The 102,896-nt window shown below is 41.6% G+C and overlaps 4 protein-coding genes and 2 long non-coding RNA genes across 14 annotated transcripts; 3 read left to right on the top strand and 3 right to left on the bottom strand.

Annotated features, from left to right (window-relative positions):
• Nucleotides 1-13,828: 13,828 nt before the first annotated feature.
• LOC135278449 (uncharacterized) lies at nt 13,829-16,076 on the bottom strand. Its single transcript, XR_010345974.1, has 2 exons — nt 15,978-16,076; nt 13,829-15,143 (listed from the first exon to the last, which is right to left on the bottom strand). It is a non-coding gene; the product is annotated as an uncharacterized LOC135278449 (long non-coding RNA).
• A 15,194-nt stretch (nt 16,077-31,270) lies between these two features.
• On the top strand, nt 31,271-46,442 carry GYG1 (glycogenin 1). 6 transcript variants are annotated; one of them, XM_064384959.1, is made up of 9 exons: nt 31,271-31,467; nt 32,132-32,259; nt 34,801-34,936; nt 36,783-36,957; nt 37,288-37,450; nt 41,282-41,408; nt 44,538-44,757; nt 45,381-45,431; nt 45,653-46,442. In XM_064384959.1, the coding sequence occupies exons 2-9, from the start codon at nt 32,163-32,165 to the stop codon at nt 45,812-45,814; spliced, it is 1,131 nt and encodes a 376-aa protein (XP_064241029.1). In that variant the 5' UTR covers nt 31,271-31,467; nt 32,132-32,162; the 3' UTR covers nt 45,815-46,442. The 6 variants fall into 6 exon arrangements, with proteins under 6 accessions (XP_064241029.1, XP_064241026.1, XP_064241027.1 ...); XM_064384953.1 differs by lacking the exon at nt 31,271-31,467 and adding an exon at nt 31,490-31,872; XM_064384956.1 differs by lacking the exon at nt 32,132-32,259 and having other exon boundaries at nt 31,310-31,467.
• Nucleotides 31,884-57,542, bottom strand: LOC135278454 (uncharacterized). The gene is made up of 3 exons (XR_010345975.1): nt 57,397-57,542; nt 54,009-54,131; nt 31,884-32,202 (listed from the first exon to the last, which is right to left on the bottom strand). It is a non-coding gene; the product is annotated as an uncharacterized LOC135278454 (long non-coding RNA).
• A 77-nt stretch (nt 57,543-57,619) lies between these two features.
• LOC135278452 (tubulin alpha-3 chain-like) lies at nt 57,620-61,745 on the top strand. Its single transcript, XM_064384952.1, has 5 exons — nt 57,620-57,775; nt 59,202-59,424; nt 59,957-60,105; nt 60,436-61,116; nt 61,342-61,745. Exons 1-5 carry the CDS (start codon nt 57,773-57,775, stop codon nt 61,636-61,638), a joined length of 1,353 nt encoding a protein of 450 aa, XP_064241022.1. The 5' UTR covers nt 57,620-57,772; the 3' UTR covers nt 61,639-61,745.
• Nucleotides 61,746-62,423: 678 nt separating this feature from the next.
• On the top strand, nt 62,424-83,673 carry HPS3 (HPS3 biogenesis of lysosomal organelles complex 2 subunit 1). Of its 2 annotated transcripts, XM_064384950.1 has the most exons (17): nt 62,424-62,858; nt 63,725-64,219; nt 65,451-65,637; nt 66,600-66,685; nt 68,379-68,571; nt 68,818-68,899; nt 70,666-70,820; nt 72,250-72,358; nt 72,565-72,746; nt 73,108-73,285; nt 73,953-74,183; nt 75,818-76,003; nt 77,173-77,361; nt 77,901-78,008; nt 78,361-78,567; nt 79,872-79,962; nt 81,090-83,673. In XM_064384950.1, the coding sequence occupies exons 1-17, from the start codon at nt 62,636-62,638 to the stop codon at nt 81,215-81,217; spliced, it is 3,030 nt and encodes a 1,009-aa protein (XP_064241020.1). In that variant the 5' UTR covers nt 62,424-62,635; the 3' UTR covers nt 81,218-83,673. The 2 variants fall into 2 exon arrangements, with proteins under 2 accessions (XP_064241020.1, XP_064241021.1); XM_064384951.1 differs by lacking the exons at nt 70,666-70,820; nt 72,250-72,358.
• CP (ceruloplasmin) lies at nt 73,368-100,170 on the bottom strand. 3 transcript variants are annotated; one of them, XM_064384945.1, is made up of 19 exons: nt 99,912-100,170; nt 98,058-98,302; nt 96,934-97,146; nt 96,237-96,410; nt 95,407-95,661; nt 94,040-94,205; nt 92,951-93,090; nt 92,257-92,397; nt 91,925-92,136; nt 91,269-91,419; nt 89,444-89,656; nt 88,929-89,136; nt 87,652-87,791; nt 87,087-87,215; nt 86,414-86,520; nt 85,515-85,731; nt 84,732-84,871; nt 84,158-84,320; nt 73,368-76,179 (listed from the first exon to the last, which is right to left on the bottom strand). In XM_064384945.1, exons 1-19 carry the CDS (start codon nt 100,064-100,066, stop codon nt 76,109-76,111), a joined length of 3,240 nt encoding a protein of 1,079 aa, XP_064241015.1. In that variant the 5' UTR covers nt 100,067-100,170; the 3' UTR covers nt 73,368-76,108. The 3 variants fall into 3 exon arrangements, with proteins under 3 accessions (XP_064241015.1, XP_064241016.1, XP_064241019.1); XM_064384946.1 differs by having other exon boundaries at nt 99,890-100,019; XM_064384949.1 differs by lacking the exon at nt 73,368-76,179 and adding an exon at nt 81,641-83,092.
• Nucleotides 100,171-102,896: the final 2,726 nt, after the last annotated feature.

Consider the following 102,896-nt stretch of genomic DNA (forward strand, 5'->3'; position numbering starts at 1 on the left):
TTTTTAACCCCCAAAAGTTGAATACATACCACAAGCAATGTACAGGACCCTTTCCAAGCCCAAATGATTTTAGCTCTTGACCCGCAAGCTAGACTTCACTTCCTTATCTGTTCTTCCACCTCCAGCAGCGTATTTCTCCAGCTCTGCCAGCGAAAACTACTCCAGATTTAAAGGGCAGGATCTTAGGCATAACTCCTGCTCTGCAACACTTCAGCTCCTGCCCGAGGCGCTGTAAACCCACCCCACCATCAATATCCCAGCCCCACAGTGATTTCAGCGGCAACCCAGCAATCCCTAGCCACTACGCCAGCCCCTGCCCCATTTCACCTGGATGACCACAGCCTTGTTCTCAGCTCTGCATTTCTATTTCCTTTTTCATGCACAATCCTAGGCTTGCCATCCACCTGCCAAACCCTCAGTGGTTTTGTCTCCATCCCTGGAAGAGCCACTAGAGAACCAGGTAAGATCCCAACATCGGCGGGGGTTTTAGGCATATTGCTGCAGCGCACTTTTCCCCTCCCCACATCCTGTTCTACTAACAGTCCCAATACCCTGCGCCTGCATCCATGTCACAGGCCTAGAGTCATTTTGGCGCAAGAATGCTAGAGTCTGTGTGCCAGGCCTACTGTTCATGGCCCTGTGCTGTCCCGCTCCCAGCCGTGCAATAAGTACAGCGTGATGCCCAGTGATTTCAGCTCTTTCAGCTCCTGACCCACAAGCTTTATTTGACAGGCAGCTCTGTTCTTGCAGCTCCAGTTCTGCTCTTCTGCGGCTTCTATGGGCTGCATCTTGGTCTGGGCCCCAGCTGTGCAACACTTCAGCTCCTGCCCGTGGGGCAGTAAGCCCACCGCACCATCAATATCCCAGCCCCAGTGTGATTTCAGCTGCCACCCAGCAATGCCCAGTCACTGTGCCAGCCCCTGCCTCATTTCAACCGGATGCCCAGAGCCTTGTTCTCAGCGCTACATTTCTTTTTCCCTTTTTATTCAGAATCCCAGCCTTGCCATGCACTTGCCAGCCCCAGAGTGACTTTGTCTCCATCCCTGGAAGTGCCAACCCAGACCCAGGTAACATCCCAATATCGGCAGGGGTTTTAGGCCTATTGCTGCAGCGCACTTTTCCCCTCCACACATCCTGTTCTACTAACAGTCCCAATACCCTGCGCCTGCATCCATGTCACAGGCCTAGAGTCATTTTGGCGCAAGAATGCTAGAGTCTGTGTGCCAGGCCTACTGTTCATGGCCCTGTACAATCCCGGTCCCAGCCTTGCAGTAATGACAGGTCCAGGCCCAGCGATTTCAGCTCTTGACCCACAAGCTTTATTTGACTGCCAGCTCTGTTCTTGCAGCTCCAGATCTGCGCTCCTCCCTCTTCAAAGGGCAGCATCTTGGTCTTTTCCCTTTCCACCCACAATCCCAGCCCCACCGTTTTTACGGCTCCATCTCTAGTAGTGCCATCACAGACCCAGGCACTATCCCAGCATTGACGGCTTTTTAAGGCACCTTGCTGCAGCCCACTTTTCTACTCCACACATCCTGGTCTACTTACAGTCCCAATACCCTGCCCCTATATCACAGGCCTAGAGTCATTTTGGCGCAAAAATGCTAGAGTCTGTGTGCCAGGCCTACTGTTCATGGCCCTGTGCTGTCCCGCTCCCAGCCGTGCAATAAGTACAGCGTGATGCCCAGTGATTTCAGCTCTTTCAGCTCCTGACCCACAAGCTTTATTTGACTGCCAGCTCTGTTCTTGCAGCTCCAGCTCTGCTCTTCTGCGGCTTCTAAGGGCAGCATCTTGGCCTGGGCCCCAGCTGTGCAACACTTCAGCTCTTGTCCGTGGGGCTGTAAGCCCGCCCAACCATCAATATCCCGGCCCCACAGTGATTTCAGCTGCCACCTAGCAATGCCCAGTCATTATGCCAGCCCCTGCCTCATTTCAACGAGATGCCCAGAGCCTTGTTCTGAGCTCTGCATTTGTTTCCTTTTTCATGCACAATCCTAGGCTTGCCATCCACTTGCCAACCCCTCAGTGATTTTGTCTCCATCCCTGGAAGTGCCATCACAGACCCAGGTAACATCCCAATACCGGCGGGGGTTTTCGGCATATTGCTGCAGCCCCCTTTTCCTCTCCACACATCCTGTTCTACTAACAGTCCCAATACCCAGCCCCTGCATCCATGTCACAGGCCTAGAGTTATTTTGGCACAAGAATCCTAGAGTCTGTGTACTGATCCTACTGTTCATTCCCCTGTACAATCCCGGTCCCAGCCGTGCAATAATGACAGGTCCAGGCCCAGCGATTTCAGCTCTTTCAGCTCTTGACCCACAAGCTTTATTTGACTGCCAGCTCTGTTCCTGCAGCTCCAGATCTGCGCTCCTCCCTCTTCAAAGGGCAGCATCTTGGTCTTTTCCCTTTCCACCCACAATCCCAGCCCCACCGTTTTTACGGCTCCATCTCTAGAAGTGCCATCACAGACCCAGGCACTATCCCAGCATTGACGGCTTTTTAAGGCACCTTCCTGCAGCCCACTTTTCTACTCCACACATCCTGGTCTACTTACAGTCCCAATAACCTGCCCCTATGTCACAGGCCTAGAGTCATTTTGGCGCAAGAATGCTAGAGTCTGTGTGCCAGGCCTACTGTTCATGGCCCTGTGCTGTCCCGCTCCCAGCCGTGCAATAAGTACAGCGTGATGCCCAGTGATTTCAGCTCTTTCAGCTCTTGACCCACAAGCTTTATTTGACAGGCCGCTCTGTTCTTGCAGCTCCAGCTCTGCTCTTCTGTGGCTTCTAAGGGCTGCATCCTGGTCTGGGCCCCAGCTGTGCAACACTTCAGCTCCTGCCCGTGAGGCAGTAAGCCCACCGCACCATCAATATCCCAGCCCCAGTGTGATTTCAGCTGCCACCCAGCAATGCCCAGTCACTGTGCCAGCCCCTGCCTCATTTCAACCGGATGCCCAGAGCCTTGTTCTCAGCGCTACATTTCTTTTTCCCTTTTTATTCAGAATCCCAGCCTTGCCATGCACTTGCCAGCCCCAGAGTGACTTTGTCTCCATCCCTGGAAGTGCCATCACAGACCCAGGTAACATCCCAATATTGGCGGGGGTTTTAGGCCTATTGCTGCAGCGCACTTTTCCCCTCCACACATCCTGTTCTACTAACAGTCCCAATACCCTGCGCCTGCATCCATGTCACAGGCCTAGAGTCATTTTGGCGCAAAAATGCTAGAGTCTGTGTGCCAGGCCTACTGTTCATGGCCCTGTGCTGTCCCGCTCCCAGCCGTGCAATAAGTACAGCGTGATGCCCAGTGATTTCAGCTCTTTCAGCTCCTGACCCACAAGCTTTATTTGACAGGCAGCTCTGTTCTTGCAGCTCCAGTTCTGCTCTTCTGCGGCTTCTATGGGCTGCATCTTGGTCTGGGCCCCAGCTGTGCAACACTTCAGCTCCTGCCCGTGGGGCAGTAAGCCCACCGCACCATCAATATCCCAGCCCCAGTGTGATTTCAGCTGCCACCCAGCAATGCCCAGTCACTGTGCCAGCCCCTGCCTCATTTCAACCGGATGCCCAGAGCCTTGTTCTCAGCGCTACATTTCTTTTTCCCTTTTTATTCAGAATCCCAGCCTTGCCATGCACTTGCCAGCCCCAGAGTGACTTTGTCTCCATCCCTGGAAGTGCCAACCCAGACCCAGGTAACATCCCAATATCGGCAGGGGTTTTAGGCCTATTGCTGCAGCGCACTTTTCCCCTCCACACATCCTGTTCTACTAACAGTCCCAATACCCTGCGCCTGCATCCATGTCACAGGCCTAGAGTCATTTTGGCGCAAGAATGCTAGAGTCTGTGTGCCAGGCCTACTGTTCATGGCCCTGTACAATCCCGGTCCCAGCCTTGCAGTAATGACAGGTCCAGGCCCAGCGATTTCAGCTCTTGACCCACAAGCTTTATTTGACTGCCAGCTCTGTTCTTGCAGCTCCAGATCTGCGCTCCTCCCTCTTCAAAGGGCAGCATCTTGGTCTTTTCCCTTTCCACCCACAATCCCAGCCCCACCGTTTTTACGGCTCCATCTCTAGTAGTGCCATCACAGACCCAGGCACTATCCCAGCATTGACGGCTTTTTAAGGCACCTTGCTGCAGCCCACTTTTCTACTCCACACATCCTGGTCTACTTACAGTCCCAATACCCTGCCCCTATATCACAGGCCTAGAGTCATTTTGGCGCAAAAATGCTAGAGTCTGTGTGCCAGGCCTACTGTTCATGGCCCTGTGCTGTCCCGCTCCCAGCCGTGCAATAAGTACAGCGTGATGCCCAGTGATTTCAGCTCTTTCAGCTCCTGACCCACAAGCTTTATTTGACTGCCAGCTCTGTTCTTGCAGCTCCAGCTCTGCTCTTCTGCGGCTTCTAAGGGCAGCATCTTGGCCTGGGCCCCAGCTGTGCAACACTTCAGCTCTTGTCCGTGGGGCTGTAAGCCCGCCCAACCATCAATATCCCGGCCCCACAGTGATTTCAGCTGCCACCTAGCAATGCCCAGTCATTATGCCAGCCCCTGCCTCATTTCAACGAGATGCCCAGAGCCTTGTTCTGAGCTCTGCATTTGTTTCCTTTTTCATGCACAATCCTAGGCTTGCCATCCACTTGCCAACCCCTCAGTGATTTTGTCTCCATCCCTGGAAGTGCCATCACAGACCCAGGTAACATCCCAATACCGGCGGGGGTTTTCGGCATATTGCTGCAGCCCCCTTTTCCTCTCCACACATCCTGTTCTACTAACAGTCCCAATACCCAGCCCCTGCATCCATGTCACAGGCCTAGAGTTATTTTGGCACAAGAATCCTAGAGTCTGTGTACTGATCCTACTGTTCATTCCCCTGTACAATCCCGGTCCCAGCCGTGCAATAATGACAGGTCCAGGCCCAGCGATTTCAGCTCTTTCAGCTCTTGACCCACAAGCTTTATTTGACTGCCAGCTCTGTTCCTGCAGCTCCAGATCTGCGCTCCTCCCTCTTCAAAGGGCAGCATCTTGGTCTTTTCCCTTTCCACCCACAATCCCAGCCCCACCGTTTTTACGGCTCCATCTCTAGAAGTGCCATCACAGACCCAGGCACTATCCCAGCATTGACGGCTTTTTAAGGCACCTTCCTGCAGCCCACTTTTCTACTCCACACATCCTGGTCTACTTACAGTCCCAATAACCTGCCCCTATGTCACAGGCCTAGAGTCATTTTGGCGCAAGAATGCTAGAGTCTGTGTGCCAGGCCTACTGTTCATGGCCCTGTGCTGTCCCGCTCCCAGCCGTGCAATAAGTACAGCGTGATGCCCAGTGATTTCAGCTCTTTCAGCTCTTGACCCACAAGCTTTATTTGACAGGCCGCTCTGTTCTTGCAGCTCCAGCTCTGCTCTTCTGTGGCTTCTAAGGGCTGCATCCTGGTCTGGGCCCCAGCTGTGCAACACTTCAGCTCCTGCCCGTGAGGCAGTAAGCCCACCGCACCATCAATATCCCAGCCCCAGTGTGATTTCAGCTGCCACCCAGCAATGCCCAGTCACTGTGCCAGCCCCTGCCTCATTTCAACCGGATGCCCAGAGCCTTGTTCTCAGCGCTACATTTCTTTTTCCCTTTTTATTCAGAATCCCAGCCTTGCCATGCACTTGCCAGCCCCAGAGTGACTTTGTCTCCATCCCTGGAAGTGCCATCACAGACCCAGGTAACATCCCAATATTGGCGGGGGTTTTAGGCCTATTGCTGCAGCGCACTTTTCCCCTCCACACATCCTGTTCTACTAACAGTCCCAATACCCTGCGCCTGCATCCATGTCACAGGCCTAGAGTCATTTTGGCGCAAAAATGCTAGAGTCTGTGTGCCAGGCCTACTGTTCATGGCCCTGTGCTGTCCCGCTCCCAGCCGTGCAATAAGTACAGCGTGATGCCCAGTGATTTCAGCTCTTTCAGCTCCTGACCCACAAGCTTTATTTGACAGGCAGCTCTGTTCTTGCAGCTCCAGCTCTGCTCTTCTGCGGCTTCTATGGGCTGCATCTTGGTCTGGGCCCCAGCTGTGCAACACTTCAGCTCCTGCCCGTGAGGCAGTAAGCCCACCGCACCATCAATATCCCAGCCCCAGTGTGATTTCAGCTGCCACCCAGCAATGCCCAGTCACTGTGCCAGCCCCTGCCTCATTTCAACCGGATGCCCAGAGCCTTGTTCTCAGCGCTACATTTCTTTTTCCCTTTTTATTCAGAATCCCAGCCTTGCCATGCACTTGCCAGCCCCAGAGTGACTTTGTCTCCATCCCTGGAAGTGCCATCGCAGACCCAGGTAACATCCCAATATCGGCAGGGGTTTTAGGCCTATTGCTGCAGCGCACTTTTCCCCTCCACACATCCTGTTCTACTAACAGTCCCAATACCCTGCGCCTGCATCCATGTCACAGGCCTAGAGTCATTTTGGCGCAAAAATGCTAGAGTCTGTGTGCCAGGCCTACTGTTCATGGCCCTGTGCTGTCCCGCTCCCAGCCGTGCAATAAGTACAGCGTGATGCCCAGTGATTTCAGCTCTTTCAGCTCCTGACCCACAAGCTTTATTTGACAGGCAGCTCTGTTCTTGCAGCTCCAGCTCTGCTTTTCTGCGGCTTCTATGGGCTGCATCTTGGTCTGGGCCCCAGCTGTGCAACACTTCAGCTCCTGCCCGTGAGGCAGTAAGCCCACCGCACCATCAATATCCCAGCCCCAGTGTGATTTCAGCTGCCACCCAGCAATGCCCAGTCAATATGCCAGCCCCTGCCTCATTTCAACCGGATGCCCAGAGCCTTGTTCTCAGCGCTGCATTTCTTTTTCCCTTTTTATTCAGAATCCCAGCCTTGCCATGCACTTGCCAGCCCCAGAGTGACTTTGTCTCCATCCCTGGAAGTGCCATTGCAGACCCAGGTAACATCCCAATATCGGCGGGGGTTTTAGGCCTATTGCTGCAGTCCCCTTTTCCCCTCCACACATCCTGTTCTACTAACAGTCCCAATACCCTGCGCCTGCATCCATGTCACAGGCCTAGAGTCATTTTGGCGCAAAAATGCTAGAGTCTGTGTGCCAGGCCTACTGTTCATGGCCCTGTGCTGTCCCGCTCCCAGCCGTGCAATAAGTACAGCATGATGTCCAGTGATTTCAGCTCTTTCAGCTCCTGACCCACAAGCTTTATTTGACAGGCAGCTCTGTTCTTGCAGCTCCAGCTCCGCTCTTCTGCGGCTTCTATGGGCTGCATCTTGGTCTGGGCCCCAGCTGTGCAACACTTCAGCTCCTGCCCGTGAGGCAGTAAGCCCACCGCACCATCAATATCCCAGCCCCAGTGTGATTTCAGCTGCCACCCAGCAATGCCCAGTCACTGTGCCAGCCCCTGCCTCATTTCAACCGGATGCCCAGAGCCTTGTTCTCAGCGCTACATTTCTTTTTCCCTTTTTATTCAGAATCCCAGCCTTGCCATGCACTTGCCAGCCCCAGAGTGACTTTGTCTCCATCCCTGGAAGTGCCATCGCAGACCCAGGTAACATCCCAATATCGGCAGGGGTTTTAGGCCTATTGCTGCAGCGCACTTTTCCCCTCCACACATCCTGTTCTACTAACAGTCCCAATACCCTGCGCCTGCATCCATGTCACAGGCCTAGAGTCATTTTGGCGCAAGAATGCTAGAGTCTGTGTGCCAGGCCTACTGTTCATGGCCCTGTGCTGTCCCGCTCCCAGCCGTGCAATAAGTACAGCATGATGTCCAGTGATTTCAGCTCTTTCAGCTCCTGACCCACAAGCTTTATTTGACAGGCAGCTCTGTTCTTGCAGCTCCAGCTCTGCTCTTCTGCGGCTTCTATGGGCTGCATCTTGGTCTGGGCCCCAGCTGTGCAACACTTCAGCTCTTGTCCGTGGGACTGTAAGCCCGCCCAACCATCAATATCCCGGCCCCACAGTGATTTCAGCTGCCACCTAGCAATGCCCATTCATTATGCCAGCCCCTGCCTCATTTCAACGAGATGCCCAGAGCCTTGTTCTGAGCTCTGCATTTGTTTCCTTTTTCATGCACAATCCTAGGCTTGCCATCCACTTGCCAACCCCTCAGTGATTTTGTCTCCATCCCTGGAAGTGCCATCACAGACCCAGGTAACATCCCAATATCGGCGGGGGTTTTCGGCATATTGCTGCAGCCCCCTTTTCCTCTCCACACATCCTGTTCTACTTACAGTCCCAATACCCTGCGCCTGCATCCATGTCACAGGCCTAGAGTTATTTTGGCGCAAGAATCCTAGAGTCTGTGTACTGATCCTACTGTTCATTCCCCTGTACAATCCCGGTCCCAGCCGTGCAGTAATGACAGGTCCAGGCCCAGTGATTTCAGCTCTTTCAGCTCTTGACCCACAAGCTTTATTTGACTGCCAGCTCTGTTCTTCCAGCTCCAGATCTGCGATTCTCCCTTTTCAAAGTGCAGCATCTTGCTCTTTTCCCTTTCCACCCACAATCCCAGCCCCACAGATTTATGGCTCCATCTCTAGTAGTGCCATCACAGACCCAGGCGCTATCCCAGCATTGACGTCTTTGTAAGGCACCTTGCTGCAGCCCCCTTTTCTACTCCACACATCCTGGTCTTGTTTCTTTTCCAATTCCCAGCCCCTGCATCCATGTCACAGGCCTAGAGTCATTTTGGCGCAAGAATGCTAGAGTCTGTGTACTGATCCTATGGTTCATGGCCCTGTGCTGTCCCGCTCCCAGCCGTGCAATAAGTACAGCGTGATGCCCAGTGATTTCAGCTCTTTCAGCTCTTGACCCACAAGCTTTATTTGACAGGCAGCTCTGTTCTTGCAGCTCCAGCTCTGCTCTTCTGCGGCTTCTAAGGGCAGCATCTTGGTCTGGACCCCAGCTGTGCAACACTTCAGCTCCTGCCCGTGAGGCAGTAAGCCCACCGCACCATCAATATCCCAGCCCCAGTGTGATTTCAGCTGCCACCCAGCAATCCCTTCCCACTATGCCAGCCCCTGCCTCATTTCAACCGGATGCCCACCACCTTGTTCTCAGCTCTGAATTTCTGTTTCCCTTTTTCATGCACAATCCTAGCCTTGCCATGCACTTGCCCGCCCCACATGGATTTTGTCTCCATCCCTGGAAGTGCCATCACAGACCCAGGTAACATCCCAATATCGGCGGGGGATTTAGACATATTGCTGCAGCCCCATTTTGCCCTCCGCACATCCTGTTCTACTTACAGTCCCAATACCAAACCCCTGCATCCATGTCACAGGCCTAGAGTCATTTTGGCGCAAGAATGCTAGAGTCTGTGTACTGATCCTATGGTTCATTCCCCTGTGCTGTCCCGGTCCCAGCCGTGCAATAAGTAGAGCCTGATGCCCAGTGATTTCAGCCCTTTCAGCTCTTGACCCACAAGCTTTATTTGACTGCCAGCTCTGTTCTTCCAGCTCCAGATCTGCGCTCCTTCCTCTTCAAAGGGCAGCATCTTGGTCCTTTAGGTTTCCACCTACAATCCCAGTCCCACAGTTTTTACGGCTCCATCTCTAGAAGTGCCATCACAGACCCAGGCACTATCCCAGCATTGACGGTTTTTTAAGGCACCTTCCTGCAGCCCCCTTTTCTACTCCACACATCCTGTTCTACTTCCAGTCCCAATACCCAGCCCCTGCATCCATGTCACAGGCCTAGAGTCATTTTGGCGCAAGAATGCTAGAGTCTGTGTGCCAGGCCTACTGTTCATGGCCCCGTGCTGTCCCAGTCCCAGCCGTGCAATAAGTAGAGCCTGATGCCCAGTGATGTCAGCCCTTTCAGCTCTTGACCCACAAGCTTTATTTGACAGGCAGCTCTGTTCTTGCAGCTCCAGCTCCGCTCTTCTGCGGCTTCTAAGGGCAGCATCTTGGTCTGGGCCCCAGCTCTGGAACACTTCAGCTCCTGCCCATGGGGCTGTAAGCCCACCGCACCATCAATATCCCAGCCCCAGTGTGATTTCAGCGGCCACCCAGCAATGCCCAGTCACTATGCCAGCCCCTGCCTCATTTCAATCAGATGCCCACAGCCTTGTTCTCAGCTCTGCATTTCTGTTTCCCTTTTTCATGTACAATCCCAGCCTTGCCATGCACTTGCCCGCCCCACATGGATTTTGTCTCCATCCCTGGAAGTGCCATCACAGACCCAGGCACTATCCCAGCATCGGCGGGGGATTTAGGCATATTGCTGCAGCCCCATTTTGCCCTCCGCTCATCCTGTTCTACTAACAGTCCCAATACCCTGCGCCTGCATCCATGTCACAGGCCTAGAGTCATTTTGGCGCAAGAATCCTAGACTCTGTGTACTGATCCTACTGTTCATTCCCCTGTACAATCCCGGTCCCAGCCGTGCAGCAATGACAGGTCCCAGCGATTTCAGCTCTTTCAGCTCTTGACCCACAAGCTTTATTTGACTGCCAGCTCTGTTCTTCCATCTCCAGATCTGCGCTTCTCCGTGTTCAAAGTGCAGCATCTTGCTCTTTTCCCTTTCCACCCACAATCCCAACCCCACAGTTTTTACAGCTCCATCTCCAGAAGTGCCATCACAGACCCAGGCACTATCCCAGCATTGACAGCTTTTTAAGGCACCTTCCTGCAGCCCACTTTTCTACTCCACACATCCTGGTCTACTTACAGTCCCAATACCCTGCCCCTATGTCACAGGCCTAGAGTCATTTTGGCGCAAGAATGCTAGAGTCTGTGTGCCAGGCCTACTGTTCATGGCCCTGTGCTGTCCCGCTCCCAGCCGTGCAATAAGTACAGCGTGATGCCCAGTGATTTCAGGTCTTTCAGCTCTTGACCCACAAGCTTTATTTGACAGGCAGCTCTGTTCTTGCAGCTCCAGCTCCGCTCTTCTGCGGCTTCTAAGGGCAGCATCTTGGTCTGGACCCCAGCTGTGCAACACTTCAGCTCCTGCCCGTGAGGCAGTAAGCCCACCGCACCATCAATATCCCAGCCCCAGTGTGATTTCAGCTGCCACCCAGCAATCCCTAGCCACTGTGCCAGCCCCTGCCTCATTTCAACCGGATGCCCAGAGCCTTGTTCTCAGCGCTACATTTCTTTTTCCCTTTTTATTCAGAATCCCAGCCTTGCCATGCACTTGCCAGCCCCAGAGTGACTTTGTCTCCATCCCTGGAAGTGCCATCGCAGACCCAGGTAACATCCCAATATCGGCGGGGGTTTTAGGCCTATTGCTGCAGCGCACTTTTCCCCTCCACACATCCTGTTCTACTAACAGTCCCAATACCCTGTGCCTGCATCCATGTCACAGGCCTAGAGTCATTTTGGCGCAAGAATCCTAGAGTCTGTGTACTGATCCTACTGTTCATTCCCCTGTACAATCCCGGTCCCAGCCGTGCAGTAATGACAGGTCCAGGCCCAGTGATTTCAGCTCTTTCAGCTCTTGACCCACAAGCTTTATTTGACTGCCAGCTCTGTTCTTCCAGCTCCAGATCTGCGATTCTCCCTTTTCAAAGTGCAGCATCTTGCTCTTTTCCCTTTCCACCCACAATCCCAGCCCCACAGTTTTTATGGCTCCATCTCTAGTAGTGCCATCACAGACCCAGGCGCTATCCCAGCATTGACGGCTTTGTAAGGCACCTTGCTGCAGCCCCCTTTTCTACTCCACACATCCTGGTCTTGTTTCTTTTCCAATTCCCAGCCCCTGCATCCATGTCACAGGCCTAGAGTCATTTTGGCGCAAGAATGCTAGAGTCTGTGTACTGATCCTATGGTTCATGGCCCTGTGCTGTCCCGCTCCCAGCCGTGCAATAAGTACAGCGTGATGCCCAGTGATTTCAGCTCTTTCAGCTCTTGACCCACAAGCTTTATTTGACAGGCAGCTCTGTTCTTGCAGCTCCAGCTCTGCTCTTCTGCGGCTTCTAAGGGCAGCATCTTGGTCTGGACCCCAGCTGTGCAACACTTCAGCTCCTGCCCGTGAGGCAGTAAGCCCACCGCACCATCAATATCCCAGCCCCAGTGTGATTTCAGCTGCCACCCAGCAATCCCTTCCCACTATGCCAGCCCCTGCCTCATTTCAATCAGATGCCCACAGCCTTGTTCTCAGCTCTGCATTTCTGTTTCCCTTTTTCATGCACAATCCTAGCCTTGCCATGCACTTGCCCGCCCCACATGGATTTTGTCTCCATCCCTGGAAGTGCCATCACAGACCCAGGTAACATCCCAATATCGGCGGGGGATTTAGGCATATTGCTGCAGCCCCATTTTGCCCTCCGCACATCCTGTTCTACTTACAGTCCCAATACCAAACCCCTGCATCCATGTCACAGGCCTAGAGTCATTTTGGCGCAAGAATGCTAGAGTCTGTGTACTGATCCTATGGTTCATTCCCCTGTGCTGTCCCGGTCCCAGCCGTGCAATAAGTAGAGCCTGATGCCCAGTGATTTCAGCCCTTTCAGCTCTTGACCCACAAGCTTTATTTGACTGCCAGCTCTGTTCTTCCAGCTCCAGATCTGCGCTCCTTCCTCTTCAAAGGGCAGCATCTTGGTCCTTTAGGTTTCCACCTACAATCCCAGTCCCACAGTTTTTACGGCTCCATCTCTAGAAGTGCCATCACAGACCCAGGCACTATCCCAGCATTGACGGTTTTTTAAGGCACCTTCCTGCAGCCCCCTTTTCTACTCCACACATCCTGTTCTACTTCCAGTCCCAATACCCAGCCCCTGCATCCATGTCACAGGCCTAGAGTCATTTTGGCGCAAGAATGCTAGAGTCTGTGTGCCAGGCCTACTGTTCATGGCCCCGTGCTGTCCCAGTCCCAGCCGTGCAATAAGTAGAGCCTGATGCCCAGTGATGTCAGCCCTTTCAGCTCTTGACCCACAAGCTTTATTTGACAAGCAGCTCTGTTCTTGCAGCTCCAGCTCCGCTCTTCTGCGGCTTCTAAGGGCAGCATCTTGGTCTGGGCCCCAGCTCTGGAACACTTCAGCTCCTGCCCATGGGGCTGTAAGCCCACCGCACCATCAATATCCCAGCCCCAGTGTGATTTCAGCGGCCACCCAGCAATGCCCAGTCACTATGCCAGCCCCTGCCTCATTTCAATCAGATGCCCACAGCCTTGTTCTCAGCTCTGCATTTCTGTTTCCCTTTTTCATGTACAATCCCAGCCTTGCCATGCACTTGCCCGCCCCACATGGATTTTGTCTCCATCCCTGGAAGTGCCATCACAGACCCAGGCACTATCCCAGCATCGGCGGGGGATTTAGGCATATTGCTGCAGCCCCATTTTGCCCTCCGCACATCCTGTTCTACTAACAGTCCCAATACCCTGCGCCTGCATCCATGTCACAGGCCTAGAGTCATTTTGGCGCAAGAATCCTAGAGTCTGTGTACTGATCCTACTGTTCATTCCCCTGTACAATCCCGGTCCCAGCCGTGCAGCAATGACAGGTCCCAGCGATTTCAGCTCTTTCAGCTCTTGACCCACAAGCTTTATTTGACTGCCAGCTCTGTTCTTCCATCTCCAGATCTGCGCTTCTCCGTGTTCAAAGTGCAGCATCTTGCTCTTTTCCCTTTCCACCCACAATCCCAACCCCACAGTTTTTACAGCTCCATCTCCAGAAGTGCCATCACAGACCCAGGCACTATCCCAGCATTGACAGCTTTTTAAGGCACCTTCCTGCAGCCCACTTTTCTACTCCACACATCCTGGTCTACTTACAGTCCGAATACCCTGCCCCTATGTCACAGGCCTAGAGTCATTTTGGCGCAAGAATGCTAGAGTCTGTGTGCCAGGCCTACTGTTCATGGCCCCGTGCTGTCCCGCTCCCAGCCGTGCAATAAGTACAACCTGATGCCCAGTGACTTCAGCTCTTTCAGCTCTTGACCCACAAGCTTTATTTGACAGGCAGCTCTGTTCTTGCAGCTCCAGCTCCGCTCTTCTGCGGCTTCTAAGGGCAGCATCTTGGTCTGGGCCCCAGCTGTGCAACACTTCAGCTCCTGCCCGTGAGGCAGTAAGCCCCACCGCACCATCAATATCCCAGCCCCAGTGTGATTTCAGCTGCCACCCAGCAATGCCCAGTCACTGTGCCAGCCCCTGCCTCATTTCAACCGGATGCCCAGAGCCTTGTTCTCAGCGCTACATTTCTTTTTCCCTTTTTATTCAGAATCCCAGCCTTGCCATGCACTTGCCCGCCCCACAGGGATTTTGTCTCCATCGCTGGAAGTGCCATCACAGACTCGGGGAATATCCCAGCATTGCCATCATTTCCTGGTGCAATAGTTCCGCCCCGTTTTCCACTGCACACATTGTGTTCTAGTTGCAGTCACAATACTCAGCCGCAGCAGTTATCACAGGCCTACAGTGAGTTCAGGGCGCAAATCCTGGAGTCCCCATGTCAACCGTACAGTTCTCATACGTGCCGCCCCACAGGACCCCTTTCCCATCCCTGGTGATTTCAGCTCTTGACCCACAAGCTTTATTTCTCCGTTCTTGGAGCTCCCGCTGTTCAATTCTCCAGCTGTGTCAGGCGAAACTGCTCCCGGCCTAAACATGAGGGCCTTGGCTTTGGCTCCAATTTTGAGGCTGCACCTCCAAGTCTAGAAACACCATCCTCACCCCCGTTCCAGCAGTCACTATTCTGTCTCCAGCTCGTCATTTTGTGTCCCATTTTATGGTTACTCTCTAGATCTACCATAAGTATCCCTTTGAGCAGTGATTGATGCTGCAGCACTGCAAGTCCCTACCGCGGCCCCAGTGATTTCAGCTCCAGTCCCACAAGCTTTATTTCACTGCCAGCTCTCATTTCACTTTCTGTTCAACATCTTCGCAGCAGTGCCACACAATGCTACTTTTGCTTCTCAGGGCAGGCTCTTTGTTTTAACGCTAGCTCTCTATGTGGTTTCAGCTCAGCTCTTGAGCCTATGTTGTTGAGCCCCAACACGACAACCCCTCCTGCAGCAATAACTCTGTAGTCCCTATGGTAGCCCTTACAGCAATTTCAGCTGTGATCATTCAGTTCACACCCCAGCACCACATTCCCTATCCCAGCCCCACAGGGGTTGTACCCCAAACCCTACCATATTTCTGTCTCCTCCAGCTCTTCTGCCTCAGCTCCAGCTCCTCAGCTTCCTACTGCCTGCTGCTAAAAGCTGCTTCTGCTTGTCACTGCAGTTTGGGGCTGTTGATAAGGCCACAAATCAGTTACTGTCGTCATTTCAATGTCTCCAGTAGCTGTCCCACCCACCCTCCCTCATGGGATCCCGACTTTGGGGACACTTGAGGCCTGAAGGCCAACATCTACCTTCCCCCTCCCACTGTGTCTCAGCCCAGCACCTGCCCAGAGACGCCCCTCACCTCCCTCAGGCAGCCCCAGGGGCTAGGAATAGCCACCAGGCCCCTGGTCCCCCATCCCAAAAGGTGCCCTTGGGCTGGTTCTTGGGCCCTGGAACCCTCTGAGCCCTCACACCCCCAGCCTCTGCTTGGTACCACAGGGCAGGGGCTGGGATACTCTGGGCATGTCCTGCAGGCCCTGCGCTGCAGCTCTGTGCCCTTCTCCCACGGCATTTATCCAGCCCCAGGCTTTCCACCACTCCCTATTGTTTTGGGCCTGGCTCCTTGTTCCGCACCCTGGGGCTTGATTTCTCCACTGGTCTCACAACTGGTGTTTTAGCCCCAATACCCACAAACCCTTACTGAATTAACATCAGATATCCAGTAAAGAAAAAGCCAAACCAAAAAAATATAAAATACAATTAAATAAGCAAAGTAATGAAATAATACAACAAAGGCAGAAACCATTCTTACTACAAATAAAAGAATAAAGAAAAAAGAAAAAAACCAGCTTTATTCCCGGTATTCTGAACGTTACATTAAATACAGACACCGCAAACAGCTCCTTCCCGGATCCCGGTAACAGCAGCCAGTCCCCCCGGCACAACTCCAGCCCCCGCACCAGCCGCCGGCTCCCCCAGTAGCGGCGCAAGGCAGACGCGGGAGTCGCGTCCGTGCTCACCGGCGCTCCCCGGATCAGCAGCCGCGGGGTTCCCATCCCGGCGCAGCAGCGCTCCTCGGATCGCGCACCCGCACATTCCACACCTCCCGACTCCGCCGCCGAACTGACGCCAGGAGCGCCTCAACCCACGCTATTTATGCCCCACGGCCGGACCACCCAGCCAATCACAACCCGAGGCAGCGCCGGCCCCACCAATCCCAGCCCGCCCGTTCCCGCCGCGCTCGGCTCCGCGCGCCCCCCCCCCCCCCCCCCCCCCCTTCCCATCCCGGTCCCCTCAAGCCCTGCTCCCGCCGCCGCCATTGCAGGGGCCGAGTCCGCCCGCTCCCCGCCGTCTGCCCGTTTCCCTGGGAGAAATCCCGGCCAGGACCTGAACGGGAAGCTCCCGCCCGCCCTTTCCGGCCCCAACAGCGCCTGCCGAGGCTGCGGCAGCGGGGACGCAGCACCGCCGGCTCCCAAAGCGGCAAGTGGCGGCAGGGGCGGAGTGCGGCCGGTGCCGGCGGAGCGGCGCCGGGCTGAGGGGCCGAGCCGCGACTGAGCGGGCTGAGATTGGCGGGACCGCCCCCGGATTGAAAGGGCGGCTGTGATTGGACGGGGCGGAGAAAGGCGGGCTGGGATTGGCAGGCTTGGGAGCCGTGAGGCTGCGGCCCGTGGGAGCGTGGGGCGGAGCCCGGGCTGCTCGAAGGGCCCGCGGGCGCCCTGGGTCCCGCTCGCGAGACCCGCCCCCCGTCCCCTTCTCCGGCCCTCTCTCGTGTCCAGGTCCCGGCGAAAAGACCCCCGCAGAGCCCCGACCGGAGCGCCCCATCGGCACTCGGGGCGGGGAGGGGCGTAGGTCGGGAGTGCTTGCGGCTCGCAGAGGCGGACTCTGCGGCAGCAGAGCGGACCGGGGAGCGGCGGCGACATGGTAAGGGGGGGGGGGGGCCGGGGGTGCGTGCAGTGCCCGCTGCGGGCTCTGGACGCCTCTTCCCCCGCAGTGCTTCCGCTTCTGCGGGACTTGGCCTGCCCCGACTGGCCGAGATCAGCACGCTGGCCAAAATAGTTAAGTGCCCGCGTTCCCCTGCCCGCCCTCCGCCTACTGCGGGCCCGCTGCTCACCCTCCTTCTCCCCCACAGTCGTTGGTCGTTATAGGTAATAAAACAATATTGGTTTTCACGTTCATAGATTCGCGTTTTGCATCACAAGTATTTCGATATGGTACAACTTATACATACTTTTAACTGCTTTGTATAGTATAATATGCCAGTTTATGTATGCACTGTATATTTCATATGGATAGTAGTGTGATAAATATATCGTAGGCTTTAGCAAGATGTTAAAATAAAAACTAAAGTACTTCTATGTAACTAACTCAGAAAATGATATGAAGCAATTATTCTGTTTCTTGTATCTACAGACTGGATTTTCCAAGTGATAAGGTAACAGTGACAAAAACAGATCTTAAGCATCCAGGAAGGATTTATTGACTGTATCGGCATTATCAGGGAATGTGAAGCACCAGGATAAAAAAACAGGAAGAAATAAAATATGTAGACCTAATTTACAGAATGTTCTGCAGACAAGTCAGAGGTTGAAATTAAACAAGAGAGTTCCTGGAACATCAAAAACTCAAATGAATGTTTGAATATTGTATAAACTGATGAATATGCATGTAACCGTATATAGGGAACATGTTTGTAAGCTACCTCTGTGCTCTTTGGCCATGCACCAAAAGCACCCCAGTGCTGGATTATTTTGTGCTTTTATCCTTTATTAAACTTTTTAAAATTTTAAAGAGTGAACTCTTTATCACATCAGTGAAGCTTAAGCTGATCTGCATCCAGGTGCTGTGGGACCTGCTGGGGGAGGCCATTGAGCTAAGTGTGGAGCTACCACAGTGGAGGCCAAGTATTTCAACACTACAATAGCATAGTCAGCAGCATTAATTAATTTTGTGTTCTTCATGTAAGCCTCAGCGTTAAGAACACTACTCGCCTCTACTAGTATTAATATGCACAGTAAGCGTTATTAGTATTAATATTTAGGTAATAATTGTTACTGTTAACACTGCTAGTGAGTGTGTTAGCTGGTGTTTACTGTGAAGCTCTGCTCTCCCACAGTATGACAAGATCCTGAAGCTGACCTCAGGTGCAAAGTTAGGTGAGCACTGCTGTCCTTACCACGATCCCCTGATGGAGCCATGCTCCAGAGATGGGCAGCAATGAGTTTGCACATGCCTTCCCAAGGTGACAGAGCTCGCCCTCCCTCCCATCTGCAGTCAGGGGATGTGAAGGTAACCATTGCTGTCCTCGGCTTCATCTCCAGTGCAGCCAAGCACAGCATAGACAGTGAGTCTCTGTCAAGTGAGCTGCAGCAGCTGGGACTGCCCAAAGGCAGGGGAAACCCTCAGGGTGGCACCATGAGCCAGACCTGGTGGGATGTTGCTGACAGTTCCCAGCTCTGCCTTCTTCACACCTAGATGGAGGGCAGGGTGCCTGCTGTGCTGTCCTCCATCACCTCCCTTCTGTGCCATCAGTCCCGGCTGCGGTACGGCACGTTTGTTACAACGCCCAGGGAAGGCGTGAGGTCCCGGCTGCGGTACGGCACGTTTGTTACAGCGCGAGGCGGCGGCGCTCCCGCTCCGCGCGTGCGCAGTGCGGCCGCTCCCCGCGCGGGCGGCTCTCTGCAGTCAGCGCCATCCGGCGCCGCGCGCGCTGCAGCCTGTCCCCGGGGCTGCAGCACCTCCTATCAGCCAGCAGGCGGAGGCAGCGAGCAGCCCCATACGCAGCCTCCGCGCCACACGACACCGCTCCTGCTGCGCACGCGCAGTAACTCACTGTCTTGCGCGTGCGCCGCTCTCCGAGTCGTCGCTCGTCCCTTTGCTTTTTTGAGTCCTGCCGCTTATGTGCACGCTTTTTTTTGCTGGGTGTTTTTATGTTTAAGGAGTTTTATTAGTCCTTTTTAATTGCGCTTTCACGGCGCTGCTGAGTTCGTGTGCACGGGTGGGATGCTCTGTGCTGCACATGTGCAGCCTTATTTGCAGTGCTAAGAAGCAGAGGAGCCCAGCCCGTGCTCGGGTTTGGGGGGAGCGCAGCAATGCACAAGATGGACGTGTCAAACAAGGCAGGTCAGTGCAGTGCAAACAGCCTGGAAGGTGAGGGTGGCACAGAACAAAAGGCTACTGCACACACAGTAGCACAAGTCAGAACTGTAACATGGAAAAATGTGCTCTCCCTTCTCACCCCCAACACAGGAACCCAGGGTGGACGTCCTGGGGCGCATCCAGCAGAGCACCAAGGAGCTCTGCAGGAGCCACAGCCCTAAATACTCACGGTGGCACGGAAAACACCTTTGTATCCTGTCAACCTCACAGCTCTTAACTGGCCCCAGGATGGGATGAGGAACTCTTAGGCAAACTAGATTTTTCATGCAATTCTCACATGCACAGCCAGCCCTTAGAGCCCTCGAGGGAGTGAGTCGGGGGCGGGGAGATGGCACTGACCACGCGTCTCAGGGTGAAGCAAGAAATTGGCTCAGAACACGCTGCCTCACCTCTGCAGGACCCTCTCCTCTGATCACCTTTCCTGTAGCAATACTCAATGTTTGAGATCTGGGCCCACCACTGAGGATCAGGTATGCCTATGAATTGCTAAAACAAGCAACAAGCCACAGATATTCCTTATGTCTTGAAACCCTGGGAACAAACCGGGCACGTGTAGGTGCGGACAAGACAAAATTCATGTTTGCACAGACACCTGCATGGACGCGCATGTAGTGTGGTAACAAAAATCCACCTGCATGGACTCACAAGATGTTGCACAGACAGGTGTGCCCAGAGAGAGCTCTCACAGCACAGCTACACAGATGACAACTAACCTGGCTGCTCCCAGGCTCTGCCCATCTAAAGCTGTGGGGCATCAGGGCTGCAAGGCAGCTCTCTGAGAAGGCAGCTGGGTCTTAAACGTAGTTGCACTTGAATCTTTGGTCACTGAAATGAGATTTATGAGGATAGATTCTGATAGCAGCTTGTGACATCATCTTCATGTTCTACAGTCTGCTTTTAGTCCAGCATCAAAATCTTGCATGGGCTTCAACACAAATAAAGCTTTGACAACTGATGTCATCTGAAACCAGCCAATGGAATCTGTCAACGTTGTACACCAAATCCAATACACAAGGAATAAAGTTGAAGAAAAGAGTCAAATTCTAAATTTCTCAAAGTACATATTTCAATTCTTACAAGGAGCAATGGCTGGGGAAGTTCTGGAGTGGTCAAATGTGTTGTCCAGAACTGGATTGCCTCCTTTGCCTCCACACGGATGGACAGAAGTTACCCCTCCGCATGGGATACATTTTATACTGTGTGTGTAACTACAGGGTGGCTTGAAAGCACTTTTTTCCCTGAATTCTTACAGTTCTAGAGGCAGCACTGTTATTGACACAGGAGAGCCTCTTCACCAAAATGAAAAAAGAAATATTCAGTCCTCAGTAAAAGTACAATTTTAAAACTGACTATGTCTCTGCATGTCAGTTTTCAGACCCATAGCTTGGCTGAGCAAATGAACACTTAGGAAAATCTAAGAAGAATTTTCAGATGTTTAAAAATTTATTTAGAGACAGATAAGAGGCATACTTGTTTATTGTTATTTCAGCCATTAGCACAAGAAAGGTAATGTTATCTAAGTACTGAGGGTTTTTAAGCATCATGCTAAAAGCAAGTGCAATGTAAGATGTGCTGTATATAGACCCACCAAGAATTGTTTCAGCTAATTCCATTCCTTTATTGGAAAATGAGAAGTAACACCGTTAAGGAAAGATGGAGCAGAAAAATCTAATTGAAGCAAAGTGGGATGTAAAGTATCATGCAACCTTAGTGGCCGTACGCCAGTCCAAGCAAAACTGCTGACTGTAACTCTCTTACATACTGCAGTCCAATGGGTTCCTAGCAAGGTCTTGCTATAAGGAGGCTCAGCTAATGCTCTTCTTATTTTCCACAAGTCTTCAGGGCAGATTTTAAGAAATACTGCCAAATATCCACACTTAAGAAAGCACTCTAACATGTCTTCAGACTTCTGCCCCAAATAATTTGTAGCCTTCTTATTCTCTCAGCATTGAAGCCTTTTAAAAATTCATCTCACTTACTGTCCCTGATTTTCTCTCCCCGCTTCACTAGATCATTGTAATCTCCTTGCCAAGAACCCAGAAGAAACATTGTTTTTATTTTTGCAGGCTTCTTCCAATTCTAAAAACTCTTCAGAGCTGAAATTCTTTTCAGCCTTTTGTGCCTTTCAATTTCACTTATTTATGCTATGCCCTTTTCCTTTTTTCTTTCAAGCTTTCCTGTCCTTTACAATCCTTTCCTTTACAGCTTTTCCTGCATTCTCTCTCACTATATAGATGCAGAGAGAATGGTTTTTGCCCCACCGCAAACCCAGCAACCAAGTCTCTGCCCATGTAGTTCAGCTGAGCGCCATCATTATTTGATCTGGCTACTCTCTTCCATTCCATAATAAAATAACTCAGGGAACTAGATGACAGCCTACAGCAACTATTATCTGCTGGTTTTGTTCTCTGTCTTTTCTGAAAAGGAACATTGAGAAATCTAAATAGAGAGTTTCAGCTGCAACTGTAAAGGCTAAAGGTACAGCAAGATGTATATCTCCCTGTGATTAAAACTGGGGTCACTTTTAAACCAATAATAAAAACTTTCCTGGTGCAATGTCCTAACATCCTGAGTAATTCAAAAACTGCAACACAGCAATATAACAGATTCTGAGAGGCCTCAAAATAAGGAAACACTCCTGGTTTGATAATGTAAAGGACACATTTATCATAAGTGTTTGTCACTGAATGTATTCTTAGCAGACTCAGTTGAGTGGAACAAATTTTCAAAGAACTACAAGTCCTGCAGTGGAGTCCCAACAGGAAGTTGAGAAAAGCAGATAGAAGAAAAACAACATTGGAAATCTATATGACTTATGCCTTATGCCCACTTTACTGGTTTGGTCTGATACAAAAGGTCTGGCAACAAAGAAGGGCTGGAAACAATCTCAGTGGGGGCCCTCACATGAGCACATATGTTTAGTTGTCCAGGTTTATTCATAATGTACTTGAGAACCGAACTAGGGTCACCTAGCTGCTGCCAGGAGTTTGTGACAAATGATCTGTACAAATACTGAGAGCCTGCCTGGTCAAATGTTAATAAAGGTTTGTTGTTTTACAGGAGGTTTACTCTTATAAATAGTGTGACTGCTTTAGAAAACCTGGGATGGTCAATAACCTTGTTGCTGCAAAGGAGAGAACCAAAGCTGTAGAAATTGCACTAATTGCTCCTCTTATATCCCAGAACACTTCAGAAGACTGCATGACAGAAGGCAAAAAATACAAGTTTCAGTCCCACTAAGCTCACCAGCATGCAGCCAAAGGTCTAAGTGTCAATGAATATGCATAAGGAGACAAAAGGTGAGAAATGCACTTAGACCAGAAAGCGGATACCAAGATCTGTCACAAAAGCTACATGGCCCTGGAAATGTTTCTGCCTTCACAATCTGCAGAGTAAGACATTCCTATATTAGGGGCTATGAAGATCAGCATTTCTGGCCTGCTTCCTTATATGGTAAGGAATGGTAAGGCTGAAGAGAAACAACAATATAATAGCTCTTAAATCAGTAAAACTTATGTCATTGCTCTTTTCAGTACAGTGGATCCAGTATGCATTCAAGTTTTTCTTCATTCATGTTCTTATCCCTCAAAAATTAATTGTTAGATTTGCATATTATCATAGAATGGCTTGGGTAGAAGAGATCTGAACGATCATCTGGTTCCAACCCCTGCCTCGCATCTGCCATGGGCAGGGATGTCAACCGCTAGAACAGCTTGCTTAGGGCCCCATCCAACCTGACCCGGAACACTTACAGGACTGGGACAAGAGGTATTATGCTGCATCAAACCAGCAGCTAAAAAAAAGAAAAAAACCAAAACAAAACAAAAAACAAAACAAAACAAAACAAAAAAAAACAAACTCCAAAACAAACAACAACAACAAAAAAAAAAAAACAAGCTTTTTAAACCATTCAGAGGTCTAGAGGTCTTCATTGGGTTCAAAAATTATGTGGCAGACCTAAATAAAATTTGCTGACCTATATACAACTTGAAGGCAATTAGGTATATATCAGCTAAATCATCTGAAAGAAAACAGAGCGGACAGCTTTGAAGTAAAGGAGGAGTTAGTAAGGGGATGACACTAGAGACAGTGTTAGGGAACAGAAAGAGGTAGTTTGCCTTATTAACAGAGAAGTTAAAGAGGAGGTTTATTGTGATATGCCATAAAATGAGTAAGGCTACTACTGAGTCCATGGTTTTATTTGAGACTAAAGAATGTCTTGTGTCCAAAAGCTTGTCTACTTTCTTCTACTAAATCAGCTGATCTAGTAAAGACCTCTGCGTGTGATTTCTGTTTCTTGTGTCCTGCTGTATTGTCCATGGTCATGTTTCAATGTCACAGAGATCATATTGAAGTAAGGCGAATTCCACAGCTCGCTCCCCCGTACACTGCAACTGGCACTAAAACTCTATTTGTACCAGCCATGACTAGCTGTGAAGACACATTCGGACACAGGTCTTTGAAGGATATGATGAGCAACAAAAAAAGAATTATAGAGATTTCCCTATGAGAGTTGTTTAATATGAGCAGCTCATAAAAAGCTAGATTAAAAATTGGAAGACCCCTACTTCAATAAACAGTTTATGGTCCTGTCCATCTCCATTTATCATCTTAATACTTTAATGGCCACATTCTCCAGCATGACTCTGCAGTGCGTAAGAGCACTCTTACTGATTATCTGACATCTCCCAATCCTTTCACCTATCACAGATGTCCCAAGTTGCTACCACTGCTGCTGCATCATTTTTTGCTCTTTTGCTCTTCTTTCACCTCTCATCTGAACCAACGCCTAGCTTTGATCTGTCTTAACTCTCCAAGTGCAGTTAACAAGCAATACAAAACAGAAGAGCAGTGTATAAATAGTAATTTTTAGGAAAATGCAGTGCTTTTCCCTTCATTTATATTACTTCAGAACAAAGCTCTGCCATCTCTAATACAAGTAATCACAGAAGGGTGTCATTACAAGTTTACATATAATATTTGAAGACTACCAGTGGCTCCAGATATACCTAAGATGTTAGAAAGAAGAAACACATGATTTTAAGTGAACTTAAAGACATTAAATGTTCCAGGGATGAAGAAGATAATGGAACCAAAACATTTTCTACTATGCTATTCATAAAAGAGAGAGGTTTACTCTTAAAGTAAAGAGAGGATTACTCTTTGCTGTACCTTTTTCTTAATGAAACACATTTTCTCAACATATATTGACATAAATGATTCTGTGCTTTATCCAAATGGGCTTCTTGAACATAACCATTATTGATGTTAAGTGCTTAATAACTACAAGCTAAATGAGTGATGGTCTCTCAGCTGGACCATTATAACCATTAAAACTTTAAATAAAACAATTTTCAACTTATGTACAAAGTGGGATGTTTGTAGTATTTTTTAAGCAAGAATCATGCCACAAATAATTCTGTAGTATAGCTTTTTTAAAAAGCAAAAAAAAAAAAAAAACCCCAAAACATTTAAAAGAAAAATATCATCTGGGGATTTCTACTACAAAATTTTTATTCCTTTTATAATAGAGAATACAGCAATAAAATCCAGAAACTTTGTAGCAGTCATCCCTATGGGATCTAAAATATTCAGAACATCCCTTGATAATGGCTATTAGAAGACTATATGGGATCCCTTAAATAATAAAAAGTATGCCTTAAATTTTTCCTGAAACACTAAAAATTTCATTTTAATCAGGGCTTCTGCGGAAGATACTGGGGAATATAGAATGAGAAAGCTCTGTAGCCTTCTAACAAAATGTTAAAGTTAACCACTGAAGTTCACATCATACCCAAGATGTTATAGTCAGAAGCATTGCAGGGCTTCTAAAAAATTTAAGTAATAATGGAAGATATAAATTCAGCCACAAAATTAGTACTGAAAAACTCTAAGGTTCAAAATGCACTCAAATCCATCTGCTTTGTAACTTAAGTGTCACCCAAAAGAACTATATCAGTGTAAACTGTTATACCAAACTGATCTTCATAGGCTATAGCTGCATCAAAATATAAACAGTCACTAGCAAAATTGTCAGAAAAAAAGCAAACAGAGCTTAGGCCTTCTTACTCTGTCACTCATGGATTTTAGAACAACCAACCAAGTGTCCTTTCATCCCCTGTTTGTACTATTAAATTTATCTTCCTATGAGCAACTAATGTAAAGAATGCAGGGCATGGGTAATGTGATTGCTGTTGCCCAGCCCAGTGAACAGAACTGCTGCATCTGCATTGTGAACAATCTGGAAGCTGTGGGGAAACATTGATGAAAATCCTGATAAAAGACAATGAAAAAATAACTGGACTGTACAGTGAGAAAAGCATGAGTGTTGTTTCAATGTTTGCACAGGATAAATAATGCTATGGCCTGTATTAACTATGCTGCTGGAAAATCATCACTGAGCCACACCTGATACACATGGATCAATTAATAAGAGAAGACATTGTCAAAATACTTATGTCCAGCTTCCTAACTTAGTCCCAAAATATTTTTAAGAAACCCATTTCATACAGCATATACTGCAAGGCAGCTATATTTGACAGCTATTGTAACTATGAGAGAGTGTAAAATTAAGGCTTAATCTTTTAACATGTGCACATTTTCTTGGAATTATGCATGTGAGACAGCAAACATACCCAGCACAGCCAATATGACAGAGCAAGAAGTTGTTTTCCACTGAATTTCAACAGAAAAACAATTCTTTATCTCTTCTCTAAGTGAAATACTTCTTGCTGTAAGTGAAATTTACAGCACTACAGCACACAATCAGCGGGATTGAGGCACTCATAAGACTGACTCAGCACTCCTTTAACAGTTCACCAAATACATTTTTTATGCCCAGCCTAAGTGTTTCTTAGTACTGTGACAAAACCTCTGTCCTTCAGCACGTTTGACATCAGATTTAGCAGAGATGGGATTTCATACCTACAGACCATATTGTGCAATGATGGTTTTGACAACAAGGACTTCTGATCAGCATCTTATATCCTAGTCTAATGGCCTTTTTCTAATGCAAACCCACACATCCTAAGATAAAGCTCTGCTTAAAGAAGACCATACTAACTAACCCTTGAGCACACTGGCATTGTTAGGTCAAGAACCCAGGAATCTGTACCTCTAGGTTCACATCATTCAGCTCTGATGTCAGTGAGGTCAGGTGCAGAATTTGTTACACCACAGATCTATACTGCTGACGTTCTGTGGAATCCTGAGGAATTAGACCAGCGTTACCCAAACTGATGGGGTCATGCTGAAATAATTTCTTTGAGGTCAATTAAAATGACTTCCCAGGCAATGTTGCTATTGCTTCATGCTAGCAGAAACTGCAAATTCTCTGCCCATTTAATCTGAAAAATGAGACCTATGATCACTTCAGTAAAAAAATAAATGTAGTAATGGTTAAATGATCAGAGATGGGGAATTAATACTTATGTAGATTTTTGACAACTATAATTGATGAGCATTATTATTAGTGTATCATCTCTATAGTAATAGTCTAGTCCTACACAAAGCCTCTGGCTTTGTCTAGTTCAAAGAGGAGACTGAGGAGCAACCTCATTGCTCCCTGCAGGTTCCTGAGGAAGGGGTGTGGAGGGGAAGGTGCTGGGCTCTTCCGCCTGGGAGCTGGGGACAGAATGCCTGAGAATGGCTCAAAGCTTTTCCAGGGGAGATTCAGACTAGACATTATCTGGAAGCATTTCTTTACCAAGAGAGTGGTGAAACACTGGAACCAGCTTCCTAAAAAAGATGGTTGATGCCCCAGGTACATCAGTGTTAAGAGGCAGTTGGATTGTGCCCTTAATAATATTCTTTAATAATGTTTCAGCCCTGAAGTGGTAAGGCAATTGAACTAGATGAGCAGTGTTGATCCTTTCCAAATGAACTATTCTATTCTAGTCTAGTCTAGTCTAGTTTAGTCCTCATGTTATTACACTTTAGTTGGGAAAGAGGTCAAAGCATCTCAACTCAGTGATACTAAGATTTTTCAAAAGGCAGTACCTGTATTCACTTAATATTAATCATAAATGCCATTCCCAGTATATCACCCTGATTAAAAAAAAAAAAAAAAAAAAAGTTAATTACTTGGCCTAGACTGGAGGAAATATTAGCTTGAAATTCAACAAAAATCTAGCATGGAACAGAAGCATTGCTGTAAGTCAGAGTAACTTGGTGGAAGTACTGCCACTGCTTCTTCTCAAATCCCTGATAAAATTTCTCGAGAACTTTGCATCTCCAGGAATTCTATCATCTGCTAGTTTTTTAAGTATTAAAAGTTTTAGCACTTCCTGTAGTAAGGAAGTGTTCAGGTGAGATACTAGAATTTTTTCTATTTTGAGAGTTTAAAATTCTGGTTTGTGAAGGTAAGAAATCATAAGAGTTATTTTTACCTACTGAGGTAGAATACAGATAGAATTCGGATACATGATTTCAACTTCCCTGTGCAAATATAGAGCAAGAGAGTGTTTACTGTTTCAAATCAAGTGGTAAGGAGAGCAAACAAAGAGAAATACATAGCTGTCCTGCCTGTACTTATCACCACGGCAAATGACAAGTGGAACTGGTAATAAACCCATGCTTTCTGCTCTCACCCATATGTCCTGGTCAGTAGGTCTTGTGGCCTCCCATCCCAAAAGAATCACTAGAAAAGGAGAGCAGGCAAAGATGAAGCAGAGGGCAAGTTAGAAGAAAAACACAACACACACCTACCATATTTAGTGTATTTGCCAAAGGAAAGGAGGCTTATAAATCAGTTGTACATGGTTCTGTGTTCCTCAGTGATACTTAACCTTTTCATTAAGTATAGGAAAGCAGTGGGAGCTTTCAGCATTAGAACTTTTGAACAGTCTTGAAAAGAGAGGTGAGAGAGGCAACTATTTCTCCAATGCATCAATTTTCTTCTTAATAGATACCAAGTTAATCATTCAACCAGGAGAAAGCTTCTACTGTAACTTGCTTGCATTGCAGATCACTGAGAATCCACCCAAAAGACAATACAAGAGAAACTGAGATCTACTCACTTCCCTGCTTAGAGGAATGTTAATTTTATTGTGCTAGCTAGAAGAAATTACAAGAATTCCTCAATCCACTAAACATCTGTTCACTGAAATGCATAAATAACATGAACCAAACAAATTACAGAGCCCAGCTTTTTAGAAAACTATCACATTTATCTAGCAGGTGGATTTTTTAATTTTTTTTTTAAGAAAACAAGGCCAGAACTATAATTGGCCTTGGGATGGGCAAAGAGAATATCTGTTAGAAAAGCAGAATATGAAAAGCTGAAATAAGTTAGAGTGACAACATAATATTTTGATTATTCAAATAGAAATGTGAAAGCCTTTTCAGTCCTATTGGAGGAAGTTACATTACATTGAAATCCTAGCACTGGGAAAAAATTGTGCCACACTTTAAAATTCTATGCAGACTACTGTAAGTACTCAATAACTGTTCAGTCTAACTTCACAGTAAGGTCGAAGTGAGAAGGGCTTCAAAAAGAGGAGGGCATGACCCAGAACAGTTTTTGCCATCAGGGAAGTTTGTGACAACTTCAGGGCAAGACAGAGATGGCTAGACAAAAATGAAATCAAATCTCTCAATACCGTGTTGAATTGGGCTACGTTCTTTTCACCTATCTATGCACTTCACACCATTTAGGCCTCTTTCCTAACCAGACATATAACCATTTTGATGTTGTAAAAACTGAATTCTAATACTTTAAACTTGGACTGGATATGTCGAATTGATTCTTCTGTGTTGTTTTTTAAAATTTTTTCCCCTGGATTTTGCAGAGGCAGAAATAATGTTTAATTCTGAAACCATCTCTACAATGTTTTATTAACTTAATGGTTGGACTCACTGTGCACATTTGCAAAATTGTAATTGTAATCAAGTGGCTAATCATGTACTTTAGAAGTTTACACTAAACAGTCCTGTTACAGGGATAGCAGTTTCTCTTAATACTATGTAAATCCTAACTATATTTCAAAGCTACTCCTTAGTACTTGGTGTTTTGAAATGCCTTTTTAATTACATTATAAACAAGTTCCTATTAAAATAACACTATTAGTCATTAAGAATAGGACATTTTATAATGTATAAGGGCAATTGGACTTCTGTGACATGCATGGTGATCAAATTTTTTAATTGCATGATGACAGGATTGTTTTCCATAGGGCTTTCACCTTGTTCAGTGTGCCAGTATTCACTTAATGAGCTGCTATGCAGCACTCAGTCCATTCTTTCTGAATGCTGTCTCTTAATCCAGCAAAATCTATTCCTTCTCCCTCCTCACTAGGTTTTTATCAAGTCTTATTGTGTGCTGACAAGTAACAGTTTCCCTGGTTAGTTCCCATCCTCATATGTTACTTATCTTTTACTTACTCTTAAATTTATTCCCTTCCATAGAAACTGAGGCTTAGCTGGTTTTTTTTGCTCAGCCTAACCTAGGCGTAGATGCATTCCTATCCTAGTTATCATCTCAGAAGAGCTTTTCCTGAGCATTCTTCTCTTTTCTGTGAGCTTTTTTTCCATCTATCCTCATGATCTTTTCTTCCATTTGTACTGGAAGCCAATGAGATACCTGTTTCTCAGGTTCTTCCTGTGACTTTTCCCTTCACGTTACGGAGAAAGAAGTATAAACAGTCAGTAAAAAGGCACAGATGTACATGCAATCACGTCTCTCAAGAGAACCATAGAATTTACAGCCTGCTCAACCATGAACATTGGAAAAATCACAAAAGTGCATGTGCAAACAAGTATTGGCATAGGGGTGGATGCTGCGCTTCTCTGTCACACTATCAAGCTGAACACTGGCAATCCTAGGGATTTTTTTTTCCGATTGTTTAATGTAGAAACCAGAAGGAATTATGCTCTTTTGCTCCACTCTAACATAACACAAAGGAAGCAAGGGAAGGGGGAAGGGCAGTCACCAACAGTGGCTATTCTATTGTTTTCTCTTCAAAAACTTGGCAAAGCAACAAGCTAGACACAGCTGAAATGTGCTAGCTAAAAACTTCTCAAAACTTTCATCTGAGACAGACACAAACCATGCCTAATACCATCATAGAGAAAGTTTGTCAAAGCCACAGATACCTGAAAAAACAGTTGTATTTAAAAAAAAATAGCAATCCCTATGTAATCCCTATATACGTACATTACCAGCATTGCCTACAATTCTGATTCACGTTCTTTTATGCATATGATGCTGATGCATGAATTGCAAATTAATGGTATGCTCTAAATGCATATTTTGTTTTGGGGTTGTTATTCTGTGGCTGGTCAAGGAACACTTCCTTGATTTTGGTATTTTTAGAAGTGAGTAATTTGATTTTGAAACAGATCAACAACAATTGTCTCAGCTCAAAAATTATCTCCCATACTGGGGAAATGAGGAGTCGGAGTGCTCTTTGTTCATGAGTTTGCATTTGAGTTTTATTTTTTAAATCCGTTAACGGCTCATTTGCCATTTCAAGTCAGAAAGAAATCCCCTTCCTAACGGTCTTCCCTCTGTTTATTGTGATCAAAAAGCAGTTATATTTAATTGTGTTGAGGAAGGTAACAGATCACAGGAAAAGATCTGGGCATCCTGGGGGACACGAAATTAAACACAAGCCAAAAATGTGCCCTTGTTGAAAAGGTGAATGCTATCCTGGGTTGCATGAGGCAGATCGGGGAAGAGGACCCCTGCTCTCTGCTCAGCGCTGCTGAGGCCACACCTGCAGGGCTGTGCTGAGTTCTGGGCTCCCCGGTATGGAAGACATAAACACACTGGAGAGAGGGCAACAAAGGGCCACAAGGATGGTGAAGGGTCAAGAAAGCATCTCTCCCAGGCTGAGGGAGCTGGGACCGTTCAGCCTTGGAGAAGAGGCAGCTCGGCGGATCCCATACACCTGTACTAACGCCTGCGGGGAGAGTGCCAATAGGACGGGGCCAGGCTCTTCCCAGTAGTTTCAGTCCTTCTTCCCGCAGGGCTTAGCGGCCACAGGAGCAACACCCGTCCTGTGTACCACCGCCGCTCCCAGCCTGAGCTACAGCACCCTGACACGGTCCTACCCTTTATTCGCGCAGTGGAGTACTTTAAGCATTTTCAAGCTGCGCTTTACCCGAGAGGCACAGGAGCGGCCGGGCGCGGTGCCGGCCCCGGAGAGAGGGGGGGTGACGTGCGGCCGCCGCGGGAGGCCATGGCGGGGGCTCCGCCCGCGGCGCCGCGGGGATTCCTCGGCCAGGGAGGGGCCTCCAGCAGCCGCCGCGGACGCGCCGCTGCTGGCCCCGCCCCTATATAAGGGCGGCCTCAGCGCGGCCCCAAGCGCGGCCGTCGCGTCTCCCGCACCGAGCTGCGTTCGGGCACCATGGCAGGTCAGTGTGCGCCCGCCCGGCTCGCGCCGCCCTCCGCGAGGGCCGCGGCCCGAGCTCCCGGCCCGGGATCGCCGCGGCCGCGCCTGTTTTTAGGCAGCCGTCCCGGCGGCGAGCTGGCTTCGACTGGCGGGAGCAGGGGCTGCTCGCGGGGGGTTCGGAGCCGTCCCGCCGGGCACCGCTGTGCGGTTTGAGAGAACGCGTACGGTGCCGGCTCTTTCCGCGCCAGCTCGGTACTGTGACCCGGGCTCCGTCCCCTAACGGGACGGATGTCACCGGCATGGCGGGGAGCAGCATGGGCCGGAGAGGCCACTCTAGGGGTACAGCGGCTCACAGGGGAAAACCCAGCCCTCTCCTGAAACGCCGGAGAGAGCTTGTGATTTCTGTGATTTTGATACTTTGCAGTGAGTAGGTTCTTACGGCTTTCCACGTACCTGTCATTTCTTTCTTCCGTTTTTTGTTTTTGTTTGGTTCGGGTTTTTTCGGTTTTTTTTTCTTTTAATTTTTTTGGTTGGTTGGTTTTGGGCTTTTTTGTGGGGTTTTGTGGGTTTTTTGTGTTTTTGTGGAGTTTTTTTGTTTTGTTTTTGTGGGGTCTTTTTTTTCCCCTTTTTTCTTTTGTTCCCCGTTTTTTACCTGAAGTTGTCAGCAGAGTCGGTTTCATTTTCAGGTCTGGAAGCCTGCAGGAAGTCTGCCCTCCGATGCATGTCTTGATAAGATGCTCCTGTCTCTCTAGGAATCCTATGCTCAAAAAAAAATCAGATACACTAGCACCTAACTCAGAGAACAGGAGAAAAGGCAAGCACTTGTGAACTCTGGCTATGCCTAAGAAAAATCTTCCAGGGGAATTTTTAAATGATCTGGGGCAAGCACTCCAGTAAGCTCCTGCATGCTATCAAATGAAAAATCGCTTCTAGCTCAGACTTCCAGGATGTTTGTGGGTGTGTAAGGGCTAGCACAAAAAATCTTGCAAAGAAATATTATAGCCTATGAACTGGGCAGCCAAAGAGTTCTCTGAAGTAGCATGGTTTTGTGTGGGTAAGTGAATTAGGAAGCTGTGCAACTGCCTCTCATTCTATGTGGTTTTGAGGACATACTGTCACCAAAAGTTCATTATGTTTCAGGCCTAACAGTGGCTGCTGTGTAAACACAAGATTCTGTGAAGAAAGTGTTAACAGAGAAGGAGAAAAGGATGAGAAGGGAGAACCCACACAGCTGAAATACTTGATGTTTAGGTAGAATGGACTGACTAGTCTTTTGCAGATACAACTTCTATAGTAAGCACCAACTGGTCTTGCCCCAGTTGTAGCATGAGCTCATGTACTTAAGAATTATATAGAATAGAACACTTAGATATGATATATAGATGATACTGAACACAAACAGGATGATATAGAATGGATGCAATAGACACTTTAGATAGAGAATAAAATATAGTTTATTAGAAACTTTGGAAAGTTATGCTGCCCTAGATGGTCTCCAGGTTGGCAATATTTACCTCCTGTCAAGCAGTGAAGTTGTGGGATGCAGTAGGGGGCTTCTTAGCCTTTATTCCATCATTAAATTGACCTTATTTCCCTTTGGGTATGTGGAACATTCAGTTTCAAGAAGATGAGACAGAGTAAAAGTGTACCTGCTAACAGGTCAATGAAGAAAAGATCTGTCTTTCAGTGGCAAGGTCACTTTAAGAATTAGCGCTACACTGCTAGGGGGAAAAAACCAAACCCAAACAACATTCTGATGAATATTGGGCACAATCCCGCTTCATCTACACTGGACTTTTAGTGAGCTGTTTGAGAGCATAGTGTCAGACTTCCATGTATTGAATAGTAACATGCAAATTACCTAGTGAAAAACCCTGTCCTATTAGGAGGATGTTTATAGAACTTAAAATATTGCACCCTTGCCCTTTCAAAGAAACAAAGTTGTTCTGCAGATTTGCTGAATATGAACTAGTACAAATAGGCAGCTAAAAGTGAATTGAAACAAAATATCTTTATTCCTGGCATTATAGAAGCTTTTTTGATCTTTGTGATTGACCACTATAATCTAAATCCCTTGGGACTAGTTGGTTTTGCTGCTAAGCAAAATAGAAGGTTTTGTAGCTAGTCTATAGATCTTGCAGACCAGGTTTGCAGAGCTTATAGGCAATTACAGTACATGATTGTCTGTTGTCAACTATTAAATGGGTATTAAGTTAAAAAGACATTGATGATGATTGCCTCGTGAGCTTAGGTGTTGTGTGAAACAACAATTTTTCTGAAAGGAGTCAGTGTTTTAATCTTGCTACTAGGCTTGACAGTAAGCCTTTAAGTGCCCAGAACTGTCACTCTCATCTAACCTAGGTAACACCTTCTGTAAAGAAAAGAAATCAAAGTTGCTAAAATAAATTTGACTCTTGAATTTCTTGGGAAGAAACTGTTTTGTTGATAGAGTGAAAATAGATTGGTAGAAAAGAACATGCTTTGTAAAGTGATATAACTTTGAAAGGAGGGCTACTAACAGTGAACTGAAGAACTTCTATAAGTTACTTGTTTGCTTTTGTGAGTCCCCCTCTGGCAGTTTAAAACAACATGAAAGAAGGCAACTCTTGTATAATATGGCTTCAATAAGTACTATAGGGCAAAACAGTCTGTCTTAAGCTATATTTAAGATGTAGCTGAAGCAGAAGATTATAGTACCTCTTTTTGCTCAAAAAGTAAAAATTGTTCCTGCAAGTTCTAAAGTGTTTTTTGTATTACTAGTTACTTCCCATTTAAATCTTGCATTCTTGTGACAGAGCTGCAATCATGGGTTGCAGAACAACTCATCTGCAAAATCCTGAGCTAGCAAAACTTAAAACTGTTGTCCAAGATATAATTCAATGCTTACTTTCATTTGAAAATGAATTGCAAGTTTTACGCTGCTTTAGCTTCAGGGCTGAGAGCTGAACCCAGAGAAACTCTAAAAAACCCTACTAACTTTAGGCCAAAAGCAAGCCCACAGACTCCAAACACTTTTTGCATAATAGCATATTAGCGGCCCAAGTACAGCTCTTTAGAATTTTGGATTGTCTCTACTTTTGTCATGACTTACTTTAACCTGCGGGCAAATTTGAAACAGTCTTGATTTTGTGGGTCATTTTACTACATTTTGCCATGTGTCAAGTTACCAATAGCAAATATAGCTATGCAAGCAATCTGCTTCACTGAGTCACGTAGGAAGGCCCTATACACAGAATTAAAGGGCACATCTTAGAGGTCTCACAGCAAGATTACTGAACAATACTCCGTTTCTAATGTAGCTGTCTCAGAATAAAGTAGCGGATCGTGCTAACTTGACCACGTTGATTTCTTCCAGACCAGTCTTTTGTGACTCTAGCCACAAATGACTCCTATGTGAAAGGAGCACTGGTACTTGGTTCATCCTTGCAACAGTACAGAACAACAAGGAAGCTGACTGCACTCATAACTCCTCAGGTGTCAGATCTTATGAGGTAAGGTCACTTACATGCATTGGACTGCAACAGTTCCTGCTGATGTGTAGGTTGAAAAATGGAAGTTAACTTCCTTAATAGTAACCTTTTAAACTCTGGAAGCTAAATAGCTAGTTTCAGCAGAACTCATCTATACTATCTGAAGTTCTGTAAGTTCTTCAAACATGAAACTGTTTATGTTTTGGTGTGTTTTTTTTTTCTTCCCTACGATGAGTTAAACAAATAGTCTGCAGTTAGAGCTCTAAACCATGACTTGATACTGATATTTCTGATGGACATTTGCTCTTTTGTAGTCCTGCTTAAAATTGTCCAACAATGTGATATTCCCTGTGCATTTGTTAGTGCTATGTGTATGCATGTGGAGGTGGGGGCAGGGAATTGGTATTTATTTGTTTTGCAGAAGTATTCCCATTCCCATAATATAACACAAGCTCTATTGAAATCTAGCAGAGACTTCAAATTTTATCATGGGAGAAGTGAGCAGAACTGAGCAGAACTGAAGTAGCACCAAGTATGTCAAATCAGCAGCTGAACAGAGGCATCTAACAAGGTCACCACAGTACATCAAATGAAATTAAGAGGCAACTGCTTCCTACAGCCTCCTTAGAATAGTCTCACTATGGAGTGGACTGGATTCTTTCCACATGTAAGAGGGTAAAACACCAACAAAAGAGTTGATATGGGGAACTACAGATGATAGGTTAGGATTCTCTGCATGGGGAAGTAATTCTGAAAAGAATTATCAATATATAGACACAATAGAGAGGTGACTCAATAAAAAAATGCAGTGACTTTTTCTGGAGTCTCCTGGCAGCTAAACAGTTGTGTCATTATTAAAATGCTGCATACAGGAATATCTGTTTCAGCCTACTAGGTGAGATGAACCTTAAATGTACCTGTGTGCTACTGAAAGCCAACTAGTACTATGCCCTTAGACCAGTGATACCTATGTACCTAAAGGTATAATTGGAACTTGCATTTCTCACCCTGTCTCCACTAACAAAGTATGCCTGAAGTTCAGAAGCACTGACCCACCATCAGTATAAAGACTGCTTTGCAAGGCAGAGTTCCAAAACTCATTTACAAGCTCTGTGGCTTAAATTGTACTAGCAACTGCTGAGCATTCAAGATATGCTGTAGAACAGTAAGACTTTATTGATGTTTCCTGTTTTTAGCAGAATGAACACCTTAATATCTTGAAATAATGATAATGCTATATTGATGGTAAAGCAAAGGTTGGCTACCTGCCACAAAATTTTACTACACTGCCTGTAAGTTTGTCACTCTGTAATGAATATGATACTGGTTCAACACAACACAGCCATGACTAAGTCAGTCTTGAAAAGACTTCATGGGATAAAGAAAGCTTTAGCAACTAAGTGTAGTCAGATGTCCCAGATGTCACAAACCCAGAACAGTGCAAATATTGCATAAAATTGTGTCTCAGCTGTTTTGGATTCAGCTACTGCCCTGCTCAAGCTAGTCTAACAGCTTTGCATTTCTTAATTGTCTGCTCAGAGTAGGGTGTTAAGTTGCCAGAAATCAGAGTCTGGATGAAAAAAAAAGCTTAGTGTATGACTTACTGGACTTGATAGCAATCCCAACTAAAACTCTGTGTAGGAAAAAAACAAACCCCAAAAGATTTCTTTGTTTCCCCAAATGTGCACATTACAAACTTTACGGCAGACAGGTGTACTTGTGCATTCCAAAATATGCAGTCAACTCTTACTACTTTTCAACAAGAAATGTTGCCTGGTCGCCTGTTCTTCCACTTCTCTTTATGGAATCTGTCATGTGGTCTGCTGTTGGAGTAACAACTAAATCTTGCCAATTGACTCTTCCCCAGGAGAGTGCTGGAAAAAGTCTTTGATGAAGTCATACTGGTAAATGTCTTGGACAGTGGGGATTCAGCACACTTGGCGTTAATGAAAAGACCTGAGTTGGGCATCACACTTACAAAGCTTCACTGCTGGGAACTGACACAGTTTTCAAAATGTGTTTTCATGGATGCAGACACAATGGTAAGTGGCTGTGTCTCATGGTATCTCTCAAAGACCTAGTATCAGGGGTTTTGGATTTTTTTCTGTGTTTTTTTGTTGTTTTGTTGTTTTGGGTTTTTTTTAAGAGTAGGGGTAATAAATGGACTAGGAACGGTAAGAATGTGTGTGCCTTTTAAACTAAATTAATTGTTATGAAGTCTGTGGGGACTATTTCTGTAAAGTATTGTCTTTTGTAAGATGAACACTGATACAAGAACTTCCTTTCATGTCTTAGTGTTGATGCCAAAATCCATAAAAACATGATACCACAATCTAACCTAAAACCATTTTTTTAAACTCCTTTACAATTAGGTTTTGTCAAATATAGATGAGCTTTTTGAGAGAGAAGAGCTATCTGCAGCACCAGATCCAGGCTGGCCTGACTGTTTTAATTCAGGAGTTTTTGTTTACCGACCTTCCATTGAAACATACAGGCAGCTGTTACAGTTTGCCACAGAGAAAGGCAGCTTTGATGGTATGTATTAATTTGTATTTCAGTGTAAGTTAGACCAAAATGGTGACAGTACTTGGGATGGCTCTGTAACTACATATATTTTATGGGGACTGTATGATAGAATTCTCATTGTAGCAAAAATTGTATCCTTCTCAGAAATAGAAGCTATCATTATAATATGTAGTAAAATTACTTTTTTCAGGCTTAATGAGATAAAAACTAAGTTTGGCCTCCAGACATACAGGTGTAGAATCATATAACAAGAAATCATAAAACAAGAAATGAAACTCCAGTACTATGCTTCAGACATTCCTAACACTCAAGGCTTGGATGTTCTATACTAACTCAGGCTGCTATAGAAAAATTAGTACTGGTCAATTTGAGCACAGCTTCAGAGAATTAAAAATTTGAAGATACAGCTATCTCTTCATATGCTATATGATGGCTTCCTGTCTCTATAGGGTGGTGACAGTCTCTTTCCCAATATCAAGTGCATGTAGTAGCCTTGGCTGCTTCCCACTATAGGTTACTTGGGATCTGCCACTGTACCAGGGTTAAGCTTGAGAAGCCAAGTTGTGCTGTCTTGTAAGTCTACTATATCTGCTACTGTTGCAGTAAAGGCATCTGTCCCTTGGAGACGGCTATAGTTAAAGGTTTCTGAGTATCACTATCTCCTGTCACCCTGTCACTTAATTTCATTATGTAACTACTGTGGTAGAAAACAAAGTCTAACTGAAAAAAATTCAGAAAACTATGTAAATAAGACTACAAAATGAAACTCTCAGATAAAAAGTAATGAGCTAGCCTGTTGACTTACCTCTCAGTACTTTGTGAAAAGTAAAATACTCAAGATGCCACTCCTAATCTGTAGAATAATCCTTGTTACCGTAAGGACTCTTGTGTGTGGCCTTCTGAAGAGCATTGGTCACAGTTGCATGCTCAATGCTACCCAATGAAAATGAATACTGCCATATAATGAAAGTCAAAGGTGCAAATTGATCACCAGATATGGCAAAATCTATAGCATAATTCTGAATTGTCGCATTAAAACAAACCAACCAAAACCAACCAAACACCTTCCCCTACCCTCCCCCCCCACCAAAAAAACCCCCCAACCCGCTCAAAAGCAACCAATCAAAAAAACCCAAAACAAATAAAACTGGTTTTGCAATATGCTTTGACTTGCTAAAGCCATGCAATAGTGAAACTTCCTCTGTCCTAAACGCAAAGCAATTGTTGCAGCAAAGACTTAACAGCAAAAATAGTGGGATAATTGTTTAGTTATCAAATTTCTAGAACTGTTTGTACTTCAGCTTCAAAATCTACCTAGTTTTTATTAAATGGTAGCACTGATTGAGTAATGACACCATGGAGACCTAGACCATCTGTGTAAGCTAGTACTGAGCCCAGGAACTTAGCAGGGAGAAAGTTAATTGAAAATTAAATTGATCTAGAGTGTAATAAAAGGGCCTAGGAAACTTAAAAGCACTGACCCTTCACAGGTTTCTCTAATGGGACACAAGGATGCAAACTTAACAACCTACGAAACTATGTGTAGTTGAAGTCACATTGCTGTTGAGGCGGACCATCCGAGTGTGGGGACACGAGGCTTGACTCTATTTTTCTCAGAAGGCTGATTTATTATGTTATATATTATATTAAAATACTACATTAAAACTATACTAAAAGAACAGAGAGAGAAGAAAAATCAGAAAGTTACAAAAAACAAGAATAAAATAGAATAAAATACATAACAAAATCTTGTGACTGCTCACAGCCTTAAAACAAGTGGCTGTGATTGGTCACTAATTGAAAACAATCCACATAAACTAATAGAAAATGCACCTGTTGCATTCCACAGCAACAAGTAGTTATTGTTTACATTTCTTTCCTGAAGCTCTCAGCTCCTCAGGATGGTAAAAATCCTAAGAAAGGATTTTTCATAAAATATTATAGCTACACATTGCAAGTACCTTGTTACCAGTAGGACTAACTAGGGAATAGAAGACCTTCCAGAATATTTCTTGTATGTAACAGCAGACAGCTGCCTCCTATGTAGTACTGTTGTCCAGAAATGGCAGAATGATGGCTATTTATGTAGACATCTACTTTGTCTGTCTAAACTTCACCTTTGTAGATAATAAAGAATATGTCAGGCAACTACTCTAGGTACCATCTAAAAGTAGTGGAGAGGAAAGAAAACTTTTGTATTAGAAGAAATCTGGTAGTACTGCTACCTTAAGAATGTTGCTATTGCTTAGACAAGCCTTTTGCTCTTTAGCCTGAGATCCAAAATAGTTGCTTTTTCAGTCTTGCTGCATTGTACCTTGATACGTATCTGTAAATACGTAGTTAATATAAGTTCTGCCTGATTTTTCACCTTATGTGTGAGATCCTGTCTCAGTTAGGACAGGCTAGATGCTGCTTTCATTGTCTGCTTTGGCACAAATGCATGCAATCTGAAAAAAGGCCAAGTATGTTAAACAATCTGAGCGAGAGAAACTCCTGTAGAGTACATTAAATACACTGTTGCTGCCCTTTCAGTTCTTTTATGATGGATACAAGTTTTTCAAAAGTGCTTTCCTTCCTTTATAGATTGAGAGGCAAGTCAGAGGTTTGAAATTGCTGGACTGAGTCTCCAGGCTGTTTCTCACTCTGCAATCTGCATGTATGCTGACAGCTGTAACAGGATACCTAGAATTTATATTTGTCAGTGTACTGTCTGTACATCTAAGTTTATGCCCAGCGTCTAGATATTTTAGCTGCAAAAAGCAAATTCTGCTCAAACAGTACTGAAGGTGTACTTAATACTGCCCTACATCGAATCATAGGCCACTAAAAACCTTTTTCTGAGTCAGCAGAAACTGAGTGCTTAAGAAAATGAAAGATTAAAATGAAACATTGTCTACAAACTAAGCTATCCATTTACCTACTCCACAAGTAATGCTACTTGTGAATGCAGTGATAGGTGAAAGAACACAGCAAGTGATCAGAGGATTCCCTTCAATCTCGTTGATAAGAGCGATTGTTACCATTTAAAGACTAATCTATAAAGAATGAATGGATATAGATAAATAGGTTTTTACTTCTCAGTCACTGCTTATAAACTAGTCTACTCCGGCCTGAAGGCTATATTTATTTTTTTAGCTAATCTACTACTCAGATACCAAACAACTTCAGATTCATTTAACCTTGTAACAACCTCTACTTGCAAACTAAGACGTAATCCTTCTGAACACAGATTGTTATCCTCATTTAGTGGTTAGTCAGAAGCTTTTTAGTATAGCATTAGGAACACCTATAATCTGTTCAGGAATTTGATGGAGTTTTACTAGAATCGTCAACAAGACTACATGTGCTTTACTTATCAGATCAGTGGGGAGGTAGATGCATCTAGGACTGCAGGTCTAACAGGCCACTGATACCCTAACTTAGTCAGTGAAATTGTTAGTCATGCATCTGTAAGCATAAGTAATAAAACTAATTGTTGCCATTTGATCTTCTGACTTACAGCTGAGCAGTGCTCAGTTGTTCTGTTTTATTGTGGGGTATTTTTTCTGCATTATACAGATTGAACTTACGCTGTAAAAGAAACTGAATGGCAGAGTTTGTGAGCAGCTTCCTATCTTTTAACAAAAGTAACCCCATATAAACTATTTAATTCTTTGCATTGTTAGAATATTCAAAGGCTGCAAGGTTTACAGGGTTGTTCACAAATAGAACTGTAGTGCTCTGTGCCAGACTTCTACAGACATGATAACTGCATTACCAACTCTTACTTAGGAAAGTGACTGAAAAAGATCCTCAAACAGCTGTCTGATGCTCGTAGCCTATTAATGCTTTCTCTTTTAGGTGCAGATCAGGGATTATTAAACACCTTCTTCAGCAGCTGGGCAACAACAGACATGAGCAAACATCTACCGTTTATTTATAATCTGAGCAGCACTTCTGTATATTCCTACCTTCCAGCATTTAAAGCGTAAGTTGAAAACTTCAAGAAGACCTTCAGCGTTTACATAAACTAATTTCTTGTAACAGAATGAACAGGCATGATGTGAGCTTACACAGCTTTTCTAGAAGTAGACTGTTCCTGCCACTCAAAATATCATACCTTCTTCTCTTAAAAAAAAGGTTGAATTGATAAAGTCAAATTCAGCTGTATCTGTAGCTTAAACCACTCATCCCTGGTGGTAACACTGAAGTTGAGTAAGCACATTTGACAGGTCACTTGCAAAAGGATAAACCACTCTTCCAGTATAGGATACAGTCTAGAACAGTTCTAACCAATGGCAGTAGGCTCTTTAATCAACTTGAGCTGACCTTCAGCATGTCACTGGTGGTATCCTTTCCACTTAGATAACTTGCCCTTTCTTCACTCTGGTTACTTAGGGTATTTAACAACCTGTAGTTACAGTTTCATCTAATCAACCTATACCATTCAAATAAGTGTGGTGAACAAAGATTTGTATCAAGCTAGAATTCTCTCCTAACAGTCTTTCTAGACCTCTGTCAGTTCCTTAACTAACAGCAAGATGGAACAAATAATACAGCCAACCACATATCATTGCATGTTTCCTCTGTGACAAAGCCTGTATCCTCCCTAGCCAGCAACATTAGTGTGGCATGTGAGTAAGTGGTATGTCAGTGGCAGGGTTGTTGAAAGTGTTATAACAGTCCAGGAGAAGTGGGGGGGGGGGGGGGGGGGAAGAAGGGAAACACACAGAAACTCTTTATAAATTATGAGCTACAGAAGTTGGAGGCAAGGAAGAGGGAAACTGCCAAATGCATAAAAACAATCTGATCTCTGAATGACATCAGGTTACTAGTGTCTAAAGCAGCAGCTGGCATAAGCAGGGCTTGCTGGCTCAAGATCAAACTATGTCTTGTGATCAGAATACTATTTGGAATCTTGTCATGCTAAAAGTGGAACACTTATTTAAAGAAATATATGCAAGCCTCAGAATGACTAAGTAGCTGGATAGCATTTGATAAACTAACATCTATTGTAAAGTATGTCCTCTTTCCATGGCTGGCTCTTAGTCACATGACCTTAATTTTACAAATTACTTTGTTGCCACAGAACACTAATTGTATCTGGGAGCTTCTTACAAAAAATATCTTTAACTGATTGAATCAGTTGCTTAACTGAATTCATCAGACCTTCAAAAATAAAATGTTGGAAGTGCAGCCCTTGTAAGTAACATTCCCTGCTCAAGAGGTGGAACAAGATCCCTTGGTTAGATCAGCAATTACACTCCTGATAATCAACAGTTAGAATATAGTGAAATTTAAGCCTACTGACAGCAATAGCTAAGTTTTTTGCAGCTTTGTACAGCGAGACTAGATTTCACAGCAGTCTCAGTAATCCTTTTTCCAAAGGAAAATGCCAATTCATGACAAATGCTCTCTAACTTTAAAACATTGATGAAGGACTTTTCTGGGAGATGTGGAAAGACAGATTAGTTGCTGAGGTCAGTGTGGACATAAAGCTTCCTAACAGTTGAGCTTAAATGCCAAAATAAAGTATTGCAGGTCCAGAAAATATCTAGAAAGCAGATGCTGAAAACATTGTAGAAGTTTGGCATCTGTTGTTCGAACTGTAATTGGACAGGATACCAAGAGTATACTTCTCCATTTGCAACAAGTGTCATATGATACTTCTTATGCATTCTATTCTTTAGCTTAACTTCCCTTGATTTTTGAACAATAAATTTCCTTAGAACAGCAACAGCCTAAGATGAAGAAAACTCATGTTTAGTACTGACAGCTAATAAAACTAAGGTAATCTCCTTATGCTGAATCTTGACATTTGGGGTTTAAAGTTAAAGCACAGTAACTGACCTCTTGAAGATACTTTTTTTCATGCAGTTAAAGCAAATACTTGGCCTTTCACACACACATAAGTCTTCATTCTGCAATAAGATCAGTTGTATTGAAAACACTGAACATGAACATTGAAATATAGTCAAGGACCTTAAAATAGTATGAAACCTACAACCCCATCCAAATGCATACTTGGTTTGAATATTCTATGGCTTTTGAAACACATTCATATTGTCTCCATACACAAAACTCTTTAACACCTGAGTCCTGGTCAAAATGACTAGCATCTGCTTAATAAAACATTTTGCCAGGTACTTGATGTTACTCTCCATTTCAGTCATATTATGTTGACAAGAAAGCCTAATGTGATACAAACTGAATTAGGTGAGATAGTCACTGTTAGCAGACAGAGTAGTATTGCTTGTTCACAAAACTGAATCAAGCTAAAGCCCAGCTCTGAAATTGTAGGAGAGTGACATGAATGTTGTCTCTTTCAGTGTTAAGTTTCTTAGTTGAGAAGAGGTGCATTTCGTCTTTACTTTCAATACAGACGAACATACTGGTAACAACTGGGACAAAGCTAGAAGTCCATATTGAAAATAAGAGTTTAAATGGTTTCAAAAAGAAATGAAAACAACCCACTATCAAACACACGCATGATTGCCCTAAGGTTATGTAGGAAGTGAGGGCTGTCTAGCAATACCCTGCTGCACAGAGATCAGTAGTCTTCTGAAATGCCTTCGTTATACAAAGTTATTATTTTGCAGGGACATGGTCTCCTTGCAGCAGAGCCATCCAATGATCCATTTCTACAGGGCTATAAACTGAAAGGGTAACTCTTTAAGACTGACCTTTCTCCAAATAGTACTTTTAATGCTTAACTCTCTGGCTTGCTGACTTTGGAGTAGAATATTTTTCACTTTTTAAAACCAGTTCTGATTGCAACGGCTGCTTGAGACTGCTCTCCCCTGAGCTATGGACATCACCCTAAAGACTTGAGTTGTCTGTAAGTATTTAAATAGCCCAGGCCACTAGGTTTTGGTTGTATTCTGACTAGTGCAATGTAGAATTCAGCTTGCATTTTTCCCGTTGTATCGCAATGCTTTCAGTCCCAATAGGCATTGGAAGTTTGATCATTTAGCATTTAGCCTCCTAAATATATTCATATTTCTGTTTTCTGGACAAATACGAAAATAACAGGTTAAAAAAAAGTTATGTCTGCCTGTCAAAACTTGTTTTCTAGAGACATGTACAAACCGACTTCTAAATTTTTTCTGCCCAACAGGTTTGGTGCAAATACTAAGGTGGTGCATTTCCTGGGAAGCACAAAGCCGTGGAACTATACGTATGACTCCAGAACAAAAAGCCTAAAGGGCAACATGGATGACCCTAAAATAGTTCACCCAGAATTCCTCAACATGTGGTGGGATACCTACATAGCTGATGTTTTACCATTACTAGAACAGCATGGAATTGTTAAAGAAATTACTACAGGGGTAAATATGGTACGTGCTCTAATAATCTTGTACATCCATACCTAAGTATGGATGACAGGTTATTTGCCATTGCATCAATTTCCCTTCCCTCTGTCCATCTCAAAGCATGGGTGCAGTTTAGTTCGTGGGATGCAGGGTATTTTAATTTTGTCCTTTTAAGCTTGGAATAAATAATACTATAAAAGAGAAGCATGCTAGACAGGTCTTGGACATGACGGCATGCTTACCTAAAACAAACCATGTACATAGTTAATGTAGCACCAGCTCTTAAACTGTAGTAACTTCTTTGATGTAGTAACTTCTTTAATTCATACAGAGAAGGGTCTAAGTCTTAATGTGTTGCAGCTAATAAGGTTCTCAAGCAGAAGAACCCCAGTTCAGCATGCAAATGTGTACATACAGATCTTGCATGGTGAATCACATTTAGATATGCTTAGGACAACCAAAGTAATGCTTCTAACTCTAGTTCTTATTCATAGAGTTTAGCAGCCTGCATGTGACTGCAGACTTCTTAGTCTTAGCTTAGTACATGGACCAGTTTAAGTTCTCAGCCTTTCTAAGACCAAAGTTATTGACCTCTTCAGATGTGCTTCTCTTGGTAATCTTGCATCTTTCTAACAAACTATTTGCAGCTATCGGGCTTGGTCTATACTCTGGCTTTCTCTTGTGGCTTCTGTAGAGAGGTATGAAGAACTTAAATTTTACTTTTTTTCTTTTTTTTTTCCCCTTGCTAACTTCTGTAACTTTGCTTTGTTATTTTGCTAGGAAAGCTGCACAATCCGTGCCCATTGGCAATGCTTGCTACTGCGCATGATAACATCAACTTTGTTGTCCATTCTATGACCTTTTGATCGCTTTAGCTGTACAAAGTATTTCTGTATTTTTACTCTACCTTTCCTTTTAGGCAGAAGTTACAGAGGCAGTGTCCCACGTATCAGTATCACCACTATTACCAACTGAATCTTCAGAAGAACGCAAGGAACGGTGGGAACAGGGCCAAGCTGACTATATGGGAGTGGATTCCTTTGACAACATCAAGAAGAAACTTGATACCTACCTTCAGTAGAAGTGCCTGTCTCAAACAGTGGTGATGCAAGGACTTGTTCCAGAACTAACAGCTAGGAAGGTAGAGATGGTGGTCAGTTACACTTGCTAGTAGCTTAAGGAAAAACTTCTTGGCTGAAGGCCTCTGCAGTGCTACAGATGAAGACTGAGCAAAAGCTAGGAAGCAGAATCCTTGGGCCACCTATTACTGCCCTATTTCCAATTCTCCATACTAGATAAAACCAGGCATTTTCATCTTAAAATTTCTTCTGTTTTGATCAATTGGCTCAACATATTCTTTAAACTGGGTTTGTAACCTCACCTCATTAGGTGATTAGCATTGATTCCTTTGCTTGCTGTTTTAGATGTAAAATCTAATTCATGGGATTGCTCATACACTGGAGTGGTAGCCATTCTGCTTTACCATAAATGTATTAATGACACTGGGATACATACAGTTGTAACAGTAATAGCACTGCTTTGCTCTTCCAGTCACAATTGCACTGAAATTTTGACCAGGTTCTTACGCACAGTGCCTGCAGCATGGCAGAATGCGTTTTTCAGTTCTGTATACTATGGGACTAGTAAACTGAGTTTTATCTGTTCCTTGCAATGTTGCACTTGATACAAAAATAAAAAGTTGTCATGCATTTCTGTCTTCCCTAAACTCTTGAGCAATTAAAAAAATGAGCTTCAAAGCAGTCTAACTAAAACATTCAACAGGTATAAATATCCCTTAAGCTTTGCTGATGCTACTCAAACTCTCGTTAGCAAATGTCCAGCTTTTAGTTCATAATTATTTAGAAGTACTTAGTAATTTGCCAGGGAGTTGTTTAGGGCCAATCCCTGTATTAACTTGCCATAAATATAGGAGAGGGCACATAAGGAAGAACCTGATGAAGCTGTTTACATTAGTAACTTGAAGTTTGGGAAGAAGGCATCCTTCTTGCAAGAAGAAACACCATCCCTAATGTAAGCCCTGTACACTGAACTTAGTCATAAAAACAACTGTTACTACTTTGGCAAAGAAAGATTACATAGCTGCTTAAGTAACTGTACCTACCTTGGTAAGGAAAACTACTCTTTTCGCATATAAAGACAGTAAAAGAAAGTGCTTTTTTTGCCACACTCAGGCTACATGTACTCCAAGACACATGGAAAAGCAGTAAAAATAAAGTATGCTGATGACAGACAGAGATTGGCTGTCATCTGTACTAAGGTTTTCTACCCTTTAGTCAAAAGTATTAACAGAACAAATGTAGTGTTTTTTGACAGCTGTACCTTGCAGAAATCCAGAAACACTAAGAAAACACTAAGAAAATATTACTTCCTTATTTCCTAGTAAAGGAGGATTTTGGCTGGAATTTACTGATGCTGCTAAACCTTGAGCCTAAAAATAAAATAAACAATCAACAAGTTCTCACCATTTGCTGGTAAAGCAGAAGACATAAGGGTTGGTCTATTTTAACTTGTTTTCACTACTTAATTCCTCTATGATTTAGTTGTTCACCATTTAGAAAAAATGCTAATAGATGCAGTCCAAAGTAGTTTGTAGCTACTTAAAAGAACATAGTATCTGAACTCCAGGTTGTAACTAGCCCTTTTCTGTATGGCTTTCTCTTTTGCTGTGTTTTTGTTTTTTGGTTTGTTTTTTTTAACAGATAAATTTGAAGTTGTGTGAAAGCATGAAAGCAGGAGGGATTACTAGTTACAGTCTGTAATGACAAAAGTATACTTTATCAAACAAATATTGGAGAGTTCTGCGTACTCAAAGACTACTCTGTGGGAAATGATAAAATTCTCTTTTTGAACCAAAGAGTCTAAATTTTCCTCCCCTTGTCTGTATTCATACTGGAGAATAGGGACGTTAGTTCTTTTTAAACTTAGTTGGAGAGAACCAAGAAAGTATAAAAGTATGATACTTACTACCTGCCTGAAAATTTCGTTTAGCATGTATGTTTTGTTACGTTAATACAGTAAGATAAGGAGAGATGCTGAATAAGATGAAAACCAGCATGTTTTGAGTTAACAAATACAGTTAGTGAAGAAAGATAACCTGTGAAAATAATTCTGTTGTAGCCTCTGTAATTCAAACTATGATCAAGTGTTTACCACAGCCTCAGGAAAGGTATGACATCTATACCAAATTCCATGCAGCTTATTTTCAATAAAATTACCTTTATGCCATTATTTACCACTATTTCCTTCATAATTGCTGTAGGCAGCTTTTACAGAAAAGCAGAGATCCTTTTTTTCCCTTGCAATAGCATCACTTGATATATCAAGCAGTTTTCTGCTCTAATCTGAATGTACTCAAAACAGCACTATACTCTAAATATCATTATTCGGAAGAATCACAGCACTGCTTAGATTGCAACTCAAATACTGGAACTTCGTTCACCATTTTGAACCCTATAATCTAAGGCCTTCCTTTAATGGTGACAACTCAGAGCAACTCTTAAAAGTTAAGCAGCATTTTTCCCATATACATCTTTATTTTATGTATAGGGTAAGAAAGAAAAAAAAAAAGCAACAAAAAAAACAAACCCCCCCCCTCAAACAAGAAACAAAACCCAACCAAAATCAGAATGATAGACTACTAACTCAATCTTTGGAATTAAAAACAATTCCAAAAGCTTACTCCTAGAACATACCGTTCAAACTTCACTAAGGAGAATGCCAAAAGCCAAGACTACTTACAGATCATGAAAAGCAGAAAAAAAAAGCCCAAACAGTCAGAACACCAAGGTGCTTGACCACTTGCTTACAGAACAGCTCCATCAAATCAGACAGGACTTTTCTGTGCTCAGCTTTTACCTCTTTTCTCTCAGATACATTAATGGCTTTCTTGGGAGAGACCATAAAGTTTAGTACTACCTTCAGTAAGTAGTTATACGTGGCTTTGCAACACGGAAATAATAATCTAATAGATGAAAAAAAATACTAGTAATTGTTTTTAGTTGTTTTCATAATCATACTAGCCATTTTACAAAATGTCAGCATATGTTCACATAAGTAATGATGTAGCTTGACTAGCCATAGAAATGGTTCTCTTGCCTGTGAAATTTTTACTTGGAAAAAGGACATAACAAAAAAAGGTGAAATTGCCCCTACATAATTGCAAATTGTTTTTCCAGCTTATCTCTAAATATCAAAATTTGTACCAGCAAAACACAAAGTTTAACTTACATGAACTCTATGTAAAAAAACCAAACCAAAACAAACAACAATGCACCCAAAAAAGTGGCACTCAAAACCCAACTTCAATCAGGTTTAGCTGTTTTCTTGTTCTTTTTCAGCTTTCCAGTGGCAATCAGATACTGGGGTTCATGCTGTCCTCCATCATTTGTGTCCTTGTAATTCTTTCTTTCTAACAGACTTAAAGTATGCCTTTCTCCATGGCTAAGGTGCCGGCTCTCCAAAAACGGCATCAGTTTGATAGTTTGCTTGTTTTTAATTCCTTTCTCACTTCTTTCATTACCTCACTTGCTCCAAATAGTAGTCATCTTCCCTTTATTTCTCAGTCTTTTTCCACTTCCTATGTTTGCAATTCATCTTATAATCAGCAGGTTGATATTTTCAGATGCAAAAGGTGAAAGGCTTTACAAGCTTTATGTAAAGCTCCATTTCTCTGCTGTCAAGTACACTTCCCAAATCTAAACAGGACATAGATATAGCAATCTATGACTCCAATTCAAAGTCTGAGCATCACAGTGAAGGGAGCAGAATGTTAGGTAAACACATATCAGAAGACAAGAATCAAATGGCAAGAAAGGAACAGACATAAACATTCATGCTCAACTGAGATTCTTCAGTGCTTTCATTAGTGTATACAATAATCACCATGTCAGGTAAACAAGAAATTTTGCTGAACACAAAACAGTACTGTAGCTGTTAGTGCTTATACTTTGGATGTAACATTAAATGTGAGGAACTGTGAAATGCCAGGTCTATGTTCTGCATTTTTCCAGCATGTTTCATCTATCCACAAGTACAGTGCTACTAGTTCTCAGAAAATAGATACTTAAATCTACATCAGCTGTAATAATGTTCTGTCCCTTGTAAGCAAGTCTCATGCAATGGGCTCGCCTTGTCATGTCACCCGCATACTGCAGGTTGCTAAGAATTCTTCTTAATGACTTGTTTTAGATTCTAAGAACCTCTGATGCCTACACACACTCAGAGACATCAAGCTGCAAGATAAAAGCCAAACAGGTCTCGTTTCTCCAACCTATGGTACTAAGCAAAAGAGCAACAAATTATGTATTTTTCACTACAAGATGAACATTCCTGGCAAGCCATATATGGCAAACTGTTCTATTATTAATCTCACCGTACGAGAATAACATGATGTCTGGAGGAAAGACCTAGCCCAAACATGCAGAAGTATGTTCTGTTCTATTTTTGCTGTAGTCAAGAAAGACTGAAGTGTACTACTTTCACTCTTATCAATCCAGCACAGAAAAAGTGAATTACAGTACATCTGTACCTTTCTGCAGTATCTCATACAAAGTATACTGTATTTTACATTGGAAAATATTAACAAACCTGAGCCTTAGAGAAACATCTGTATACTTGTGATATTCTCATATTAAAGGTTCGTATTTCTTCCTAAAGGTAAGAATTCTGCATCTATGATTGTATTTAAACAAACAAGCAATTTTAAAAGAGGGGGGAGAGAGAAAGTAATCTAGTTGGACAAATATTCCTCCCTTGCACCTCTCAGAGAAGGAATACGGCTCTCCAAGCTACAGTTCTACAATATATCCACAGAATTTAAAAAACTGATTACTCCACTGGTATTTCTGCTTCTTAAATCTATTGTTGCCGCTAGTGCACTTCAAGGAATGCTAATGCATGAATGAATTTCATTTGACACTGATTATTCAAAAGTGAGATCATAAAAGATCACATGGGCCCACTGCTCCTCCATCAAACACAAGCAGTCAACCACTGCTGCTTGGGCTGGCTACCATCACATGATGGCTACCAGCAGGATGAGAAGTTGCTGTTCAATGGTCTATAAAGGCAGCAATTATATTTGGCTCTGGGTTGTTAGATAAACCTATAGACTGTAGATGACTCAGTGTTAGCAATGCTTAGCTTATTTTCTTACAACTGCTTGCCACAATACGATGAATTCATTATACCTCATTCATTATCTTCACAGAAGATTAAAATTATTTTGCAGTTTCTACAATATTTCTGCAGTATTCAGAGAATTGTTAAAAAAAAAAGCAGTCAGACTTGATGGCAGTGGTATTATGGTAGTGCAGATCCCCTCCAACTGAATGGATCAATGCAGTCCATACACAGGCAATATTTGTGAAGATGCATTGTGATTTATGAAAAAAAAATCTTTCATTGCAACTTCTCCATATTCTTATTCATACTTAATTTCTTTGATTTATTAAATAAATAGCTTTTGTCTTCATACTGTTACCTGATGTCCAAGCTAGTACTTTTTCTTTACAATTGGCGGTGATGGATGCCCAAGTCCAAAGCTAAACTATTGTTTTAATTTACTCTGTTTCTTTCTAGTGCAGATTTTGTTACAGTTTCCAACTGCCAAAAAACTTGGGAATTACAAGTGAATTACAGTACATCTGTAATTCACTTGTAAATCCCCACATTTGTAATTACTCAGAGGAGTAAACAGGGGAAGGCAGGAAGTGAATAGAAATCCCTTAATCTGGTACAATGACGCAACACATGAATCAGTTTTGCTAAGGAAAGTATTTTGCTGTCAATAAAGGTAATTTACATTTTTATTCTTTACAAATAATTCTGCATTTCTGAGTGCTTTAATGAAAGGAAAAAAACTTCCTAATGCGGGCATTACCAGTCTCCCATGGCCACAAAATGTAACTTCAGACTAATGTCTTAATTTATAAATAAATTCTCAGTAATAGCAGAAGAGACTAGAGCAGACAAGTACCACACTAAATATATACTGTTCCTCAAATTGCACTTTATGGATTTTGAAGTTCATAAACAACAAACAGAAAGCCTCATTTAAAAGTATCAGAAAGAAAGAGCGATATGAAGAATGAACAGATAGCATATGCTACACTGTAAGGTGTCATTCCACTCTGTTAGTAGTACTACTAGCATTCTTCCACTTACAGTAAATAAATAGACAGCACAAAAATATAGTATTAAAACAAGAAGATGCTAGGGAAACAAAAGAAGTCCTATTTGTCTTTTAAACAGATACTCATCAGTGTCATTCTTTCTCAGAGAGGCTTTCCATCTGCCTCTTAGAAAAACACCAAAGAAGTTTCACGTAGATTAGGCCGTATCATTATGAACAACCCATTACTCGCAGGATCCATCAAAAACACTAGGAAGGCTGCTGTCACATTTAATCCAACTCCACCCACTTTCAGAGACAAAAGCATTACAGTTCAGGACCCTGCCTGGTTGCTTTGGAAGCAACAAATTGCTTTCATTCTTTTCTTCTGTGCCATTGACCCATCCAAATGAATAAATGCAAGCCCTGATTCTCTAAAGAGAAAGTAAAAATGTTGAATTTAACAATCCATTTTGGGTGACAACAGGAAATAAATACATTAAAATCCTGACCTCTGCATATTTGAAATTCCATTTTCTTTGAGAGATCTTTCTAAAACACCATAAAAGGACCTGTTTATTAAAAATAACATCAGTTCTACTTACTTCAAACAGTTTTCTATCAGTGACAAGAAAGTTGTGAACTGAGAAACAACAAGACATTTAGCATCTGGACTTATCCCTCCATAGTTCTACTAAAGCATGCATAAGAGTGTTTATCTGAAATCAAATTAAGTATTTATCTGAAATGAAAGGAACTTATTTTGACTTGGCTAGAGTCCATTCCTACAGATGGCTTTGATAAAGTTCACATCAATTGAGAGAAATCACTGTTCAGTAATACCTTTTAAATGAACTAATCTTGAATTCTGTGAGTAGGCTTTCTTCTAATTTCCACAGGAAACTAAGGGTTCAGCATTTTTAATAGCCACAAACTACAGGATGATTGAGAGTGCTTTGGGAAGGAGAATTCACAACCAATTTTCCAGACATACTTCATGTGGTCAAAAGTCTGCAAGTCTCCTATCTCCAGCATATATGGAAAATAAGAACAAAGTACTGGAACTTGAGAGAACAAGGCTTAAGCAATGGACAGCCCCAAGGCAAGTGATCTACCACAGCAATACTCAAGAAGTGAAAAAAGGCTTCCCCCAGACATACTGAGACAAATAAGGTAAGCAAGACCCTTGGCTAGGTATGACAGGGAATAAGGAGGCACCAGAAGCTCTTTTGGAACCAACATGAGAACAAAAGGAACAAGGAATGGGATTTGAGGCAGAAGAACGCTGCTAGTTTTCTCAGTAAGTGATTCTTTATGTCATCATAGCTAAACCTAACTAGAGAATGAAAGTAACTACACCAGCTAAAAAGAAAAAGAATAAAAATAATTATTTATTCTAGAGCATGATGTCTGAAACTCACGTCTCCACAAAGAGATTTTTAGGGAACAAATTTGTAACCAGCATTTGAAAGAACATTTTCTTAATTAAAAATTAAAAACTTAATGTTTCAGAAAAGCAATCTCAAAATGAAAAAATCAAAGTACAAGCAGAAAGATAGAAATTCTGGCAGCAAATGAAAGTGAGACAAAGAAAAATGATGTGGCAGACCTTGAGAAACAATTCTACAAAGTAAAATAACAATACTGCAATGTTTTTTTTCTGACAAGTATTGTATTGAACATATGCCCATTTAGTTTCACCCTCTAGAGCAGAATATATATTGCTTAAATAAGATTTAATAAATTATTTATTTAGATTTTGTTTCCAAAAGTAAATTAAGATTTGAATAAGTTTCAGTGTTTATAAAACTGCTCTATCTTCAGAAACTGAAACAAAAAGCAAAGCTCTTTACCTGAAGTTTTATTTAATTAATGCACATCTATGTACCGAACAATGACCAGCATCAATTTACAACTGGTATTCCTTTTGTCTTGTTTCCCTGCTGCAAGGGAATTGCAGTTTGTTTATGGTGTGATTTTAGTATGCATTTTCTTCTGTGCTGGCTAGACGTGCTGGACAGACTTCTAAATAATAACTTTAAGTATGTTGTCCATACTTATAACATGTTCAGTATATTTACACAATTATAAAGTATGCTCTACAAAAACGTAATGAAAGCAAATGAAACATAATAGAATTCACCTTTGAGCTAGATATCCACTCCTGATCAGGCTTCTTTCCATTACTGGAGTCTACTTCCTCTTCCAGGGGACCATTCGACCAAGCTGTCTACTTGAAGCTCATTCCTACAGAGAGGGCATTTGGCTGTGCAAAAACCCAAACAACATTAAAAGAAATTTATTAAATCTAGTTATTTATAGTGAATGATAAATACCACCTTTACAAAGTACCTTTTATGCATTTATCATATTGATGTAAAAACATCCTCAAGGATTCACTCTTGTAACACACTTTCTCATTTCTCACGTGACAGTCAAAATATTTTATTTGCAAGAACATTAACATGACCTAAACACTGCACATTTTATATATAAATACTCAGCCTTCCTTAAAAGTGAATTGGTCTTCTTTCTGAGCATATTTATATTTAAATAAGTATCTTAAGGTTTTAAAGCAAGGATATATTTGGGCTATGAGAGTAAGATTATTTAAAATATGAGAAAAAATAAACCATCTTTCAAAGACAATATCTTTCTTAGTTACAAACAAAAGAATGACCTTTTAGCCTTTTTCTTAAAAGCCTGCACAGAAATAATAGCAGTCTGATGAAATATGCTTTGTCAGGACAAGACAAGGGGTATCTTCTCTTTTTCCCCAACAGACACAGGAAATGAGATGTAATTTAAGACCAAAAGCCTTTTTCTCTGAAGTACATTCTAGATAAAGCAAAATTTATACAATAGCACTTTCATAGGACTACTCAGAAAATTTAATAATAGTCTGTGTGCACTGTACAAATAGACAACTTTGTGAGGCAAAAATGACAGACATGAAAAACTTCTGCCTAATGGAGCAACCCTTTAAAATTAGGTATCTCTGTTTATATAGAAATCTGGCCACAGATTTCTATATAAAGGCAAGGCATCTTTAGAGAGGCTACAAAGCAGACCTCACAAAGCACATGAATACTGGGGGTTGCTAATCTGGAATGAATCGCTAACCAATTAGAGAGACTCGCAGTCACAGTCTGATACATTAATTTATTGCAGCAATAAAGATATCCTTTCAAGAGACAGACTCTTTAACACAAACAAATTGGAAATAACATAGTGAATGAATGAGCCATTCCTGATTTGGCAGCAAACCTAAAATCCTCCAGTGGCAAGCCAAAATAAATGGCTGTTAAAGTATATTAAATCTGAAAAATGTTTTCTGGAAAAAATCCCACAACCTCCTAACAGTGGTCATAGACTTTTTTTTTTTTTTTATAAAAAGCTCACATATTTATGAATCCCTTCTCCACTTTGGTACTGTAATTATAAACAAAACACAAAAGTCAGCTGAACATTGCCAACACAGATACTGAAGACTTATGGCAAAAGCATATGAAAATGACAAAAAAGTCTCACAATGAACAACTAGAAGAAGAAAAAAAATGTTTGAATGCATATCTGGCGAGCTTTTATAAGAATGCAGGTGATACACAAAGACAGATTGCTATAGAGATCTTATAGCTTTATTGTGGCTTCTGCATAGGATTTTTACTTACTTGCACAACTCTAAATTTAGTCTCAACAGAAGACTGAAATGAAGGTAGTATTAACTCTCAAGTTGTTAAGTACCAAGAAGTTTTTCCAATTTTGGTAAATGCTTTTAGGTGAACATTAGAAAGAAAATTATTTCCAAGTTTGTAACACCATGACATGCCAAACTTTTCACTCAGCAGTTTTATGCTTGCAGCTTCACATCTCATTTGTATTAATAATGCAAACCATTATCTTGCCTGGAAGAATCCTGCTTAAACCCAAGCTGCTGTGGAGAGAGGGTATGCAGTTTGTTGGTCTCCTTTGTTTTCAAGGTGATACCTGAAGTACTTTCCCATGTTATTTACTATAACAGAATTGCATTGTAACTATTCAGGCACAGAAACTACCCAGATCAAATGCAGTACTAGTACAAATACCTATCATGTGGAAACAGTGAATTCCCCAGCTTGGGAATTTAGATGCATATCAGAGTCAACTTTGGAATTTATAGATGCACGTGTAGATGTCAGAGTTTTGGCTAAAAGCTGCAAAAACTTCCTTGGCAATCAGGAATCATTTTGAAGGTAAGAAAGCTTATTCACTCACTGTTTTAAAAACTTATGATAGTTCAAAAGTTCAGTTTGACAGCTACTCTCTGCAGACTTCAGGCCAAAAGTTTTTACAAGCCAGATGATAACTAGGTTTACACGCTTCACAATTTAAACGAACAATAGCTTCTGGTGATAGCAGTTCATTGCTTTCAAATTGCTAGTACAATTACTTTTAACCACAGAACAACCAACCTCTTCATTTCTGAGGACTTCAAAAATACATGCTTTACAAAACACATGTGCACAGTGTCTTATCACGGTAAGAGTCAGTGTTTCTAAGCAAACTGTGCATTCTTCATCTGAACCAGAGCTCAGAACCAACTTAATTTCCATACAGGAAACATTCTGATCTCTCATGCTTCAAAACAGTTATATTGATCAAAATGCAATCAGAACACTTGATACACAGTGAGGATATAGCCTACAATACATAAAAACACAAGCTGCCCCATACTACAGAAAATTCTGGCCTAACATTTCAAAATATATTAAGAGTAATGCTACTTGGAAAAGTGGTACTTAGAACTTAAAGTATGCTCAGTGATGTATGCAACACAACACCTAATGGGAATAAGCAATTTTCCTGTGGCAGCTGTTTAAGTAGCAATAATACTATGGACGTGACATTATTTATAGTTAAGATTGCTTTATATTTTAAGTAAAGAAATTCAAACCATACTTAGTTAATAATTAAGCTCTAAATAATTATTGAACAATTAAAAAGAAATTTCCATCCTGTATTCTTTAGGAAAATAAACAACAACCTTGTAAAAAAAGATTCTGACCATATTTCATTGGTCTTCTGAATCCTGAAAATCAACAAGGGTGTCCTCCTTGTTGTCTTACAAAAACATTAATGTTTTGTAAGACAACATTAAATAACATTAATGTTCAAAGGGATCAAGATGTTATATTTTGACCTATTTCTTTGGAATACGCTAGTATTCTTATATTTCAAGAGCAATAAATCTCTTTATTTGACACTTCATTTGACATTCTTACTAATATTTCATTCTGAGCATATAAGCAAAAAGGCACCTGTCTCCTCCCTCTTCCTCAGCTGGTTTGAGGACTTAATGACACAATCTCCAGAAGTGCCAAAGTGAATCTACCTAGTCAAAAGCAGAGAATGGGGAGCACGCTCACTACTCACAGAGTGGCACTGTAATTACAATACCACTCAGTTTTGTATTTCTATTAAATAAATCTCCCTTGGGAAAGCAGATATGTATCCTTTTACTATCAGGAGAGGCTACAGGAACTTGTACTTGCCTTTCACCTCACCAGTACAGACCACGATGACATATGAAGACAACTGAGCACTGCGACACCACTGCATCGCTCCGGCAGGCCGCGGCCTCCTCCCGCCTCCAGAGGGCAGGCCGCGCGCGCCCCGCGCCGGGCCGCTCAAGCCCCGCCCCCGCGCACGCCTCTGCCTCGTGGCCGTCTTCTCCCTCGCCGGGAGAAGAGCACCCTCGGCCAATCAGAGGCCTTCTCTCGCGCGCAGTCCGCGCGGGTAATGGCCAATGGGGAGCCAGCACCTGAGGCGAGGGGTTCGAGGCGGTTAACGGTCGGCAGTTGGTGCTGGTCGGTCGCGGCGGAGGACGTATTGTGGCGCAGTCGGAGTTCGTCACCTTAACGAGGCACCATGGTGGGAGACGGGATCCTTGTGGCTGCGGGGGGAGAAAGGGCGTTTGGGAGACGGATTCCTTGTGGCTGCGGGGGGAGAAAGGGCGTTTGGGACCGCGTCTGTTGCGGCATTTGAGGGGAGTTCATGACTGCACGTGCTGCGCCAGGACTCGCAGGCAGTCTGCTTGAAGTCCCCGTGGTAGCTCTAAGGCAGAAGGGTTGGGGAGGAGAGAAATTAGTATGAAAGCTTAGTAGCTTTAGGGGAGGCTAGGCATAGAAACCGGCCGATAGCTAGCATGACAAGATATATGCAAAGGAAGTCTGTTCGGAGCAGGCACCTCCCGCGCGAAAACGCGAGAGACGAACTGGGACCTCTATCCGGGCGGCGGGGAGATAGCGGGACAGGGCATGGTGGCCGCCGGCCAGATCTGTTTGCCGGTTTTGGGCTGCCTTGGCGCGCGAAGCCGTAGAAGGCACGGCGCGTGCTCGAGGGACGGGCCGGGCGGCGCGCGACGGGAGCGGCTCCCTGGGCATAGCCAATCAGAGGAGGGGGCGTGGCCGGCGGCCGTCAGGGGCGGGCCGGGCGGCGCGTGCCCTGCGCCAGTCGCTGGGGGTAGCCAATCAGGGGAGGGGGTGGGTGTGGCCGGCGGCGGTGAGGGGCCCGGTGGTCGCCGCGAGTCTCGTGGCGGATATGCGGGGCTGGAGCGGAGACTGGAATTTGATGAAGCTACCAAGGAAACGGGAAAGAGCAGCCCAAATATCTTGCTTTTTCTTTTCCACCTCTGCTTTTTTCTAGATACACTCTAACAGTAAATTAGAAAGCAGCTTGTTTTCATCTCAGGTGTAAGGCAATTGAGGTATTGGGAGATTAAACATACATGGTACAGTTGCTTAGAATCAAAGGAGCTAGCTTAAAGGGGGCAGATTATGTGTGAATCGGACTCTTAAAATGATTTCACATAGGAATATGTGTGAATAAAAAGATGTACTAATTGTTAGGGCCTAGATACTGGTATGCTTATTATAAAGGAAAATGTACTGAATAGTCCTGTGCAGGAAAGATTCTTGCAACAGTTACCCAGTATATTGTGTGGAAACAAGTTAAGGAACTTGGGGGGGATATTCTATAAAGAGGTCTTCCAAAAACTAAAAGAAGAGTAAACAGAAACTAGGCTGAATATTAAAGATGGAATATACATGCAGCATTGTAAGGGATAATGAATTTGTGTTCATAGAGGGACTATGTTGTCTTTAGGATCTTCCAATATTCACAAAGTCAGTGCAGGTCAGCAAAGGTGAGTAGTGTCTTGCCAGCAGCCAACAACTTGTTCTCCTAAATTGTCACTTAAGGGCAGCCAGGGAATATTGCAGCAGAGAAAGATCAGTGAAGATACAACCCATGGGCAGGCAGCTCCATGATTCATTATCATTCTCTTTTTACTTTGCAGCGTGAATGCATATCCATCCATGTTGGCCAGGCTGGTGTTCAGATTGGCAATGCATGTTGGGAATTGTATTGTCTTGAACATGGGATCCAGCCTGATGGTCAAGTGCCTAGTGATAATACTATGGGACGTGGAGATGATTCATTTAACACTTTCTTCAGTGAGACAGGAGCTGGTAAACATGTTCCGAGAGCAGTGTTTGTAGACCTAGAACCAACCGTAGTTGGTATGTACCCAACATTAAAGATCTTTAGTGAAAAAGTGAGGATCCTTTACAGATTCCCTACTGTCTTTTTTGTTTGTTTAGAACACTGTAGATTTTAAAATATGTGTCTGGATGCTGTTTTGACATTTGTGGTTATTGTTACTTGAAAGAAATTAAATAATGATCTACCAGTAACAATATCTGGAAAACAAGAGAACTTTTTTATGATCTGGATCATCTTTTCAGACTGCTGCACTGCATACAGAGTTTTGCTTGAGTGCTATCCAGTATTGTGTCTGTACCTGTAATGTAGTTTTCTGAGTGCTGTCTGTGTTCCTTGAGTATAAATACTGCTTTGTGTGTGCCTAATGTTTACCCTGAAACAAAGGGGCAGAAGTTGTGCCAATTTCTTAGACTAGACAGACAAGCTCTGTGTAGTTAGAGATGCTGTCTACACTTTTCTGACACATGTACTTTGTGTGTAGTCACTAGGCAGCACACACAGAACCGAACAGATCAAATTTATGATGTGGTATTTTGGGGTTTTTTGTAGATGAAGTACGTACAGGCACGTACAGGCAGTTATTCCATCCTGAGCAGCTCATTACTGGGAAAGAAGATGCAGCCAATAATTATGCGAGAGGCCATTATACCATTGGAAAAGAGATTGTTGATCTAGTGCTGGACCGCATTCGCAAACTGGTAAGGATTTATGCTGCAAGTTAGTATTTAAAGTAATTGATACAGCTCTATAGCTAGCTGTATTGATGGTTTGCTGGTTTTTTGTTAACCATTTTGTGCATAGTTAATTGTTCAAAATAAACCTTTTATCTCCTGGTGTGCCCCATCCCCCCTTTAAATAAAAACTCAATCAGTTAAACCAGAACCTTTCAAGAACACTGTTTTCTAAATATTGACAATGCAAAACCAGCAAACTTATGACAGAAATGCTTTTGAATGTTTATTTTAATACTGATTTCTCCAAAACCATCGATAACTTTTTTTCTCACATTTTTTTCCACCTCATTATAGGCTGACCTGTGCACAGGGCTGCAAGGCTTTCTTATCTTTCATAGTTTTGGTGGAGGCACTGGTTCAGGGTTTGCATCACTGCTCATGGAAAGGCTATCTGTTGACTATGGCAAGAAATCTAAACTGGAGTTTGCAATTTATCCAGCACCACAAGTTTCCACTGCTGTAGTGGAACCCTACAACTCAATTCTAACTACCCACACAACATTAGAGCATTCAGACTGTGCCTTTATGGTAGATAATGAAGCCATTTATGATATATGTCGTCGTAACCTGGACATTGGCCGTCCTACTTACACCAATTTAAACCGATTAATTGGGCAAATTGTTTCATCCATCACAGCTTCACTGCGTTTTGATGGAGCCCTCAATGTAGATCTGACAGAATTTCAAACTAACCTGGTTCCATACCCACGAATCCATTTCCCCTTGGTAACATATGCCCCTATCATCTCCGCTGAAAAAGCATATCATGAGCAGTTATCTGTGGCTGAAATTACCCATGCTTGCTTTGAACCAGCCAACCAGATGGTCAAATGTGACCCTCGCCATGGCAAATACATGGCCTGCTGCATGTTATACAGAGGCGATGTTGTGCCCAAAGATGTCAATGCAGCCATTGCCACTATCAAGACTAAACGTACCATTCAGTTTGTGGATTGGTGCCCAACTGGATTTAAGGTATGTAGCCTTTTAAGTACTCTATGTCTAAGTGATTAGGAATTGTGTAGTCTTCAGAGGTGACAGTTGTGCTACAATGTTGTAATGTCCCTGTTAAATATTTTGATAAAGTACAAAATTAACTAAGCTTTTTATTTATTTGTAATCATGGTGATTTTTGTTAACAGAAATGAGTCTTTAAGCCTTGACATTCCTAAGGGAAGTTCTCTTTTTTTTTTCTTGAAGGTGGGCATTAACTACCAGCCTCCAACTGTGGTGCCAGGTGCTGATCTTGCCAAGGTGCAGCGGGCTGTGTGTATGCTGAGTAACACAACTGCTATTGCAGAAGCATGGGCTCGGCTCGACCACAAATTTGATCTCATGTATACTAAGCGTGCCTTTGTGCATTGGTATGTTGGGGAGGGAATGGAGGAAGGAGAATTTTCTGAAGCCCGGGAAGACCTGGCTGCCCTTGAGAAAGATTATGAAGAAGTTGGCCTAGACTCAGTAGAAGCAGAGGCTGAAGAAGGAGATGAATATTGAGAAAACTAAAGCCTGGAAAAATCTATTTACCAAAAAAAAAAATAAAAAATTGCAGAACCCTGTTTGTTTGTTTTCAGATGTGCTTCCAAATAAAGTTCTAAAGATTATACTGCTGCTTTTTTCTTTTTTTTTTTTCTTCATTATTAATGTGCATATTCATGAAGGAAGGACAATTTGAGATTGCAGATTTTGGTAGCGGATCTGTTACCTGCTTTAAAAGTACATAGTAATTTTTACCTTCCTACATTAGCATTTACTACTATGCTCACATGAATAGAGCTTTAGAGACACATGGAAGCAGCTTTATCATAGGACATTTGGCTTGTGCAAAAAGTGCTGACCCAGCCAGTTACAGCATGGTGCTAACAACACCAAGGTTGTGGTTTCAGTCCTCATATAGGCCCTTTAGCTGAGTGATCCTTGAGGGAATATTCTGTGAAATAACTAGACTTTTGTTTGGGGGGGGGGGGGTGTTGGCTATTAAGAAAGAATTGCTGCATTTAAGTACGAAAAACATCTGCTTTTGATGCTAGGAGACTCGAAGAACCCAGGTTTCAGTAGTCTAATGCACTAGGCACGTTTCTGCTGGCAGTAGCAGCTCCAAGCTGTGCCCAAGCGAAAGCTGCTCTGCACACAAACCATGGACTAAACACCTGCCAGCAAGGTCTTCCATTTATGAGCCACCGTTCCCAGTTCTCCGTCTGACTCCTCATGGATCACTTCCAGTTTCTCTTCCCACTCGACAGCTCCACCAGTGTACGGCGCTGTTCTGCCATGACGGAAGATTCCCGGGCGTGTCACCCAGCCACTGAGTCACGCCAAGGCCACACGGAACCTCGTATGAGGGTACCTGTGCGGAGGCGGCCACACACTGCCGCCTGAGCCCGCCCCGCGCAGCGCCGCGCGGAGGCGGCTCGGCCCACCGCGGAAGTGCTGGGCGCCGCCCCGGCAGGCTGCGGCTGCTCCGTCCGCTGCTGCGGCGGAACTTTTCGGGACCATGGTGCAGCTTTACAACCTGCACCCGTTCGGGTCGCAGCGAGTAGTGCCCTGCAAGCAAGAACCGGCGCACTTCTGCTGTGGTCAAGACGTGCTGTTCGTTGCCAGCACGGCGGCCAGCTGCAGGGTGGAGGTGTTTACCGTGCGCGAACAGGGCCGCTGCGAGGCCCTGGGCTCCTTCGCCACGCTGGGTCAGGTGCTGCGTATGGCGCACAGCTCGGCAGGTCAGTCCCGGCCATCGCTGGGTCCGTGAGTGCTCGGCCGGGGAGACCGGGACGCGTCAGGTCTGAGTGCGTGGAGCGGCCCTGGGGCTCCGCCGGGTGGGGATGGAGGGCTAGCCGGGCTGAGGGCGGGAGGGGCGGCGAACCAAGCCGCTCGGGCTCTGCCGCGGAAGGAGGGCCTGGCCCTCCCATCCGCGTCTCCCTCGGGCGCTTTCTCAGGCTACTGCCGGGCCGGCGGTGGGGCGCGCCTGCTGGAGCGGGCCGGCCTGCGGGCCGGGCCGGGCAGTGCGGGCCGGTCCCAGCGCCGGCAGCGCTCGGGCCTGCCCGGAGGGTGGGAACCGCGTCTCCCTTCCTCGTCTGCCTCCGCCTCGGCTGCGGTCTGTGCTTCTGCCCTGCTTGCTTTGTTGTTTGTTTGTTTCGGGGTTTTTAAAATTGTTTTTTGTATTTTGTTTTTAGAGCACGGAGTGGGGTGGTCGTTCCAGCCCATTCCACAGCTCTTCATGAGTCTATTGATCCATTGCTTTCCATGGTCTGTAGAGAACAAACAGTTTCCTCATTAAAGGATATGAGAAGGCGGGCAGGTGGGGGGAACCTTGTATGCAATCAAAACTTACAGAGAGGATTCACACAGGGCTTACTCTGGACCTACATCTGTAAGTCTTTGCTTTTAGTGGTGTGTGAAGTTTGTGCCACCCAGCAAAGAAATTTGCGCTTTGTATTCAATTAGAGGAATATTGGTGAAAACTGGTTTTGCAATTTTTTGTAAGAGTTGAGACTTGAAGATGTTCTTTGTAAAGTACTACAGCAGATAAAGAGCTCAGAAACTGTAATCTTTTAAATTATTATCAGTATGACTGCTTTCTTTTAAGGAGACTATCTGGTGACAATTGAAGAAAAAAGCAAAGCAACTTTCCTAAGAGCATATATGAACTGGAGATGCATGTCTGCAGGGAATTCTCGCGTGTGTGTCCGTATGGTTGGTCACAAGATGGAAGAGTCATACAGTGAAGCCTTAAAAGAACAGATGTCAGTTGTTGAAATGCCACTTTCAGATCCTCCACTGTGCATTTCATGTTGTCCTGTGAATGGAGATCTACTTGTGGGCTGCAAGAATAAATTAGTCATGTTCTGTTTGAAATACCGTGTCATAAACCAGAATTTGACTGTGTTAGATTTTGAACGCTCCTTAATTTTGCACATTGATAACCTCATTCCTGCCGAAGTTGCATTTTGTGCCAGACATATAGCCGTAACAACAGAGCTGGATGTTCTAATCCTGAAACTGGAACTGGTCCAGCAAAGTGCAGACAGGACAGAGCAATATGCTCAGGGAGTCAGTGCACCAGAAAAGGCTGTGGATGGAGGTAGGTGCTGAAATAAATTTTTAATTTTTTTTAATCTCCAAGAATCTGCTAATTGATTCCCATTGTTCTGAAAGTAGTCTTGAACAAGGTCTTTGCCCTTCAGAAGATATTTCCAGATTGTCCTATCACTGACTATCAGCTGAATATTCTAGAGCATGAAAAGTTGTACTAACCTGCAGTTGGAGGTAACATTTCAAACAAATATGCCATCATGCTTCATCTTTAGAGCCTCTGCAGACACAGAATTAAGTCCTTGTTTTAGGGTGCCACAATGGGCCAAGTTAAAGTAGTAGTAGTAAGTCAGTGTGATGTGTTCAGAAAAGTTATTCTGTCAGTGTCACTGCCTAAGTAACTGGCTTACACAATTAAGAATGTTTCTGATGTGATGTCTGTGTATTTTTTTAACTGTTAGGCTCAGAACCTGCCATAATCAAGCAAATTTTCCTTTTTCAGTCCTTTTTATTATTCAGGGGATTGTCTTAGAATTATAAAATCCCAGAAATAAATGTACTCAGGAGGTTTCATTCCTGTGTATTGCAAGATATCAGTCCATATGTAATAAATTATCAATCCCCACTTTTCCAAAAATATATATATCAGATCAACAAACCTTAGGAAGGTCTTTATAATTGAAGAAACTTAAAAAGAGGGTCGTTTAGAAATGAAAACTGTACCTAGAAAAAATTTACAAGTAAATAAGACTTGGGACAATACAAATGCAGTGTTCTTCACTGAGTGAAGATGGGTCTGTACTCAGACAATGGTGTCCTCCCCCTAGATTTTTTAATTACTAAAAACTACGTAGAAAAGTTCAAGTTACTTTCTGAGTGTTATTAGGATTTGCTTTCCAGGACTTAAGTGAGCTAAAGATAAGCTATCATAGCTTCCTGTGATAGCTGCCTTTGCCTTCTCAAAACCTCTTCAGCCAAAAGTCAACATTTTTTGACGACCAGCCATTTGTGGCACCGGTTGTCTTTGACTGACCTAGTGAACAGTTTACCTGTTAGGGTTTTTTTTCCCCAGAAATCTTGACTCTTAAATATTCAGTGTTGATGCTTAAATAGGAATTGTTCCCATCCTCTAGTATGGCTGTTTTCAAAATCTTGTGGTTTGAGGAAGCCAGTGCTAGCAGGGTAGCTGTAATTGGAGTATTTAATTGATATTGTCATACTATTTTCTTACTGCTGCATAGAATGGTTTGAACAATTAAGATAGCATTCTCATTGTTCAGGTGTGAAAGATGAAACTCCTTCAACACATCCTTTACAGCTTGAATTAGATGAGTTCATCATATGTCAGAAGCCAGTGGAACTGCTTGGGGAAGAAAGTAAGCTATGTGAGATACCTGTCACACTGGAATCTACAGAGTTACCTACAGAAGACACAAAGCACTTCCAAGTGCAGTATTTGCTTTTCAGGTATTGCAGACGTATTTTCCCTTTTATGGGTTAATTTACTACAGAAAAACCAAACTGTGTTGTGTGTTTTGTCTCTTTGAAAGGAAACTCCTGATATTTTGACTTCTGGGGTTTTTATAAGGTTTGGTGTTTCTTTTGAACTGAGAAAATCATGGGATACTGAGGAAAGTCCCTTGGAATATTTCACTTGGAAGGGGATCTGCAGCAATCATCTGCAATTGCCTGACCACTTCAGGAGTGAGCCACTGTTAAAGTGTATTGTTAAAGGCACAGTCCAAACGCTGCTTAAACAGTGACAGGTCTAGGGCATCAGCCATCTCTCTAGGAAGCTATTTAGTGTTTCACCATTCTTGGTAAGAAAATGGTTCCTCATGTCAAGTGTAAACCTCCCCCTGGCACAGCTTTAAGCCTTCCCCAGGATCCTATGGAGAAGAGTTCAGCACCTGCATCTCAAGGTCTCCCCCTCAGAAAGCTGATTTATTAATAATTTTTCACCAAAATTTCTATCAAAAGCTAAGGAAGAATTTATGCCAGGATCCAACAGTGAATTCCAAAGCAAAGCAGGGAAAAGGATGACACATAGTAGAAATAAAGTAGTGTTGGACATGGCATGGTGTTCCATATAGCTCAGTGGAGTAAAAAGAAAGAGGAAAAAAAAGGTTAAATTGAGGTCAAAATCAGTTGTGGGATTTCTTCAGTGATGTCAGAGTTTGACATGCATCTTGCAGACAAGTGAAGAGAGAGGATTTGGGTTGCAGGAACTCTTATTAATAGATTTCTATCTAGCTGTGCCATGTGCTTCTTGGCATTGGTATAAATGGCATTGGTAGTAGGAGTGTGCATTGTTGTTGAGTGTTAAAACATGAGCTTTGCCTCTTGTAGCCAGTGCTGTTTACTTGTCCAAAGTATATAATAATAATAATTTTTCACTGCAGTGCATGTTTTTTTTTCTTTTTTCCTAGACGTTTTGCACCCGACCAGTCGCCTTTTGGGTTTTCTGAAGAGATAAAATTGCACTCTGTTCAACTGCTTCCTGTATACCAGACAGGTAAATGGATATGCATGAGTACACCATGGAGCATGTCACAGGAGCTTGCGAAAGGCAGGAGCTTCATTGTGTATCCTCTTTCATACACTGTGTAATTTCTGTATGATTTGTTTTTAAATTGAGATATTTTCTCCCTTTTCAATGATTTAAACTGAGCTTCTGTTAACAAAAAAGTTTTAATTCCTCCAAGTTCTACATAAACCTTAAACTAAAATACCAATTCAACGCCCCGTAAGTGTGACTAAATCAGCTTTTATCAGTTCTTTACCAATACATTTTGTGTTGCAAAACAGTTACTCTTTACATTACATTAATAAAATTCTTCTTAGTGTTACAAGATACTAGACTGCCATTCAGCCAACTGAGGATATCAGAGTAGTAAACCTTAACAATCACTAAGATACTGGTTACCTTTCTGAAGGGCCTTAATTAAAACTGGAAGGGATGAATGCAGATTTTAGGGGTTTACTAGCTCAAGCCCCAAAAGACCCATGGAAGATTTTAATTCTGTATGTTTGCAGTCAGATTTCGTAGAATCATAGAATGTCCTCAGTTGGAAGGGACTCACAAGGACCATCAAATCCAACTCCTGGCCCTGTGCAGGAGAACCCTAAGAATCCCACCAAGTGTCTGGGAGCATTTTCCAAATGCTCCTTGAGCTCTGGCAGGCTTGGGCCATGACCGCTGCCCTGAGGAGCCTGTTTCAGTGTCCGAAAACCCTCTGGGAAAAGAGTCTTTTCCTAATAGCCAACCTAAACCTCCCCTGACGCAGCTTCATTCCCTCAGGAGCTTCATGTAGAATGCCCTTAGATCTCTACTTAATGTCCTCCAGGCTGAACAAACCAAGTGTCCTCAGCCACTCCTCCTATGGCCTCCGCTCCAGACTCTTCACCATCTTTTCAGCCCTCCCTTATTCTCTTGTCTAATAGGTTTATATCCTTCTTGTATTATAGTGCCCCAAACGGCCCCCAGGACTCAAGCTAATGCTTCCCCAGTGCAGAGCAGAGCAGGACAATCCCATCCCTGCACCCCCACCAATGCTGTGCCTGATGCATCCTAGGATATGGTTGGCCCTTGACTTTTACTGACTCCTCACTCAGTTTGAGATGGTTTACTGTCTGCTAAGTAGCAATGCCTCATTTAACTTGCAGCTGACTGAAAAGAAAAACTACTTGTCATTTCATTCCAGCTGTCTTATGCTCTTGTGTGATTTACAGGCTTTGATAAGAGTGTCTGTAGAATATGATCACAGCTGTTACCTGCTAAAGTGGCATCCTAGTAAATTCTGCAATTTCCAGCCTTTCCTTCCCTCTAGCAATACCTGCTTTTTTGTGAGCTGCAGCTCTGGATGAGCATTCATTCCAACTCAAAAGTAATTGTCTAAGATCAGGCTTTCAGTCCATGGATGCTTAGTTCTGGTGACTTTAGAACTCTCTAATGCTGTTACATCTATAGAATTTCTTCACTAGGTGCTACGTACATATTTTTGTGAAAATGCTTCCAAATGAGGTTACATGTCGTACAATTTTTTGACACTGAGCTTCTTATAAAACTTCTTATTACTAGCTACTAAGAAAACTAGTCTGCAACTTGGGCAGGTTTGATTCTGTCTTTCAGGCATCAGGCTTGGAATGGAATTGCCAGGTTTTTATTTATGAAATACATAAAATGCCTTTCTCGTTGTTATATTTAGGAATTTCTGCAACAGCCTATGAGGAAACTGAGAACAAGAGAAAACTTCTGAGTCTCTTCTGCTTTTTCTCTTTACCTCATGTTGGATATCTCTACTCTCTTGGGAAGTTAGTAGAACTAATTTCTACTTACCAATATTCAGAGAAGTCAGAGCAGGCAGTCCTCACTCTGCAATTCCTGCACGTCATTACAAGGTACTAGGCTTATGGTTTTACTGATAGTATTACTATGTTTCTCTGTGCTGCTGTCTGATACATCCTTGTTCGCCTCCTGGAAATCTCTGGTCAGGCTCATGTGCTAGTTCAGCATACCCTCCTGCTTGGGCTTTTAAGCCCATTTCTTCAAAGGAAAAAGAGCTGATTAACTGTAGTCTTGGCTACCTGACTTCTGCAAATCTTAATTTCTTTTCTTCATTGTTGTGTTTTCTTCTTTTCGTCTAGTCAGAACCTGCAGTGCTTCACAGTGCGATGCAGTGCAGCAGCAGCTCGTGGTGAGGATCCATATATTGACACGACCGTGAAGGTACACCTCTCATTACCTCACTAATAGAATGGGGGTAGTGATATGGCACTTAAGATTTGAAATCCTGTTCGTTTCTGGTGGCTGAACCAATAAAATAACATCCAAAATTAATGGCATTTGTATTCTGGTGGTCTACAGATGTCTCAATGAAGCAATCTATTATTGCCATGTAAAATTTTAAACATTATAGAATGTTTTCAAAAACATGAGAAGCTATAAAATCACTTATTTTTAAAACTAAATTCCATATTTTTCTGTATAAAATTGAACAAAGAGTGCAGAGTTTTCTTTTATTGTATGATGTTTCTCTCTCTTAGGTGCCCTTGAAAAACCAGTTTGTCTAAGAGGCCTGTAGGCAATCGAACAAGTCTGCTACCAGATACTTAGGGCATGTTTTTTAGGAGGAGGGCTTTTGATTCTTGGAGGTCTTAACTTTTCCCCTTCCTTAAATTGCTTATCAGTAAAAATCTATTGAATGTAAAGATTGTGATACACATTAATAAAAGTAGTAGGAAAGATAGATGGAGGTATATTTTAAGGTAGCATTTAAGGATTTCTTCTGACCTTGTAGACAGCAGATATAATGAAACCATAGGACAGCAGAAGTTTTATAAAATTTTCAAGAGCCAAACATGTATTCCCTGCTCTGGATAGCTAATACCAGCACGTGACACAATCTCTCCTGTTCATTCTCTAGTCTCAGCTTTCTGCATTTTCACTGTGGGTTACATTCAAATCCATCACAGTTCCTCCAGTCAGTCAACAGGCTGCCTCCTGTGTCTGTAGGAGTTTTGGAGAGGTGTGAAGGCTGTATTCCTACACAGATTCCCATGCTGCAGCTTACCATCCACAGTGTGCCCATCAGCTTTGGCATGGATCCTTCCACAGGCTACAGTCCCTCAGGGGCATCCCTGCGCTAGTGAGTCCTTCATGGGCCAGTTCCCTCATGGGTGTCCCTGCCCCAGTGTGGAATTTGAAGTGTCATGGTGGTTATTTTTATTATTTGCCATTACTATTTTTCCTGCTGTTTTTTTAAACCAGGTTTACAGCTGCCTCATTCTGGGTCACACTGGCCCAGGGCAGTCTAGAGCCTCCAGACCACCACTGTAGGCCTCTACGTCTTACAAGAAATGTTGAGGTGTCTTCAAAAAGCAGGTTACTCTTGTAGCGCTGTGTTGTCTTGTTTCACTATGTATGTTAATTTGTAAGTGTAGTATTTTTATCTTTTTCAAGATGTAAATTTAGAATATTTCTGTGCAAATGAGGCTGCATTTTTTAATTTTTAGTCCAGTGTAGATGATAGCATATGTTTTACGTGAAAAGTGTATATAGAACAAATCAGGAAAATAATACTGGCTATGTAAGGTAACAATAGGCAAGCAAATATAATACTTCTATCTGTAATTGCTTTTTATAAGCAACTGAAATCAATACTTTTATAACTAGTGGCCAAATTCAAACTAATCGGGATAAAGTTTTCTGCATTAGGCATCTACCTGAGGTTCAGTTATTTTAAGAAGCATAGCTGAAACTGTGCAGTTGTTTTGAGGAGTGAAATATTTTTTTTTTCATTCATTATTAAATGATTCTTGTCAGGTCTTTATGAGTATTTTTATTCTTGCTTAAATGAAGCCCTCAAAGTTAGGCAAGCCAGTGAATGTTTTTAATGTCAGATCATTGTACAAAGGTTACTTTTTTTTCTGATTTATTTAAAAACTCAATGTACATACCAAGTGAAATTACAAAACAGTCACTTTCCTTTATAGGCTTGTCCACCTGTCACACTGGATGTCTGTACATTAAGAATGCAGCTTTTTATAGGACCAAGAGCTATCTGTCATTTCAAAAACCATATAATTCTTTTGACTAAGGCAGACACAGAAGATATTACTGAAAGAAGAAAGCCTACAAGAAGGATGCTGTAAGGATTTGTGTCTTTTAGGGAGCTGGTACTTACAGATCTGTGTACAGTGCTGAACTTGTGGATATTGCAATTTAAGAGTGGTTCCTCTCTTGAAAACTATTGAGAAATAATTGCCTTCTAAGTGACTGAGAAGAGCTATCAAGCTTTTTTTTTTCAATTCTATTGTATTTAGTGACATAGAAGAAATAATGTAAGTAAAAAATGTAGAATACCAAAAATATGTAGTGCCAAAGCTACAGGTTACAAAATATGTTGTAGCACAAAATTAAATGTCTTATCTTTGCCTAAGGGTTCTTGCCAAGAAAGTTGTGAACGTCACTGTAGTTATCCATGACAAAGTTGGTCAGACTTTGCCCCAAGTTAGAGTTATAGCATGTGTGTAGCCAGAGGTATATGTGACTTTTTACAAGTTTCCGGGGAAACTGCTATTACCTTTCCATTTTTGAAGATTTTTCATAAAATATTTAAGCAGTTATTCTAAGCAGTTATTCAGAAACCACATTTATTAAACTCAGTTTAAGTTTATTAATGAGAGTGGGACAGCTTTAGTTGATTGAGGAGTTAGTTGACCCAGTATTTCCTAAAGTCCAGAGCAGACATTATTCAGAAGAAGATAAGGAGAAGCCTGTCAGGAAAAATGATAATTCAAAATACTGTCATTTTCTTGTATAAAGCACATTTTCTGCCGGTTGCATTGTTTCAAGTATTCAAATACTCTATCAAATTGGCATTTGAAGAATATATACCTTTTGCCTTCTGTAAAGAATATAATGGACAAATACTAAGCTATGTAGCATGATCATTTGAAAATAAAGATGTAAACATCTTTACATCTGTACAGTTAAAATAAAATTTAAAAACAGAACAAAAAGAGTGTTTTCCTACAGTATTTTTAACCTTAGGGCTTTATTTACCAAGCCAAAGTTTTAGAATAAAAGTATTCTGATACCTCTTTATGCCATGTGTTGGCAAACACTGTGATAGAGCTGCAGGGGCAACCATGCACTAAGTCCTTACAGGAGATTAAACAGCTAATTTAAATTACTTAACTGTTCAAGGTCTGGTTGGATAAGGCCCTGGTCAGTCTGACCTGTTCAGTCAATGGAATCCCATGCCTATGATGGGGAGGTTAGAACTAGATGATCTTGAAGGTCCAAGCCAAGCCATTTGATGATTCTATGATTCCTGATACTCTCTGGTGTTAAGCACAGGAGAAGATGTAGAGGACAGTTCTGATGATGACTCTTATGTGTTAACATGCCTATCCCTATTCTGTTATTAGCCAGTATGACTTAAATTCACAGCTTAACTCTCCAGCACTGGTCTGCAGACATATCTATTTATGCATTTGAATTACAAAATTAGTGGGGTTTTTTTGGTTGCATAGTGTTTATTTCAACACTGACAACTCAACTCTTTTCTCTAGTTCCAGAAAGGCTGACAGCATCAAATCCAGAACAAATTCTGAGTCAGAGCCTGGTTGGAATTTATATATTATAAACACTGTTTCAACAATTCAGCTTTACAGAGAAATGGTATTGCCCAACTCCTGCTTTTGTTATTTGCTAAAAATAAGTACTGCTAGTTAATCTCTGATGTACATCATTGCTGAATATGGTGTAATAAATTTCTTATAAATAGCCCATAATTCTATTTCAAACACATGCTGTCTTCATTAAAATTGTTCCTGTATATTCTTAATTTTTGTCAGCAGCCTAAGTATATGCTCTGTCTGTTCTAGGTAGAATATAGTAGAACTTATGAAAATGTTAAGACTGAGAGCTGCATCCATCTTCTAAGTGAGGCTCACTTACTGGTCAGAGCAGCTATAATGGACCCTCATTTCCTTAAATCAGATGAGAAGGAAGATCTTCTAAGAGCATTCAGAGAAAGTTGTGCCTTCTTAGGAGACTGCTACAGCAGGTATGTTTTAGATATCAAAGTGGCATAGGTGTGTGTTTTCAGTGGTATAACTTTAAAATGAAAATCCATAATTCTTTGCTATTTTACATTAGTATTGCATATGTCATACAAACCTTTCTGTTTTACAAAACCAGCTTGGTCTAGTCTTCTCTTCTGGTTGTCTTTATTGTCATTAAACAGAATTCAATTATTCAGAATTAGGTTGAATTCAACAGAATTATGTGGAATATGAACAATATATGCAGATAACTATGTGCCTGCAACTTTGTTTTATGTACTTTTAGTTCTTACAAAGAGTGATGGCAAAAGCATTGCCCTTAGTTGTTTTGTTACTTTTATCCTTCCTCTCTATTTCCTTCAGGTTTGACACAAAGGATTACCACCTTGCTTTGCCATACTACAGAATGTCAGGTTTATCCATGACTGAAGTTTTAAAGAGACAAGTTGCAGAAGGTGATGAAATACAGACATATGAGAGAGGATTTATATTTTACTTAACTCATTCTCTTAATGAAGACTCAAATGAAGAATTAAGTAAGGTAGGAATAAGTTGGTTTATTTGTAGTCTGCTAATTTAGTTCTGAATTTAAGAATTGTGTATCAAATATTAATCACTTTCCCTTTGAAAATGCTGAGCTGCTTTTTTTTTACAGGGGGGTTTTTTCAGTTTTACAGGGGTTTTTTTCACATTATTTTTATTTTCCCACTGTTGTTGAATAGCAAGCAGCACCTGTGATGCTTTGGACTGCATTCAAGTAACGTCTTACAGGTTTGGCTATCATTATTCACGTTGCTGTGATGTGGTTCTCTTGCACAGAGACACTTCTGTTTTAGGAAAGCCCTGCTTCAAATTTCTGTCATCTCCCATTTCTGTAGCAAAACAAGCTGTTTCTTTGATCATTGCTAAACTGTACAGATTGCTAAAAAATAGATGCATTTTGTTGGTAGATGTTCTCCTACCAGAATATGCCATAATATGGGTTGAATCACTACCAGTTATAAATCCTTTACTTTTAACAGTGGGGAGGAGAGAAACAGGAAAGGTGCTGTGATTTGATACCTAAGCTGAACTTGTCAGTTTTTAAAAAATACAAACAAACCTGCCACAAAAAAAAACAAAACAGCAGAACTGCACTACTTTCATATGCCATAGAAGAATGTACATCTGCAAAGGTCTAAACTGTCAAATGGCTTTTATTTCAATAGGAATCAGGAAATAAAGTTCTCCAGATATTCTATCTCGCGGACCCTGTGCAGCTGCCTGATATTCTTTGCAGTCCCAGCATGAGGAACGTATGTCCTTTGACAGCTGTGAAGTATCTTCAGAAAGTAGAAAAGATGATGCCATCAGTGGTCCTGACACTTACTAAGGCTTTCTTGGCTCTGAAAATGGGAGACCTGGCAATGTATGAACATGAAATGCACTCCTATAAGGAGGTAAAGTATGCCAAGAGCATAAGCAATTCATGCTTTACAAAGTCCAGGGCAATAGTTTGACTTGTAGTTGCATTTTACAGTAAAAGAAGCTTCCAGTCACTCCTCTTTCCCCGGATAGGCTGTGTAGGCTCCACTAAATGTCTGCAGTAACAGTAGAATGGAGGGCTGACATACACTGTGACTGTACAGTTTGCCCTGCAGATAGGGTAGTCTTGTCTTGGTGAAGACTTACAAAATAAGCAAGTTTTGAAGCTCTTTATTCTTGATCAATTAGATGTTGTTTTACTGGGATATAACCAACTCTGCCAGTGCTCTTCAGCTGCATGGGAGGATTGTATAGTAGCATTTCTACACTTCTCTACCTGAAATTAATATATGCCCGTCAAAACACCATCTGTATGCAAACAGCCATTATAAAATTTTTCTTGAACAGAATATTTTCCATTGTGCTTACAAACTAAAGTTTCTGTATACAATTTCACATTTTTTGTGGAATCAAAGCACTTAACTCTTTTAAGACCAGATCAGAACCTACTTCAGAGCTATCAAAGTAAGAATTCATCATCAATGGGGGCAAAAATGTTAGTGGAGCTGTCTCTGCCACAGATGTTTACATTGTGTGAGACCAGTCTGTAAATTACTTCTTGTTGAGTTTGATCAAGACTGTGGAATATTAAAATGTGATAGAGTTTGCAACTGAATATTAGGAGTCTAAACATTTTTGAAATAAATGGATGGCTGATTCAAAATTAGATATTGTGCTTTGGTGGAAAAAGTCCTGCAGAGTTTTTAAAGGTGGCTGGTTTTGAGTTCCAGGGTTGGAGCTGTGGGAGCTGTTTCAAAAATTATATTCAGCACCACCTGCTTTTGCAGCACGATCAAGTGAAATTGCCATGTTGTGAGCAAACACATTGCCTGGATGTTATTTTGAGAATAAGGTGGTTTAGGCTTGAGTGTTTTGGTTGGATTTTCTTTCTTTCTTTCTAATCTGATCCGTTAAATATGTTCTATTGCTCTTCACCTTTAAAAAAGCATTGTATTTCAAAGTAGGAAAAAACATTTTCAGAAAGCTAATCTTAATATTTCTTCTAGGTCTGCCTTACATGTCTTGTGTAATTAATTTAATTTACTTAGGCATTATTTTGCCACTGTCTTTAAAATGGGAATAATATATTATAATCATCTTCATAAGCACTCACATAACTCAAAATAGCTTCTTGTTGCGCAAAGTGAAGCACATTTTGATCATTGTTTCAGGGGTATTTTCAAAATAAAAATCACACTTCTGCAAAGTAGCCTCTTGAAAAGTCAGCCAGTGATTTTACAAACCACCCTGTACATCAAATGTCTTGGATTACTTAGTGAAATCCATTTTATGTGCACAATAACTCCATCTTTCAATTGCATATTACTTTCAGTGTTTAGGCACAAGGCCTGTTTTTCAGGAGTCGCTGCTCCAGAATGTGGTTTGGATCTGTCTCTGGAGAGCTACTCTATGAATTGCAGAAAGGATTTGCTTTCTTCCCTGACTACTTCCATCTAAATTTCACTGCCTGAGGAAATACTGAATTTACTGAGTAGAATAATCTGTATATTGAATTCTTTACCTGATTTATATCTATTTATGTTTGTAGACAACACTGGCTTGTGGCTTCATTGGGCAGCCACGGCTCCTGCAGCAGCGTACGGAAGGAATTGTTATGCCAACTGAGTTTGCTGTTCACCTGAAGGAGATGCAGCCTGGTTTACTGGTGGCTGCCACTGTGGCTTTACATGAGAACAGTAAAATTGAACTAGAAGAAGCAGATACCTTTTTCAAGGTTGGCCTGTGATACTGGTTTTGCTTCTATTTTTTTTCATAATGACATTGTTGTGGGAAAGAAAAGCAGCCTCAATTGCTCCTTTACTCACATTTCAGCATTTCTTCAGAAAGAGTGAGATGAGGGGTGGAGATAGTCTAGTCTTGATAGATGGTTAGAGTCAGAAACTGGATCTTCTGGAATGAAATACTGGTTAAGTGAAGCAAAAAAAGAAAGCAAAAGAAACAACCCGTTAAGTTCTTTGCTTTTAACCTGTCATTTGAATGGAAAATACCCTGATCTCAGAACACTTTCAGTAGCTTCCTAGTAATTGAGCTTCCTAAGGCCATGGAAATGTAACAGAATTTAGATAAATTAATTCCATAATCTCCTTTTAAAGAAATCTTCAGAATTAAAACATACTTCTAAAGAATCTGGCTTAAATACGTAACAGATATATAGTGTTCTGATGATCTGTGTAAATTCGTGAAAGAAAAGTATGTGTCTGCACTTTATAAGAAGAAATACTAATAGTTTTTCTGGTGTCCCTGAAGTGTTCTTTCTTTCAACTGGGACTAGACAAACGTTTTTTTCTTTTTTCTACAATGAATAGCAACACTTGGGTTAAAACATGTTCTTCAATGTACGTGTGTTGCAGTCTTAAGTATATCTGTTACTGTGAAAGACCTGTATCAAAAAGAGCAAGTCATGAAGTTCCAATTAGAACAAGTGTTGTTGTTTAAAACCATTTGGAAACCAAGTAAAAATTCTTTTTGCTGGCACAGCAGATCTTAAAACATCCTCCTTGTGGGTCCTACCATGATACCCAGCTGAACTGCACAGCAGATCTTATCATATAGAGACATCTTTTCAAAACACTTGTCTATCAGCATATGTAAAAATCCTCTTCATTAGCAGTCTAAATACTTGCTGACAGTTGTACTGACATTTCTAGCAGTAGAGTAAATCTTGAGGAAGTCAAATCTTTTGGTCAGAATTTATTACCTTAAAATCATCTGATGAACTTTTTACTTTGCATAGGAGTGTATTACATACAATCACAGAACAAAAATTAAATCAAAATTCTGCTTCTAGTAAAAGTGAAAAACAGTTCCTCCTGTCTTTTCTAACTTTTTCTACTAATAATCACTATAGTCTAACTTGCTGTCTTCTATCGTATTTATTCTTAGATGCTGTGTAATAGCAGTGAAAACACTGTTCCCCAGCTCCTTGTGGATTTCTGGGAAGCTCTTCTTGTAGTGTCCTCTCAGGAAGAAATACTTCAGGAGCTCCTGTTGAGGGTTACTTCTCAGTATGTTTGGAGAATATCAAAGAAGCAACTTCCTGAGACTAAGCCATTGAAAACAACAGAGGATCTAGTAAGATGTAAACCACGCAAAGGAAGTTTTAGGACTGCAGTGTTCCTCCACAATCTATCCAAGTACCATCCTTAATATTTTAATTCTAGACAGTTTATCTCTTAAAAGAAGCAAGAGTGAAATAAAATAAGGTGATGTGCAGTTACAAATTAGTATTTCTGGCTTTGGCCAGACTTGCTCCTTGGGGACATTTGCAAATACACTTCCAGCAGGAGTCAGCTCTGCATAGAAATAAGGTTTAAAACGAAACAAGAATTTGTCAGGTGGATTATTTACAATTTTACAAAGCTAACTAAATGAGGAAATCGTGTGAATGATGAATTTTAAAGAATTATGAACAGGAAAGCTAAAATACAGAACTAAATAGAAATTTCCAGTTTATTTGTTATTAAATTGCATGAACCAGGAAAGAAGGGGTAGGTGCTCTTCTAAATTACGCTATTTGAGATTAAAATTTTCTTTACTCGCAATGAGTTTCATATGGAACTGTCACTAACAGAAATGTTTATTTTATTGCAACTTAATTCTGTCTTGTATAGATAAATTCCTGTAGTCATTTTGGGTTGATTGTCCCGTGGGTAGCTTCCATAATGTCAGTGGGATGTTCATCTGACAAAGATTACCATGAAGATATCTCAAGACTACAGGTATGAAACATGTATTACATCTTACTGCTTTATATCTTAGATCCATTCTTCAAATATTATGTTTATGTGAACAGCTTTCTCCAGGAGACTCCCCTTCTTCCCCCCTAAGCTATCCAAGTCAAAATAAAGGGTTGACTGAAATGATGGAAGAAGAAAATACTGAAGAGCTCTTTTAATAACAGTATTTACATTTTCATCTACTCTAAACTTGCTTTCCCAGTTTTCAGCAATATTTATTAAAGGAAGTATTATTTCAGGATTATTCCAACAAGTAAGGGCTTTTCTTCTAAGGCTATGATTAGCATTTTTTGCCGTGTTTGTCTTAAACCCAAACAATACTTCTTGTCTTCAGTCTCTTTTATGCAGTCAGTCAATCAATATAGCTTCAGCTGTGCCTGTTTTGGAGCCCCTGACAGAGGCTGACAGCATCGGCCTCACCATCCGTGTTCTGTGCAATACCCGTCTGGGCAAGTACGAGGAAGCCATTGACCAGCTGCTCACAAGCTGTCCTGATGCAGCTGTGTTCTATGCTCAGCATGAGCTGAAAGGTGACAATCAGGTGGGCTACTTTCAGTACAGTTGTTCACTATCATTTGGGGTTTTTCCCAAACTGAAATGCTGTATGTACAGATGGACTCTGGATGGATCACATAGCCTAGCTTTCAGGCAAAGTGAATTGCTTAGCTTCCACCTCTTCCTTGGTGTTTTAATTTCTTAACTCAGTCCCCAGTAATTGGAATGGAATATTTTTTCCTCCAGTTTCTTTTGCCACTTACTCTATTCATTGTGGTAAACGTAAAGCATAGTCTTTTAAATGGCAGAGTTCTTCAGAATAAAGAATGATATGTTCTGTTTCTTCTGTAAATGAAAAGCTATCTAGTTTCTCACTAACTGACTATGTTCTGAATTGTTTGTCAATGTTTATAATGTGAAATCTTAGTAATAAGCTAACTGACAAGAGAACATGGTCCCTTGAATAAAATTGCACTTAAATGTGTTCTTCCTGTGGTCTAGTGACATCTTCTGACCTTCTAGCGATCAGAATGATGTCAGTACACTAGCAGAAAGATTATGTCCTTGTGTCCCATTTTCCCATTAGGCCTCTGTACAGTTTCAGTGTTGGAACTGATTTTATTCTAGTGTTCCAGGACTGCGGGAGTTTATTTCCATTTCCCAGCACAGCAACTCAATTAATTGCATGGAGCTCTGCTGACCAGAGTCAGGAAATGTGGTCTCTATCAGACAGATGTACTAGAACTCTATTCAGAACCAGATTTGAGCTTTTTACGCGGGTCTGAAAATAGTTTCTGTGATTGTTCCCACGTTAGAGTAGAATGTGAGGTTGCAGTACTGCATCTGAACACAAGTGAAAGAAAATAGTTACCAGTTTTAAAGGAGGAAATAAATCTTTTTCCTTCTCTCCATTCTTACCTACAAAATTGTGCACAAAACCTAATTTACTACTACAGCTGTTGGAATGAGACAGACCAGGTCAGGAGACAGAGCAGTGCTCTTCACCACTATCCATCAAGCTGTTTTGGGAGAAAAAACAATTCTCTGACTACATTGGTATTGCTAATTGTGTGACTGTTTTTGTCTTCTAAACTTTTTTCTATACAGATATGAGGGACACTGTATAAAGATTTTTGGGCAGAAAAAAAGTTACACTGAAGATTGAAAAACAGTGAATATGCAAAATCACTGCATTTCAAAGCATTATATAAACAACTTGCTGAGTTCATAATAACTGACCTGTATTGGTACACATCTGAGCTTAGTTCAGGTTATTTTTAGCAGGTCTTTCGTACTCTTAATTTCAGTTCTTGTTTATTTATACGTTTGCTATTGGGTTTTGTGGATTAGGCTCTGTGGTGGAACAAGCTGCTTCCTGAACTTTGCAAGAGAACTAGACTTACTGGAAAGGACTGCCCTGTTCTTATTTCTTCACTCAAAGGTAAATCAATTGGTTGTAACTCAGTTACAGACGGCTTTGTTCATCAGCTAATATTGTTACTAACTGTTCAGACTAAGGACTATTGAGATGATAATTTGAAAAAAAAAAAAGGGGAGGGCGCTTTTTCTTTAGTTAAAGATAATGCAGTTTAGCAGCCTTTTTGGTCATTAGCACAGAATTCTGCAATGTAGGCAGTGTAGCTTCATAAAAATCAGGACATTAATTTTGTATTGCAATCAGGTAAATTGTTGTAATCATACTCTTTCTGTATACGTAAGGAATAGACACCATTAAAAACCTACTAAAAAGAAATAATTCTGATTCGTTCTTTTCTAGGCTAAATGACTATATGGTTCTTAAATAATAGGCTGTTAGTGATAACACAGGGGAGGCTTAAGTGTATATTGATGATTAAGTCATAGACTAAAAAAACCAGTATGCTAATACTAAAAGTAGAGAAATCTATCCTAGTAGTTGTGTAGTCCTATCGTTACATGTTTGTAAGAAATTATAATATTCTGTATAGCTGTGGGGCCAGTGTGATTGTTTTGACAAATTAGGACTATTAAATAAAGCACATATATTGTTCAAAGAATGCCATTGGAATGCCTGAGAAAAACAGCATTGTGGGATTGCATTCTGTAGCACAGTTCTTACAAAGTTCTAGTTTCGGGTGCCAGCAGTTTTTCTTTGGATTTATTTTCATGCAGTAACTGTGTTGTAGTTGCATAAGAACATAACATTACACAGCTTGGTCTGAGATGCTTCTTGCAAAGCATCCAGTTTTAGTGGATGAATGAGGGTACTAATAAGATTTCTAGAGCTTTGCATTTCATACAAAACCTGTGAAATACTAGATCAGACTTCATTAATGTTAGTGCCATGTGTAGACCCAATATGTCAAGATAGAGGCTTGTTTTTGGTTGAAGTCATAATTTCAGTTTCCTTTTTAGATTTCCCATAGTTGTGTTTGCACACAAATGGCTATGTCTCAAATGTCATTCCAGTTGCAATATTTAAATAATTAGATTACTTTAATTAATAATTACATTGTTAATGCTTTGGGTTTTTTTCTTTGTTCCAAACTCAAAATACCTAAACTATATTTTCTCCCTTGCTCTGAGCAGAAACTTTATCAATTGTTGCAATGGAACTGGAGCTAAGGGATTTCCTCAGTCTTCTACCAGAAGATGGAACTGCAGCATTTTTTCTGCCACATCTTCTTCACTGCAGCCAGAGGAAGCTGCTGACCTAAAACAATGACCTGTGGACCTGCTGTCCACTCAACTACAATGTGCTGTAATAAAAAAGTAAATGATACAAGCAGTAGAACTCCTTATAAGGTACTGCAGGCCTCCCTTCACATACATCTTGTGATGTCAACTGCTAAAGGACAGCTGTTTACTGAGGCAAGGCATCTGTTTTGAAGCTAATTCTGGTGCCTAAGCAGCTAGGAAATACAGACTCTACAGTACAGCTGAACATACAGTGTTCACTGAAAGTAAAGTAGAAAGTCAGTCTTCAATCTTTGTTAGCTTGATCACTGACTTAGGGGGGAATTCAGGGTCAGGCATGTGTCAACTGTATGAGTAAAAGTGAGTACCTTACTCTTCCAAGTGGAATTGGGCCCAACTGACTTGATATTGCAACACAGACATTTCCTTGAATTTCTTCTAGGGTTTTTGGTAAGCATCTCAGGTGCTTGTGCACGCGTGTACTGATGTTTGTCTGTCTTGCGAGCAGAAAGCATCTTTCTGCTCCTTCAGAGCTGGAATTCAGTCATAATAAGCAGTCACAATGTTTATAACGTCCTTATGAATATAGTTTGTGGTTTTTGACAATTACCAAAAATATAACGACTCCCATGATCCCATAACCATCTAAACCATCTAAAGGCCTAATTAGCTCACAGTGATGCTATAAAAATGTTTTCACTGGAGTTGCAATGTTATTTGAACCTGTAGAAGTCAGTCAGAAGAGACCATCTATATTTCAGCTAAAATACATTAACAAAAAGAAAAAAAAAATCAAAAGTAGTTTAACTTACTCGCGTAGCATTCCTGCTACAGGTAAAATGAATTATCTAATTTACTGGTAGGTATTATGCTGGTTTCAGTGTAACCTTTAAAAAAGACCAAAGCAATTTAGGCTTGTTAAAGAGAAGCAATTTCATTCTTGCAGGCATAAAGCCTAGATGTCTTGCTTTCCTTGCCTGTCCCATACATCTTTCCTTCTCATTTGGCACGGATCTAACATGAGGAGTTGGGTTATTGAAACACAACCATATCGCTGTTACTCATTTTTGAGTAGCATCAGCCATGCTCTAACACTGATGCTTCCACCGGTCAGGAAACTTTCTTTTTCCTTCACCAAGAGCTGCAACAGCAAAATGATTCCACTGCAGGAGTTGTCAGAGCAAAGCTTTTCAGTACCATAGTTACCAAATTTTGGCCTTCACTGTCTGCATTTCATCAGGCTTATTTCAGCCTAATTTTGCCTTGGAATTATTTTCTTAACAGAAAACCAAATCTTTTAAATGCATATTCTTGAGAGGTACTACTGAATAAAATTGTAAAGTAATTCAACAGAAATAATATAACTGTTTTGTTAACTGCTTAATTATACAGTACTATATATCTTTTCAGTGTGAACCTATGGATAAAGTGATAACCAAATTCCTGTTTTCTAAGCATTTACTACAGACATATGAGTAAAATGTGACAGTATGATGACTGATACCCCAAATTTTTCTGTTACTCAGGGTTATTTGCAAACCTCAAAAAAAAGCACATTTCATTAGTTCTGTGTTCCTCAGCTGCTAAATAACATGCAGTAGCTGTCACCTAGAATATGTTTCATTTGCAAGATACTATTTTCATTTACAGAAACTCATATTTATAAGCTGTAACATCCATTCAGGTGTCTTAGTCTGTGGTTCTTTTCTTAGCCATGGCCACTATGCGAAATCTTCCAAACTGTTTAGAGATGAGTGATCCAGAAGAATATTTTCCAAGAAATTAAGATAGACCTTGGAGGATCGCTGTGTTAAAGTGCTTTCATCATTCTTGAGTGCCTGGCATGCCTTTACACTTGAACTGATTGAATAATCTTGGGAACAGAGACTGTTTGTCTAGAAGGAGAAAAATAGCTTTATTGTACATTTCATCAAAAGAATAGTCTGTGCATGTGGCCAGCAGAGTCCAAAATGAGCACAGAGGATCCAAGTACATTCTGGACATTGTGAGTTAGGTTTAAAAACAGCTTTAAGATGCAATGAAGGTTACATTTTAATGCAGTCTAGATGGTTAATAATAAAAAATCCGATGCACTGCTGATCCAAGTTGAAAGTCTGTTTTTGCATGTCTTTCTGTGTACTCTTAAATTAGCCTTGTTATTGTCTGGACATCTGGCATAACATACTCTCTAAAACAGTTTTAGTGTTTATAAAATTGAATTAGGTTCTGTTTCATATTCCAGTGCTTTATCAAATAGAATTAGATTTTCTGTTTAACACTGCATTCTGTATTTTTTAGTATAGTTAAAATGTAAATCATATAGTTGTGTATATATACATACATCACATATTTTGAATTATTTCTACTGTTCTGTTTCTCTCGATACCTGTTATGCTCTGTCTTTTGAATACTGAAAAATGTTGGTTTTAAAATTGTATTAACTCTGTAGAAATAAGAACTTTTCTTCAAAATTCAACATTTTTCACTGGTGATATTGCTAGTGCAAGGTAATAGTGTCTGTAAAGCTACAACATGCCCTTGAGAAAGTAAACACTATTTTAATTTTTCAGTACTTCAGCTGTATGGGGATCATGAATTCAGCTGTATTTATCAGCTGTGCTTGTTTTGAACAAAGATTGAAATGAAGTATCGATCAGTACTGACACTTCTTGGGTACAGAAGTACTCTGTCTCATGAAGAATTCTTTTTAAATAAAAAAAAATCTGTCACTTAGATTTCATGGATGGTAAGTTGAAGTAATAGTTATCATCCAGTCCTTTAACTACTTCATTTTCCTGAGCAGTGCCGAGGGAAGCGTGATCAGGTTGCCTGCTACATCTTGACTTCCAGACATGGAATATTGCGGGTGCCTGAACTGGTTCGAGGTATACTGGTCTGTCTGTGAGCCCCATTGTGCATTTTAAAACATAGCAAACACTACTAAGCTAGGTGGCTCTTACCTTCCTTTGGGAGCACAGTGTAGGTCGCTTCCATGCCTGCGTGGATGTGGTCAGTAACGTGACAGTGTAACAGCCAGGTTCCAGGGTTCTGTGGGGTCATTTCCACAGTTTGAGATGTCCCAGGGAACAGATCAAAGACATCTGCCCGGTAAATGCCTGTTTGCTTCAAGACAAAAAAAACCCAACAGTTAAACTGTGTTAAACACATTTTCTGTGTATCATTTCTACTGAAGCATCACTTTGTACATCCACTTCATGCTCCAAAGTTTAATAAACTAGCAACTAAGTGGAAATGAAGGAAAACTATAGCTTTTTTTCTTACCACAGCCACGAAAAATTCACAGCTATCTTGTTGAAGTAACTTCTGAGGTTACCAGTGAGCGAATGCTACTGGCAGATATTCTCTGGCTCTTGTATGTTGATCAAATACAGGTTTGAGGCATAAAACCCTTATCGTCGAAGTACAAGCCCTGCTTAATATTGCAAGATGACTTTTCACCATAGATAACAGTCCTTGATATTTTACTTACCTCATTCTTAACACAGCAAGAAATAAGTGAAAAAGACCTGATACCTTGTAGTCAAAGCTGTGGCCATGGAAGTGTACTGTGTGAATGTCTATCTCATTGCCCATTCCCATCAGATACCAGCTGACATTATCTCCAACGTGCATAGTCAGGCCATGCAAATTTCCAAACACCTTTCCATTAATGGCTAAAAAGAAGGAAAGTAAGACAGAGAAAACAAGATTCTGTGTATTGTTATCTCTAATATAGTACAGATTGAAAAATTTGAAAGCCAATGCCAAACAAAAGTAATGGTTTTGGATGGTATGTGATGAATGGTTGTGTCTATATTTCACATTAAACTAGAAAGAAAGACATAATAAAATTTCTTTGCTGCACATCACTGCTAATATTGCAGTTTTAAAAGAGCTGTGGGAATTGCAGATCTTTCTCTTAAAGTTCTGCAATTCCAGTCAATCTTTGTTGAAGAGTAAGCTTTACAAAGACATGCTTTCAGAATGCACATAGCTTTTCCAAAATATCCAGAGCAGTTGTTTACTGACATCAAATCAGAACTTCAAATTTGATTTTTATTCTTTCTGTACTAAAACTTCAACATGAGAATATACCATGGGGGCTTTGTTGTTGTTAAGGGCTTTTTTAACTTGTGAAAAAAATGTCATTCACTGGCACGAGCAGTGTTTTCAAACAGTTTGAGTAAAGTTTTTCAGGCCTTCTGTCCTGAAACTGGAAATGCAAAGGGCTGAGAAAGTTGAATTTATATGCACTACTTTCAAATACATAACTTTGTAAAATTCGCAAAGCTATATGAACTAAATTGGGAAACATACCATGCATTTTATTACTTTCAAGGAATCCCTCATCCTCTTTGTCAACAAGGTGTGGGTTGGTAGAATACGTTTTAATGTTTTCATCCAAGTACCATGACTCATTTTCATCAAAAACCATAAAGAGAAGAGCAAACTGAACTTTCTTTTTAGTATGAAATGATGGCAGGTAATGTCTATGACACACAACAAGTGTGCCTATTAATCCGCTGTAAGTGTCCTGAAATGACAAATGAAAACCCACAGAATTGCGAGATGTAATTAAACAGAGGTACTCTTAATGACATAAAGGAATCTTTTTACTGTCTTCACAGCTGTCAGTGTCTGGGAAGAAGGGCAGCCAATGACAAACAAAGTTAATTCTCTGTTGTTATATGCTGTCCAGGAATCAAGTTCATTTTCATCTCTTGTTATAAACATTTCTTCCATGTTAATTTACTGCTCTTTTTTCAAACTATTTTTATAATTTTGAGCTTGATTTCCATTCAAAATATACTTCTTGACACTATTTGTATTTGTTGAGACAGTGGCAAGAATATATTCATTACCATAAAGATACTATGTTAAGCTAATTCATGCTTGGTAAAATATGGCAGAGTTGTGTTTCACAGTTGCGTTTTAATTTTCCCACAAGTGGCTGATTAGATATTGAGCAAGCTATAAAGTGTTAGCTTCTCACATTAGGGAATGTGAGAAGATCTATACCAAAAGCAAAACCATGAATGTCTAGCCTTGAATTTCTGCCCTGATGTTCTTGCAACTTGCCTTCAAGAAACATATAAATTCAAAGGTATGGTAATAGGGGAAATAACTTGGCAGAGAAAGCAGAAAAAGTTTCAAACTCATCTCCTTTGACTATATCTATGTTGGAGACACAAACAAAACTGGCATCAATAATGTACCTTAACAATGTCCACTGTTGAATGGTATGCCCATGCAATACAATGTGAATCTCCTCTCCCAGGACTAGATCTCTCTGGGATTTTCCAGACATATATTTTTGTATCACCTGAATTAAATAAGTATCAATTAATTTTTGAAGTTTTAGGTGTGCTGATCCTACAGATGGTCATTGTGAAGCACATGTTATTTCCATTTACAGCTTGTATTTGTCTAGAAGTTCTCCTTCCCATTTACTGCTCTGGCTAGCTGATGGCCCCTTCTGCATATCCCTGATCCTTCTTGACAATGGTTTTGTATGTGTGTGAGTGTGTCTGCACTGTCCAGTTCACCATACTTAACAGCTGATTGTATATTTTGTAGAGATCACAGAGGAAATTGAGAAATGATAGCATAAGCCATGCTTTCCCAATGGAGGCAAATCTGTTTGCTTTCATGAAAGGTACAGCCGCATTGTGTCAAAAAATTACTGATCAGTCAAGGACTAGGATACACAGCAATAATTAGGAGGGGCATTTGAACTGTAGAAATATTTGTCATAATCAGCATCAAAAATTTTAAGAATTTGAGGCAAGACAAACAAAAATGATGTTTTTCCTGCTGTCTGGAAGCTTGCTAAATCTTACCGGATGTCTTGATGTTACCTGCTGGAAATAAAAGAGGGTGGTTTGATACCTGGGTTAGTTACAGCAACAACAGAACTGTCTGTTTTCACTCCATGGGCATGGATAGAATAAGGTCTTGATGCTAAGTTCTTGAAAACTATTATAATTTTATCTCCAGCATTTGACACAAGCAGCGGCCCTGTTGGATTGAAAAAAAAGATCAGAACAGACATAGAGCCAGCTTGTTGTGTTCAAATTCACAACATTAACTTATAAGTCAGAAGCAAACTGGATAATGTTCATTATGACATGCCAACTTGAGATGTTAAAGTTAGGCCTCTACGTCTCAAGTTCTGAGCACCTACAGAAGTCAGTTTGAATGTTGCTGCCCAGTTTTATGCTGACTTAGAATCTCTGACCAAGCAGCAAACCAAAAAGGTTTTTTTCCTTGTAGAACAAGCAATGTTATCTTGCAGGGAAAGCACTACAGTAAAAGTTGCAGTTCCAAGTAGGTTTTCCATTTAGACTGGGGCAATTTTTTGTGGGTAGAACTGTACTCAGTATTATTCAAATAGTATCTTTTGATTTGTGTGACTGCAATTTTTCATTTTCAAAACTGAACATGATGACTTTACCTTGAATTTCCAGGTGCTGCTGCTCCTTTGCTCTGTTTTTGGGAGTACTGAATGTCTGATCGGTGTACTCACGATATACTACCTTTTTGTACTTTGAGCCAATGAATTTTTCATCTTTATTTAAAAATGGATTGCCAGGGCTGCCAAATGAAGAAACAAATGCATTCCTTCATGTATTTTAGAACATCTTTTGCAGGTGTGTCAATTAACTATCAAGCAAGAATCTGGCTCAAAAGAAGAAGTAATCTCATAAACTGAAAGAGTAATCTCATAAACTGCTAGTATCTTCAACATTAAAACATTCTTGTTAAGGTGGGAGGTTCCCCTTTAGATAGTTAAAAACCCTACTATAAATAGATAGGATAAGTCTATGGTACTTGGAAAAAATGCTGAGTGTTTGGCCTAGCAAATGCTGCAGATTGCATGAAGACACAGCAACTTACACGAACAGAGCCTTTGGCAACTTCAGTGTACATCTGAAATGAAGCCTAAAACTTGTAAAGCTGAAGTGCCTTGCTGACATTAAATGGGAGGGATTCTCTGCTGAGATAATGGGGGCTGGACACAAAATGGGGGGGGGGAAGTCTGGTAACAGCATAGTCCATATTACTTGTGCTTAGAATGACAGAGTCACTGGTTTACAGGGCAAGGAAATGTACTATCAACTGAGGAAAAAAGAAAATACAATTAAGTTAATAACAAAATACAGTTATAATCTGCTACTCAAGTTATTCAGGTGGAACACAGATTAATCATTCTTGGCATGAATTAGTTTATCCAATCAGTTCTCTCTCATTGCGATTCAAATACTGGAAATAAAACAACAAACTTCATGGTAAGTGAATTCAATCATGGGTAAGCTCATGAAATTGAGAGGGGTCAAAAAGAACCTTATTCAGACTACAAATAAACATGAGACAAAGACCTTGTTTATCAGGACATAGTCATCATAGATAAGATGACAATGAATATTTTAAGCTTTCCACGTTGAGGACTACCAACATCAGTAAATAACAAATGCACATGCATTATCCAGGATCCATTAAAATCTACACCTGTCCCACAGAAGATCTGTGTGATTTCTCAACCATTGTGCTGTCTGGCTCAGTTACATGGCAGCACTGCCGGGGAAGGAGAAATTCAAGTAAGCCCAAAATATATTTGTGAAAAGAAAGTGTGTCTAGAAATGTTTGGAAGAGGAAAAGGTTCAGAGAGAAGCAACAGCAGTTGCTCCTTTGCTTTTTTGCTTTTTTTTCCCTGTGTGTATTCTGAAGTACCTTTCCTTATGGTATTGATGCCGCTCGAATTCCCATGTCCTGTTAGGAGAATAGTCCCATTCAACTTCCACTGCAGCAATGTAGTAAATCTTTTCATGCAAATACGTAGACAAATCTACATTCCACCAGTGGCATTTTTTCACTTTGTAGTTCTGTTTCATGCCCCCAGTGTAGTGGTCTGCTGTCAGGCAGGACACTTCAAATACTCCTAGAGGTCATATAAGAAACAAAGACTTGAGGAGACTGTGACACAGGTTATTGTTCATATAAGGTCCAAAATCTTTGAGCAGTGTGGCTACTTGTAGTAATAAAATTCAGCATACAGAGGAGCTAGGAAAATCAAGAACTTAGCATTAAGAACATACATTCTTAGAGTTTGCTGCCCTTCAAACACACCTGTACACAGTTTTAGCAGCAGGGTCAATATACCAACTGCTTAAAGCTTGTCTCTGCACAAAGCATTCATAAGTAACAGTTTCTGCATTAGTAACAGGATTTTTAAATAACACATTTACCTTCAGAATCAGGCTTCATAATAGCTGTAAGAACTGTATGTGGAAACAGATTTGCTGTATCCCTTCTTGTTCCTTTAGTTACAAATGTGTTTTCTGAGAAGTATATCCCATGGACATCAACTTCTGAACCCAAGCCCATCAAATGCCAGGAAACAACACTTCCTTTACACATCTCAAGACCAGGCTGATTTCCATACATATAACCATTAATAGCTGTAGAAGATTTGAGAAAGCAAAAGCCACCTTGATTAGTATATTACTTAATTCTGCAATAGGGATTAATTAATTAATAAACACTTCAGATGTAATGTCATGCCTTAGACTGACAGAAATATCAATGATAAAATATCACATCAAGAAAACTAAAGAATCAATTCAAGCAAAACAACTTTTAAACCCCAGTGTTTAAAAATAATTTCCAGCTGTTTCCCTTTTCAATGTCCACAGCACATATTGCTACCTTGGCCAACTGGAAATTTCCCTGCTTTCTACTTGTCACTTATACAGGATGCATAAAGGATCCTGTTTTATATCCAGCAACACCCTCCAGCTGTACAGTGGAGGCAATCAGAAGGGTTTTTTAGTTTGAGTTACTAACACTTTCTAGATAGTCCTTTGCAAAACTTTCAAATCCTGGACTTCTCAGGTACCACTGAATGCTCAGCACCAATAGTCTGTAAACAGGAATGGTCCTGATGGGAATTTTTTTCAAAATGCATAAAACAAATATGCTTAAAGATTAGTACTTACTGGCAGGATTTGGGCCTGAGGGTAAAAACGTCTTTTTCACATGAAACTTGGAAAACATTTGTGCAGTACTAAAACATAATCAGTGTGAAACTCAGTTCTGCCCTATTAAAGAAGCAAAGAGCCATTCTGAGGCAAAGTCCAGCTGGCAGATCGGGGGAGAGGACCCCTGCCCTCTGCTCAGCACTGCTGAGGCCACACCTGCAGGGCTGTGTTGCGTTCTGGGCTCCCCGGTATGGAAGACATAAACACACTGGAGAGAGGGCAACAAAGGGCCACAAGGATGATGAAGGGACAAGAAAGCACTTCTTCCTGCAGGGAAAGGCTGAGGAAGCTGTGATAACCCTTCAGCCTGAAGAAGGGGCAGCTTGAGGGATCTCACCCACCTGTACAAACAGCTTCAGAGAAAGTGCCAAGAGGATGGAGCCAGGCTCTTCCCAGTGGTACCCAGTGATAGGGACAGAAGCCCTGCTAACACTAACAGACACCAAGTGACACACAGGAGGTTCCCCCCAAACATCAGGAAGCACTGTGAGGCTGACCAAGCACTGGAAGAGGCTGCCCAGAGAAATGGTGGAGCCTCCATCCTTGAAGGTATTCAAAAGTCATCAGGACATGGTCTTGAGCAAGTGGCTCTGAGTGGCCCTGCTTGAGCAGGATGTTGGACCAGGTGACCTCTAGAGGTCCCATCCAGCCTCAACTTCTCTGTAACTCTGTGAAAAACTTCTTTTCAGCTACACCATCTGAAAAGCAGAGGTCACTTTTGTCTTGCTGACTGGTTGCACTCATAGTCGCTGCATACAGGCTGAAGACCTAACTCCTCCTTCTATCTGCTCAAAGTTGTACATAACCATGCTAAATCCTCAACTGCCATGCAACACATTGAGCAGCTGGCATTATACTTTGAACTACCACATTTGGTTGAAATTGAATTGCACTGAAATATTTGGGGTTTTTTTCCACTGGAAAGGAATGAAATGTCTCTGCACTATACAGCTTTCCTGCCTCAAACATGAAAACATTAAAGTAAAAACCTTACTGCAGAAATTAATATTTCACTAACTTATAGTTTTCTTACAGTGCATTTTGTTAGATTCTTGGAAGCCTTCATCATCTTTGTCAATTTTATCAGGACTTAGTGTAAACATCAAAATATTATCATCCAAATACCAGCTCAGATTCTCATCAAATACTGTGGCAAGTAGAAAAAACTCCATGTTCACATTTTTCTGTTGAGAAGAAATAGAAGGGAAAATAGAAATGAATGAGCAGAAAATGTCAGGGGAAAAAAATCCTATGTTGTAATAATTTATCAGTACAAGTCACAAAATAGATTCTTCATTCTGATAATCTTGATACTTCATTCTGATAATCTCCAAGCTCTGTAATTGCTGTATCTGGTAACTAAGTATCTACTGCTAGTGTTCATTCTATCTGCAGGGACCACCTCTGGAAGTGAGTTTGTATTTGATCTTTAAAATCTCTACATTTTTCTAGAGATTCTCATCATAGCTGAGACTTGAATGTCAGCAGCTGCTTATGACAATGGTGTTTTCACATAGCAGTATTTGTCTGTCTGGAGCCAGATACTGGAAACCCACTTTCTTCATGTTGTTTATTCCCCTTAGGACATCAGTGAAACTGCAATGTGGAGAGGAGGTGGTGCAGTCTGGGAAGAGAAAGCAGATTCAGCTGTGACGATGCAAATGTTTCCCTTTTTCTTCTTTGACTGACCTGTTTCCCAGAAGAAAGCAGAGCTCCTTTCCTGCACACTAGGAGAGGACCCACAAGGCCAGAACTGGTGTCTCTGACTGCATCCACAGCTGAGTAATAAAGCCAGGTTAAACAGTCTGGGTCTTGCTCTGTGGGACCCACATCTTCTGGCACATCCCATTCATATGTAAATGTGGTGCCGGGATTCACATGAGAGGCTGGAGATTCGGTACCTATTACAGAAATCAGCATTAAGAATTATGCCAAGTGCACATTCTTTCCTTTCTCACCTGTAAGACGTGGGCAGGTAAGGCGGTGAGCGCTCAGGTGCGGCAGCCCCGTCCGCGGCTCACCTGCGGGCGCGGTGCCGAAGCGCGCCCCGGCCGCGCTCCTGCGGTAGCTCACGCCGTGGGGCTGGATGCTGAACGGGCGGCTGGCATTGTTCCGGAAGGTCACCCTGATGCGCTCACCCACTTCAGCCCTGATCACAGGTCCTGGAAAAGTTTACACGGTCTAATTATGGGATATTTCTATTAAATGGTCACCACAAATTTATGGCATTCAGTGGCTGGCTGCTTTTTCCCTTACATGAGGAATGCCCCTGGGCCTCTGTGGCCACAGACCAGGTCCCTGGCACGTAGCCTGAATCACACAACAGCCCAGCAGCAACCAATCCCAGTTCACATGGAGGCCCAGTGACTTTCAGGACAGTTTCTTCCCTTTGGAAAGCGATATACAGACATTAGCACCAACCCATGCCAGGAGCAGCAAGGTTATCAATAGAACTAGATCTGCCTAGCCTGGCCTGGTAATTAAGAGCCTGACCTTTGGAGATCATGGCATGCTCCTACAGGGAAGCTGGATACCATGACAGTGTTGCATTCAAGAGCTTCATAACAACTTGGGGGAAACCACAGGCACTAGTGACTGCTGGAGGCAGGGAGAGCTAAGGGCTTCTCCTTGGAGGTGGGGCACTGCTCACTAACCAGTGGAAGTGACTATTTACTCTCATAAATCTTTGACATGAAAAAATTTTGACTCTCTTACCTAGGAGTCCAAGGTGAGCTTCCTCTGCAAGTCTTTTTTTATATTCAGTGAAAGAATCATCTGTGTATTCTTTGTAAATTGCTTTTTTGTAGGAGCCACCAATTCTTGTCTCACTTTGTTCAAAAAAGATGTGAGATTCACTGTGTAAAAGAAATTGCAAGAGATGCAAACGCTTCAAATCAAAATGCTCAATTGTAAAAAAGCAGTCAGACCTCAACCCTGTTTTCAGAGCTATGGCATGCTGAGTTTGTCTTTTGGGTTTCTTTTCAGTGGTATGGTCACACACTTATATGCAGTGGTGTAGAAGATGTGCAGGAATCCATTATCCTTCACTATCTTCTCATTAAGAAAAAGCCACTGCTGAGTTGCCCTTACAAAGCTTAGAGACTCATTAACGATGATTTCTAGTCAACATTTAATAACCTTGGATTTACTCTTCTTCTAATTAGAAGTTACAAAAATTCAACAGGAGCAGATAAGAACACCAAGACTATGTAACATCTATAGACAAAGTGAGAAGATTCAGTCAACACTTCTAGTCTTTAAGAAAGGACCTTTCAGTGTTTTCCAAGCACTATTCAAACCTTGAATATTCAAACTCTGCCTCATTGCTTGTGGAAGAGCAAGCAGATGAAAAACTTGAGGAATGAACGTATTCAGTGTATCCAGGTCTTAAATATGGAAGCACAGTGTAAAGGACAAAGCTATCTCATGCAATCTGTTTCCTAGATGAGATACGGTTAGCATGAATTTCATCACCTAAGGCAATGGTCATGATCTCCTGCTTTGTTCCCTAACTCAGAATAATCAACCATCTTGAATAATCAGGAGTCACAGCCTATATATGACATAAAAAATTAATCTTAATCCCAGTGAAATAACTAACATAGCAGCAAAATTTAAGGAAAGATTACAAGGAAAACAAATTACCTAATTTGGGCTGATATTTATTCTAGCACTAATATTTAAGCACAGATGAGGGCAATGAGCAATTATGCTTAAAAGTCAGCTCTACCATATGGCTTACCTTAATTAGCATGCTTAAATCAATTCTTGGAAAATAAAACTTCTTTAATTAGAGGCATTTACCTGTCAACAATTAATTCTTGTCCTGTAAAATGGTTCACTGCAGATGGGCCATAATTCCAGATGATCTCTTCAGCAGCAAGGAAGTACTGTCTTATCTTTGTACTCTCACTGTGACCTGGTGTGGATTTCTTACAATCTTCTACTTTAAAAAGGGCCTGCATACCACCTGGAAAAAAAGAGGTAGAGAAACCTAGGGAGAGGGAACTGCATTTTGTTTTCTCTTTCCCTGCATCCAACAGCTCTTCTGTTGTCTGGACAATACCCACACCATTGATGGATATGCAAATCACAAAGTGGAAGATAAATGCTATAGATGGAGGTGTGCCAGCTGAGCTAGGACATAGAAACACAGCCGTGGTATCCACAGCAGGCAGACAGGTGTGGTAAAGGGCATTCTGCTTGTAAAGCTGCAACTGGCATGGCAGAGAAGATTAGGGTAGAGTGGACACAGTGCTGTCCATGAACTATTCAGCCAAGGCCGGACGTTACCAGAATGAACATTCTCTATCTAAATATAACCAACAACTTATTTGTGGAACTCCCAAGTCTGCATCCTAAGGGAAGCAGTTAGCAAATCTGCTTGCTGGAGACACAAATAATATAATGAAGAGAGACCTTTTACAGCTATAAATCAGGCCAATTTGTGGGGTTTAAGTCTTGGCCAGAATGTCTCGGTCATATCAGGATATTACTTGATCTGATAAAGCTTGGAACTTCTGTGTAATCGAATCTGTAGGTTACACACTTCTTTTTATTTTGGAGTTTTCAAATAATGGAGAATGATTTTCAGTTCCATGTTCTTTCCCACTTCTGTGACAAATCACTTCTCTCACTTCCATTCAAAAGCCTGGAATTAGCTTCTAAGCATTTAATATGGCTATTACAACTGAAAATACAGGATAATACAGGAAAAAGAAATGAACACCTCTGCTGATTCATGAATGCATTTTCCAGAACATGTATTTGTCAACAGGCAAGTTAGCCTGCCTGTTCTGTGCCCCTTGTCAAAGATGGAATGAGCCCCAACTTTTTTGTTGTCAAACAGAAAATTGTGGTTAGTTATCTCCAGCAGGAGGCAAATGACATGCTGGTTTTTTGCCCAAAGGCGAGGCTTGCAAAAATGCAGCTGGTCTAATTGCTGCCAGCTGATGATGGTGTCCATTAGAGAAAAGAATCCCTTGATTCCCATGGCCACAGGCTCAAATCCATCTAATGCACTTGTAGGTATTTCAATTACTCTGAGAGGTTTTTTTACCTAGAGGAGAATACTGCCTGGCATACCACCAGGTCAAGAGCCCTGCAAAAGTGACTCAGTAAACTCTTAACTCAAGCTAAAGAAATTCTGATCACTGAACCTTGTACTGTACCTTCAATGTGGTCATTCACTTGGCAGCTGAGCAGCCATTCCCCAGGGCTCCTTGGTACCATGACAGCATCAATGAATGTGGCTGGGAAGAGGCTGATGGTGTCAACTCGATGATGTCTTTCTATTAAAGTCTGTCCATGAAAGTAGGCTGAATGGATATCAGCTTCATTACCCATGCCAAAAAGATGCCATTTTATCTTATCTTCCACACACATTGTGAGGTTTGGGAGGTATCCATACATGTACCCATTGATTGCTAAAAGAAATATTATTTGTTAGAGTTAACTTCACAGACCTTAGAATGTTTTCTTCAAATGCAGGTATCATACAACCAATTTCTCTATTCTTCAAAATAGAAAGAGTTTCAAAAGAAAGTTCCACACCTTTGAAAATCACTGCCAGCATCAGACACACGCTTCCTCTACATAGCTATGATTCTGGAATACATGCCGGAGCCAGAGGTATCTTATTTGTTTATACTAACAGTAAGAACTGTTTTTCTAAACTATGAAATTATAGTACAGAGCTCAGGACTGAGAAGCAGAACAAAGTAACACATCTGTGTTTAGAATGCCTGGGAAAATTACACTGGCAAAGACCTTTGTGGCCCTAAGAATTTTATATCACAACTCCAAAGATTTGATTGTACAATACTTGCCATCATTTTTTAATTTTTTAATTTTTATTTAAAAGAATATGTCTTAATCCTCTAAGAAAAATCCCTGCTTTAAAAAAAAAAAAATTCTACAATTCTTCTTTAAAAGAGACAAGACAGAAAAATATTACTTCATGAAATCAGTGACAAAAAACATTGATATAATGTTCTCTCACAGTGCATTTTATTGCTTTCCTGGAAGTCCTCATCATCTTTGTCCACTTTGGAAGGCTCAAAACAATATGTTCTGATATTGTCCTCTAGATACCAACTGAGATTTTCATCCACCACAGAAAACATAAGGATAAATTCAGCATCAAAGTGTTGATCATTGTCCCTATTCATTGTATCTGAAAAATAAAACGGTATATTCAAAATCTTTGGTAACTGATATTAATTTTTTTTTGTCAGTTTTAACTCTAGTCTCAATAGGGTTGGACCCTGTTTACTTCATATTTTGACACTTTTCTTGAGCATGACTGTATACATAAACTTACAGACACACTTAAGAAAAAAAAAATCCCCTTTGATAGATTCTACAAAATTACCAAACACAAATATTGCATATTAATCTCTTTCTTATATAAGTATTTATGATTCCTTGCACATTGCTAGCAAAGCACATCTCATTCATACAGATTTGTGAACAAAGTATTTTGGAAATTACATTGTTTCTCATACAGAAAATCAAACTACTTCCTACACTATTGAAGGCAGCTGATTGAAAAGACCAAAAGCAGTTATTTCAAAATCAATTGTAATCTTCTGCTCTTCAGGGAACTAATTTCACTGATATTTATCAATGATAATTTTCAATCACCTTGCATATGTATTATATTTACTCATTTATTTATGGTTTACTTTATGGTTTACCTTTCCTGCAAATTATTAAAGGCCCAACAAGCCCTGAGGCAACATCTCTTGGAGCATCTATGTGGGAGTGGTAAGCCCTGGTTATGCAGTCTGCATCTGCTTTAGCTGGACCTTGATCTTCTGTCACGTCCCATGTATAAGTGTACTGGCCTCCAGGCTCTACGGCATCATCTTGCTTTTGCAAATCTTTGGTAGTGTCAGGATAAAAAGCACCTGAAGAATTCCACACAGTCAACATTAGCACAACACATTCACAAGAGTGTGTTAGGATAGCACCTGCCATGCTGAAAGTTGACTACATGCTGCAGCAAAATGGAATTAACATCTGAACACAGGTTAAAAACCCACAACTTTTAAATCAGATGAGTAGATATTTTCTTTCTCTTTGGGAATCTTTTGAAGTCTATAAGAGTACTTCAATTAATGGCCCATTAATTTATTCAGAGGGGATTTTGTGCTTCTTGTAAAAAGATTACAATTCAAATATTTGTAAAACATTTGTTAAATATTAATCTTGGAAACTGCTCTAAAAAAATGCATATGCCCTGAAGGAATATAGGTGTTACTGGAATGATAGCAACAGAAAAAAATTCTGAAAACTATACATACTGCTACATAACCATGCACTGTTTTGATCTGACAGAATGTGTCTCTATCACAGCACATACTAATTGTAATGAAAACAAATTACTAAGCAGTATCTGTTTACCCATTTTAAGAAATTCTTGTGTATCTTATATACCATATACATAAATTTAGTGTTAAGAATTTGGAGCAGTACATTGTTACTGTTAACAATGTCTTCCTCGCAGCATCACATTTTTATATATCCTTCATACCTGAATCTTTTATATAACTTTATACCCTTACTTTGGTTGAAATACAAATATTCTTATTTCAGGTAAAATGTTGATCTAAAATTGCCTCATTCACAAATTCCATTTTTGGCTTTGTATTCTATTCTTGAAAAATTATCAAATTTAGCTCCTATTTTAAATTGATTGTGTCCCAGTTTAAATCTCTTTTTACTTGCCCAGTCTTCTCTCTGACAGAAGAATACCACTTACACTCAGAGGGATGATTAACTTTTGATAAATTCTGGTCCAGAATGGAATCAAGCTTACCTTCATTTTCTTTTGTGTATCTTACACCATGTGGATGCAGTGTGTAGTTTCTGGAAGCAAAGTTTTTCAAGTGAATAGTAATGGAATCTCCAACTTCTGCCTTAATTATAGGACCTAAAAAACCCAGCCAGGAAGGTTTGTCAACTATCACGTCATATAAATGATTGGTATACTGAACGTAGATAGCCTTCTTGTAAGTGTTTCCTATCCTGTGTGGTCCTCTTTTGAGAAAGACTTCAGCCTGCCTGTAAAGAAAATACACAAATGCATCTGCCATGTGGTTTTTAATTAATAGTCTAAAATAAAGACCAGGTCTCTGCAGTGCTGTGCACAACTACATGCAAGCCTTGTGGTGAAATAAGTTAATACTGCCCAAAAATGCAAAGCATTTTCTACTAGGTGGAGTATTGTTTGAGCACATGGGGAAGGAATTGTAAGTGCATTGGCAAGTGCAGGTCTGAAGTGTAATTCAAATGCAAGTCCAGAGCTCCACTTGGAGAGAAAAGGCTCAGTTACTATAATTCTGAGTGCATGAGGCTCTTGAGCTGCAACCTAAATCGAACATGTATGGTATGGCTCTTCTTGGACCATTTAAACAGCTACCATTTAGTTGTAGATTCTTCCTTCTGCACTGTGTTTTTCCCTGCCCCTGTAAGCATCAATCTCTACAAGCACACCCTCAAAAAGCATCCAGGAGGAGAAGGGGAATCAGAGAAGCTGAAACTGAAAAGTATAATACAAGGGACTGGCTCCATTGCAGGCATACAACCACTGAAAACCTGAAATTAATGTAGCGTGCTGCACGTCACCACAGACAAGGGGAAAGCAGTGAAAGTGCAGTGAACAGCAGTGGTTTGTTGTATTACAACACAGCTCTGCCATTCTCAGACAGGATGCCCTGTTTCCACCCCCGATCAGAATTACTAGCCTGCTGAATCCCTGGCAGTGTCTTACGCCTCACAAAGTTTGTGAGTGGAAAAAATGAAAAGCTAACTGCTTAATCTCACACCTGATTGAGTGGCTGGTTATGGCTGTGGCTCTCACTAAAGAAAACAAACCACAGGAAATCTTGTAATCCCTCATCCAGAAATGCATTTTTGATATTTCTGATTTTCTAATTTCTGATTTCTCTCATCATTGTTTCTGCTTTGATACATTCCCATATAATTTTAAAGACACTGAAAACAAAGAGAAGAAAGGAACGTTTTCTTCTCTCAAATATTTTTCTGATGCCTTTTATATCTGGATTTTCTTTATTGATTATTCAGACCTCCAGAATGCTTCCCCCCTCCTCACCCTACATATCTTCAGCCTACTTACTGCTCTCACTCTGCTCAGGACCCTCTTTGCCTTGTAACAAGCAACCCAGCTCCTCCACTGTGGGTGGAAGTACCCAGCTGTGCTTCTGCACCAGTGAAAACCATCCCTGCTGACAATGAATAACTAAAAAGAAAACCTGTGCTCAGTAGGAATGTTTTAAATTTCTAATTTGTTTTTAAATTTGTCAATTCTGCATTTGAAAGCAAAAATAATCTCTTCAGCACTAGCACCTTATACCTTCAAAATTATACACCATTAGACATTCAGGGTCTTATTCTAGCCTCTACTTAGTAAATATTTCATTACAACAAATTCACACTCTACTGCATATTTCAATGCTTTGAATTAGCAGAACATTGGAATGCTATTCTCAAGCAAGCCAGGAAAAAAAATCAGAATTCCCTTATATGTTTGACAGAAAACCCACTGACACCAACACATTCATTTCACTGCCTTCACCAGGTTTTCAGCCCTGGTGTCTAAACCAGATGAAGTTGTAAAATAAAACTCACCCAGTGACATTGCTTTACTTACTCTTCTTCTGCAAAAAGCTGTCCAGAGATGGCACTGGTATTGCCAGGTGCATAGTTCCAGACAGTCTCTGTAATGCCAATATAGTACTCCCGGTTCACTGCCCCAGCGTGGCAACAGCAAGAAACCAGCAAGCAGATTAGGAGGAATAGCTTCATTTTACATTCATGGACCTTGTGGAAAACATGGGATAAAAACACATAACAGGCACATGCAATTTCCTTTTATATGTTCCTATCTCTCCTACTCCCCACATCCTTACCTCCCCCTCCCTGCTCCTGTTTGCTTTTGTGGAAACAATAAATGCAATTGCACAATGTCTGTGTGTCAAGAGCAAACAAACGATTCTGGTAACTTCCTCAGTTCAGAAAAGCAAAGAAATTTTTTCTATATCTGCCAACCTACAATCACACAAAATAGCATTCAGATTGTCTTAGAGTGCAAATTTTGTCACTGAAGTGAAAGGAGATTTAAATGGATTTACAGACTTAAGCTTCATTACATTCTTCACTATCTTCATCACTCTCTCTACAGCTTGTTTACTACTGAGAAAATAAACTTATGATATGTGGCACAAGAACACAGTTTCTCAAGCACACTGAAAAATGCTAAGTGACACTTTTTCCTTATGTATCTGTTCTGCATTGACACAGGGAGCCCAAGCCGTGCCTATACCACCAGTCTGGCGTGGCACAAGCAGAAAAGGGAGGACTGAGATCGCTGAGACCAGTGTGCCCACCATGCATGCTTGGGTTAGCTCTGCTACCCACCACAGTACCCTTAGAGATGTAACTTTAGCACAGTGTGGCACATATTGCTAGAGAGGGAAATGACCAGCTATTCATGGATGGAGGTAGGGAGGTTTGCATCCCCTTTCCAAGCAGTTTTAGTATTGAAGAGATGAGACTCAGAAATTCCACAAAATGACCCTGTTATGTTATCTTCCTCCTAATCTGTTGCTGGACAGGATAAGCCCCATTCTTCAATGATTAAAACATAACATCCAGATAATCTTAATTAACTGTTACCATTATCTAAATGCACTACCCAGTGCCAAAGGCTTCTTTTGCTTTATTCAAGTTCTGTAAACGTTTTGGTCTCACTGAAAAACAATAACAAAATTGGATCTTAAACATGGAACACTTAAAAACCACCTAACTAATGATTGCAATGGCACTTTTTTGAGGATACATCCATCACAAGGTGGTTATGTCTGAAGCTTTAGGCATACAAAGCCGCCTGCAAACTTCTATTAAAAATTATGTGTTTTCAGTCACTTGGGAATTCTTAAAAAATGTCATCTGTAGTCTGAGCAATGACACAATTACACTCATTCTAAATTAAAATTACAATTTTTCATTGTAAGGCAACTTAAAATTATCTGTAATAAGCAGGATATCCTTTGCAGCTATTCTAATACTGGGCAGAAAAAATATTATTATTTTGGATAGAAGACTAAGATTCAGAATATAACCAAAATATAGCAGTTTTCCTTTAATGACATAAAAATCTAAGTCTTGTTCACCAGGGTTACGATATAAGATAATTCACAAATTTTAATCACTATTCCTATCAATCACTGTCAGAATATTTGATTTCTTCATATTTATACACATCTGGATTAAATGAAGGATTCTACTTCTCTCTAAATGACAAAGCCAAAGCTGAGATTTTGAAATCTGCCCGAATCTATGATGAAATTCTGGAGTTTCACAGGTTGATGTCCCATGTTCAAAATTATTTCTGTGGACTTTTTTTCCTTTGCCACAGATAAGTAGTGCAGTGTAAATATCAGCTAATTGGGGTTGCATATACCCCATCTGTAAATTAAGTGAAGCAAAAACAAGAAAACTTTTACCTCCTGTTAAAATACCTTGATTCAAAGTCATTCCTTCATAAATAAATTGCTCATTAGTATGTAGGTTTTTTTATATATTTTTGTTCAGATTTCCATTTGATTGAGGAAGAGAAAAAACACAAGCAATACCCTTGAAATCTCCAAATTTTTTTGAGGGTAAAAATATATGCTTAACTTTGCCCTACACCCCTGAATATTCTAAGTTACTCTTCCTTGATTTGCAAAAGAACTTAATATTTTTCTTATGTAAAAATATAACAAAAACTTCTGACAGGCAATATTTCCACTCCTGCTTTTAATCGTACCTCCCCCAAACTTTCAGATTATCTGTATGCCTAAACACACTCCTCTTATCTTTTTCTTAAGGAACTCAAAAGTACCTCAGCTTCTGAAGTCTGTATTATCTTCAGAAGGTGTCTGAAAAGCAGGAACTTCTCTCAGGACCTAAATAAAAAGACCCTATTTAATTTCTTAAATTATGAGTCTGCAGTTTCATGTCATTAATATTCATTAATTGTTTTAAACCATAGTACCTAATTTCTCATATTGAGGATGCTAACATACTCTGACTGCTTTTGAAATCCCCAAAATTGAATTGAAAAATAAAGCAAATATTTTACTTCCAAAATTATCCTTGAAAGAAAAGAATAAATAACCCCCCAAATGGAATATTCTGACAAAAGGTCACACATATGTTCATATTCATAAGCTATGCATATCATATATAATCATATAATATATATAATTCATAAGATCGCACAGTGAGACTGAATTGAACCCCCACCATTTCACAATTCCTGCATGTGAATGATGTGTGTCTGTTGCCTGCTGCCCAGGCTGCCTGTAAACCTCTGCAGTTAAACACTATTCAAAGAGCTGGTGCAGCTTCATTTGTCCTTTGCTGCTCTATGTGGAAAACCTCTCTATCCATAATGGGAACAATCAGGAAATTGCAGTTTAGCAAGAGTCACCTTTACCTAAACAAATATTAATATACCCTAAAATGCAAAGGTGTGGATGAGGCTCCACAATATTTTACTACAAAACTGAATATCTACTGTGAATTCCACCAGCAGTCTTTTGAATGAATGGCATTACTGTCCCAGACACAGAATCCTGATACTCTGGCA

Source organism: Passer domesticus, chromosome 11 (assembly GCF_036417665.1).
Source record: "Passer domesticus isolate bPasDom1 chromosome 11, bPasDom1.hap1, whole genome shotgun sequence".
Classification (NCBI taxonomy): domain Eukaryota; kingdom Metazoa; phylum Chordata; class Aves; order Passeriformes; family Passeridae; genus Passer; species Passer domesticus.

What these genes read in the sequence shown, in the direction of transcription:
- GYG1 (XM_064384953.1), top strand. Translation starts at nt 31,745, where the DNA reads ATGGCGGGGAGCAGCATGGGCCGGAGAGGCCACTCTAGGGGTACAGCG. An exon ending in ATTTTGATACTTTGCAGTGA is followed by an intron (nt 31,873 to 32,131) that starts GTAGGTTCTTAC and finishes TTTCATTTTCAG; the next exon opens with GTCTGGAAGCCTGCAGGAAG. An exon ending in CAGGTGTCAGATCTTATGAG is followed by an intron (nt 34,937 to 36,782) that starts GTAAGGTCACTT and finishes ACTCTTCCCCAG; the next exon opens with GAGAGTGCTGGAAAAAGTCT.
- CP (XM_064384945.1), bottom strand. Translation starts at nt 100,066, where the DNA reads ATGAAGCTATTCCTCCTAATCTGCTTGCTGGTTTCTTGCTGTTGCCAC. An exon ending in TGCTTTCTTCTGGGAAACAG is followed by an intron (nt 91,420 to 91,924) that starts GTCAGTCAAAGA and finishes TCTTCTCAACAG; the next exon opens with AAAAATGTGAACATGGAGTT. An exon ending in TGTTGCTGTAACTAACCCAG is followed by an intron (nt 86,521 to 87,086) that starts GTATCAAACCAC and finishes TATTTAATTCAG; the next exon opens with GTGATACAAAAATATATGTC.
- HPS3 (XM_064384950.1), top strand. Translation starts at nt 62,636, where the DNA reads ATGGTGCAGCTTTACAACCTGCACCCGTTCGGGTCGCAGCGAGTAGTG. An exon ending in AGAAAAGGCTGTGGATGGAG is followed by an intron (nt 64,220 to 65,450) that starts GTAGGTGCTGAA and finishes CTCATTGTTCAG; the next exon opens with GTGTGAAAGATGAAACTCCT. An exon ending in AAGATATCTCAAGACTACAG is followed by an intron (nt 78,009 to 78,360) that starts GTATGAAACATG and finishes TCTTGTCTTCAG; the next exon opens with TCTCTTTTATGCAGTCAGTC.
- LOC135278452 (XM_064384952.1), top strand. An exon ending in TGGACCGCATTCGCAAACTG is followed by an intron (nt 60,106 to 60,435) that starts GTAAGGATTTAT and finishes ACCTCATTATAG; the next exon opens with GCTGACCTGTGCACAGGGCT. An exon ending in GGTGCCCAACTGGATTTAAG is followed by an intron (nt 61,117 to 61,341) that starts GTATGTAGCCTT and finishes TTTTTCTTGAAG; the next exon opens with GTGGGCATTAACTACCAGCC.